A 143,664-nucleotide genomic window follows, 5' to 3' on the forward strand; every position below is an offset into this window, starting at 1 on the left:
TGGGAAAGGTTCAGAGCGATATGGGCCAAACACGGGCAATGGGACTAACTCCAATAGGTATCTTGGTCAGCAGGGACCAGTGGGCTGAAGGGCCTGTTTGTGTCCCGTGTGCATCAGCACTGAGTGGGGGAGGGTGAGGGTGGTGGTGGGGGATGGTGGTTGTGGTGGGGGGTAGTGGGGGTGGGGGTGGTAGTGTGGGGTGGGGGTGGGTGGTAGTGGGGGTTGGGGATAGTGGTGGGGGGTGGGGGGTAGTGGGGGGTGGGTGTGGTGATGGGGGTTGGGGGATGGAGGTGGCTGGGTGGACGATGGTGGTGATGGGTGGGGGGTAGTGGGGGGGTGGGTGTGGTGATGGGGGTGGGTGGGTGGGGGAGGGGGGTGATGGGTGGGGGGTAGTGGGGGGGTGGGTGTGGTGATGGGGGTGGGTGGATGGGGGTTGGGGGATGGGGTGGGTGTGGTGATGGGGGTTGGGGGATGGGGGTGGGTGGCTGGGTGGGGGATGGGGGTGGGTGGGTGGGGGATGGGGGTGATGGGTGGTGGATGGGGGTGATGGGTGGGGGATGGGGGTGGGTGGGTGGGGGATGGGGGTGGGTAGGTGGGTGGGGGATGGGGGTGATGGGTGGGGGGTAGTGGGGGGTGGGTGTGGTGATGGGGGTTGGGGATGGTGGTGGGGGATGGGGTGGGTGGGGGTGATGGGTGGGGGATGGGGGTGGGGGATGGGGGTGATGGGTGGGGGATGGGGGGGTGGGGGATGGGGGTGGGGGGGGTGGGGGATGGGGGTGGGTGGGTGGGTGGGGGTGGGGGTGATGGGTGGGGGATGGGGGTGGGTGGGTGGGGGTGGGTGGGGGTGATGGGTGGGGGGGGGTGGGGGATGGGGGTGGGGGAGTGGGGGTGGTGGGTGGGTGGTGGGTGGGTGAGGGATGGGGGTTGGGGGGTGGGGGGTAGTGGGGGGGTGGGGGTGATGGGTGGGGGTGGGGGTGGGGGGTAGTGGGGGGGTGGGTGGGGGTGATGGGTGGGGGCAGCGAGAAAGGATTCCGGGAGAATTGGTGGATTGAGCCATGGAGTCACAGAGCAACACTGCACGGACACAGGCCCTTCGGCCCAACCAGTCCATGCCGACCACGGTGCCCACCCAGCTAGTCCCAATTTCCTGTGTTCGGCCCATAGCTCTCCAAGCCCCGCCCCTCTGCCTATCCAAGCACTTGTCCAGGACTGAGGAGGGGTGTGAGAGGGGCAGGTAGTGCCAGATCGGGGAGGGGAGCGGGAGTGGAGATGGGAGACAGTGGCAGGTGAATGAGAGATGGAGGGAGGGAGGGAAAGAGAGAGAACACAACAGATGGACTGAGGTGGGGACAGGGGAGGGTGGTGGGGACTGATGAGGGTGAAGGTGGGGACAGATGGGGACAGACAACTTCGACCCATTACAATTCACTTACCGCTGAAACAGGTCTACAGCAGATGCCATCTCCCTGGCCCTACACTCAGCTCTGGAGCATCTGGACGGTAAAGACACCTACGTTAGACAATTGTTTGTTGACTACAGCTCTACCTTCAATACTATAATTCCAAGCAAACTCGTCACCAAACTCCAAGACCTGGGACTCAACACCTCCCTCTACAACAGGATCCTTGACTTTCTGACCAACAGACCGCAATCAGTGAGGACAGGCAGCAACACCTCTGCCACAATTATTCTCAACACTGGTGCCCCACAAGGCTGCGTCCTCAGCCCTCCATTCTACTCCCTAATCACTTATGTCTGCATGGCCAGATTCTGCTCTAACTCCATCTACAAGTTTGTAGTTGATACCACCGTAGTGGGCCGTATCTCAAATAATAATGAGTCGTCCCTCAATATCAACAAAAGAGCTGGTCATTGACTTCAGGAAAGGGGGTGGTGTACATGCACCTGTCTACATCAATGGTGCTGAGGTTGAGAGGTTTGAGAGCTTCAACTTCCCAGGAGTGAACATCACCAATAGCCTGTCCTGGTCAAATCATGTAGATGTCACTGCGAAGAAAGCTCACCAGCTTGTCTATTTCTTCAGGAGGCTAATGAAATTTGGCATGTCTCCTTTAACACTCACCAACTTTTACTGATGCACCATAGAACGCATCCTATCTGGATGCATCACTGTTTGGTATGGCAACTGCTCTGCCCAGGACCTGAGGAAACTGAAGAGAGTTGTGGACACAGCCCAGCGCATCACGGACACCAGCCTCCCCTCCTTGGACTCTGTCTTTACCTCTCGTTGTCTTGGTGAAGCAGCCAGCATAATCAAAGACCCCATCCACCCAGGTCATTCTCTCTTCTCTCCTCTCCCATCAGGCAGAAGATACAGGAGCCTGAGGGCACATACGACCAGGCTCAAGGACAAGGTCTACCCGATTATTGGTATTGGTGTTGGTTTATTATTGTTACTTGTACCGGGGTACAGTGAAAAATTTCTCTTGCACACCAATCGTACAGGTCAATTTATTACACAGTGCAGTTACATTGAGTTAGTACAGAGTGCATTGATGTAGTACAGGTAAAAACAATAACAGTACAGAGTAAAGTGTCACAGCTACAGAGAAAGTGCAGTGCAATAAGGTGCAAGGTCACAACAAGGTAGATCGTGAGGTCATAGTCCATCTCATTGTATAAGGGAACCATTCAGTAGTCTTATCACAGTGGGGTAGAAGCTGTCCTTGAGCCTGGTGGTACGTGCCCTCAGGCTCCTGTATCTTCTACCTGATGACCTGGGTGGGTGGGGTCTTTGATTATGCTAGCTGCTTCACCAAGACAGCAGGTAAAGACAGAGTTCAAGGAGGGGAGGCTGGTTTCTGTGACGCGCTGGGCTGTGTCCACAACTCTCTGCAGCTTCTTGCGGTCCTGGGCAGAGCAGATGCCGTACCAAGCCGTGATACATCCAGATAGGATGCGTTCTATGGTGCATCGGTAAAGGTTGGTGAGAGTCAAAGGGGACATACTGAATCTCATTAGCTTCCTGAGGAAGTAGAGGTGCTGGTGAGCTTTCTTGGCCGTGGCATCTGCATGATTTGACCAGGACAGGCTATTGGTGATGTTTACGCCCAGGAACCTGAAGATCTCAACCCTGTCGACCTCAGCACCATTGATGTAGATAGGTGCACGCACACCGCCCCCTTTTCTGAAGTCAATGACCAGCTCTTTTGTTGACATTGAGGGAAAGGTTGTTGTCATGACACCATTCCACTAAGCTCTCTATCTCCTTCCTGTACCCCGACTCATTGCTGTTTGAGATACGGCCTACAACGGTGGTATCATCTGCAAACTTGTAGATGGAGTTAGAGCAGAATCTGGCCACACAGTCGTGAGTGTATCGGGAGTAGAGGGCTGAGGACGCAGCCTTGTGGGGCAACAGTGTTGAGAATAATCGTGCCGGAGATATTGCTGCCTATCCTCACTGATTGCGGTCTGTTTGTTAGAAAGTCAAGTATCCTGTTACAGAGGGAGGTGTTGAGTCCCAGGTCTCGGAGTTTGGTGACAAGTTTGCTTGGGATTATTGTATTGAAGGCAGAGCTGTAGTCAGTAAACAATAGTCTAATGTAGGTGTCTTTACTGTCCAGGTGCTCCAGAGCTGAGCGTAGGGCCAGGGAGATGGCATCCGCTGTAGACCTGTTTCGGCTATAGGCGAGTTGCCATAAAATGGACTCTGACCTCACGATCTACCTTGTTGTGACCTCACACCTTATTGCACTGCACTTTCTCTGTAGCTGTGACACTTTACTCTGTACTGTTAGTGTTTTTACCTGTACTACATCAATGCACTCTGTACTAACCCAATGTAACTGCACTGTGTAATGAATTGACCTGTACGATCGGTTTGCAAGACAAGTGACAATTATAAACCAATATCAATACCAAGATGTTGGAGGGAGATGAGCAGGAACACAAAGCACTCCCAGTGCTGGACTCTGACAAGTAAAGGAGGTGCGAATGGGAACCATTCGGGGACAGGTGTAGGGCAGATGAAACTAGATTGGGGGGGGGTGTGAGGTGGGGGGAGGCTGGGGACATGTGTCCGAACTGGGTGGATGGAACCAGGAGGGAAGGGGGGATGAAGATGGGTGAAGGAGGTTCTGGGGAGGTGTAGGGAAGGGGACAAACATTTGAGAACAGGAGAGTCGGGGGAGGGGCGAAGGGGAAAAAAGGAAACATTGGAAAGCTCAGTATTCATGCCATTGGGTTGTAGACTGCCCCAAGGCTGGAATACTCCAGAGGCTGGGAAGCTGAGAGTAACGTGATCCTCACCTTGGTGGGAATGGCAGTCACGGACACGGTCGGGTTACATTTGTGGTCAGGGATCACGGGAAGGTGGCTCTTTAAATGGCAATGGTTTCAAGAGAGATGCTGGTTCTTCTCGGAGTAAACACACACTGTAGTTTTTGGATCAACAGGTTGCACAATTGTTGACATAATTTGGTGGAGTTTTATGTAAAAAAAAACTGGGAGAACAAAATCCTGCGGAAACACGAGGCTTCCCGATTGCTCCCAAATCATCCTGTACCGTGCACAAAACCGCTCTACCCCGGAATAAGCCGAAGGTCGAATCAAAAGTAATAGTTCCCAAAGTTGACCAAAAGTTTGGGTAACGCGGGAGTGAAGCTCCGCCCCGTCCCTCGGCAGCGCTCGGGTCGGCGGGAGGACTCGGCAGCGCTCGGGCCCGCGGGAGGACTCGGCAGCGCTCGGGCCCGCGGGAGGACTCGGCAGCGCTCGGGTCGGCGGGAGGACTCGGCAGCGCTCGGGTCGGCGGGAGGACTCGGCAGCGCTCGGGCCCGCGGGAGGACTCGGCGGCGCTCGGGCCCGCGGGAGGACTCGGCAGCGCTCGGGCCCGCGGGAGGACTCGGCGGCGCTCGGGTCGGCGGGAGGACTCGGCAGCGCTCGGGCCCGCGGGAGGACTCGGCAGCGCTCGGGTCGGCGGGAGGACTCGGCAGCGCTCGGGTCGGCGGGAGGACTCGGCAGCGCTCGGGTCGGCGGGAGGACTCGGCAGCGCTCGGGCCCGCGGGAGGACTCGGCAGCGCTCGGGTCGGCGGGAGGACTCGGCAGCGCTCGGGTCGGCGGGAGGACTCGGCAGCGCTCGGGTCGGCGGGAGGACTCGGCAGCGCTCGGGTCGGCGGGAGGACTCGGCAGCGCTCGGGTCGGCGGGAGGACTCGGCAGCGCTCGGGTCGGCGGGAGGACTCGGCAGCGCTCGGGTCGGCGGGAGGACTCGGCAGCGCTCGGGCCCGCGGGAGGACTCGGCAGCGCTCGGGTCGGCGGGAGGACTCGGCAGCGCTCGGGTCGGCGGGAGGACTCGGCAGCGCTCGGGTCGGCGGGAGGACTCGGCAGCGCTCGGGTCGGCGGGAGGACTCGGCAGCGCTCGGGTCGGCGGGAGGACTCGGCAGCGCTCGGGTCGGCGGGAGGACTCGGCAGCGCTCGGGTGATTTCGGCGGCATTCGCCGAAGGGACGATGGAGGCGAAGGGGCTCGGCATGGAGTCGCCTGAAGTGACAGCGGTTTCGGTGATGGGGGAAGAGCAGATCGACATGGCCGAGCAGCTGCCGAGTGCCGACGAGGGCGGCTTCGCAGGCGAGTGTGTCCGGGAGGTGTTGGGAGCAGTGCCAGAGGCGGATTAAAATCAGGAAGCGGCCGGGATGGCGGGCCCGCGCCTCACAAAACAATAAATAAAAATATCTTGAGGTTGGTCGGCGCCGCCAGCGGGAGCCGAGCCGAGCCGAGCCGAGCCGGCCCGAAGCGCTTCGGCCGCTGCTCCCGGCGCTCGGCCCGCCTCGGCCCTCCACCTGCCGACCGATTAGAGGCGGTGGCGGCGTGGGGGCGGATGGCTGGCGGGCGGGTCGCTGGGGGCGAGGGTGTCAGTGGGCGGGTGGGGGTTTGCGGGGCTGGTGGGAGGGGTAACTGGGGTGAAGGGACCATGAATGGGGAGGAGAAGGGTTCGGGGCAGGTGAGGGTCACCCGAGGCAGGAGGGGTGGTGGAGGGAGGGTCACATGAGGCAGGGGCCGGAGGAGGGGCAGGTGAGGGTCACCCGAGGCAGGAGGGGTGGGTGAGGGTTACCTGAGGAGGGAGGGTTACGAGGGAGGGGGAGGGTGAGATGGTGGGGGAGAGGGGTTCTGGGTGGGCGAGGTGGGTCAGGGGGTGGGTGAAATAGTTGGGGGGAGGGCATGTGGGTGGGTGAGGGGGTTGGAGTGGGCGAGGAGGTGATGGGAGGCTGGTAAGCATATGTGGTTGCCCAGTGAGCAGGTCATGTGTAAAGGGGCCATGAATGGGGTGATCCATGCAGCAGTGAAGGGCTCACACGGGTACCCAAGTGAGGGGTTCATGGGGTGTCCCAGGTGAATGGATGTGTGAGGGTGAGGGCCAGAACCAGGACTCATGAGCTGGAGATCAAGGAGTTTGAAAGTGCACAAGATGACAGAGCAACAAACAATCTGCTGGAGGAACTCAGCGGGTCGAGTAGCGTTTGTGGGGGGGAAAGGAATTGTGTCTACATCAGATGATAGGATTGGTAACTTGGAATGTGGGTGGATATGGTGTGGGATGTACATAAGGGAAATTGACTTGGGTCCGTGCTCTCAGCCTGGATTGGGTTCAGGTCCACAAGGTGGGGTTGGTATCAAAGTATTCTGATGTGAGGTGGGGGCTCTGCCACCGAATATGATATTAACATAGCATTCTGCAAAGCAGAATAATTCCTGTAATTTTATGGTGTGCTGGGAATGTGGTGGTGGAATGGATGATATGCATGGAAATAGTTTGAAACACCAGGTTTTGCCATGGTTTATGTACTGGCAGATTACTATCAGAGGAAGCTGTAGAGGCAGGTACAATTACATTGTTTAAAATACATTTGGATAGGCATATGGGCCAAATGTAGGCAAATGGGACTAGCTGGGATAGATATCTTGGTTGGCATGGACGAGTTGGGCTGAAGGGCCAGTTACAGTGCTGTAGGACTATGACTCTGTCACAAAGCACTAATGATCCCAGGCAATTCCCACCCTCAGCTAAAGATGGGTCATTTGGGCATTTGATCCAAAAACCAGGTGACTTGAGGATGGCACTATTGAGATGTCCTCTTGTGCACCCCTTTCTTTCATCTGCTTATCACCCACACATTCAACCCACTTGGTCACCCATCTTCACTCTCCTCTCCCACACCTCTCCATTTTGGTTCCACTCCTTCCTTCCTTATCATGGTCATAGAGCTGTACGGCATGGAAACAGGCCCTCCTGCCCAGCTTGTCAAGTTGTCTATTTGAGCGAATCCCATTTCCCCATGCTTGGCCAATATCCCTCTAAACCTTTCCTATCCACGTGCCTTTGTAGATGTAATTGTACTACCTCTACCACTTTCTCTGGCAGTTTGTTCCATACACCCACCTCCCTCTGTGTGAAAAAGTTGCCCCTCAGGTCCCATTTAAATCTTTCCCGTCACCTTAAACCTGTGCCCTCTAATTTTTGACTCCCCTTCCCTGTGACCATTCATCTTACCTGTGCCCCTCATGATTTTATAAACCTCTGCAACAATCACCTTTCAGCCTCTTTCACTCCAGCGGAAACAGTCCCAGCCTATACAGCCTCTCCTTATAACTCAACCTCTCCAATCCCGGTAACATCCTTGTGAATATTTTCTGCACCCTTTCCAGTTCAATGACATCCTTCCCATAGCTGGGTGACCAGAACTGCACACAGTACTCCCAGGTGTGGTCTCACCAATGTCTTGTACAGCTGTAACATGACATCCCAACTCTTGTACTCATTGCCCTGATTGATGAAGGCAAGTATGCCAAAAGCTGCCTTCACCATCCTGTCTGGCTGTATCTGCACTTTCAGGGAACCATGTACCTGTACCCCTAGGTCTCTCTGTTCTACAACACTTCCTAGGGGCCTACCATTTACTGTGTACATCCTGCCCTGGTTTAACTTAACAAATTGCAACACTTCACACTAGTCCAAGTTAAATTCAATTCACCATTCTCTGGCCCTCTTTCCAAGTTGATCTAGATCCCCTTGTAAACTTAGATAACCCTCTTCATAATCTGCAGCTTTTGTTGTCTGCACTGATCACCTCCCAACCTCTGTCGCTATCTTCATGCCAAATTTCTTTAGCCTCCTGAGGAAGTAGAGGCGCTGGTGAGCTTTCTTGGCCATGGCGTCTACGTGGTTGGACCAGGACAGGCTATTGGTGATGTACACTCCCAGGAACTTGAAGCTGTCAACTCTCTCGACCTCAGCACCATTGATGTAGACAGGTGCATGTGCATCACCCCTTTTCCTGAAGTCGAAGATGAGCTATTTTGTTTTGCTGACATTGAGGGAAAGGTTGTTGTCATGACACCATGTCACTAAGCTCTCTATCTCCTTCCTGTACTCCGACATCGTTATTTGAGATACAGCCCACTACAGTGGTATCATCTGCAAACTTGTAGATGGAGTTAGAGCAGAATCTGGCCACACAGTCGTGAGTGTATAGGGAGTAGAGTAGAGGGCTGAGGACGCAGCCTTGTGGGGCACCAGTGTTGAGAATAATCGTGCCAGAGGTGTTGCTGCCTATCCTTACTGATTGGTCTGTTGGTCAGAAAGTCAAGGATCCCATTGCAGAGGGAGGTTTTGAGTCCCAGGTCTCGGAGTTTGGCGATGAGTTTGCTTGGAATTATTGTATTGAAAGCAGAGCTGTAGTCAAACAATAGTCTAATGTAGGTGTCTTTACTGTCCAGATACCCCAGAGCTGTGTAGGGCCAGGGAGATGGCGTCCACTGTAGACTTGTTTCAGTGATAGGCGAATTGCAGTGGGTCAAGATTGTCTGGGAGGCTGGAGTTGATGTGTGCCATGACCAACCTCTCAAAGCACTTCATGATGGTGGATGTCAGAGCCACTGGTTGGTAGTCATTGAGGCATGTTACCTTGGTTTTTTTTAGGTACCGGGATGATAGTGGTCTTCTTAAAACAGGTGGGAACCTCAGATTGAAGCAGGGAGAGGTTAAATATGTCTGCAAATACCCCTGCCAGCTGATCAGCACAGGGTCTCAACCCAAAACATTGGCTATTCCTTTGCCTCCACAGATGTTGCTCGACCCACTGAGTTCCTCCAGCAGTTTGTTTTTTGTTGTGTGCTGTCATTAGGTTGTTAGATTATGTCATCGCTCAGGCTGAATATGTGTAAACTTGTTCTCCTTTTCTGCAGTTCAGTAGAGTTGTGGAGCTGTGAAGGGACAGGAGGTCATTTGGCCCATTAACCATGTTGGCTCCAAGTAGAGCAATTTTATCCATCCCATTTCCTGCCTTTTCCCTATAGTTCTGTACATTAGTCCCTCTCAGGGTCCCATCAAGTTCCCTTTATTCTCTTGATCCCATCACTTTACAGAACCCTTGCACTGAGTCCTAGAATATAATTCTCTGAGTAAAGAAACAATTTCCTCACATCCCCCTTGTACCTTCGCCCAGAATTGATACACTCAGGTGCTTCAAAGGCTTCTGTCTATTTAATCTCATAACAGAGTTCAACAGAAGAATCATTTTTGGAGTAAGTTCTGTCCCCATCAACAAGTTATTGGAGTGTGTAAGCATACACACAGGAACATGAGGCAGGAGCCGGCCATTCAGCTCCATGCTCTGCCACTCAGTAAGATCATGGCTGATCTTATAACAATGCCACTTTCCTGCACTATCCCCATATCCCTTGATTTCCTTAATATTTAAAAACCTATTGATTTCTGTCTTGAATGTGTTCATCGACTGAACTCCTACAGTTATCTTGGGTAACAAATCAAAAGATTCACCACCATCTTGTTGAAGACATTTCTTCCTATCTCTGCCCAGAATGGCTGAGCCCCTTATTTTGAGAGTGTGACTCCTAGTTCCAAGTACGCCAGCTCAGGGAAACAGCAACTCCCCATTCCTCTCAAGCCGCACAAGAATTTTGTATTTTTCTTTGAGGTCACATTTCACCCCATTGTTGAAAGCCTGCTTCATTTAGCACCTGATTGGATATGAAATGGATTACTGACGTGTGTCAGTGAAGTTGCCCTGTCACCGTAACATGTTTTTCAGATGAAGTTTATCACTAGCCCACAAACACTGAAGAAGTCAATAAGATCCTTCGGCCCAACCACGGTGCCCACCCAGCTAGTCCCAATTTCCTGCGTTCGGCCCATATCCCTCTAAGCCCCACCCCTCCATGTACCTATCCAAGTGATTCTTAAATGATCCTGTTGTACCTGCCTCACCCACTTCCTCTGGCAGCTCGTTCCACACACTCCCTGTGAGAAAAGATGCTCCTTGAGTCTCTTTTAAATCCTTCCCCTCTGTAATGAAAATATTTTAAGATTCTTGCCTTGTTCTTTTAATTCAGTGGTAAGAGGTATTCCCAAGCAAAGGAGGCACTGTACACGTGTTAAAGGTTACAAAAACTACTTTATAGAATTATGTAAAAACTACTTATTAACCACTTCAAAAGAAACTACAGTAGGACATATCAACCACTCAGTGAACAGCTCTACACATTGTTGGAAGGGACCCCAGGTGTCCGGCAGCTGCTTCCACCGTTCTCTCTCCTTCTCTCTCGTCAGTCTGCTCCTTAGGTCTGGTGGTGACTCCAGCCTAAAGCGACAGTACCTCTGCCCCTTTTCTACCCTTAAAGCCCCTTATCCTAGTACATTTCCTAGATCTAGTACATTTCCTAGATCTAGTACATTTCCTAGATCTAGTACTTTTCCTAGATCTAGTACTTTTCCTAGATCTAGTACTTTTCCTAGATCTAGTACTTATCCTAGACCTTTCAGCCTAGACACAAGTTAATAACAGAGGCAGTGTGTTTTTCAGTGATACAAGTTTTCCACTGTTACCAGGCAGCCAATTTGTAAATTTCTGCAGCAAGCACATAGCAGGGTGGGGTAGGGAGAGGGAAGGAAAGTGCCACAATGCATACTGCACAGTACAAGACTGACCAATTATTTAACATCCAGCCAGGACAAACAGATACAACAATCCATTTCAGGAGCTACTTTTCTGTCCACACTTTTGCACATACTGAGGAGGAATCAAATATCACTTCTGGAAAATGTAATTCTCTCCTTATACTCTCTCACCCTAAGTCTGTGCCCCCTAGTTTAGGACTCCTACCCTGGGAAAAGACTGCTACCATCCACCTTATTTATGCCCCTCATGATTTTATAAACCTCTATAAGATCACCACTCATGCTACTATACTCCAAGGAATAAAGACCCAGCCTGCCCAACCTCTCCCTGTAACTCAGGCCTTCTAGTCCTGGCAACATCCTTGTAAATCTTCTCTGCATTCTTTCCAGTTTTACCATGTCCTTTCTATAACAGGGTGACCAAAACTGTACACAGTGCTCCGTGCAGCCTCTTTCACCACTCTGTCTACCTGTGACGCCACTTTCAATGCACTTGTACTGTTAGGTCCCTCTGTTCTATTATTCCTGAGTGCCTTACCATTCATAGTATAAGTCCTAAGCTGATCTGACTTTCAAAAATGCATCACCTCACACTTAGCTGTATTGAAATCCATTTGCCACTCCTCGGCCCACTTCCTTGTCTGATCAATGATTCCCTGTAATCTACGATAACCTTCACTATCAACACGTCCTAATTTCATGTCATCTGCATACTTACAGATCAAGCCTTGGGCATTCGCATCCAAATCATTTATATAAATAGTGAATAACAAGGGTCCCAACACCGACTCCTGCGGCACACCACTAGTCACCGGCCTCCATTCCGAGAAACAACCTTCAACCACCACCCTCTGCTTCCAACCTCTGACCCAATTTTGAATCCACCTAACTAGCTCTCCCTGGATTCCATGGGACCTAACCTTCCAGACTAGCCAGCCATGTAGGACCTTGTCAAAGGCCTTTCTGAAGTCCAAATGGACATCCACTGCCCTACCCTTATCTACTTCTTTGGTTACCTCTTCAAAAAAATTCTAAGAGGTTCGTCAAGCATGACTTACCTCGCACAAAGCCATGCTGACTCCTCCTATCAGACTCTGTCGATCCAAATGCTGGTAGATCCTGTCCCTGTAACTTTCCCACTACTGACGTCCAGCTGACCGGACTGTAGTTCCCTGGCTTGTCCTTGCCACCCTTCTTAAACAATGGAACTATATAAGCCACCTTCCAGTCTTCAGGAACTTCACCAGTGGCTAACGATGAAGCAAAAATTTCTGCAGGGGCCTCCGGAATTTCTCCTCTAGCCTCCCACAAAGTCCGAGGATGCACTCGGTCAGGCCCTGTAGATTTATCCACCTTAATGCACTGTAATGCTGCAAATACCTCCTCCCTGATGATATGAATTTCCTCCAAAACATCTCCACTACTTTCCCTTATCTTGTGAGTAACTGTGATTTTCTCCTCGGTAAACACCAAGGAGAAATATTTGTTAAAATTACCACCCATCTCCTGCAGTTCAAGACATAGGCAGCGCTGCTGATCTCTAAGGGGACCTACTCCCTCCATAGCCACCCCTTTACTTTTAATATAGCTATAGAACCTCTTGGGATTTTCCTTAACCATCTTCCTTGACCATTTCCTACCAGACCCATCTCATATCCTCTCTTTGTCCTCCTGATTTCCCTCTTAAGAGTATTCTTAATCTTTTTATAGTCATCAAGGGTTTACTCTTCCCAGACCTTCTACACAATGTGTGCTTCCTTCTTTATCTTGACCAATGCCCCAATATCTCTCGTCAGCCAAGGTTCCCATAACTTGACAGGTTTACCCTTCACCCTAACGGGAACATGCTGCTCCTGAACCCTTAATGTCACATTCTTAAAAGCCTCCCACTTGCCATTCATTCCTTTCCCTTCAGACAGGCTCACCCAATCGACCTCTGTCAGATCCTGCCTAATTCCCCCAAAATTAGCCCTGCTCCAGTTTAGGACCCTAACCTGTGGACCTGTCCTATCCTTTTCCATCACTACCTTAAAACTAACAGAATTATGGTCACTAGAGCCAAGGTGCTACCTGACTGCCACTTCCGTTACTTGACCTGCACTGTTCCCTAAGAGAAGGTCCAGTGTTGCACCCTCCCGAGTAGGGCCCTCTATATGTTACCTCAGGAAACTTTCCTGGACACATTTCACAAATTCCACCCCGTCTAGGCCCTAACACTCTGGGTAGTCCAGTCAATACCGGGGAAATTAATATCTCCCACTAATACAACTCAAGTACTAAGGGAATGTTTGCATTCATCCAGTGTTTTATGTTGTATGTCACCATTCTACTTAATTGGAAAGAATTTCTATAAATTTTACAACCAGAATGCTTCTAAAATTCAAAGGATAAAAATTCATTGATTTGCAATTTGGGGGTATTTTGGCTTGTTGGTTCCTTTTGTCAGAAAGGAGTACTCCATGCCCCAGCCAATGTTCTGTTCCTTGGATCATTTAAGAAGTATCGAGATGAACACTTGAATTGTCAAGGCCTAGAAGGCTATGGACCAAGTGCTGGTCAATGGAGTTAGTATAGATGCGTACTTGATTGTTGGCATGGAGGTGTTGGGCTGAAGGGCCTGTTTCTGAGCTCTATGACTTGGTCATCATTTGTTCACTAACATCATTCAGGAGAAGAAATAGAGTGCTTGATTCTTGACACAAATGGCTGCACAAACCACTCAGTTATATCAACAATGCAGCCATTTGCATCACTCAGCTGTGACCCAGACGTTGGATATTAACATTACAAAGCTGTACCCATCTCAATTGACATTGGTGCTAAAAGTGAGGGGAATGTTCTGCAATTTGTTTCAGAATCATCACACGGAGTTTATCACAGTCCTGCGGTTATTGGCTCTAGGTTTTTATACCAGTGATGCAGCAGGAAGTGCCATTGTCTCACTCCTCCGGTGACCCTGGTTCAGTTATGATTTCCGGCGCTGTCTGTGTGGAGTTTGCACATTCTTCCTGTGACTGTCTGGGTTTCTCCTTGGATTTCCTCCCACATCCCACAGGTGTGCTGTTAGGTTGATCGGCTAATGTAAATGGCTCCTAGTGTAAGTAGGAGGGCCAGAGAGACGGGTGGGGGATTGATGGGCATGCAAGAGAGAATAGATTACAGGGAAGTAAATGGTGTCACAGGACTGATGGGAATACTGAGAGCTGGCACATGTTCGATAGGCTGAATGTCCTCCTTCACTGTCACAAGGAAATCATGAGCAATAACAATGTGCTGGGATTTGAACATGTCTCCAGGTTAATAGTCTGGCTTTTTGAGTGATTAGTCCAGTAATTGCAATGTGATTATACGTCAACGGTGCCAGTTGTATCACAGTTACTTGTCTTGGCAACTCTGACACCTCCTGAAGTACCACCCAAACCCACATCCTTCACTAAGAAGGACAGGACCATCAGGTGTCTGGAAACACCAAACCCGCAGATTCCTCACGTCCCACATTATCCTCACTGAGAAATGTATGCTAATCCTTTGTTGGTGCTGGGATTCTGGAACTGCCTCCCCAACACACTGGGTGGAATCCTTCCAGTCCTAAGTCAATGAACTATTGGATGGAGGTGTTTATGATAGGATATGCTTCAAGAAGGTACTTCCATCGGTGGTGGTGAGGGCTGATGGGAGAGATTCCATAACCAGAGGCAACATTAAAATATAGCATTGATACATCTAGTGGTGAATTCAGGAGAAACTTCTCAACCCAGGCAGTAGTGAGAACTTGGGGCTTGTTTCAACAGGGAAGAGTTGATGCAAGTTCCACAGATCTATTCCAGGGAAAACTGCCTAAGGCATAAGGGAGAAAGAAGTTGGATGTGGTAAAGGGCGGGAAATGGTAGAAGCAGATACAATAGCAGTGCTTAAGAGGGAATTAGACAGACACATGAACGGGCAGGGAATGGAAGGATATAGACAATGTACAGACAGATAGGATTAGATTGGATTGAAATTGGTTTATTATTGTCACTTGTACCGAAGTACAGTGAAAAACCTCTTGCATGCTGTTCATATAAATAAATTCATTACACGATGCATTGAAGTAGTACAAGGTAAAACGATAACAGAATGAAGAGTAAACTGTCACAGTTACAGAGAAAGTGTACTGCAGGTAGATAGTATGGTGCAAGGTCATAACAAGGTAGATTGTGAGGTCAACAGTCCATCTTATTGTACTAGGGAGCCATTCAATAGTCTTATAACAGTGGGATAGAAGCTGTCCTTGAGCCTGGTGGTATGTGCTTTAAGGCTTTTGTATCTTCTGCCCAATGGGAGAGGGGAGAAGAGAGAATGTCCTGGGTGGGTGGGATGTTTGATTACACTGGCTGCTTTATTGAGGCAGCGAGAAGTATAGACAGAATCCATGGAGGGGAGGCTGGTTTCCTTGATGTGCTGAGCCCTTGATGACTCTCTGCAGTTTCTTGTGGTCCTGGGCTGAACAGTTGCCATACCAAGCTGTGATGCATCCAGATAGGATGTTTTCTAAAAGTTGGTGAGTGTCAAGGGGGACATGCCAAATTTCTTTAGCCTCCTGAGGAAGTAGAGGCACTGGCGAGCTTTCTTGGCTGTGGCATCTACATGATTTGACCAGGACAGGCTATTGGTGATGTTCACTCCCAGAAACTTGAAGCCTCAACCCTCTTGACAGTTGACGTAGACAAGAGCATTTGCACCATTCCCCTTCTTGAAGTCAATGACCAGCTCTTTTGCTGACATTGAGGGAAAGGTCATTGTCATGACATCATGTTACTAAGCTCTCTATCTCCTTCTTGTACTCCAACTCATCGTTATTTGAGATATGGCCCACTACAGTAGTATCATCTGCAGACTTGTAGATGGTGTGAGAGCAGAATCTGCCACGCAGTCATGAGTGTATAGCGAGTAGAGTAGGTGGCTGAGGATGCAGCCTTTTGGGCACCAGTGTTGAGAACAATCGCGCTGGAGGTATTGCTGCCTATCCTCACTGATTGCGGTCTGTTGGTCAGAAAGTCAAGGATCTAGTTGCAGAGGGAGGTGTTGAGTCCCAGGTCTCGGAGTTTCGTGATAAGTTTGCTTGGAATTATAGTATTGAAGGCGGAGCTCTAGTCAATAAACAATAGTCTAATGTTGGTGTCTTTACTGTCTAGATGCTCCAGAGATGAGTGTAGGGCCAAGGAGATGGTGTCCACTGTAGACATTACAGCGATAGGTGAATTGCAGTGGGTTGAGGTTTTCCGGGAGGCTGGAGTTAATGTATGCCATGAGCAGCCTCTCGAAGCACTTCATTCTGCTGGATGTCAGAGCCACCGGGCAGTGGTCATTGAGGCATGTTACCTTGTTTTATTTTCGTAACGGGATGATAATGGTCTTCTTAAAGCAGGTGGGAACTTCAGATTGAAGCAGGGAGAGGTTAAATATGTCTGCAAATACCCCCGCCAGCTGATAAGCACAATAGCTGAGCACACAGCCAGAGGCACTATCCGGGCCAGCTGTTTTCCTCAAGTTCATTCTCCGGAAGACTGATCTTACGACCTCAAGTGACCATGGGTTCAGGTTCATTGGAGGCTGTTGGGGTGGGTGGTGACGTACCATTCCCCTTCTATTCAAAACGTGCATAGAATGCGTTCAGCTCATCGGGAAGGGATGCGCTGTTGTCAACGATGCTGCTCGACTTTGCTTTGTAGCCTGTTATAGCATGTAAACCCTGCTACAACTGACGGCTGGTCTGGGACTCTATTTTGGACATATTGTCTCTTGGGATCTCTGATAGCTTTATGGAGGTTGTATCTGGATTTCTTGTAAGGGATTGGCATCATGGTCGGCACAGACACTGTGGGCTAAAGGGAGCTCTGCTGTCCGGTGTTCTATGTGTTAAGGTTAAAGTTTAGGAGGAGACGTGAAGCGTCAGTGTTTTTTTCTACTGAAACTCAGGTTAAAGCAGGAAAGTGCAGTTCAAGCAGAAGGTCAGCCATGGTAGAGCAGGCTTCAAGGGCCACGTGACTCCTCCTGCTCCTCCCGCTAATGCTGTTAAACAAAGAGGTAAAGTAATACCTTTATCACATGTACCTTTCATATGTTGCTAGTTCTGCCTATGGACTTCAACAGAAAAATTAGGCCATGGTAGGATTATTGCCACATAAGGTTGTGACATGGCAATGTTGATAACTTCACTTGGGTGTCATCCCTTATTCATTACACTCCAAATGCAGTTGTATAAGACACTGGTGAGGCTGTATTGTGTTCAGTTTGATCACCCTGCTATAGGAAAGATGTTATTAAACTGGAAAGAGTGTAGAAAAGAGTATGAGGATGTTGCCAAAAGTTGTTGCCAAAAGTTGTTGAGGGACTGAGTTATAGGGAGAAGTTGGACAGGTTAGGACTTGGAGCATAGGAGACTGAGAGATGATCTTATAGGGGTGTATAAAATCATATGAGGGGCATAGAAAGGGTGAATGCTCTTTCTTTTTCCCAGGGTTGGGGAATCAAGAACTAGAGGGCACAGATTTAAGGTGAGAGGGGAAAGATTTAATAGGAACTTGAGGGACATTTTTATACAAAGTGTGGTATCCATGTGGAATGAGCTACCAGGGGAAGTGGTTGAGGCAGGTACAACAACAACTTTTAAAAGACAGTTGGACAGGTACATAGATGGGAAAGGTTTAGAAGGTTATGGGCCAAATGCTGGCAAATGGGACCTTCTTAGGTGGGCATCTTGGTTGGCATGGACCAGTTGGACTGAAGGGCCTGTTTCTGTGCTGTATAACTCTACGAAATGAGAGGAAATGTCCAGCCCAGTCCATGAATTGGAGAGAGCAACAATGGCCGCAGACTCCAGTCTACCTCTATCTCCGGTTTCCCTTTAGCATCAACAACTCACATTTCTAAAGCATCTTTAACATACTAACACCAGGACACCTGGTGGGATTAGAACTCGCCTCTCTGGATTTCTCACTCACCAATTTAACTCTCACACCATCACTTGTTTAGCTCAACTGCCTTTGTTGGAGTGAAGGAAGTTGGAGAATGCACAAAGAGCCCGGCTTGTAGGAGTGCAGTTCCCAACATCGTGTGGCTTCGGGGGATTCAATGGCAGAGAGGATGGTACCATGAAGGGACACAGAAACAGGGCAGGGACACCTGTGATCCCTCTGACATTGGCAATTGGATGATTTCAAATTTCCTTATGACAGAGGCCATTCAGCCCATCGAGAGTGTGCCACTTTTCAGAGCAGTCCCATCAACCCCCATCCCTCTACTCTCCATTACATTCCCATTAACTGCCCCTCCCCACCCTACCCCCATGGTTCTCCCACCATCCACCTACCGGGGGTACTTAAGCCTCCCAACCAGCATGTCCTTGGGATGTGGGGCAAAGCAGAAACCAGGATCAAACCTGGGTCACTGGAGCTTTACCTGCTGTGCCACCCTTCCCCAATACTTAAATCATCCTATTATCTGAGTTATTCCAGCATCACTCTCAAACACACTACCACCAAAGGACACTTTGTGCGTGGTAGATCATGTATAACAAATCTTGTGGAGTTTTTTTGAGGAGGTCGCTAAGAAAGTAGATGAAGGTAAGGCTGTGGATGTTGTCTACATGGACTTTAGTAAGGCCTTTGACAAGGTCCCACATGGGAGGTTAGTTCAGAAGGTTCAGTCAATGGGTATCCATGGAAAGGTTGTAAACTGGATTCGAAATTGGCTGAGTGGGAGAAGACAGAGTGGTTGTTTCTCAGATTGGAGGCCTGTGACTAGTGGTGTGCGTCAGGGATCTGTGTTGGGGCCATTGTTGTTTGTTGTATATATCAATGATCTAGACGATAATGTGATAAATTGGATTAGTAAGTTTGCGGCTGACACTAAGATTGGAGGTGTAGTGGACAGTGAGGAAGGCTTTCAAAACTTGCAGAGGGATCTGGACCAAATGGAAAACTGGTCCACAAAATGGCAGATGGAATTTAATGCAGACAAGTGTGAGGTGTTGCATTTTGGAAGGACAAATCAAGGTAGGACATACACAGTAAATGGTAGGGCACTGAGGAGTGCAGAGGAACAAAGGGATCTGGGAGTTCAGATACATAATTCCCTGAGAGTCACAGGTAGACAGGGTTGTAAAAAAGGCTTTTGGCATCCTGGCATTCATAAATCAAAGTATTGAGTATAGGAGTTGGAATGTTTCGGTGAGGTTGTATAAGTCATTGGTGAGACCAAATTTGGAATATTGTGCGCAGTTCTGGTCGCCGAACTACAGGAAGGATGTCAGTAAGATTGCAAGAGTGCAGAGGAGATTTACTAGAATGTTGCCGGGTCTTCAGGAGTTGAGTTACAGGGAAAGATTGAGCATGTTAGGACTTTATTCCTTGGAGCGGAGAAGAATGAGGGGAGATATGATAGAGGTTTACAAAATGATGAGGGGCATAGACAGAGTTAATGCAAGTAGGCTCTTTCCACCTAGATTAGCAGAGAAAAGTATGAGAGGACATGGCTTTAGGGTGAAAGGGGAAAGGTTTGGGGGAACAGAGGGAACTTCTTCACTCAAAGAGTGGTGGGAATGTGGAATGGACTGTCATCTGATGTGGTAAATGTGGGCTCGCTCTTAACTTTTAAGAGTAAATTGGATAGATACATGGACCAGAGAGGTCTGGAGGGGTATGGGCTGGGTGCAGGTAAATGGGACTAACAGAATAATGTTTTGGCACAGACCAGAAGGGCCGAAGGGCCTGTTTTCTGTGCTGTAGTTTTCTATGGTTCTATGGGAAGTAAGTGCACAGAACGCCACTCCTAACTCCACACCATTCTGACTTGGAAATATACCACTAGTTCTTCATCTTGCTGGGTCTAAATCCTGGAATTCCCATGGTCTAATGGGAGGTACTGCAATAGTTCAAGCAAATGGCTCATCATCACCTTCTCAAGGGCATTTAGGGATGGGCAGGAAATGTTGTCTTTGCTGGTGATGCCTGCAAGACAAGAACTGAATACTTTTTGAAAACAATATTCCAGACTCTGTGTATAACATAGGAGGCTGACTATTTGATAATTACCCAGCTACTCCAGTGATTTTGTTTTAATGACCTTTCTACCTGCACTATTATTTTTGAAGATTAATATACCTGGGCCTTTGGATCTCCATTTTTAGTCTCACCAGTTAGGTTACATTTCCTTTGGTCTTTCTCTAAACATACTGTACATTTGTCAGCATTGAGCTGTTTTGCAGGCTGGGTGAGTGCTCTGCTAATCTGCCCTGGCCTCCAATCTCCTAAACCCTCCCTAGTAGCACTAGCAAATCTGCCCGCCAGGATGCTGGTCCCTCTCCAGTTCAGGTGCAACCTGTCCCAGAAGAGATCCTAATGGTCCAAAAACCTGAAACCCTGCCCCCGCACCAACTCTTCAGCCACAGGCAAGTATTGCATCTCCTGCTGTTGCAGGGGAAAGTGCCATAGGTAGGTGGGGATGTTCTGGAGCTGGGAAGGGAGTGTGTTTATGGGTAGAAATTTTCAAGTATAATTAGTAAATTGGTTTATTATTGTCACCTGTACTGAGGTACAGTGAAAAATTAGTCTTGCATACTGTTCATACAGATCAATTCATTACAAGTGCATTGAGGTAGTACAAGGTAAAACAGGATAAAGTGTTACAGTTACAGAGAAAGTGCAGTGCAGGTAGATAGTATGGTGCAAGGTCATAACAAGGTAGATTGTGAGGTCAAGAGTCCATCTTATTGTACTAGGGAACCGTTCAATAGTCTTATAACAGTGGGATAGAAGCTGTCCTTGAGCCTGGTGGTACATGCTTTCAGGCTTCTGTATCTTCTGCCCAATGGGAGAGGGGAGAAGAAAGAATGTCCTGGGTGGGTGGGATCTTTGATTATGCTGGCTGCTTTACTGAGGCAGCAAGAAGTGTAGACAGAGTCCATGGAGGGGAGGCTGGTTTCCATGATGTGCTGAGCTATGTCCACAACTCTCTGCAGTTTCTTGTGGTCCTGGGCAGAGCAGTTGCCATACCAAGCCATGATGTGTCTAGATAGGATGCTTTCTAAGATAAGATAAGATAAGATCTTTATTAGTCACATGTACATCGAAACACACAGTGAAATGCATCTTTTGCATAGAGTGTTCTGGGGGCAGCCCGCAAGTGTCACCACGCTTCCGGCGCCAACATAGCATGCCCACAACTTCCTAACCCGTATCTCTCTGGAATGTGGGAGGAAACCAGAGCACCTGGAGGAAACCCACGCAGTTGCGGGGCGAAGGTACAAACTCCTTACAGACAGTGGCCGAATTGAACCCGGGTCACTGGTACTGTAATAGTGATGCATTAACTGCTACATTACCATGCTATGGTGCATTGATTAAAATTGGTGAGGGTCAAAGGGGACATTCCAAATTTCATTGTACAGACACAATAAGATTGTGTCTCTAATTATATATTTCTTAGTGGAGATTATACGAGTTCCCACCAAATCCACCATTCTTAAAAAATGAAAAAAAAATCAAAAAAACTACAGTTGCTGGAAATCTGAAGTGACAACAGAATGTTGGAAACACCCAACCACAGATGGTATTTGTGGAATGGGAACCAGAGTTAACGTTTCAGGTCAAAGACCCTGATGAAGGATCCCGGCTCTGTTTTTCTTTCCACAGATGCTGCCTGACTTGTGGAACGTTTCCAGCAATTTTTGTTTTTTTATGAAAAATATTATGCTGAGTGTAATTGTGTAAAGGTTATTTCCAAAGAAGCAAAATGATGCTTCAAGATTTTGAATCAGCACAATGAATTTGAAATAGTCCACAGAGTTCGAGTCATCTTTCTCAGGTGTGTCTGTCACAGCGTCGGGACACTGCAGCCAGAGGTGAAATATGTGGACATTTGAAACGTTCCTCTCTCAATCTCAGGTCTCCTGAGTCAGAGCTGCCCGTCAGCTGTGAACAAAGATAGGACCACATGTAAGGTTGTCATTCTTTTGGGGTGTGTTAGTCTTCCTAGAGGTTCCATGGGCAATATTTGGTATAGAGATGAGTCAGTAATCCTGGCTGTGACAGGAATGTGTCACAATCCCAAGTCTTCCCTGGTATCAACATTCATATGATGATTTTCCTGGGGGGAAAGTGGTTGATTCCTTGAAATACTTCAGTACTTGTTTTGGCTGCTGGGAAGGTTTAAGTATTCAGGTTCACGGGGAGGTGGGAGAGTGGTCCTTGAGGGTGTCAGTATTTCTGTTCTCAGGGGATACCAGGGGTGTGCAAGTATTCTGATCAGGGAAAGGGGTAAATCGCTGGGGTTGGGTACACCTGGAAAGACCTATTCCAGTTTAATCTGATCCAGCAAAAGATAGCAGCAAAACCAATGGGAACCTTTAAAATCAGAAGTCTGGGCTGCTTGGGCACCAGCAGAACATGCAGCAGGGCATCTAGACACAAGAAATAAAACCATTCTTTTTTCATAATCAAACACATTAATAGTTTTTTATCCTCTTGGTTTCTGTGTGGCAGAAGTGACCACGGTGACTGTGGGGAGTATGACTGGAGCTGCTGATAATGTTTTTACAACGTCTGTTGCAAATGCTTCCATATCAGAGCATGTACTGGTAAGTGGGTTCATTGTGCACTCCATGTTCTTTGTCAGTTTTTGTTCCAGGCTGTCCTTGGTGGTGTTTAATGTGTTTAGTGCTGGGCACAAGTGTTTTACTTGTTATACTGTCAGCCTCGTTCTGTCAGGTATTTCAGGAGGCAACATTCTCTAGTTAGAGTGTAGGTTTAAGTCCAACTCTAGAGACTTCATACTCTAGACTTGCCCTCCTAATGTACAGGGAGTACTGTGCTGGTGGGAGAGATGTGTTCCTGTCTGCTTGGTCAGGCGGTGTGAAACATTGCATAGGACATCTTCACAAAGAGATGGGAGCTCCTCTGGTTTCCTAGCTAACACTTATCCCAGTGGAGTTACTTTATCTGGATTTTCAAAAGACATTTGATAGATTGGAAAAGAATTTATAGGATCATGGGAACAATTAACATGGACATAGGATTAGTTAAAGGGTAGAGAACAAGTGAAGGGATAAGCAAGTCATTTTCACATTGTCAAGCTGTGACAGACGGGTGCCACGAGCACCAGTACTGGCCTGCAGCTATTCAAACTTAAACTTAAAAAACAAGGTGAGAAAGTGACCCATGTCTTGGAGGGGTGGTGGTAAGGAGGCTAAGTGAATAATCAAGAAGGTGAGAGTTAGAGTGGAGTATAATGTGGGAAAATGTTGAGGAAAATCACTTTGGTAGCAAAAAGTCAAATGTAAATGTTGAGGAACTGGTAATGTGGACGTGCAGAGGTATTTTGATGTTATGTACCTGCACATGATTAGGAAATAATTAGGAAGGAATGTGACATGCTGGCCTTCATTGCAGGGGGGTTTGGAGCACTAGTAGTTATACAAGGTTGTGGCAAGACCACACCTGGAGTACCATGTACATGTTTGTTCTCTGCACCTAAGGAAGGATTTATTGCCTGGGAGACAGTGGAGCATAGTTACAGGATTGATTGCTGGGGTAAGGCATGACTGAAGTGAGAATGAGTAGGATTAGCCTATACTTAATGGAGTTTAGAAGAAGTGATCCTATTGAGACATACAAGATTCCATGAAGGATTTTCCAAGAAGATATCAAGAGGGTCTTTCCTGTACCTGTTGAATTTAAAATCAGGGCCACAGTCTCCAGATGAGTTTGACCAAGTTAGAAACAGAAATATCTCTGTACTCTCTCAAGCTATTGATATTTTTCCTGTAGGTAGGTGACCAGAACTGCACACAATACTTTAAGTTTGGCTTCACCAATGTCATACAACAACATAAAATCCCAACTCCTGTACCCAATGCCCTGATTTAAGACTAAAGTGCCAAAAGCTCTCTTTACAACCCTATCTACCTGTGACACCACTTTCAAGGAACCATGGACCTGTATTCCCAGGTCCCTTTGTTCTATCACACACCTCAAGAGTCCTACTATTCTCTGTGTAAGTCCTGCCCTGGTTTGTCCTCCCAAAGTGCATCACCTCACACGTGTCTGCATTAAATTCCATCTGCCATTTTTCAGCCCATTTTCCCAGCTAGTCCAGATCACACTGCAAGCTTTGACAGCCTTCCTCGCTGTCCACTACACCCTAATCTTGCCGTCATCAGCAAATTTGCTAATCCATTTTATCACATCATCTAAATAATTACATAGAACATTACAGCACAGCAGAGGCCCTTCAGCCCACAATATTGTGCTGACATTTTATCCTGCTCTAAGATCTATCTAACCCTTCCCTCCCACACAGCCCCCTATTTTTCTATCATTCATGTGTCTATCTAAGAGTCTCTTAAATGTCCCTAGTGTATCTGCCCCCACAACCTCTGCAGGCAGTGCATTCCACACACCCACCACCCTGTGTGAAAAACTTACCACTGACATCCCCCTTATACCTTCCTCCAGTCACCTTAAAATTATGTCCCTCGTGTTAGCCATTGTCACACTGGGAAAGTCTCTGACTGTCCACTCGACCTATGCCTCTTATCTTGTACACCACTATCAGGTCACCTCTCATCCTCCTTCGCTCCAAAGAGAAAAGCCCTAGCTTGCTTAACCTATCCTCATAAGACATGCTCTCCAATCCAGGCAGCATCCTGGTAAATCTCCTCTGCACCCTCTCTAAAGCTTTGACATCCTTTCTATAATAAGGCAACCAGAAATGAACAATACTCCAAGTGTGCTCTGACCAGAGTTCTATAGAGCTGCAACATCACCTCATGGCTCTTGAACTCAATACCCCGACTAATGAAGGCCAACACTCCATACACCTTCTTAACAACCCTATTGACCTGCATCAATCTTGAGGGATCTATGGACATGGACCCCAAGATCCCTCTGTTCCTCTGCACTGCTGAGAGTCCTGCCACTAACCTTATATTCTGCCTTCAAATTCAATCTCCCGAAGTGCATCACTTCACAATTATCTGGGTTGAACTCCATCTGCCACTTCTCAGCCCACGACTGCATTCTATCACTATCCTGTTGTAATCTACAGCAACCTTCTACACTATCTACAACACCACCAACCTTTGATCATCAGCAAACTTTCTAACCCACCCTTCCACATACTCATCCAAGTCATTTATATATTAAAAAAAAAATCACAAAAAACAGGGGTCCCAGAACATCAGGTCCCAGGATCCCTGATGAACACCACTGGTCACCGACCTCCAGGCAGAATACGCTCCATCTACCACCATCCTGTCTTCTATGGGCAAGCCAATTCTGAATCCACACAACCAAGTTTCCCTGGATCCCATGCCTCCTGATTTTCTGAATAAGCCTTCCATGAGGAACCTTATCAAATGCCTTACTAAAATCCATGTACACCACACCCACTGCTCTACCTTCAATGTGCTCAGTCACATCCTCAAAGAATTCAATCAGGCTTGAGAGGCACGACCGGCCCCTCAAAGCTATGCTGACTGTCCCTAATCAGCCTATGCTTCTCTAAATGCCCATAAATCCTGTCTCTAAGAATCTTCTCCAGTAATTTGCCCACCACTGAAGTAAGACTCACTGGTCTGTAATTCCCAGGGTTATCCTTACTTCCTTTCTTAAGGAACAACATTTGCCACCTTCCAATCATCTGGCACTACTCCTGTGGCCAGTGAGGACACAAAAATCGTCACCAAAGGCACAGTAATCTCTTCCCTAGCTTCCCATAATAACCTTGGGTATATCCCATCCGGCCCTGGTGACTTATCTATCCCAACGTTTCTCAATAGTTCCAGCACATCCTCTTTCCTCACATTAACATGCCCCAGCGTATCAGTCTGTTGTACGCCATCCTCACAAACATCAAGGTCTCTCTCTCGTGAATACCAAAGCAAAGTGTTCATTAAGGACCTCCCCTACCTCTTCTGACTCCTGGCACGTTTCCTCTTTTATCCCTGATTGGTCCTGATACTTCTTGCATTAAAATAGACACTTCAGCCCATCCAACTGACTGCAATTTTGCCCTTTCAACTGCCTATCCTTCCTCACAGGCTTTCTACACTCTGCATCTACTTGTACACTAAATTAACCAAGCTCTGACCCGTCACTCTGGTTCCCATCCTGCTGCCAAACTAGTTTAAACCCTCCGCAACAGTTCTAGCAAACCTGCCCGCAAGAATATTGGACCCCCTCCAGTTCCGGTGTAACCCGTCCCTTTTGTACACATCGTACCTTCCCAGAAGAGATCCCAATGATCAACGTCTGAAACCCTGCCCCCTGCACCAACTCCTCAGCCACGCATTCATCTGCCAAATCATCCTATTCTTACCCTCACTGGCGTGTAGCACAGGCAGCAATCCAGAGATTACTGCCCTTGAGGTTCTGCTTGAGTTTCCTACCTATCTCCCTACATTCCCTCTTCAGGACCTCATCTCTTTTCCTACCTATGTCATTGGTACCAATATGTACCATGACCTCTGGCTGTTCACCCTCCCCTTTCAGCATGCCATGGACCCAATCTGAGACGTCCCTGACCCTGGCACCTAGGAGGCAATATACCATCCGGGAGTCTCTTTCACATCCACAGAATCTCCTGTCTGCCCCTGTTACTATCAAATCCCACCCTCCTCTCCTCCCCCTTTCCCTTCTGCACCACACAACCAGGCTCAGTGCCTGAGACCTGGTCACTGCAGCTTTCCCCGGTAGGCTCCCCCCACAAACAGTATCCAAAGTGGTATACCTGTTATTGAGGGGAACAGCCACAGGGGTACTCTGCACTCTCTGCCTGTTCTCCATCCTTCTCCTGACAGTCACCCAGCTGCCTGCCTCCTGTAGCTCCTGTCTATGTACTCTTCAGTATCCCGTAGGAGCCAAAGGTCATTCAGCTGCAGCTTCAGTTCCCTAACGCGGTCTGTAAGGAGCTGCAGCTGGATGCACCTCATGCAAATGTAGTTATCAGGGAGACTGGAGGTCTCCCAGAACTCCCATATCTCACAAGCTGAACACACCACTGACCCTGGAGCCATTCTCACTACTCTGCACTACAGGGAACACCAAATCAAAGAAAGAAACTTACCAGAGACTTACCTTCACCTCTTCTCACAGAAGCCTCTTGACTCTTGAGCCAGAGCTCCCCACTCCCAACATTGGCTCACTCCCAAAATGGCTGCTTCACTTATACTTGCTTTACCTTTATTTGCTGCTGTTGATAAGCCAATAAACAGGTAACAATTTGCAAATGTGCCTCGTTTAGACTCTTGCAAGGTGAAACTCACCAGCTCAGGCATAGAGACTCACCTCTTTTCAAATGTCCTGCTGCAAATCTCGCTCCAACTCCCAACTCTGCAATTAATATAAGATATTTAAAAGAAGATATTTATTTATTAGTCTCATGTACATTGAAACACACAGTGAAATGTGTCACAAACACGGATCCAGTACTGGTCCCTGCGGCACACCACTAGTCACAGGCCTTCAGTCAGAGAGACAACCATCTACTACCACTCTCTTTTCCCGCTAAGCCAACGTTGAATCCAATAGACTACTTCATCCTGAATGCCAAGTGACTTAATCTTCTGGAGCAGCCCCCCCATGCGGGACTTTGTCAGCCTTGCTAAAGTCCATGTAGGGAACATCCACTACCTTTCCCTCATCAACCTTCCTGGTAACCTCCTCGAAGAACTCTATAAGATTGGTTAGACATGACCTGCCACGCACAAAGCCATGTTGACTATCCCTAATCAGGCCCTGTTTATCCAAATATATCCTATCCCTTAGAATACCTTCCAATAATTTACCTGATGTCAGGCTCACTGGCCTATAACTTCCCGGCTTATTCTTAGAGCCTTTCTTGAACAATGGAACAACATTAACTATCCTCCAGTCCTCTGACAGCTCACCCGTGGCAACATACCTGCGAGATATATTTTATGTGATACCGTAAACAACAAAGGTCCCAGCTCCGATCCCTGTGGTACACCACTGGTCACAAACCTCCAGTCAGGAAAGCATCCTTCCACCACTACCCTCTGCCTCCGATCACCAAGCCAGTTTTGGATCCAATTAGCCAGTTCACCTTTGATCCCATGTGCCTTAACCTTCTGGACCAGCCTACCATACAGGACCTTGTCAAATGCCTGATGGAGTCTACTGCCCTGCCTTCATCGATCTTCTTAGTTACCTCCTCAAAAAACTCAATCAACTTAGGCAGGATTTCCCCTGGATAAAGCCATGCTGACTATCCTTAATCAGTCCCTGCCTTTCCAAATGTACATAAATCCCATCCCTTAGAAGTTTTCCATTAATTTCCCGATCACTGGTTTATGGCTCGCAAGTCTGAAATTACCTGGCTTATTCCTGCTGCCCTGCTTAAATAAATAAATAACATTAGTTACCCTCCAGTCTTCTGGTACCTCACCTGTGGCCAACAATGATGCAAAAAATCTCCGTCAGGGCCCCAGCTGTCTCCTCCATTGCTTTCCATAGCAACTTGACATAGATGACTTGGACGAGCAAGTGGCAGGGTGGGTTAGTAAGTTTGCAACTGACACGAAGGTTGGTGGTGTTGTGGATAGTGTAGAAGGTTGTCGAGGGTTACAGCGGGATGCAAAGCTGAGCTGAGAAGTGTCAGATGGAGTTCAACCTGGAAAAATGTGAAGTGAAAGGCAGAATACAGGGTTAATGGCAGGACTCTTAGCAGTGTGGAGGAACAGAGGGATCTTGGGGTCCACGTCCATAGATCCCTCAAAGTTGATAGGGTTGTTAAGAAGGTGTATGGCGTGTTGGCCTTCATTAGTCAGGGGATTGAGTTCAAGAGCCGCGAAGTAATGTTGCAGCTCTATAAAACCCTGGTTCGACTACACTTCGAACATTGTCTTTGGTTCTGGTCGCCTCACTATAGGACAGTTGTGGATTTTGATGCTATCTGGATTGGAGAGCCTGTCTTATGAGGATAGGCTGAGTGAGCTAGGGCTATTCTCTTTGGAGCGAGGGAGGATGAGGGGTGACCTGATGGAGGTATACAGGATGATTAGAAGCATAGATCGAGTGGACAGCCAGAGAGCTTTTCCCAGGGCGGAAATGGCTAACATGAGGACATGAAGGGGCATTGTTTTAAGGGGATTGGAGGAAAGTACAGGGGGAATAGCAGAGGTACGCTTTTTTTAAACAGAGTGGTGGGTGTGTGGAACCCGCTGCCAGGGTGCTCGTAGAGGCAGATACATTAGGGACATCTAAGAGATCCTTAGATAGGCACATGGATGATAGGAAAATGGAGGGCTATGTGGGAGTGAATGGTTAGATTAGAGTAGGTTAAAACGTCGGCACAACATTGTGGGCCGAAGGGCCTGTACTGTGCTGTAATGTTTAATGTTCTATGTAGTTGTCATCTGACCCTGGGAACAAGCAGATTCAATAAGGAGAGTCAGTGGACATTATTTACGTGGATTTTCAGAAGGTCTTTGACAAGGTACCACTCATGAGGCTGTTAAAGAAGATGAGAGCCCATGGTGTTAGAAGTAAGGTACTAGCATGGATAGAAGATTGGCTGACTGGCAGAAGGTGGAGAGTGGGTATAAAGGGGTCTTTTTCAGGTTGGCTGCCCGTGACTAGTGGAGCAACACACACCTGAAACATTGACTGTCCATTTCCCTCCATAGCTGCTGCCTGACCCACTGAGTTCCTTCAGCACTTTGTGTGTTGCTCCAGATTTCCAGCATGTGCAGCCTCTCGTGTCTCTGTGACTAGTGGAGTTCCTCAGGGGTCAGTGTTGGGACCACAGTTTTTCACTTTATATGTTAATGATCTGGATGAAGGAACTGATAACATTGATGGAGGGACAGGCTGTGTAGTGGAGAAACGGAGGGTGCAGAAGGACTTGGAAAGGTTAGGAGTGTGGGCAAAGAAGTGGCAGATTGACTACAGCATAGGGAAATGTAAGTTTTGCACTTTGGTAGGTAGAATAAAGGTGTAGATTGTTTTCTAAATGGGGAGAGAATTCAGAAATCAGAGGTGTAAAGGGACTTGGGAGTCCTAGTTGAGGATTCCCTTAAGGTTAACTTGCAGGTTGAGTTGGTAGTAAGGAAGACAAATACAATGTTAGCATTAATTTCGAGGGGATTAGAATATAAAAGCAAGGATGTAATGCTGAGGCTTTATAAGGCGTTGGTCAGATTGCATTTGGAGTACAGTGAGCAACTTTGGCCCTGTATTGAGGGAAGGATGTGCTGGTATTGGCGAGGGTCCAGAGGAAATTCACAAGAATGATTCCAGAAATGAAAGGCTTAACATATGAAGAGCATTTGCTGCCTCTGGCCTGTACTCGATGGAGTTCAGATGGATGAAGGGGAGATCTGATTGAAACCTAGCAGATACTGAAAGGCCAGGATAGAGTGGACGTGGAGAGGATGTTTCCATCAGTAGGAGAGCCTAGGATCTGAGGGCACAGCCTCAGAATAAAGAGATGTCCTCTTAGAACTGAGATGAAGAGGAATTTCCTCAGCCAAAGGGTGGTGAATCTGTGGAATTCGTTGCCACTAGGGGCTGTGGAGGCAGAGATTGATAGATTTTTGATTGGTAAGGGGGTTAAGGGTTATGGGGAGAAGACGGGAGAATGGAGTTGAGAAAAAAACAGCCAGGATTGAATGGTGGAGCAGACTCGATGGGCTGAATGGCCTAATTCTGCTCCTCTATCTTATGGTCTTATCAATCCTCGTGCATTGTAAGACACGAACACCTTTTTAATACTGACCTGCTGCTGATTATCCACGTACTCCTTCCTTGACTTCACCATCTTCCAAGTCCATCTTCTCTGTGAATACAGATGAGAAGTATTCATTCAGGACTTCACCCACATTGCCTGGCTCCACACATACATAGATTAACCTTTGATCCTTAAGGGGACCCACTCTTTTCCTGACTACCTTCTTCCAGTCATAGAGTCACACAGCACAGAAACAGGCACTTCAGCCTAACTTGTCCATGCTGACTGTGTTGTCCAGAGAACTAGTCCCATCTGTCCATAGCCCTCTAAACCTCTCCTATTCATAAACTTATCTAGATGGCTTTTAAATGTTGCTAATGTGCCCGCCTCAACCACTATTTCTGGCAGCTCATTCCAAATACGCACCACCCTTTGCGTGAAGAAGCTGCTCCTGTTGTCCCTTTTAAATCTCTCACCTCTGACCTTAAACCTATGCCCTCCTGTTTCTAGCACCCACTCCCTGGAAAAAAGATGGTGTACTTTCATCTATGCCCCTTATGATGTTATATACCTTTATCAGGTCCCTCCTCAATCTCCTACATTCCAGGAAATGAAGTCCAGCCTGAGTTACCTCTCCTCGTAACTCAGGCCCCCCAAGTCCAAGCAACATCCTGGTAAATCTTTTCTGCACTCTTTCTAGTTTAATTGCATTTTCCCTATAACAGGGTGACCATAAAAGTACACAATATTTCACGTGCAGCCTCACCAACGTCTTATATAACTGCAGCTCCTGTACTCAATGCCCTGAACTGATGAAGACCAGTGTGCCAAACACCTTCTTCACCACCCTGTCTACCTGTGACGCCACTTTCAGTGAACTATGCACTTGTACTCCTAGGTCCCTCTGTTCCATAACACTCCCCAGGGCCCTACCATTCACTGTATAGGTCTTACCCTGGTTTGATCTCCCAAAATGCAATACCTCATATTTATCTGGATTGAAAGCCATTTGCCAATCCTCAGCTCACATACCCAGCTGATCAAGATCCCCCTGTAATTTTTCATAACCTTCTTACACTGTCTACAGCACCTATTTTAGTATCACCCGCAAACTTACTAACTGTGCCTCGTACATTCACATTCAAATCATTTATATAAATTACAAACATCAAAGGTCCCAGCACCAACCCCTGTGTCACACCACTAGACACAGGCCTCCTGTCTGAGGAACAATCCTTGACCATCATCCTCTGCTTCCTACCGCTGAGCTAATTATGAATCCAATCTGCTATCTCTCCCAGATCCCATGCATTCCAGACTTGTCTGCCATGAGATACTTGTCAAAGGCCTTGCTAAAGTCCACGTAGACAACATCCACTGTCCTACCCTCATCTACCCTCTTGATTACCTCCTCGGAGGACTCCAAGAGATTTGTCAGACATGACTTCCCACTCAAAGCCGCGCTGACTGTCCCGAATCAGACCCTGTCTCTCCAGATGTTGGTAGATCCTTTCCCTCAGAATCCCCTCCAACAATTTACCCACCACCGATGTCAGACGCAATGGCCTGTAGTTTCCTGGCTTGTTTTTGCTCCCCTTTTTAAACAATGGTACCACATTAGCCACGCTCCTGTCCTCTGGAACCTCACCTGTGGCCAGAGGCGAAGCAAAAATCTTTATAAGGGCCTCCGCAATTTCTTCTCTAGCTTCCCACAAAATCCGAGAATGCACCAGGTCAGCCCTGGGGATTTAGCCATCTTAATGCACTTTCCAATACTTCTTCCCTGCTAATTCATATGTGGATACCAACTCCCTGCTAATTAGTATGTGGTTCCTTGCTCCTGATATACTCATAGAATGTTTTGGGATTTTGCTTATTCCTACTTGCCAAGGACACTTCATGGCCCCCTTTTGCCCTCCTACTTTCTTTCTTAAGTTCTCTCGTAATCTCACCACCTTTGTCTTTCACCCTACCAGAAGATGGTCTCCCTGAACTCTTACTAACTCTCTTATAAAAGACTCCCACTTATTAGCTGTCATTTTACCTGCAAGCATCTGCTCCCGGTCGGCATTGGCCAGGTCCTCTCTTATGCTATTGAAATCAGCCTTCCCCCATTTTGTCTTTAACTTGAGGACAATCCTGAACCCTTTCCATAACCATCATGAAACTTACAGAATTATGGTCACTGTTCGCAAAGTGTTCTCCCACCAACACTTCCACCTTCTGCAACAACAAACAACCTGCTGGACAAACTCAGCAGGTCGAGCAGCATCTGTAGGGGGAGAAGGAATTGGTGATACTTTGGGTTGAGACTGAGAGTGGAGAGGGAAGATGGCAACCAAGTGCTTCCCACTGTGCAATGTTTGGTGATTTCCTACCTGGAGCTTTGCAGGTTTCATTTTATCCCATGTTTCTGGGTGTTGATGACTGTACCCCATTTGTAATATATTTTTCGGCTTGTTTCAGTTTTTGTGGATCCAATTGGTCATTAGAACTTGTGCGGCATAAAGTTAGCACACTGAAAGTGGGTAAAATTCAGTTTTGAGGGACGTTCCAATGTCTTTCAGTACATTGCCATTAGAGGGCATCAGTGTCCACATTAAAACCTGACTGCCTTTGGTACAGAAAACTTTTAAGATTTAAGATTTCTTTATCAGTCACATGTACATCGAAACACATAGTGAAATGCATCTTTCGCCTAGAGTGTTCTGGGGGCAGCCCGCAAGTGTCGCCACACTTCCGGCACCAACATAGCATGCCCACAACTTCCTAACCAGTACATCTTTGGAATGTGGGAGGAAACCGGAGCACCCGGAGGAAACCTACACAGACACGGGGAGAACGTACAAACTCCTTACAGTCAGCGGTGGGAATTGAACCCGGGTCGCTGGCGCTGTAATAGCGTCACGCTGACCGCTATATTACCGTGCCTATATACCTATGGCCTCTTGTTATTAGCACCTCTACTACGGGAAACGATTCTGGACTGTCTAGCCTATCTATGCCTCTTATAGTTATATATACCCTCAGTCCTCTTTGGTCCAGAGAAAAAAGCCCAGCCTATCCAATCCTTCCCTTTATCTGAAGTCCCTCAATCGGACGGTTGTCAGATAAACCGCAATTACACTTCTTGTGTAGTCTCATTTAATGAACTGCATTATGGTTTAAAGTGTTGAAATTACATGGAGGAAAGAGCCTAGAATTACAAAAAGGTTATATTTAGAATATTAGAAATATTTTAGAGCCAAGAAACAAGATATGATTACAACCTGAAGATGATACGGATTATACTCCGTAAACCAGGTAACTGGGTGGGATTTCATAACTGTATGAGTATTGGAAAGGTGGGTAAAGAATTTTTAACATCTTCCTAAGGCTTCCTTCTGTTAGTTCTGGGTACAGGATAACCCATGTAAAGAAAGTGATCCACATGTTAAAATGGTTAAGAGGAACAATCCACAAATGCTAATTATGCACTGTATTTTCAGGTAGTACTCTCTTGTAGTTCTGGTCAGTATGAACTAAGCCTTGTATGTTTTCCTTTGGTTGCTCTGTCTTGGTCACGAAGGTATATAAACTTATATCAATTAACTTTTTCAGTTTCCCAGTGTTCAAACTGTTCCTCGACTTTTCTCTGCTTATTTCTTGCGCTCGCTGTATTTCTTCATAGTCTACCGATTAATCTTCTCCCTTTCACATCTTCTGCCTCACACCAGGGACTGGGAACACTAGAAGGATGCAATAAGCAGGAGAATGGATACCCTGGTGATAGTAGTGAAAATATTAGCTTGGTCTTTAGGAGCAGGAACAGAGTACCCGTGAGTTTCATCGATTCATCGATGCATCGATCAAGCCACATTTAAAATATTCGAGTTGCCATTGTCAGTGTGCAGTACTGAAGGCGATAGGTCTAGGTTGAGTGACTATGGATTGCAGATGATTAAAGGTGGACAGTATATTCTCAAACAGCAGGACGAAAGACGAGAGTTGAGATAACATTCTCCTGAGTACACTTGTAATGCAAGTCACTTTCTAGATGCTGATGGGTCTGCTACATATCCCAGCATTTTAATTCCCAGCTTTCATTATTTGAAGGTGAACTGTGTATAATCCAGTTATTTCTGCAGCTGACCGTTGGATACAGGCAATATTGAGGGTCTCATCTTTTGATCTTTCCTAGTCAGGAAGAACCACACTACAGATTGGAGAAGGACTCCCCACAGACAAAGCCACACTGATAGTGGTTCACACCGATGGCAGTATTGTCGAAACAACAGGACTGAAAACACCAGTGCACCTATACTCAAGGTACTGACCTGTACTAAACCTGTGTTGCAGGCACCTCATGGGAGCCAGTGGAAAGTGGGCTTGGGGGGAGTTGGGTTTGTGTCATCTCTGGGGGGACTGTGAGGTCAGTGGGCGACAGTGAGATCTGGGGGAGAGACAGAGAGGTCGGGGGGACAATGAAGTCACGGGGAACTGAGTGAGGTTGGGGGGAGTGTCAGTGAGATCTGGGGGCAGACTGTGAGGTTGGTGGGGGGAGTTGAGTGGGGGGAGTTGAGTGAAGTAACCACCCTCTCTCTGTGCTGCGGAGCTGGGGGGGGGGAACAGGGAGGGAACTCTGGGGAGCTGGTTGAGTGAAGCACCCTCTCTCTGTGCTGTGGGGCTGGAGGGGGGGACAGGGAAGGAACTGGGGGAGCTGGTTGAGTGAAGCACTCTCTCTCTGTGCTGTGGAGCTGGGTGAAAGTGCTCTTCTAGTTCTGCTTTTGCATAAAGGTTCAAACTCAAATCTGAGTTCAGGAAACGGGCTTAGAAAGTGGACATTGAAGGAGAAATTGTTGCTCATGAGATAAATAGAACACAAGTAAGGACAGGTTATTTCTCATAGTTGCCCTTTAGTGCTCAGAGCATAAAGATATGGCAAAATAAATTATGTAACAGAGTACATTCCAGCAAGGTCAGAGTTCCTTAATTGCTTTATTATACAGGGGGGCATGTTTACCAATTTACTTTCCCTTTAATGTTTATAGAGTCATAGAGTTACACAGCACGGACACAGGCCCTTTGGCTCAACTATTCCATGCCAACCAAGTTGTCTATCTGAGTGAGTGGTACTTGCCTGTGTTTGGCCCATGTCCATCTAAACCCTTCCTATCCATGTACCTGTCTATGTGCCTTTTAAATGTTGTACTTACACTCACCTTTACCACTTCCTCTGGCAGTTCATTTCACACACTCACCACCCTCTTTGTGAAAAACTTGCCTGGATTAGTACATGTAACTATGATGTAGCCTAATAGCCATTTCAGAAAGTTGGTTGAGAGAAGGGCAGGACTGGCAGCTCAATGTTGCAGGATTCAGATATTTCAGACACAATGGAGAGGAATGCGCTATTGATAAGGGAGAATGTCACAGTGGATGTTGGATATGTACATTTTAGTGAAGCATTTGACAGGGTGCCTCATGGTAGGCTGATCAAAGATTAAGGCACATGGGATCCACAGTGACTTGGTAGATTGGATTCAAAATTCAAATTCGGCTTGGTACGGCAACTGCTCTGCCCGTGACTGCAAGAAACTGCAGAGATTTGTGGACACAATTAAGCACATCACGGAAACCAGCCTCCCCTCCATGGACTCTGTCTACACTTCTTGCTGCCTCGGTAAAGCAGCCGACACAATCACCCACCCACCCCGGACATTCTCTCTTCTCCTCTCTCCCATCGGGCAGAAGATACAAAAGCCTGAAAGCACGGACCACCAGGCTCAAGAACAGCTTCTATCCCGCTGTTATGACTTTTGAATGGTTCCCTAGTCCGATAAAATGGACTCTTAACCTCACAATCTACCTCGTTATGACCTTGCACCTTATTGTCTCCCTGCACTGCACTTTCTCTGTAACTGTAACACTTTATTTCTGCATTCTGTTACTGTTTCCCTTGTACTGCCTCGATGCACTGATGTGATGAAATGATCCGTGTGGATGTTATGCAAAACACAGTTTTTCACTGTGACAATAATAAACCAATTTACCAATGATAGAAGACAGAGAGTAGTGGTGACTGAAGGTCTGTGACCAGTGGTGTTCTGCAGCGATCAGTGCTGGGACCTCATTATTCATATATATATCATTTGGGTGAAGATGTAGGTGATGACATGGAATTGGCAAAGGACACAGCAGGATATAGACCAGTTGGAAATGTGGGCAGAGAAATGGCTGATCATGTTTAATCTGGTCAAATGTGAGGCGTTGCACTTTAGCAGGTCAAATGTAAGAGAAAAGTACACAGTAAGTGGCAGGATCCTAAGGAGCAATGACGTACAGAGGGATCTTGGGGTGCGTCCATAGCTCCCTGAAAGTAGCGACACAGGTAGATAGGGTGGTAAGGAAGGCATTTGGTCATTGGTCAGGACATTGAATATAAAAGTCAAGAAGTTATGTTGCAGCTGTGTAAAACTTTGGCTAGGCTGTATTGTGTGCAGTTTTGGTCACTGCATTACAGGAATAATGTGGAGGCTTTGGAGAGGGTGCAGAAGAGATTCACCAGGATGTTGCTAGATTAGAGAGTATTAGCTATAAGGAGTGGACAAACTTATACGATAGATCTCTCAATCTATGTAGTCATGCACTTTATTTGTCTACCTGCACTGCACTTTCTCTGTAAATGTAATACTATATTCTACATTCTGTTTTTTCCCTTTAGTACTACCTCAATACTTATGTATGGAATGATCTGCCTGAATGGCATGCAAACAGAAGCTCTTCATTGTATCTCGGTACATGTGACAATAATAAACCAATTACCAATTATCAAAGTTGGGTTGTTTTCTCTGGAGCGGTGGAGGCTGAGGGGAGACCTGATAGGAGTTTATAAAATATGAGAGGTATAGATAGGGTAGACAGTTGGAGTCTTTTACCAGGGTCAAATACTAGAGGGCAGGGGTTTAAAGTGAGAGGGAGCAAATTCTTAGCACAGAGAGTGGTGGGTGCCTGGAATGGGCTGCCAGGGGAGGTGGTGGAGGCTGATATGATAATGGTGTTTAAGAGGCATTTAGACAGACACATGAACAGGCAGGGAATGGAGGGATATGGACCCTGTGCAGATGGGACTAGTTTAAATTGGCATCTTGGTTGGCACAGACATGGTGGGCCGAAGGGCCTGTTCCTTGTGCTGTACTGTTCTATGTTCTATAATAGCTGACCTGCCTATTCCTACAAAGTTGTACCTTGTGAAAAATTGAGAAGAGAGTATATTTTGACTTTAACATTCCTTCTCTTGGTTTGACATTAGGTCCACAGACACCATCCACTCCTCTGACACCAGGCCCTGACAAAGATGGAACAAAATACAACTGGGATCCTTCTGTGTATGAGAATGAGCTACCAGTCAGATGCCGAAATACAAGTGGAATTTTGTTCAAAAACAAGTTGGGTTCTGGTGAGAAAAACCTGGTCTTCCTTGGGTTTTCCTGTTTCATATGCAAAGCTTTTGCAGATTCATTGAGATTGCTTGCTGTGATTAATAAATAATAACATATGCCTTTTTCCTGACCAGAGCCTCAATATCTTTTGTCAGCCAGGGTTCCATAATCCTGCCAGCTCTGCCCTTAACTCCAACAGGACCATGCTGGTGCTAAACTCTTCCCATCTCACATCTCACATGCCAGAAATTCAAGAACGTCAGGGGGCAGAAGTGAGTGTAGTTGCTATCACTAAGGAGAAGGTGCTTGGGATACTGAAAGATCTGAAAGCAGATAAGTCACCTGGACCAGATGGACTACAACCCAGGGTTCTGAGGTAGCTGAAGAGATTGTGGAGGCATGGTCACTAGAGTCAGGAATGGTTCCACAGGACTAGAAAATCGCAAATGTCACTCCACTCTTTAAGAAGGGAGGGAGGCAAAAGACAGGAAATTATAGGCCGGTTAACCTGACTTCAGTGGTTGGTAAGATGTCAGAGTCTATTATTAACGATGAGGATTCAGGGTACTTGGAAGCACATGATAAAATAGGCCAAAGTCAGCAATGGTTTCCTTAAGGGGAAATCTTGCCTGACAAATCTGTTGGAATTCTTTGAGGAAGTAACAGGCAGGATAGACAAAGGAGAGTCAGTGGATGTTGTTTACTTGGATTTTCAGAAGGCCTTTGACAAGGTGCCGCACATGTGGCTCTAAACAAGCTAGGAGCCCGTGGTATTACAGGAGGGGTACCAGCATGGATAGAAGATTGGCTGACTGGAAGAAGGCAAAGAGTGGAATAAAGGGGGCCTTTTCTGGTTGGCTGCCGGTGAGTAGTGGTGTTCCGCAGGGGTCGGTGTTGGGTCCGCTACTTTTCATGTTATATGTTAATAATCTGGATGACGGAATTGAGGGCTTCACGTACAAAGATAGGTGGAGGGGCAGGTAGTGTTGAGAAAGCAGGGAGTCTGCAGAAGGACTTGGACAGGTTGGGAGAATGGGCAACGAAGTGGCAGATGGAATACAGCGTAGGGAAGTGTACGGTCATGCACTTTGGTAGAAGGAATAAAGGCGTGGACTATTTTCTAAATGGGGAAAGAATTCAGAAATCGGAGGTACAAAGGGACTTGGGAGTCCCAGTGCAGGATTCCCTAAAGGTTAACTTGCAGGTTGAGTTGGTAGTAAGGAAGGCAAATGTAATGTTAGCATTCATTTCAAGAGAACTCAAATATAAAAGCAAGGATGTAATGCTGACCCTTTATAAGGTGTTGGTCAGACCACATTTGAAGTATTGTGAGCAGTTTTGGGCCTCATATCTAAGGAAGGATGTGCTGGTGTTGGAGAGGGTCCAGAGGAGGTTTGCAAGAATGATCCCGGGAACGAAAGGGTTAACCTGTTAAGGGTTAACAGGGTCTGGGCCTGTATTCCCCGGAATTTAGAAGGATAAGGGGGATCTCATTGAAGCCTCCCAGTAGTGGGAGAGTCTAGGATCAGAGGGCACCGCCTCAGAACAAAAGGACGTCTGTTTAGAACAGAGATGAGAAGGAATTTCCTTAGCCAGAGGGTGGTGAATCTCTGGAATTCATCGCCACAGATGGCTGTGGAGGCCAAGTCACTGGATATATTTAAAGCAGAGGTTGATAAGTCCTTGATTAGTAAGGGCGTCAAAGGTTACGGGGAGAAGGCAGGAGAATGGGGTTGAGAGGGAAAAGTAGATCAGCCATGATCGAATGGCGGAGCAGACTCGATGGGCCAAATGGCCTAATTCTGCTTCTATGTCTTATGGCCTAATGGTCTTAAAAGCCTCCCAATTGCCAGACATCCCTTTAGCAGCTAACAGCCACTCTTAATCAACCTGTCCAAGTTCCTGTCTTAACACTATCAAAATTAGCCTTGCCCCAATTCAGGACTCTAATTTGTGGACAAGTCCCACCTTTTTCCATGACTATTTTGAAACCAATAGAATTATGGTCACTGCTCCCAAAGTGCTCCCTCACTGACATTTCAGTCACTTGCCCAGCCTCATTTCTAAAGAGGAGATTGATTGTAGTCCCCTCTCTTGTAGGGCCATTTACATATTGCTTGTGAAAAATTTCCTGGACATGCTTAACAAACTCTGCCCATCTAGTCCCTTAGCACTATGGCAGGCCCAGTCAATATTAGGGAAGTTAAAATCACCGTCTATTACAACTGTATTTTCTGTACACCTATTGTACAGCCTTTTATTGTGTTAAAGGCAGATGGCTGTACAAATGTGTCATCCTTTGAGGTCAGGGATCGTTAATCAGTTTGGTTCAATGGAAAGGAGTTTTGCTGCTAAATAAGTGTATGGTTTGCATGTGATTTTCGTGTGACAAGTGCATAGAGTTAGAAGGAAGTGTGAGTGACCTGCAGTCTTGTTTCTAGGAGGCCGAGGGCGTTGCATTAAGCACGGAGAGAACTGGTTCACTCCCACTGAATTTGAAGGGATGGCAGGTCGCGCTAGTAGCAAAGACTGGAAAAGGAGCATCCGTTACGCTGGCCGCCCCCTGCAGTGTCTGATACAAGTAAGAGTGTGCTGCAGTGCAAGTCACCACCTAATCATCATTGGCAGCTTAACAATCACGTACATTTTGCTTCTGTGTGAATAAACGACTCGGGGAGATAATAGTATTTCAATTTATTCTCACTACAATCTGTTACTAACTGTTCAAAAGCAAGGGAAAAACATACAAAGAAAATGCAAGAGCTGGGAGATAAAACACGCAGCTTCTGAATGCCGTCAGCTTATGACATGCATCCTGAAGTTTAGAAAGCTTTAACAGTCTGCTTTTTCATGGAAACACAGCATCTTGCAGCACGGATTGAGGCTGTCTGGCCTGTCATGCCTGTGCTAGCCCTTTATTGGAGCAGTCAGGTCTTCTGCCGCACATCTACTCCTTGTCTGTAACTATGTGAGTTGCTCATCCTCTAACTTTTGTCCAATTCCCTTTTAAAGTTATTGTGGGACTACTTGCTGTATCTCTTCAGGTAGAACACTTCATGTCCCAAAAATTCTGTGAGTGCCAAAGTTACTTGTCCTTCCCTCTCCAAATATTTTGGAAAAGATTCTGAATCCACAACATTAGAGAGACTGGAAAGTTTGGGAAGGTGAAAATAGTTGAAGTTCATGGTGACTCCAAGAGCTGCAATCTGCCAAGACAAGATGAGATCCTGGTCCTCGAGTTGATGTTGGGATTTATTGGAACAAGGAGACCAAAGTCAGATAGAACCATAGAACCATAGAACACTACAGCACAGAAAAACAGGCCATTCGGTCCTTCTAGTCTGTGCTGAAACTTTATTCCGCTAGTCCCATTGACCTGCACCCAGTCCATAACCCTCCAGACCTCTCCCATCCATGTATCTTTTAAACTTAAGAGTGAGCCCACAGATAGCTCTGTGGAAGTGGATGGAGAATTAAAATGGCAGGCAGCTGGAAACCCATGATCACCCCTGTAACAGCACTCACCTGCTCTGTGTGTGGTTTCCCACTGCAGAGGAGCACTGAATGTAATCCACTAGATCGGAAGAAGTGTAGACGAATTGGTGCTTCATCCATCAGGAACGCTTGGTTCCTTGGACGGTGGGAAGGAAAGAGGTGAAAAGACAAGTTTTGCATCTTTTGGGGTTACATGGGAAATGTGAGGGAGGGAGTGGCTGGTGGAAGAGGGAAAAGTGAACGAGGGACGTGGAGGGAACGTTCCATTTGGATTGCTGAAAGGTGGGAAGGAGCATCTGATAATGGCATCTCATGGTAAGGTGTTGGAAATTACAGAGGGTAATCCATCAACTGTGGCTGGCAGTGATGCAGATGAAGTTATGGAGAACCCCATCCTTGCTCTGGGTAGGAGGAGACGGGATGAAAGCTCTGCAGCTCTGGTGGGGGGGACCATGGTTAAGGGAAATAGGAAAACATCTCAAGCACTGGTGTGGAATGTGTCATCTTTGGAAACAGATACTTTGGAGCCTGAGAAACCGAGGGAATGGAATGGAGTGACTTACAGTTATTGGCTCGGCTTCCTTCAGCAGCCCCTGCTGCTGATTCGAAGCCAGATCCCATGATATTTTGCTGTAAGGAGAGGTTGGACAAACTTGGGTTGTTTTCTCTGGAGTGTTGGAGGCTGAAGGGAGGCCTGATAGAAGTTTATAAAATTATGAGAGGCACAGATAGGGTAGATAGTCAAGAGTCTTTTTCCCAGGATGAAAATGTTAAATGCTAGACGGCATAGCTTTAAGGTGAGAGGGGGAAAGTTTAAAGGAGACTTACAAGGCAAGTTTTTTTACATAGAGTGGTGGGTGCCTGGAACGTGCTGCCAGGGGAGATGGTGGAAGCAGTAATGATACTAATGTTTAAGAGGCACTTAGTCAGACCCATGAACAGGCAGGGGATGGAGGGATATAGATCATGTGCAGGCAGATGGGATTAGTTTTGATTGGCATAGACAAGGTGGGCTGAAGAACCTGTTCCTGTGCTGTACTGTTCTATGTTCCTTGATATTGAACTACCTCTTCTCTCCCAGGTATGTCTGATGGCCTGAGTCTTATTCTCAGTGCCAATACTTTGACAAGAACCACCACTTTTAGCTGTTCCCCCCTCCATTATATATTCTGACCTGGGGGAGGCTGATAACCGATCAGAGTTCATGTTCACATTTGGAGTTGAGTGTCTGCTCCTCCTGCCCTGCATCGTTCCTCTCAGATAACTGTGCTGCTGAACCTGCTCATCCTTCCTTGTCAGCTTGATCAAGCCCCACCCTGACACCTTCTCTTTCTGCTTCAGTGGCAACAGTCCCCGTTATTGCTTCCCATCATGATCCCAGCTCCCACATTTGACATCAGCTGGAGAGTTACCACAGCATCACATTGCCCACACTCTGTGGTTTCAATGCCTGCTAGGATCTGCTCTGTGCCTCTAACCATGACCGACCCAGAGTTCTGCACCAATGTGCCTGGAGTTGGTACATCAACATTGTGCATTTATTTGCCATATTGAGCATCATAGAACACCTGAGGATGCTTCACAGGAGTCTTAACAAAATGCAACACCGAGCCAGAACAGGAAGAGTTATATAAAGTTTGGTCAAAGTGAGGTTTAGGGAAAGAGTTCAGGTGAATGGACCATGGACCTGCTGTGAACAAGATCTCTTTGTAAATGGTCTAGTCTTGAAATACCGCAGGTGCTGGGTGAAAGCTCATTGACCTGAAGCTTTAACTCTCTCCACAGCTGTTCCCTGACCTGCTGAGGATACCCAGCATGATTTGTAGAATGGGTTAGAGATTCCATTCAATGTTGTGGTTTTTCACGTCAATGGGTACAGGTGCTGATTCTGCTTTGCTCAGAACCAACCCGTAACCCTGCTTGATTATTTCTCTGCTTCTGTCTTCCAGGATGGCATCCTAAATCCCCACGCAGCGTCCTGCACCTGTGCTGCCTGCTGTGATGACATGTCTCTGGTAAGGTGTTGGTTGGGAATTGGTGTTATAATGGCAGCATCCTCTTGCTGGACATCACTCTGGTATTTCAGTGAGTGGCACTGAGTGAACTGTTTCAGTTCATGCTGGAACTGAGCAGATGCCCTGTGAGAATTGCTTCCCAGTGAGACTCACGTTAATGTTCCTTGGAATACGGTTGCCGTAGTCTGTATTGGGAGCTTTTAACGGCAAGTATGCTTGGACATTAGTTTCTGTAGGTTTCAGCCCCAAGAAATGTGGGCTTGCATTTCTCCAGCGCCTTCACGCTGTCTGAATGCCTGAAGCCCTTTAATGCTGGTTAAGCACTTTGACAGTCTCCCCTCTGTCTCTCAGACACAGTATAAATTGTGAGGTATATAAAATGATGAGAGGCATAGATAGGGTAGGGAGTCAGTCTGTTTCCCATTGGTAGGTGTGTCTAAAACTAGGGCAAAGGTTTAAGGTGAGAGGGAGGAGGTTCAAAGGGGATCCGAGGGCTTGGTGGAAGGAATCAGAGGGTGGTAGTGAAGGGTTGTTTTACAGACTGGAGGCCTGTGACCAGTGGTGTGCCGCAGGGATTGGTGCTGGGTCCTTTATTGTTTGTTATATAAATGACTTGAATGAGAATATAGGTGGCATGATTAGTAAGTTTGCAGATGACATCAAAGTTGGTGGTGTGGTGGACCGTGAAGAAGGTTGTTTAAGATCAACTAGGAGAGTGGGCCAAGGAATGGCAGATGGAATTTAACTCAGACAAGTGCAAAGTGATGCATTTTAGGAAGTTAAACCGGGGCAGGACATAAACAGCCCTGGGGAGTGTTGTTGAACAGAGTGACTTTGGGGTACAACTACATAGTTCTGCAAAAGTGGCAACATAGCTGGATGGGGTGGTGAGGAAGGTACAGTATATGGTGTGCTTGCCTTTATCAGCCGAGGCATTGAGTATAAGAGTTGGGTCGTCTCAGTACAATTGTACAAAACATTTGTTGGGCTGCCCTTGGAGTATTGTGTGCAGTTCTGGTTGCCACACTACAGGGAAGATTTACAATTCACAGGCATACACCTTCCTTACCACCATGTCTACCTGTGTTGGCTGGATTGGAGAGTTTGAGCTATAGGAGGAGATTGGATAGGCTGGGACTGTTATCGCTGGAATAAAGGAGGCTGAGAGGCGACATGAGAGAGGTATATAAAATGATGAGAGGCATAGATAGGGTAGGGAGTCAGTCTGTTTCCCATTGGTAGGTGGGTCTAAAACTAGAGGGCAAAGGTTTAAGGTGAGAGGGAGGAGGTTCAAAGGGGTAGTTGGTATCTGGAATGAGCTGCCAGAGGAGGTGGTGGAGACAGGAACAGGAAGAACATTTAAGACGCATCTGGACAGGTACTTGAATGAGCGGGGCACAGAACTGTATGGAATTAATGCAGGTGTAGGATGAGTATAGATCGGCTTGATGGTATAGACATGCTGGGCTGAAGGGTCTGTTCCTGTGCTGTACAACTCTAGGCCTCCATCCATGGATTGTGAGACCCTCAAACCTGGAAAGTTCTTGCCTACTCATCTAGTTTTAGAGGGTATTCACAGTTGCTGCTTTAAATGCGCTGTGTACTGTGTGATCCCATAACTAGGTGAGAGTTCCTTGGATTGGATGAACCAACAGTCCTATGGTGAGCCAGTGTTTTCTTACAGTAGTTCTGAAGTAGTTTCCAGGTGGGAAAGGGAATCAATTCATGGGGCGGTGACATCACCTCGGGGTGGGGCGGGGAAGGGGAAGAGATATCACCATCCCTCCTGATCCTGTTCCTTCCCAGACAGACAGGTCAGGCTGTTGTACCTCGGCATTGCTGTTAGACAAAGCAAATGGTGTTGGTACAATGGCATGGAGATGGGAGGGGGAAGCGAGAGTGTCCTCCCTGGCACAGCGCACGTCCCATCAGTGGTGGTGTTGTTGTTGGAATCCTGGACCTGGGCGGGGGGAACAAGTTTCGTGTCATTGGGCTGCAGAATGCCAAATTGATGCAGGTGGAAGGGGGGTAGCATGCTGTGCAAGGAAGGGCTTGTGTGGGTTAGGACAGAGAGCGATTGGTGGATGTAATTTTTGTTCCTTGGTCACAGACCGGTCCAGTCAGGCTCTTCGTTCCCTACAAAAGACGCAAAAAAGAAAACGAACAAAGTACTGCTCCGGTTAAGAAAGAATCTCCCAAGAACATCACTTTACTGCCTGCGGCGACTGGAACAGCCTGTACGTCACAACACTGAGAGTGTCTTCGTGTCACTCGGTTGGTGAGGTGGTAAATGTGGGGTGGGACTGACCAACCCTCGAAGGGGAATCAGTTCAGCTGTCAGCTAGTCATTGACTATGGTCCAGTAAGGGTAAAGTGCCTTCACTGAGAAGTGCCAGTATCTATAGGATACCCTACAGTAGCTACCCTTGGTGATCTGGAGGTTCTGATTTTGGATTGAGCTCAAGTTACAGACAATTGTGATGTGAGATATTCTCTATAGATAGTAAAACTGTGTTTCTCTGAATACATCAAAAAGTGTTTTACTGTTCATGCATCTCCTCTGCCTCCCCTACACTCTGCACTGTTCTCCAGTGGTGGGGCATATGATGTGAAGATGATACCAGTGACAGTAACTATACCTCCCCTCACCCTGCCTCCCTTGAGGACACCACTCCTTTTTCCCAGTTTCTTCATCTCTGGTGCATTTGTTCCCATGATGAGGCTTTCCACCCTGGTGCCTCTGACATGGCCTCCTCCTTCCCCTCTGCCATTGTGGATGGAACACTCAGCCACATTTCATCTTTTTCTCTGCTCTCACCTCCTTTCCCCAGGACAGAACGAAGACAGAGCTATCCCAGCACTCGCCTTCCATCCCCACCCACACTCCCTGTCCCACGTACCTTCCCATGCAAACAGAAGAGCTGCAACCCCTGTCCACTTACCTCTACCCGTCCCACCACCCTGGGACCCCGTCAGTTCTTCCAGGTGGAGCAGCGATTCACTTGCTGGGTGTTCACAATGTGGAGAAACAAATGCAGTTTGGGTGATCACTCTGTGGAACTCCTGCACTTGGTCTGCAAGGGTGATCCTGACCTTCCTGTTGTGGGTCACTTTAATTCCCAATCCCAGTCACAATCCGACCAGTCTGTGATCTCCTGCACAGCTATGGTGAGGCCCAACATAAACTAGAGGGACAATTTATCTTCCGTCTGGGCACTTTCCAACAACTCTCTCACCATTTCCTGTTACCATGGTTACGTCACCACCCCCAGTTCTTTAAACAGCCTTGCTGACGGTCAGTGCTCATGCCCCTTATCACCTGACCTATCTCAATCTATCTACCCCGCCTCCCCTCTTTTGTCCCCTATTACTGCTCTGCTTCTCCCTCCTATATATTGGGCTTCCCCTTTCCCTATCTTCAGTCCTGAAGAAGGGTCCTGACCCAAAACGTTGACCACCTGCTTTTCTCCATGGATGCTGCCTGGCCTGCTGAGTTCCTCCAGCATCATCGTGCTTTACATCTAGATTCCAGCATCTGCAGTCCTTTGTTCCTCTCTTAACCTAGCTCTGTTAAGGCTTTTGTCCTACACCTCACTGCTCCCCCAAGTTCAGCTTTGAACTGACTGGCTGACTTCTTCCAGTATTACTGTTTTTGTTTCAGATTCTAGCATCTGCAGTTTTATTTGCTTTCCACTGTTCCACCATTGGGGGCTGTGTCTTCAACTGCTGAGATACTGAGGTCTGGAAATCCCCCATCAAACCTCTCCCTTTCTGAGCTTTTGCTCATCCACCCTAAAATCCCCTTATGGAACAACGAAGTGTACAGCTCAGGAACAGGCCCTTCGTCCCACCATACCTGTGCTGACCATGGTGCCAATCTAACTAATCCCATCTGCCTACACGTGGTCTATATCCCTCCTTTCCCTGCCTGTTCATGTGTCTGTCTAAATACCTCTTGTTCTTGTATCTGCTTCCACCACCTCCCCTGGCAGCACGTTCCAGGAACCTACCACTCTCTGTGCAAAAAAAATCTGCCTCACACATCTCCTTTAAACTTTTCCCCCCTCACTTTAAACCTATGCCCTCTAGTATTTTACATTTCTACCTTGGGAAAAAGACTCTATCTGCTTATTATTTTATAAACCTCTATCAGGTCTCCCCTCAGCCTCCACCGCTCCAGAGAAAACAACTCAAGTTTGTCCAACTTCTCCATATAGCTACTACTCTCTAATCCAGGCAGCATCCCAGTGAACCTCTTCTGCACCCTCTCCAAAGCCTCCACATCCTTCCTGTAGTGGGGGGACCAGAACTACACACAATGGTCCAAATGTGCCCTGACTGAAGTTTTATACAGCTGCAACATGCCTACTCAATTTTTATGCTCAGTGCCCCGACTGATGTAGGTAAGCATGCCGTATACCTTCTTCACCACCCTATCTACTTGTGTTGCCACTTTCAAGGAGCTATAGATTTGCACCCCAGGATCCCTTTCCTCTTGTATTTGACCTCCCAAATGCATCACCTCACACTTGTTTGGACTAAACTCCATCAACTATTTTCTCTGCCCATCTGCATCCTACTGTATTCTTTGACAATCTTCTTCACTATCTATAATTCCACCAATTTTTGTGTCATCTGCAAACATGAATCAAATTTACTGATCACCTTATGCAGCATCTCGTGATGCCTTTTATGATAAAAGCACTACTTGGATCCAAGCTAAGGATGTCCCTCTGTTCCTTACAGTTCCCTTTTGTACGCCAGCTGAGAATGACCACGTCAACAGAGGCCAAACTGCTCCGGTCCAGGTGCACCTCTAGCCTGTGCAAGCTTTAGGTACTGCCTGTGCTGAGATCTTGCATCAATTAGGATAGACATATGGGAGGTAGAGGGGGAAACATGCCTCTGCCAGGAAGACGCAGAGGAGAGAGGAGGAAGTTTTGGACAAATTTTATACCAGCCTTTGAATTGATAAGCCTTGCAAGAAACGGAATCACCTTAGAAACTGGACATGAAAGTATTGAATCCTGGTGGTCTACAGTGAAAGTTCTGTGCTTTAAACTATTCAACTGATTTATTTCCAGTTACAATGACCCCAGCTGGTCAGATCACTCCCTCCGGGACACTGGCCTTCGAGCGAACATCTACAGCAGATGCCACAGCCATTATTTCAGATGGTACAACACAGGGAGACGTCTTCACCAGTACCACAGGTAAATCACACTGCTTGTTTCACACAAGCTTCGTAGTCCACCTTCCTCATCCCAGCAGCCAGGCCTCCATCCCAGCACTCAGCTGTTCAAGGTGCAGCTATAGCCTGAACCTTTTCATGTGTTCTGTAGGGTGCAAGTTACATTAGCAATGCTAAAGTGCTGCTTACTGAACCAGGGGAAAGCCCAAACTTCAGTCTGCAGTTTTTGTCAGTATCACGAGATTATTCACCACCTTTTGCATGATGTACGTATGCCTATTTACTCTTTACTTCCCTTCCTCTCTAACATGTTCTTCTTGATGGTCTCAATCACTAACTTGGGTAGTGAGTCCACAGCCTTGTATGTAGTGATCTGCTCCAATGACTAACTGCTTCACAGCGATTGTCATTCTCAATGTCATTTCCAGTAGACTGGATCAGCCAATGCCACCCCAGCCAAGGTGGGAACTGTGTGACCCTGAGCAGTGAGCACACTGACTCAGGCTGGAATGCAGGCCAAAGATTGTCCAGAGAGAAGCAAGAGCTGCTGGGCTGGAACTGGTGGTTAATCACAAACCATCCATGGTCTGAACTCAGCCAATCTTCACGGGAGAGCTGCATGAGCCCTCCTGAAACAGCCTTTTATACCATGATGGAATTGTGTAGGCTCAGAGTAAGCCCACTGCCAGAAAAAGGTGAAGCTTTGACAGCCAGCAGGTCATGTCCCCAGTGTGGCTGGGAGTACGAAAGACCAAAAACAAATAGACCCCGAAACATTCTAAACACATTTAAATATGCTCAGAACAATAAGCAAGATGAAATTATACCTCCTTCACCTCCATTCCTCCCCACTGAAATGAATAGGATGTGCTTCCTGGACCCAGGAAGCAGCTGCTTTACAGTTGCTGGTTACATGGAGAAGTTTCAGCTAATGTTTCCTTGCAAACCTTGATCTTTGACGTTGACTATCCTTGCTGGTGAGAATTGAAGTGAGATAATGTCAGCAGTTATACAGAGTCATAATAATTCTGCAGAATCTGTCCCCAGAGGAAAGGACTGAAGTTACCTAAGTGCTAATTGCTCTTATCATTGCTAATGTTCTTTCTAAAGTTAGCAATTGTGATGATCACAAGGGAGAGCTGCTGCATGCACGTCTGGTTTTAGAAAGCAAATCACAATCTGTGAGCAGATAAAAGGCAGGTTCCCCTAACTTCCCTCTGGTTGTCTTTGTTCTTCTCTGGAGCACGTGGGCAGATGCCTGTTGTGGGGTAGAGATCCACACACGTGATTCTGGATAGAGTTAATTAATCGTCTTGTAAAGGGAACTTGAGGGAACAATGACCAATATAATTGACAAAATTTTACATTCAGTTTCAAAACGGTGCAGTTCCCAATGTCTAGAACAGTGGGAATGGCAATCAGGGCAGGAGTCTGCTCCTCCTGTAGGATGTGGGAAGTCAGGGAAACCTCCAGTGTCCCTGAGGACTACACCTGCAGAAAGTGCCTCCAGCTGCAGCTCCTTACAGAGCGTGTTAGGGAGCTGGATCTGGAGACGGATGAACTCTGGATCGTTCGGGAAGCTGAGGAGATGATAGACAGGAGTTACCAGGAGGCAGTTACATCAAGAGTGCAGGATGCAGGTGGTTGTGTGACTGTGAGGAGAAGGAAAAGGAACAGGCAGTTGGTACAGGTTACCCCAGTGACCATTTCCCTCGATAACTACTATATCAGTTTGGATGCTCGGGGGGATGAGTCACCGGTGGAAAGGCACAGTAGCTGGGTCTCTGGCGCGGAATGTGGCTCTGTGGCTCAGAAAGGAAGGACGGGGGGGGGGGGGGGTGGGAGAGAAGTGCGATAGTGTTGGGGGATTCGTTGGTTAGGGGGACAGACAGGAGATTCTGTGGACAAGATCAAGACTCCCAGGTACCAGGGTCGGGGACATCTCAGATCTAGTGCACAGCATTCTTAAGGGGGAGGGGAGCCAGAAGTCGTGGTGCACATTGGCACCAACGACATGGGTAAGATAAGGGATGAGGTCCTGAAGAGCGAGTATTGGGAGTTAGGAAGGAAGCTATAAAGCAGGACCTCAAGGGCAGTAATCTCTGGATTGCTGCCTATGCCACATGCCAGGGAAGGAAAGAATAAGAAGATACAGCAGACTATTGAGTGGTTGAAGAATTGGTGCAGGGAGCAAGGGTTCAGATTTGTGGATCATTGGGATCTCTTCTGGGGAAGGTATGACTTGTACAAAAAGGGAAGGGTTACACCTGAACTTGAGAGGAACCAGTGTCTTTGTGGGCAGGTTTGCTAGAGCTTTTGGGGAGGGTTTAAACTAGGTTGGCAGAGGGATGGGAACCAGAGTGTTAGTTTAGAAGATGGATCAGTGGCGTAGAAGTAGATGCGATGTGTACAGAGACTGTGAGGAAGGTAGGCAGGGCAGGGATGGGGCATAAATGCAGTCAGTTGGATGGGTTGAAATGTGTTTACTTTAATGTGAGAAGTGTTAAGAATAAGGCTGATGAACTCAGAGCACAGATCAGTATGTGGAATTATGATGTTTTGGCCATTACAGAGACTAGGGCAGGGAGTGGCTGCTTGAGGTTTGGGGTTTAGATGTTTCAAAAGGGATAGGGAGGGAGGTAGTAGGGATGGGGGAGTGGCAGTGCTAATCAGGGATAATATCACAACTGTAGTAAGCGAGGACATCAAAGAGAGATCCTCTGTTGAGTCAGTGTGGGTGGAAGTCAGAAACAGGAAGGGAGCAATCACTCTATTGGGAGTATTTTATAGGCCCCCAAATAGCCACCGGCACACCAAGGAGCAGATAAGTAGGCAGATTTTGGAAAGGTGCAAAAATAACAGGGTTGTTGTCATGGGAGACTTCAACTTCCCTAATATTGATTGGCACCTCCTTAGTGGGGCAGAATTTGTTAGGTGTGTCCAGGAAGGATTCCTGACACAGTATGTGGACAGGCCTTCTCTGTAGATTGTCACCTTGTCGTGGTGGAGAAGCTTGTGTGGTCCTGAGATCCCGAGAGCGATGCCGTGTGGAGCTGTGCTCCTGGTAGGGTCACCCATGGCGGTAAGGTTGATGGTGAGGTCCCTGACAAAGAACGATCCAACCAAGTCCTCAACGGTGGAACAGGTGGACGAAGTTATTTCGAACTCAACAGCTGTGAAGGCGGATGAAGGCTGCAACAAATCCATCAGCTCCAATCGTCGTGGTTTCCATGCCATTGGAATCAGTTGGTTGATTTGTGAAGTATCGTGTGCTTTTTGTAGTGCGACATCAAGTACACTTTGAACAAATACACACACAGGCGTCTTCGCTCTGTGGGCTTGAGAGCCCATAAATAGATCAACAGAACGAAGACCATCATCCTCGACCTCAAGGGATAGCCATGACGATGTGGACAGGCCGACTAGAGGAGAGGCCATTCTGGATCTAGTACTAGGCAATGAACCTGGTCAGGTAACAGACTTCTTAGTGGGCGAGCATTTCGAGGATAGTGAACACAACTCTCTGACCTTTAGCACAGCCATGGACAAGGATAGGAGCAGATGATATAGGAAAGTATTTAATTGGGGGAGAACTTGGGAGCTTAAATTGGGAAAAGATGTTCTCTGGTAAATGCACTGCAGAAATGTGGAGGTTGTTTAGAGACCACTTACATGGGATTCTAGATAGGTTTGTCCCACTGAGACAAGGAAAGGATGGTAGGGTGAAGGAACCATACTTAACAAGAAAGGTAGAAGGTTTAGTCAAGAGGAAGCTTATTTAAGGTTTAGGAAGGAAAAATCAGACAGGGCTCTTGAGAGTTACAAGGTAGCCAGGAAGGAGCTTAAGAAGGGACTTAGGAGAGGTAGAGGGGGACATGAGAAGGCCTTGGCAAGTAGGGTTAAGGAAAACCCTAAGGCGTTCTACACATAAATAAGGAACAAGAGGATGACTTGGGTGAGGGTAGGACCATTCAGGGATAAGGGGGGAAAATGTGTTTGGAGGTGAAGGAGGAAGGGGAGGTCCTGAATGAATACTTTGCTTCAGTGTTCACCAGGGAGAAGGACTTAGACGAACGTGAGGTTAGCATAGAACAGGCAAATGTGTTGGAGCATGTCGAGGTTGAGAAAGAAGCAGTGTTGGAGCTACTAAAAAGCATTAGGATAGATAAATCCTCAGGGTTGGATAGGATATACCCTAGGTTACTATGGGAAGAGAAGGAAGAATTGCTGGAGTGTTAACAATGATCTTTGAGTCCTCCATGGCCACAGGAGTGGTACTGGAGGATTGGAGTATGGCAAACATTGTTCCATTGTTCAAGAAACTTAATAGGGATAATCCCTGGAATTACAGACCAGTGATTCTTACTTCAGTTGTAGGCAAACTATTGGAGAGGATTCTTTGGGACAGGATTTATGAGCATTTGGAGAAGCATAGTCTTATTGGGATAGTCAGCATGGCTTTATGAAGGGCAGGTTGTGCCTCATGAGCTTAATAGTGTTTTCTGAGGAAGTGACAAGACAAATTGATGAAGGTAGTGTGGTGGATGTGGTATATATGGATTTTGGCAAGATGTTTTGACAAGGTTCCCCATGGTAGGCTTATCCAGAAAGTTATGTGGTATGGGATCCATGGAGAATTGGCTCTGTGGATTCAGAATTTGCTTGCCCACAAAAGGCAGAGGGCGGTTGTAGAAGGGGATTGGTGACCAGTGGTGCTCCGCAGGGATCTGTTCTGGCACCCCTGCTCTTTGTGATTTTTATAAATGACTTGAATGAAGAAATGGAAGGGTGGGTTGGTAAGTTTGCAGATGACATGAAGGTTGGTGGTGTAGTGGATCGTGCAGAAGGTTGTTGTAGGTTGCAATGGGATTTAGACAGGATACAGAGCTGGGCAGAGAAGTGGCAGATGGAGTTCAATCCAGACAAGTGGGAAGTGATACACTTTGGAAGAACGAATTTGAAGGCGGAGTACAAGGTTAATGGGAGGATTCTTAGCAGTGTGGAAGAACAGAGAGGTCTTGGGGTCCAGGTCCATAGAACCCTCAAATTTGCCATGCAGGTTGATAGGGCAGTAAAGAAGGTGTATGGTGTGCTGGCCTTCATTAGCCAGGGGATTGAGTTCAAGAGCCGCGAGGTAATGTTGCAGTTCTATAAGACCGTTTGGACCACACTTGGAATATTGTGTTCAGTTCTGGTTGCCACATTACAGGAAGGATTTAGAGAGGGTGCGGAGGAGATTTACAAGGATGCTACCTGGGTTGGAGAGTATGCCTTATGAGGAAAGGTTGAGCGAGCTAGGGCTTTTCTCTTTGGAGCGACGGAGGATGACAGGTGACTGGATAGAGGTGTATAACATTATGAGAGGCATAGACAGAGTGGACAGCCAGCACCTTTTCCCCAGGGCAGTAATGGCCAATACTAGAGGTCATCCATTTAAGGTGCATGAAGGAAAGTTCAGGGGAGATGTTTTTGGAGGTAGGTTTTGTACACAGAGAGTGGTGGGTGCCTGGAATGCACTGCTGGGGGGTGGGGGGTAGTAGGGGCCGATACGATAGGGTCATTTAAGAGATAATTAGACAGGCACATGGATGTAAGAAAAATAGAGAGTTATGGGAGGTGAAGCAGAGAGGGGGGATAGATTCAATGTGGATAAGGTTGATATCGGTGAGCACAACATTGTGGGCCGAAGGGCCTATACTGTGCTGTACTGTTCTATGTTCTATGTATGTTAAACTCTCATCTTTAATTTGAACAAAGGAATTACAGAGATATGAGGGGTGATTTGGCTGATTGGGAAAATACTCTGCAGTTATAGAGTCATTGAGTTATACAGCACAGAAACAGGCCCTTCAGCCCATCTGGTCCATGCCGACTGAAGTGCCTACCTAGTTAGTCCCATGTGCCTGTGTTTGGCCCATTTCCCTCTAAACCTTTCCTATCCATGTCCCTGTCCAAATGTTTTTAAGTGTTGAGTTGTACCCACCTCTACCACTTCCTCTGGCAGCTTGTTCCATATACCCACCACCCTCTGTGTGAAAATCTTGCCCCGCAGGTCCCTTTAAATCTTTCCCCTGTCACCTTAAACCTATGCCTCTAGTTTTAGACTCCCGTACCATAGGGAAAAGACTGTGGTCATCCCACTCATGATTTCACAAACCTCCATAAGGTCACCACCTCAGTTTCCTTCACTCTAGGGAAAACGGGCCCAAGCCTATCCAGCCTGACAACATCCTTGTGAATCTTTCCAGCCCCCTCTGTAGCCTCATCACGTCCTTCCTGTAGTGTGATGTGGGACCACTCAGTCTGGCCTGGAGCCAATGCATTACAACAAAAGCGAAACAGTGCAGCTGTTGAAACCACTGGAAATGTTCGCAGTGTCTGATGGGAGAGGGTGTAGATTTAAGCTTGATAATTTTTAAATCAGGAAATAGCAGGTAAAAGAGGTTTTACCAGAGGACACAGTTAGAGACAATGAGGGCATAAACCAAGGCAGCAACGTCTGTGATAGTGCGGAAGACCAGAGGGATGGCAGAGTCAGGCAAAGCGTGCTTCCTATCATTGGTCCACGCTGTACTGCTGTCCGCGGGCAGGTCTGTGAGAACTGCTGGCTGGCTGCGCTGACCATATCAGTCCATTCCAGACCACACCCATGCCCTGGGAATGTGGAGGTGCCTTCGGTATCGTGCTCTGTCTCTGGACTGAATCCACTGGTGTTCAATAATGACCTGAACTGAGGGTCTGCATTCACACGTACTCTCTCAGCTTTACACTGTCCACTGCCAGCACATCTAGTGGGGCCCTCATTAAAAAGCTTAGTGGTTGATTTTTATTTATTATTAATGTTAATTAATATGGAGAGCACTGTGGGGCAGCTGGTAGAGCTACAGCCTCACAGTGCCAGAGACCCAGGTTCAATCCTCACCTCCAGCACTGTGTGGAGTTTGCACGTTCTCCCCGTGACCGTGTGAGTTTCCCCTGGGTGCTCCAGTTTCCTCCCACATCCCAAAGACATGCGGGTCGGTGGGTTAATTGGCAGTGATAAAGTGCCCCCAGTGTGTGGGTAAAATCTGGGAGCGATTGAAGAGAATTGTGGGGGGGAATACAAAATGGGAGTGTTGTAGGATTGGTGTGAATGGGTAGTGGCTGGTTGGTGCAGATCCAGTGGGCCGAAGGGCCTGTTTCCATGCTGCATCCATCTGGGAGTAATGTGAGAATTTTTGTCAGTTGATTGTACATGAGGATTTATAATTTTTTGTTAATTTAGTTTTTTTGTTGTGCTTTATTCAATGTTTCTAAATGGAGAAAAGGCCCTGGGCAGTTGGAGCTGTGGGAGGTTGTGGTGACAGTCACTGGACCGAGCCTTGGCACTGCCTGCACCATGGTTGGTGCTGGACCTACCCCACCTTACGGAACGGTCACAGCGGGGCAGGTCTCAGAGCTGTCGGCAGCTATCCGTGAGGTTCACGTACAGGAGAGTTGATGGGGATGACTGGGTCCAGCGCGATGCAGGCCATTATAACGCATCGATTAGTTTTCTTACTAAAGGCCGCATTACACCCGAGGTATTTGTGTAGAATCTCATGGGCTCCAGAACACATCACCACTGAAAGCCTCACCACTGGTGTGAGAACAAACTGCTTCTTACACTCTTCCAACAACTTTTTCAAAGATAGCAACAAAACTCAATGTGATTCTGGATAGAGTTCGGCTATAATTAAAACAGTGTAATGTTTGATGATAAAGGCATTCTGGCACCTTTAGTGTTGCTTGTGTCGTCTGTCAGGCTGCGCTGTCCATGGGAGCTGAAATGCTGAAGCATCCTGTACTTTGCCAGTTCTGCTCCAGATTTATTCATTGCCAGTTTATCAAGATCACTTGGCTTTAAGCCCCATTTAGTTCTTTTCAACTGGTGCACTTTATGCCTGAAGTGACACAGGTTCGCTCTGAGGTTCCTGGATGACAAGAACAGCTGCAGGAACCACAGCCTCACTGCTGTCTTCAGAGACAATCAAGCAACAAACCTGTGTCAGCACAGTTTTGTGCTAGTGGTACTCTCTGATTAACAAGCAGTTCCTAGTCAGGGCACAGACCTGCCTCAATATCAGCATCAGTAAATCTCTCCAGCACCAACCATGGTGCAGGCAGTATGTAGACAGGTCAAGGAGAGGCCAAACTGGATCTCGAACTAGGCAATGAACCTGGTCAGGTGACAGACCTCTCGGTGGGCGAGCATTTTGGAGATAGTGACCACTACTCCCTGACCTTTCGCATAGCCATGGACAGGGATAGGAGCAGATGATATGGGAGAGTTTTTAATTGGGGGAAGGGCTAATTATGCTGGTATTAGGTAGGAACTTGGGGCCGTAAATTGGGAACAAATGTTCTTAGGGAAATGCTCAGAAGAAATATGGAGGTTGTTCAGGGACCACTTGCATGGGGTTCTGGATAGGTTTGTCCCACTGAGACAGGGAAAGGATGGTACGGTAAAGGAACCATGGTTGACAAGAGAGGTGAAATATTTAGTCAAGAGGAAGAAAGAAGCATACAAGGTTTAGGAAGCAAATATCAGACAGGGCACTTGAGAATTATAAGGTAGCCAGAAAGGAGTTTAAGAAGGGACTCAGGAGAGCTAGAAGGGGGCATGAGAAGTCCTTGGCCAGTAGGATTAAGGAAAACCCCAAGGCGTTCTACATGTATGTGAAGAATAGGAGGATGACTAGAGTGAGGGTAGGACCGATCAGGGATAAAAGAGGAGGTGGAGGAGGTAGGGGAGGTCCTTAATGAATACTTTGCTTCAGTGCTCACTAGGGAGAGAGACTTTGACAAATATGAGGTCAGCGTAGAACAGGCTAATGTGCTGGAGCATGTTGAGGTTAAGAAAAAGGTAGTGTCAGAGTTTCTGAAAAACATTCGCATAGACAAGTCTCCAGAGCCGGATGGATGAACTGCAAGTTACTATGGGAAGAGAGGGAAGAGATTGCTGGGGTGTTGACGATGATACTTGCATCCTCCCTGGCCACGGGAGTAGTGCTGGAGGGCCGGAGGATGGCAAATGTTGTTCCCTTCTTCGAGAAAGGTAATAGGGATAATCCTGGGGATTATAGAGCAGTGAGTCTTACGTCAGTGCTAGGCAAATTATTGGAGAGGATTCTTAGGGACAGGATTTATGAGCATTTGGAGAAGCATAGGCTATAAGGCTAGAATTTGCGAGTGTAAATTGGGATGACATTTTTGAAGGGAAGTGTACAATGGAGATGTTGTCGTTGTTCAGGGATCTCTTGCAGGATGTTAAGGATAAATTTGTCCTGGTGAGACAGAGAAGGAATGGCAGGGTGCAGGAACCATGGGTGACAAGAGAGGTGGAACAAGTAGTTAGGAAGAAGAAGGCAGCATACATAAGGTGTAGGCAGCAAGGATCAGATATGGCTCATGAGGAATATAGGGTAGCAAGGAAGGAACTTAAGAAGGGGCTGAGGAGAGCAAGAAGGGGACATGAAAAGGACTTGGCGAGTAGGGTTAAGGAAAATCCCAAGGTTTTTTTTCACTTATATGAAGAGCAGAAGGATGACGAGAGTAAAGGAAAGACCAATTAAACACAAAGGTGGGAAGATGTGCCTGGAAGCTGTGGAGGTGGGTGAGGTTCTCAATGAATACTTCTTTTCAGTATTCACCAAGGAGAGGGGCCTCGATGACGCTGAGGACAGTGTTGGTAAGGGTAATGTTCTGGAGCACATAGATATCAAGAGGGAGGATGTGTTGGAGCTGTTAGAAAATATTGGGACAGATAAGTCCCCGGGGCCTGACGGAATATTCCCTAGCATGCTCTGCGAGGCGAGGGAGGAGACTGCCGAACCATTGGCTAGGATCTTTGAGTCCTCGTTGTCCATGGGAATGGTACCGGAGGATTGGAGGGCGGCAAACATTGTCCCCTTATTCAAAAAAGGTAGTAGGGATAGTCCAGGGAATTATAGACCAGTGAGCCTTACGTCTGTGGTGGGCAAGCTGTGGGAAAGGATCCTTAGAGGTAGGATCTATGAGCATTTAGAGAATCATGGTCTGATCAGGGACATCCAGCATGGCTTTGTGAAGGGAAGATCTTGCCTCACAAGCCTGATAGGGTTCTTTGAGGAGGTGACCAGGCAGATTGATGAGGATAGTGCAGTAGATGTGGTCTACATGGATTTTAGTAAGGCATTTGACATGTTCCACATGGTAGGCTTCTTCAGAGGGCATAGGATCCAGGGAGGCTTGGCCGTGTGGATTCAGAATTGGCTTGCCTGTAGAAAGCAGAGGGTTGTGGTGGAGGGAGTGCATTCGGATTGGAGGGCTATGACTAGTGGTGTCCCACAAGGATCGGTTCTGGGACTTCTGCTTTTCGTGATATTTATTAATGACTTGAATGAGGGGGTAGAAGGGTGGGTTGTCAAGTTTGCAGACGACACAAAGGTTGGTGGTGTTGTGAATAGTGTGGAGATTGTCGAAGATTGCAGAGGGACATTGATAGGATGCAGAGCTGGGCTGAGACGTGGCAGATGGAGTTCAATCCAGAGAAGTGTAAGGTGGTACACTTTGGAAGGACAAACTCCAAGGCAGAGTACAAAGTTAATGGCAGGATTCTGGGTAGTGTGGAGGAGCAGAGGGATCTGGGGGTTCATATCCACAGATCACTGAAAGTTGCCTCACAGGTGGATAGGGTAGTTAAGAAAGCTTATGGGATGTTAGCTTTCATGTCGTGGGATCGAGTTTAAGAGCTGTGAGGTAATGATTCAGCTCTACAAAACTCTGGTTAGACCACACTTGGAGTATTGTGTTCAGTTCTGGCCACCTCATTATAGGAAGGATGTGGAAGCTTTAGAGAGGGTGCAGAGGAGACTTACCAGGATGCTGCCTAGATTGGAGAACATGTCTTATGAGGAAAGGTTGAGCGAGCTCGGGCTTTTCTCTTTCTTGCGACACAGGATGAGAGGCAACTTGATAGGGATGTACAAGATTATGAGGGGCATAGATAGAGTGGATAGCCAGCACTTTTTTCCTGGGGTGGCAGTGGCCAATACCAGAGGACATCAGTTTAAAGTCAGAGGATGAAAGTTTAGGGGAGATGTCAGAGGTAGGTTCTTTTTGTTTTACACACAGAGAGTGGTGCGTGCCTGGAACACATTGCTGGAGGTGGTGGTAGAGGCTGATATAATAGGGACATTTAAAATACTCTTAGATAGGATCATGGATGTAAGAAAAATGGAGGGTTATGGGCTGTGCAGGAGGGAAGGGTTAGATTGATCATAGAACATAGAAACATAGAACATAGAAAACCTACAGCACAATTCAGGCCCTTCATCCCACAAAGCTGTGCTGAACATGTCCCTACCTAGGCTTACCCATAGCCCTCTATTTTTCTCAGCTCCATGTACCTATCCAAAAGTCTCTTAAAAGACCCTATCGTATCCGCCTCCACCACCGTTGCCGGCAACCCGTTCCACACACTCACTACTCTCTGAGTAAAAAACTTACCCCTGACATCTCCTCTATACCTACTCCCCAGCACCTTAAACCTGTGTCATCTTGTAGCAACCATTTCAGCCCTGGGGAAAAGCATCTGACTATCTACCAGGTCATGGAGTAGGTTTATATAGGTCGGCACAACACCATGGGCTGAAGGGCCTGTTCTGCGCTGTGCTGTTCTATATTCTCTCCTTTGTTCTTTCCCTCCACTTTTCTGGGTTCTGAATTTGCTCGAACTTGTTACATCTCAACTATTTCCAGTTAGAGTCACAGAGTCATCCAGTATGGAAACAGACCCTCTGGCCCAACTGGTCCATGCTGACCAAGATTCCCATCTAAGCTGGTCTCATTTGCCTGCGTTTGGCCCATATCCCTCTGAACCTTTCCTACCCATGTATCTGTCCAAGTACCTTTTAAATGTTGTTAATGCCTGCCTCAACTACTTCCATATACTCACCACCCTCTGCGTGAAAAAACTGCCCCTCAGGTGCCGGTTAAATCTTTTGCCTCTCACCTTATGCCCTCTAGTTCTTGATTTCCCAACCCTGGGAGAAAGACTGAGTGCATTCACCCTGTCTATGTCTCTCATAACTTTATATACCTCTGTAAGATCACCCCTTATCCTCCTATATTCCAATGAAAAATGTCCCAACCTGCTCAACCTCTCTCCATAACTCAGACCCTTGAGTCCCGACAAAATCCTCATAAATCTCCTCTGCACTCTTTCCAGCTTAATGGCATCTTTTCTATAGCAGGGCAACTGAAACTGAACACAATATTCCAAATGTGGCCTCACCAATGTCTTGTACAAATGCAACATAACCTTCCAACCTCTATGCTCAGTGCCCTGACTGATGAAGGCCAGTTTTCCAAAAGCCACCTTCGCCACCCTGTCTACCTGTGATGCCACTTTCAAGGAACCATGTACCTGTACTAGGTCCCTCTGTTCTACAACACTGCCCTAACTAATTTCACCCCATCTAAGCCCTCAGCACTCTGGCAGTCTCAGTCTATGTTAGGAAAGTTAAAATCCGCTACTATGACGACCCTATTATTCCTGCAACTTTCCTCAATCTCCCTGAATGTTTGTTCCTCTAATTCCTGTTGACTATTTCGGGGCCAGTTGTACGATCCCAACAAAGTGACCATCCCTTCCTTATTTTTCAGATCCACCCATAAAGCCTCACTGGACAATCCCTCAGTAATTTCATCTTGGACTACTGCCGTGACATTCTCCTTCATTATAATTTCAACTCCCCCTCCTTTCTTTCCTCCACTTGTATCCCACGTATGGTACCGTGGAACATTTAGCTGCCAGTCCTGTCCCTCCCTCAGCCATGTTTCCATAGTGACTATAATATCCCAGTCCATTGTAGCTGTCCACGCCCTGAGTTCATCCGCCTCACGTCAGGCCTCTTGCATTGAAATAAATGCCATTTAATCCAGCAGTTTTTCCTCACTCCCTGCCATGCTGCTGCCTGTCTTGTCTGCTGACCTTACTGTCATTGAATTCTGTCTCAGCTTCCAGCCTTCCATCCGCCTCACTTCTGCTTTGGATCCCTCCCCCTGCCAAATCCGTTTAAACCCTTCCTAGAAGTACTTGCAAACCTGCCTGCCAGGATATTGGTCCCCTCCAGTTCAGGTGCAACCTGTCCCCCGTACAGGTCTCCCCTGCCCAGAAAACATCCCAATGGGCCAAAAATCTGACTCCCTGCCCTCTGCACTAATTCTTCAGCCACACGTTCATCTGCCATATCCTCCTTACCCTTATTGGCACGTAGCACAAAGATCACTACCCTCGAGGTCCTGCTTTTTAACCTTGTTTCTAACTCCCTGTATTCACTCCGCAGGACCTCATCCCTTTCTCTACCTATGTCATTTGTGCCAACGTGCACAATGACTTCTGGCTGCTCACCCTCACCCTTGAGAATGTTCTGCAACCACTGATATGATGAAAGGTCATTATTCTGAGCCATTAACTCTTTCACTGTCCATTGATGCTGACCAACTTGCTGCTATTGCTGGCAACCTCTAGTGTTAGATTTCTAGCCTCTGTAGAACTTTGCATTCTCAGGAACAGCAAACCTTTTGACCATCAGCTAAGGGCGAGCACAAGTCTGGATACAGGAGAAGGTCCTCGCCCTGTTAGCAGTGGGGGGTGGCCCTGCGTTCACTCTTCCAGTCTCAGAGGTTACACAGAGAACTCACCTTTCTCATGCGTTGAACACTTTTTTTTACCTGCAGAAGATGGCATTCACCAAGCACAGCCCTGTCGTGACTGGTGGTGGGACACAGCAAATAAAACCCCTTACCCCCTACAAGGTCATGAGGGTCACAGACAGGGCAGTCGTGCAGGTCTCGGGGTCCCTGATGTCTGTGGAGATGATGGCACTCAGGGTAAGTACAGTGATTAATGGTGCATTTATGGTGATACTGAATTATTGTTGGGTTTGGATCAAAGCACAGCATGTAGTGTTATATGCACGTCCCTACCTGTGTTCACATGGCGTGTCTCAATGTCTGTATTGTTGATAGGTTCATAGTTTACATCAGCCTGTGTGTGCTGCTGTTGTACAGACACATTTATACACTTCTGTTGTAAGGATAATGTAAGGAACATGCTCACAATGTGCCTTCTGTTTACAGGACGGCCTCAGGGCCAAGTGGAAGGTGGTACACCAGGCCCCTCGCGATCACCTCCACACTCCGCTTCACCGACATCACTGGGAGCTGGTGCCAGTCCTGACACACACACATCGAAGAGTATCAGTGAGTTTGAGGAGGGAACACAGGGTGAGTCAGATTGAGGGAGGGGCAGAGGCGATGGGTGAAGGAGTCAGCCTCTCCAAGTGGTATAGTGTGGGCACAGGCCTGGTGAATGGGCTTTGCATGTCCACCACTCTGACCAATTGGACCATGTAGCCTCGCGGGCTGTAGCTCCAGTTAGACCGTGTCTTGTCCACAGGGGAAAGCACACAGATCAGGGCACTTAGCTCGGACATGCAGACAGTGACCAGGGCAGTGGTTTATGTCCACACAGCTGGGTGCTCCTGGAGTGCAGCACAGGTCGGTAGTTGTCTCTTCCTTGACATCTCTTGCCTGCAGCTGCTTCCAGCCAAGTGACAGGAAAAGGCAGTGAAATCACAAAGACCTCCAAAACTGAAATAGAACTGGCAGACTGAGAGTGGGAGGGGAGGCTGCAGGGCTGAGGGACGGGTGTTGTGGAGTGATCGCTGAACAGAGACTCCACACAATCCTACATCCTCTGTTTCAAATATTCATCAGACCTTCCCTTTAACCTTATCAGTGAGGAAATTAGATATTTTCACTTTCTGAAAATGTTTAAATTGCACAGTCTTTTCCTGCTCCACTGGGAGAAGTCCCAGTGTTGTTGCCCATTATTCAGGTTTACAACCTTGGCGTCAGTTTCGGTGCCTGCTCCTTGTACTTCAGTGAGGTGAAGAAATGGTACAAATCCGAGGTGTGAGGATTGATCCCTGGGCTGTACATTGGCCTCAGCTGGACAGGTCAGTGGTCATGTTGCAGCAGATCAGTCCAGCAAGGCTCCATCTTCGGATGGCTTTCAGTGGTTCCGGGAGAATGTAGTGTGATCACGGTCAGCAGCAGTCCCAGGCAAAGGCTTAGGCTTTGGATCAGGAACAAGCTAAGGTGTGAAGATCTCTGCAGTCTGACACCTTTTGGCATGAGGACTGGCTGTTTGGGACTTGCCTTAAGGGGTAGTCTCCATGGATGTACCCAGTACTGATTGTACTCCAACACTGATCAAGTCCCAATACCAGTCACTCCCAGGGATGTGTCTCATCATCGTTTGTACACTGGGTGCAGCACATTGACTTTTCCCTTTGGGTGTGCCTAACATTGATTTCATCAATAGGGTGTAATGAGTATTGACTGTATCAGTGGGATGTGCCCTGGTACCAGCTGCACTTCTGGGGCAAGTGAGTAAGGAATCGAGGTAACACAATCTAGATCTATCTTTAAATGTGGTGAATTTTGGTGATTGCCAACTTGAAGCTACAATGTGGCATTCACAACTAATGTGTAACGCTCTTTGAGAGAATATGATGCTTCACATTCCTGGATAACGATGTCTCTCAGAGGATTGCTCTAGCTACTACCTTCTTTCCATAGTATTGGCCTCGCTTCCTGCCCTCGCAGTGCCGACTCCTCCCACTCCGACCAAGGTCATCTCGCCTACTGCCTTGAATGGGTTGGAGGTTGCTGAGCAACGTAGCTGGCTCTACCTGGAAGAAATGGTCAATTCATTGCTGGCCACAGCTCAGCAGCTGAAGACTCTGATCGAGCAGGCAAAACAAGCTAGCATCGCCTCGAAGGATGGAGCTATCGCTCAGGCCAAGCTGCAGGCAGACACCGAGAGAAAAGGGGTGAGTGGACCTCATACCGAGTGCACTACCGGACCTGGGTTAATCTCAGTGAATGCTGAGCCTAGTGTTAGTAGGAGTGGTTTGTGTGAATGGCGAACCAAGGGAAAAGGAGGCCTGGACCTGAATCTCAGCTTGATCCAACAAATCCCAAACTGGCTCCCAGTCCCAGGCTCCAACCCCAGCCAAACCACTGATCCTAGGTCCAGCTCTGCCTGGCCCCCGCCTGTGCTGTAACCCAAGCTGAGGTAAAACCTTCTGCAGGCATACATCTGACCAGCCTTTCTCCCTGGCTGGCTGACTGTAAGCGGTAAGGTTGTGTAGTGGGTTAATTAGCAATGGAAGAAAGGTGATGAGGCTTGTGAGTGCAATGAGGGGTGTACATGTCACATGATCATCAAGACCATGTATAGACAATGAGGTAAAAGTTGTGTTCAAGTTTTTGTGCACAAGAATGGAATAAGAATGTTGCTGACCACTTCCTTGACACAGTTTGTTTCTTGTGTAATGTAGACCCTGACCCAGTACCAGAACCAGATACCATTTCACTCAGCTGATGATGTGGATGGAAAAACTGAGATCATCATCAAGGTGAGTGAGAGGGAGGTAATTTATGTCAGGCACAACTCCAAGCAGAACAAGTCTAAGGCTGCAGACCAGTATCCCTTGAGAAGGTGGGGTGAGCAGATGCTAGAACAGTGTGGTCTGCCTGGTGAAGGTGCTCCCACAGTGCTGTTGAAGAGGGAGGTCCAGGATTTAGACCTGACAACAGTGACAGACCAGAAATACATTTCCAGGTCAGATGTGGTGTGACTTGGAGGAGAACCTGCAGGTGGTGGTGTCCCCCTGTGCCTGATATCCACGACCTTCCTGGCTGCAGAGGCCGTGGCTTCGGAAGCTGCAGGCTGATGTGCTGCAGTGAATTGGGCCTCAGCCACTGAGCTGGTGCTGAGATCGCATTATGTATTACAACAAGTACATCCCAAAAACACTGAAATGTGAAAAGCACTATATAAATGCAAGCCTTTCTTTGTACCCCATTTCAAGATATTTGAGTCATTGAGCACTACAGCACAGAAACAGGCCCTTCGGCCCGACTAGTCCATACCGACCTGATCTTCTGCCTAGTCCCATCTACCTGCACCCGGACCATATCCCTCCAAGTCCATCCATGTACCTAGCCAAACCTCCCTTAAATATTACAGTTGAACCCACATCCACCACTTCCACTGGCAGCTCGTTCCACACTCGCACCACCCTCTGAGTGAAGAAGCTCCCCCTTAGATTCCCCTTAAATATTTCACCTTTCACCCTCAACCTATGACCTCTAGTTCTAGTCTCACCCAACCTGAGGGGAAAAAGCCTGCATGCATTCACCCTATCTATACCCCTCATAATTTTGTATACAAGATCTTCCCTCATTCTCATACACTTAGGGGTATAAAGTCCTAATCTATTCAACCTTTCCCTGTAACTCAGGTCCTCAAGTCCCAGCAACATCCGTGCAAATTTTCTCTGCACTCTTTCAAGCTTATTGATATCTTTCCTGCAGGTAGGTGACCAGCACTGCACACAATACTCTAAATTCGGCCTCACCAATGTCTTGTACAACTTCAACATAAAATCCCAACTCTTGTACTCAATGCCCTGATTTATGAAGGCCAATGTGCCAAAAGCTCTCTTTACGACCCTATCTACCTGTGATGCCACTTTCAAGGAACTATGGATCTGTATTCCCAGGTCCCTTTGTTCTACCACACACCTCAGAGCCCTACCATTCACTGTGTAAGTCTTACCCTAGTTTATCCTCCCAAAGTGCAGCACCTCACACTTGTCTGCATTAAATTCCATCTGCCATTTTCCCAGCTAGTCAAGATCACGCTGCAAGCTTTGATAGCCTCCTCGCTGTCCACTACGCCCCCAACCTTGGTGTCATCTGCAAATTTGCTGATCCAGTTTACCGTATTATCATCTAAATCATTAATATAGATGATAAACAACAATGGACCCAGCACCGATCCCTGCGGCACACCACTAGTCACAGGCCTCCAATCAGAGAGACAACCATCTACTACCACTCTCTGGCTCTTCCCACTAAACCAATGTTGAATCCAATTGGCTACTTCATCCTGAATGCCAAGTGACTTAACCTTCTGGACCAGCCTCCCATGCGGGACTTTGTCAAAGCCCTTGCTAAAGTCCATGTAGACAACATCCACTGCCTTCCCTAGATCAACCTTCCTGGTAACCATCTTGAAGAACTCTGTAAGATTGGTTAGACATAACCTACCACACACAAAGGCATGTTGACTATCCCTAACCAGGTATCCTATTCCTCAGAATACCTTCCAATAATTTACCCACGGCTGACATCAGGCTCACCAGCCTATAATTTCCCAGCTTATTCTTAGAGCCTTTCTTGAACAGTGGAACAACATCAGCTATCCTCCAGTCCTCTGGCCCTTCACCCGTGGCTGAGGACATTTTAAATATCTCTGCCAGGGCCCCTGCAATTTCTGCACTAGCCTCCCACAAGGTCTGTGAGGACACCTTGTCAGAACCTGGGGATTTGTCCACCTTCATTTGCCTCAAGACAGCCAGCACCTTCTCTTCCATAATCTGGATACAGTCCATGACCTCACTACTCTTTTGCCTCAGTTCTATAATCTCTGTGTCTATCTCCAGAGTAAATATGGATGCAAAAAATTCATTTAAAATCTCCCCCACCTTTTTCGGTTCCAAGGATAGATGTCCATGCTGATCTTCAAGAGGACCAACTTTGTCCCCTGCTACCCTTTTGCTCTTAACATAGCTATAGAAACCCTTGGGATTCTCTTTCACCCTGCCTGCCAGAGTAACCTCATGTCCTCTTTTTGCCTTCCTGATTTCTCTCTTAAGTGTTTTGCATTTCTCATACTCCTCAAGCACCTCATTTGATCCTAATTGCCTATACCTGAAATATACCTCCTTTTTCTTTACCAGATCCTCGATATCCCTTGATAACCAAGGTTCCCTAAACCTCTTAGCCTTGCCTTTTATTCTGACAGGAACATACAGGTTCTGTACTCTCAGTATTTCTCTTCTGAAAGCCTCCCACTCACCAAGCATCTTTTTGCCAGAAAACAGCCTATCCCAATCCACGCCTTCCAGATCCTTTCCGATGCCATCAAAATTGGCCTTACCTCAATCTAGAATCTCAACCCGAGGACCAGTCCTATCCTTCTCCATAATTATCTTCAAACTAATGGAATTATGATCACTGGATCCAAAGTGTTTCCCTACATACACTTTTGTCACCTGCCCTGTCTCGTTCCCTGAGCGGAGATCCAGTATCACACTCTCCCTAGTTGGGACGTCTACATATTGAATAAGGAAACTTTCCTGAACACTTTTGATAAATTCTATCTCATCCAATCCCTTTACAGTATGGGAATCCCTTTACAGTCAATATGTGAAAAGTTAAAAATCACCTAATATCACAACTTTATATTTCCTGCAACTGACTGCTAAGTCTCTACAGGTTTGTTCCTCTGAATCCCAGTGACTATTGGGAGGTCTATAATATAGTCCCATTAATATGGTCAATGTATTTGGGACTGTTAATGTATATTGCCAGTAACATTTTCCTCCGTTCAGTCTGGGCAGCTACCCGTAACCAAATATCCCTAACGTTTTAAACCATCCTTAAAATTGTGGCTTACACTATATAAACCAAGTTCGCCCAACCTGTCCTCATAGCACATACCCTCTAATCCAGGCAGCATCCTGGCGAACCTCTTCTGCACCCTCTCCAAAGCCTCCACATCCTTCCTGTAATGTGGCGACCAGAATTGAATGCAATACTCCAGATGCAGCCTAACTAAAGTCTTATAAAGCTGCAGCATAACTTCCTGACTCTTGAACTCACTGCCTCAATTAATGAAGGCAAGCATGCCATATGCCTTCTTTACCACCCTCAACCTGTGTAGACACTTTCAGGGAGCTATGGACCTGGACCCCAAGATCCCTCTGCTCATTAACACTGTTAAGGGTCCTGCCATTAACAGTGCACTGTCTCTTTATATTGGCTGGGATGAACTCCATCTGCCATTTTTCTGCCCATATCTGCAACTGATCTATATCCCGCTGTATCCTTTGCCAGTCTTCCGGTGTATAGTTACCAGGATTATCCCTGTTCTCCTTCTTGAATAATGGAACAATGTTAGCTACTCGCCAGTCCTCCAGGACCTCGCCTGTGGCTAGAGAGGACACAAGGATATTGGTCAAGGCCCCCAGCAATCTCACCTCTTGCCTCTCTCAATAACCTGGGGTATATCCCATCAGGCCCTGGGGACTTATCCACCTTAATGCTCTTTAAGAGACCTGACACTACCTCCTCATTTATCTCGAAATGCCCCAGCATATTAGCACGCTCCACACTGATCTCCCGATCCTCCACATCCTTCTCCTTGGTAAATACTGATGCAAAGTACTCATTAAGGACCTCACCCACATCCTCCACTTCCAAGCACATGTTCCCTCCTTTATCCTTGAGTGGTCCTACCCTCTCCCTAGTTATCCTCCTGACATATGTATGAAATGTCTTGGGATTCTCTTTACCTACTTGCCAAGGACTTTTCATGGCCGCTCCTGGATTTCCTAATTCCCTTGTTTGAGTTCTTTTCTTGCTTCTTTATAATCCTGAAGTGCTCTGTTTGATCCCAGCTTCCTAAGTTTTACATACTTTTACTTTATCTGCTTGACTAGATTCACCGCCTCTCTCGACATCCAAGGTTCCCTTCCCCTGCCATCCTTGTCCTTCCTTCTTACTGGAACATCCCTGTCCTGTCCTGTACTCTGTGCAGTTGATCTTTAAGTACCCTCCACATGTCAGATGTGGACGCCCAAAAACAGCTGTTCTCAATTAATTCTCCCTAGTTCCTGCCTAATGCTCCCGTAATTTTTCCTGTTCCAGTTTAATACTCTCCCACAAGGTCCATACTTATCCTTACCTATAGCTATCTTAACTTAAGGAGTTGTGGTCACTGTTCACTAACTGTTCTCCCACCGTAAGATCGGTCACCTGGCCAGGCTCGTTACCCAACACCAGGTTCAGTACGGCCCCTCCTCTCGTTGGACTATCGATATATTGATTAATTGATTCATTATCTGGATGCACCTAACAAATTCTGCCCTGTCTAAATCTCTTGCACTAAGGAGGTCCCAGTTTATATTGGGGAAGTTGAAATACCCCATGACAACAACCCTATTAGTTTTACACCTTTCCCTAATCTGCCTGCATATCTGTTCCTCAATGTCCCGGTGGCTGTCGGTGAGTCTGTAGTATAATCCCATCAGAGTGATTGCACCTTTCTTATTTTTGAGTTCTACCCATATAGACTCTGTGGACGAGCCCACTATGTCCCCTCTGAGTGCAGCTGTGATATTGTCCCTGATTAGTAGTAAAACACGTGATCCACTGACAACAAATGATCCATTGACAACACCTGACCCAGTAACAACACCTGACCCAGTAACACCCAATCCATCAACAACATCGGACCCATCAACAACACCCGGTCCATCAACAATACCTGATCCAGTAACAACAATTGATCCAGTAACAACACCTGATCCATGCACGTCATATGAAATGTGAATCAGGGGCAGGTGCAGGCTACTTTGCCCTTGTTCCTGCTCTATCCTTGAATGATTTTTAAACAGTGACCCTGTTCTCTACATTCTCCCACAAGGGCAGACACGTCCTCCACATCTGCCCTGTCAGAACTTACGATCAACAAATTTAGCAATACTTGATCTCCTATTAGGGAGCCAGACAGGTCAGGTGACAGAAGTATGTGTAGGTGAACATTTTGGATCCAGTGACCATAATGTCATTAGTTTCAAGTTAATTATGGATAAGGACAGGTCTGGTCCTTGAGTTGAGGTTCTAAATTGGAGAAAGGCCAATTTTGTGGAAATGAGAAAGGATCTAGGAAGAGTGGATTGGGATGAGTTGTTTTCTGGCAAGGATGTGCTCAGTAAGTGGAAGGCCTTCAAAGGTGAAATTTTGAGAGTGCAGAGTTTGCATGTTCCTGCCAGGATTAAAGGCAAAATTAACAAGCATAGGGAACCTTGGTTTTCAAGGGATATTGGTGATCTGGTTAAGAAAGAGAGAGAGGTGTATAGCAGGTGTAGGCAACTAGGAACAAATGAGGTACTTGAAGAGTATAGAAAAAGTAAGAAAATACAAAAAAAGGAAATCAGGAAGGCAAAAAGAAGACATGAGGTTGCTTTGACAGATAATGTGAAGGTAAACCCGAAGGGTTTCTACAAGTATATTAAGAGTAAAAGGATAGTAAAGGACACAATTGGTCCCCTAGAAGATCAGAGTGCTCATCTATGCGTGGAGCCTCAGGAGATGGGGGAGATCTTAAACAGTTTTTTTGCATCAGTATTTACTCAGGAAACTGGCATAGTGGATATGGAAGGAAGGAAAACAAGCAGTAGTGTCATGGAACTTATAGAGATTAAAGAGGAGGAGGTGCTTGCTGCCTTACAGCGAATAAAGGTAGATAAATCCCCCGGGCCTGACAAGATATTTCCTCGGACCTTGAGAGAGACTAGTGTAGAAATTGCAGGGGCCCTGGCAGATATATTTAAAATGTCCTTAGCCACGGGTGCGGTGCCGGAGGACTGGAGGGTAGCTCATGTTGTTCCGTTGTTTAAAAAGGGATTTAAAAGTAAACCAGGTAATTACAGGCCGGTGAGACTGACATCAGTAGTAGGTAAATTATTGGAAGCTGTTCTGAGAGATTAGATATACAAGTATTTGGACAGCCAAGGGCTGATTGAGGATAGTCAGCAATGCTTTGTGTGTGGTAGATCATGTTTAATGAATCTTGTAGAGTTTTTCGAGGAGGTTACCAAGAAAGTAGGTGAAGGAAAGGCTGTGGATGTTGTCTAAATGGACTTTAGTAAGGCCTTTGACAAGATCCCACATGGGAGGTTAGTTCAGAAGGTTCAGACACTAGGTATCCATGGAAAGGTTGTAAACTGGATTCAAAATTGGCTGTATGGGGGAAGACAGAGAGTGGTAGTGGATGATTGTTTCTCAGACTGGAGGTCTGTGACTAGTGGTGTGCCTCAGGGATCTGTGCTGGGACCATTGTTGTTTGTTGTCTATATCAATGATCTAGATGATAATGTGGTAAATTGGATCAGCAAGTTTGCTGATGACACTAAGATTGGAGGTGTAGTGGACAGCGAGGAAGGCTTTCAAAGCTTGCAGAGGGATCTGAACCAACTGGAAGAATGGGCCAGAAAATGGCAGATGGGATTTAATGCAGACAAGTGTGAGGTGTTGCATTTTGGTAGGACAAGTCAAGGTAGGACATACACAGTAAATGGTAGGGCACTGAGGAGTGCGGAGGAACAAAGGGATCTGGGCATTCAGATACATAATTCTCTGAAAGTGGCGTCACAGGTAGACAGGGTTGTAAAAAAGGCTTTTGGCATCCTGGCATTCATAAATCAAAGTATTGAGTATAGGAGTTGGGATGTTATGGTGGGGTTGTATAAGACATTGGTGAGGCCAAATTTGGAGTATTGTGTGCAGTTCTGGTCACCTAACTATAGGAAGGATGTCAGTAAGATTGAAAGAGTGCAGAGGAGATTTACTAGAATATTGTCGGGTCTTCAGGAGTCGAGTTACAGGGAAAGATTGAACAGGTTAGGGCTTTATTCCTTGGAGTGTAGAAGAATGAGGGGAGATCTGATAGAGGTTTACAAAATTATGAGGGGTATAGACAGAGTAAATGCGAGTAGGCTCTTTCCACCTAGATTAGGAGAGATAAGTACGAGAGGACATGGCTTTAGGGTGAAAGGGGAAAGGTTTAGGGGATCATTAGGGAGAACTTCTTCACAGACAGTGGTGGGAGTGTGGAACGGGCTGCCATCTGATGTGGTAAATGTGGTCTCACTCTTGTTTTAAGAATAAATTGGATAGATACATGGACGGGAGAGGTCTGGAGGGTTATGGACTGGGTGCAGGTAAATGGGACTATTGGAATAAAGTTTTGGCACAGACTAGAAGGGCCAAATGGCCTGTTTTCTGTGCTGTAGTGTTCTATGGTTGTAAACACGCTTCAATGCCTTAATTACAAGTCATTTGTGTGTTGGCAAAAGTTGATGCCCCACTCATACCTTGCCAACCAGGAACAGGTGATGCTTCCTCCCTGTTTCCTATTGGTCATCTAATCTATCCACGCCAATGTGTTACCACCTACACTGTGAACTTTTATCTGCCACAATAATCTGTGAAGCAATCTTATCAAATACCTTCTGGAAATCTGAGTACATCCGCCAGATCCTCTGTGTCTGTAGCACATTACCTTTCCAGAGAATTCTGATATACTGGTCAAACATTATTTCCCTTTCATAAACTCATGTTTACTTTGCCTGATTACCCTCAGATTTTGTAAACGCCCAGCTCTTACATCTTTCATAAAAGCATTGAGCGTTTTCTCTGAGACAGATGTCAAGCTAACTGGCCTATACTTTCCCTTCCTTCAGTCTCCCCTTTGTTGAACATCACAAAGTCTGTTCCAACCTTATGCTTGTGCCAGCTGGTCCTGCCCTCACCGTGTCTCGTGTCAATTGGTGCCAGCATCACTGTGTCTCGTTCCAAGCTTGCATGAATATCATTGTGCTGAGGTGTCTGGCACCAAGCTTCCAGACAAATGTGAGGCGGTGCATTTTGGGAGCACTTCAAGGTCTCTCTGGTGAATACTGAAGCAAAGTATTCATTGAGGACCTCCCCTACCTCTTCCGACTCCAGGCACATGTTTCCTCTTTTATCCATGATCGATCCTACCCTCACTCTAGTCATCCTCTTATTCTTCACATACGTGTAGAAAGCCTTGGGGTTTTCCTTGATCCTACTCGCCAAGAACTTCTCATGCCCCGTTCTAGCTCTCCTAAGTCCATCCTTAAGCTCCCTCCTGGCTACCTTGTAACTCTCCAGAGGCCTGTCTGATCCATGCTTTCTAAACCTTAGGTAAGCTTCTTTCTTCCTTTTGACAAGATCATCTACTTCTCTTGTAAACCATACTTCCTTCACTCTACCATCTTTACCCTGCCTCAGTGGGACAAACCTATCCATAACCCCATGCAAGTACTCCCTAAACAACCTCCACATTTCCGGTGTGCACTTCCTCCTGTTCCTAATTTATGCTCCCAAGTTCCAGCCTAATAGCATCATAATTCCCCCTCCCCCAATTAAATACTTTCCCATATCGTCTGCTCCTATCCCTCTCCAAGGCTATGGTAAAGGTCAACGAGTTATAGTCATTATCTCCCAAAATGCTCTCCCACCGAGAGATCCGAAACCTGATCAGGCTCATTGCCCAGTACCAAGTCCAGTATGGCCTCTCTTCTAGTCAGCCTGTCCACCTACTGTGTCAGGAATCCTTCCTGGACACACGTAACAAACTCTTCCCCATCTATATCCCTTACAGTAAGGAGGTGCCAATCAATATCAAGGAAGTTGAAATCACCCATGACAACAACCCTGTTATTTTTGCACCTCTGTCTCCTGATCTGCTCCTCAGCGTCTCTGCTGCTATTGGGGCAGGGGGTGGTCTGTAGAATGCTTCCAATAAGGTGATCGCACCCTTCCTGTTTCTGACTTCCACCCACACTGACTCAGTGGACGATCCCTCCAGGACATCCTCCCTTTCTACAGCTGTGACACTGTAGCTGATCAGCAAAGCCACTCCCCCACCTCTATTACCTCCACCCCTGTCCCTTTTGAAACATCTAAACCCCGGAATATCCAGCAGCCATTCCTGCCCTAGTGACAGCCAAGTCTCTGTAATGGCCACCACGTCGTAGTTCCATGTACTGATCCATGCTCTAAGTTCATCAGCCTTGTTCCTGATATTTCTCGCATTAAAAAAGACACTTCAGCCCATCCAACTGACTGTAATTTTGCCCTTTCAACTGACTATCCTTCCTTAGTCTTTCTACACGCTGCATCTATTTGTACACTAAATGCACCAACCTCTGACCTATCTCTTGGGTTCCCATTCCCCTGCCGAACTAGTTTAAACCGTCCCCAAAAGCTCTAGCAAACCTGCACGCAAGAATATTGGTCCCCCTCCAGTTCGGGTGTAACCCGTCCCTTTTGTACTAGTCGTACCTTCCCCAGAAGAGATCCCAATGATCCACAAATCTGAAACCCTGCCCCCTGCACCCTGCACCAACTCCTCTGCCACGCATTCATCTGCCAAATCATCCTATTCTTACCCTCACTGGCATGCGGCTCAGGCAGCAATCTAGAGGTTACTACCCTTGAGGTCCTGCTTTTCAGCTTCCTACCAAGTTGCTGTAAGTGCCTGGAAGAGCAGTTTGGTCAAAGTGTTGACCCTTCATCTGTTGTTTCTCACCGGAACCTTCTAGCAACCTGTCCTCCCCAGTTAGCTTTCCACCTTCAATGAAGTATTTTAAAATCTGAATTAAATTAATCACAAGAAATAATCTGACACACGACTACTGCTAACTCCCAAGGTCTGGCATTTATTTCAGAGCTTGTCCGTTAGGAAGAAAGCAAAGATGTGTTTTTACAGAGTCTCACCTACCCCAGCTGTTCCCAAAATGATTCACAACTAATCTCTGTTGAAGTATGCGAGATACAGTTGCGGTGAGATAAATGATAAAATAATCTCTGCTAATGTTCGTGTGGTTGGATAATACCGGGAGAAATGCACGTTCTTCTGCAAGTGACTAATGCAGAGCTTGAGCTGTGGCCATCTCTGAGTCCAATGACTAACATGGGTTGGTACCTTGACCTGTGTGAGCCCCTAAAAGCACCCAATGTGTAAACATCTTGAACCGACTGGTTGGCCATCCTGTGGATGCTGTATTGTTTTTCAAGTTTTCCGTCTTACTCTCTGTCCATTCATATCCTTGTTAACAAAAATAGTTTTGAAATTCAGCGATTTGTACCAAATATTGAAAGCAAAAACTTCCCAGAAGTATCTGTAACTTGTCTTTTTCCCTCTGGGTTACTCGTAGCAAACGTGTGTGAACTGTGGCCGTGAAGCGATGAATGAATGCACTGGATGTCACAAGGTTCATTACTGTTCAACGTTCTGCCAGCGAAAGGTGAGCTTTCTCCAGAGCCTTTCACTGCCTTGGGCTTTCAAAGAGGGAACACTTTGCAGGGTTCTGGGGAAAGAGCAGGGGGATGGGGATGACAGGAACAGACGTAGACTTGATGAGCTGAATGACTCCTGTTCTGATCTTGTGACAGTTATGTTATATGTAAGTTTAGCCACTCTTGTACTGCACATGGCAGGTCTCCATGATCACCAGCCGGACAAGAATCAGATGATCAGTTTTTGTGCAACAAAAGCATTGGTGTTTCGGTAAACCACTGCCCTCCCTCCTCCCCCACTGAAGGTGCAGCACACCGCCCTTTGAGGACCAACCCCAGCACTGGTCAAGGTGGTGCCATTGTGGTTTGACAAGGTTCACCTCTACCTCTCAGACGTCCTCATACCTCCCTCTGGACCATGAACACCAGGCTGTAATCTCTTGACTTTATTTCCTTGGAAAAGCTTGCCTCCACAGCCCCACCCTCATGGGTTGCCAACCCTACACAGACCACTTCTATCTCCTTCCCAAGACCCACAAGCAGGCGGAGCCACCTCTCACCCTGTCCTTGACATTCTTGGTCCCTCTGTCGCTCTCCATTAATTTGACAGTTTCCTGGTCCCAATCTTTACTCTGGATGCCCAGTTGCTGTTACCTCCATCCCACACTAATGATCTCGGAGCCCTACATCTCTGCCTTGAACAGAACCAGTCAGTCTCCCTCTACCAACACTTCCCTTGTTCTTGCATTGAATAACCTGTCCTTCAACCACACTCACTTCATGTCAGAGGGATGGCTGCAGCAACACACATGGGCCCAAGCTATGCCTGCCTCTTCAGGGGATATGTGGAACTTCACTCCTATTCATGCCCTTCCTTTCCTCTTTCTCCTTTACCTTTAAGGCAATATTGGTGCTGCTTCCTGCACTTGCCCAGAACTCTTTCCCTTTGCTGCCAACTTTCACCCTGATCTCACTTTCACATGGTTCCTATCTGACTCTTACCTTTCCTGACATCTCTGTCTCCATCTCGGGAGATGTCAGCAACCAAAATCCATTATAAGATCATTGATTCCCCTCCCATAGTTACCTCAACCACACCTCCTCTTATGCTGCTTCCATTGTCCTTGTATCTGTCTCCACAGTATCTGCTCTAATGAAGAGATTTTCCACAACAGTGCCTTTAAGTATCTTTTCTTCTTAAGCGTGGCTTCCCCTCCACCATGGTTGACAGACTCTCAACTGCATCTCTTCTCTTTGCCACACTTCTGCTTTCAATCCACTCATCACAACTGGAATAAGAGTAGGTTCTCCCCTTGACCTCCCCCTTTACTTCAGCAGATCATCCTCCATAATTTCCACCTCCTCTGATGGGACTACCCTCCCTTTCAGCATTTCGGAGAGACCGTTCACTCTTCGACTCCCTGGTCCATTCTTCCATCTCCACTAACATCCAGTCCCCTACTCATGGCAGCTTCCCTTGTAGTGTGGGAGATGCAACGCTTCTCCTTCTACCTCTTCCCTTCCCAGGGACCCAAACGGTCCTTCCTGAAGGAGCAGCGATTCACTTGTCTTGCCTCCTGTCTCATGTGCTGCATTCAGTGGTCATGATCTGATCTCTACATTGCAGAAACCAAATGCAGATGATAACTGCTTTTCACAGCACCTGAAATGTCCAATGATGGCCAACTTAATTTTAAGGTACAGCACCTCGTCTTCCTTCTGGGACAGTGCAGCCCTCAGGACTGGCTATTTAATTCAAGAATTGTGGGTGACCCACCACCCTAAGTTGGCCTGTCTCCCCTTTGTTATTCTCTTGTTCTTTCTGTACTTAGAAATATCTTTGGGTTCTCTTTAAATTTACTTGCTACCCTCCTATGCTCTATATTCTTCTCGGCTTTCTGTTGTATTCTCTCTGACGAGGTCTCCAAAGTGAGTTCAAGGAGTTAAAAGACAGGACCTCCAGGGTGGTGATCTCAGGATTGCTACCCATGCCACTTGCTAGTGAGGCAAGAAATAGGAAGATAGTGCAGTTTAACACGTGGTAAGGAGATGGTGCAGGAGGGAGGGCTTCAGATTTTGTGATCATTGATCTCTCTTCCAGGGTAGGTGGGATCTGTACAAATGGGACGGTTTGCACCTGAACTAGAGGGGGACCAATATCCTTGTGGGAAGGTTTACTGGTGCTGCTTGGGTAGGGGAGGGGGGGTTTGAACTGGAGTTGCAGGGGAGTGGGAACCATGGGAACCAGAGTGGCAGGGCAGCAAGTGGAGGGGCTGTGGGGAAAGTAGATGTTGAGATACAGGCAAAGATGGAAACTGAAAGGTTGAGCGTGGTGGGACTAATGTTCTGAGTTGTGTCTATTTCAATGCAAGGAATATTGCAGGTAAAGCAGATGAACTTAGAGCGTGGATCCGTACGTGGAATTATGATGTTGTCACCATTAGTGAGAATTGGTTGCAGGAGGGGCAGGGCTGGCAGCTCAATATTCTGGGGTTCTGATGTTTTAGACATGATAGAGGGGGAGGTATTAAAGGGGGAGGGATGGCATTACTCATCAGGGAAAATGTCACGGCAGTGCTCAGAGAGGACATACTGGAGGCCTCAACTACCGTGGCAATTTGGGTGGAACTGAGGAATAAAAAAGGGACAAACACGGTAATAGGACTATATTGTAGACCTTACAATAGTCAGCAGGATTTAGAGGAGCACATTTGTAGAGACTTAGCAGACAGTTGCAAGAAATATAAAGCTGTGATAGTGGGTGATTTTAACTTTCCACATATTGACTGGGACTCCAGTACTGTAAAAGGAGTTTGTCAAATGTGTTCAGGAAAGTTTCCTTAATCAATATGTAGAGGTCCCAACTAGAGAGAGCGTGATACTGGATCTCCTCTTAGGGAACGAGACAGGGCAAGTGACAGAAGTGTGTGTAGGGGAACACTTGGATCTAGTGATCATAATTCCATTAGTTTCAAGAAAATTATGGAAAAAGGTAGGACTGGTCCCAGGGTTAAGATTCTCAACTGAAGTCAGGCCAATTTTGATGGCATCACAAAGAATCTGGCAGGCATAGATTGGGATAGGTTGTTTTCTGGCAAAGGGATGCTTGGTAAGTGGGAGGCTTCCAAGAGTGAAATATTGAGAGTACAGAATCTGTATGTTCCTGTTAGGATAAAAGGCAAGGCTGACAGGTTTAAGGAGCCTTGGTTATCGAGGGATATTGAGACCCTGGTAAAGAAAATGGAGGTGCACATCAGGTACAGGCAGTTAGGATCAAATGAGGTGCTTGAGGAATATAAGAAATATACAAAATATAAGAGTATAAGAGAGCAGTAGATGTAGTGTATATGGATTTCAGCAAGGCGTTTGATAAGGTACCCCATGCAAAGCTGATTGAGGAAGTAAGGCATGTGATCCAAGGGGGCATTGCAGTGTGGATCCAGAACTGGCTGGACCGCAGAAGGCAAAGAGTGGTTGTTGAAGGGTCGTATTCTGTGTAGAGGTCAGTGACCAGTGGTGTACCTCAGGGATCTGTACTGGGACCCTTACTATTTGTGATTTTTATAAATGACCTGGATGAGGAAGTGGAGGGGTGGGTTAGTAAGTTTGCGGATGACACGAAGGTTGGGGGTGTTGTGGATAGTTTGGAGGGCTGTCAGAGGTTACAGCGGGACATAGATAGGATGCAAAGTTGGGCTGAGAAGTGGCAGATGCAGTTCAACCCAGATAAGTGTGAAGTGGTTCATTTTGGTAGGTCAAATATGTTGGCAGAATATAGTATTAATGGTAGGACTCTTGGCAGTGTGGAGGATCAGAGGGATCTTGGGGTCCGAGTCCATAGGACGCTCAAAGCGGCTACGCAGTTTGACTCTGTGGCTAAGAAGGCATATGGTGTATTGTCCTTCATCAATCGGGGAATTGAATTTAGGAGTCAAGAGGTATTGTTGCAGCTGGTCAGACCCCACTTGGAGTACTGTGCTCAGTTCTGGTCACCTCACTACAGGAAGGATGTGGAAGCCATAGAAAGGGTGCAGAGGAGATTTACAAGGATGCTGCCTGGAATGCGGAGCATGCCTTATGAAAACAGGTTGAGGGAACTCGGCCTTTTCTCCTTGGAGCGACAGAGGATGGGGGGGACCTGATAGAGGTATATAAGATGATGGGAGGTATTGATCGGGTAGATAGTCAGAGGCTTTTCCCCAGGGCTGAAATGGTGGCCACAAGAGGAATAGGTTTAAGGTGCTGGGGAGTAGGTATGGAGGAGATGTCAGGGGTGCGTTTTTTACTCAGGGAGTGGTGAGTGCACGGAATGGGCTGCTGGCAACGGTGGTGGAGGCGGATACGATAGGGCCTTTTAAGAGACTGTTGGATAGGTACATGGAGCTGGGAAAAATAGAGGGCTATGGGTAAGCCTAGTAATTTCTAGGGTAGGGACATGTTTGGCACAGCTTTGTGGGCTGAAGGGCCTGAATTGTGCTGTAGTGTTTCTATGTTTCTAAATGCAAGAGAACACTTGAGAGAAATCAGGAGGGCTAAAAGAGGACATGAGGTTGCTTTGGCAGGCAGGGTGAGAGAGAATCCCAAGGGTTTCTACAGCTATATTAAGAGCAAAAGGATAGCAAAGGACAAAATTGGTCCTCTTAAAGATCAGCGTGGTCATCTAGGTGTGGAGATGAAAGAGAAAGGGGAGATTTTAAATGGATTTTTTGCATTTGTATTTACTCTGGAGACACACACAGAGACTATAGAACTGAGGAAAAAGAGTAGTGAGGTCATGGACCATATCCGGATTACAAAACAGGACATGCTTGCTGCCTTGAGGCGAATGAAGGTGGATAAATCCCCAGGGCCTGACGAGGTGTCCCCTCAGAACTTGTGGGAGGCGAGTGCAGAAATTGCAGGGGTCCTGGCAGAGATATTTAAAACGTCCTTAGCCACGGGTGAGACGCTGGAGGACTGGAGGATAGCTTATGTTGTTCTGTTGTTTAAGAAAGACTAAGAATAAGCTGGGAAATTATAGGCTGGTGAGCCTGACGTCAGTAGATAAGCTCGTAAAGAGAAGTTATTGGAAGGTATTCTGAGGGACAGGATATACAAATATTTGGATGGTCAGGGCCTGGTTAGGGATAGTCAACATGACTTTGCACGTGGCAGGTCATGTCTAACCAATCTAATGAAGTTTTTGGAGGTGGTTACCAGGAAGGTTGATCAAGGGAAGGCGGTGGACGTTGTCTACATGGACTTTAGCAAGGCCTTTGACAAGGTCCCACATCAGAGACTGGTCCAGAAGGTTAATTCACTTGGCATTCAGGATGAAGTTGGCTTAGCAGGAGAAGCCAGAGAGTGGTAGTAGATGGTTGTCTCTCTGACTGGAGGCCTGTGACTAGTGGTGTGCTGTAGGGATCAGTGCTGGATCCATTGTTGTTTATCATCTATATTAATGATTTAGATGATAATGTATAAACTGGATCAGCAAATTTGCAGATGACACCAAGATTGGGGTTAGTGGACAGCGAGGAAGGCTATCAAAGCTTGCAGTTTGATCTTGACCAGCTAGGAAAATGGGCTGAAAAATGGCAGATGGAATTTAATGCAGACACGTGTGAGGTGATGCACTTTGGGAGGACAAACCAGGGCAGGACTTACACCGTGAATGGCAGGGCTCTGAGGTGTGCGGTAGATCAAAAGGACCTAGGAATACAGATCCATAATTCCTTGAAACTGGCGTCACAGGTAGGTAGAGTCATAAAGAGAGCTTTTGGCACGTTGGCCTTCATAAATCAAGGCACTGAGTACAGGAGATGGGATGTTATGTTGAAGGTGTACAAGATGTTAGTGAGGCCAAATTTAGAGTATTGTGTGCAGTTCTGCTCACCTACCTACAGGAAAGAGATCAATAGCTTGAAAGAGTGCAGAGAAAATTTACAAGAATGTTGCTGGGACTTGAGGACTTGAGTTACAGGGAAAGGTTGAATAGGTTAGGAATTTATTCCGTGGAGTGCAGGAAAATGAGGGGAGATGTTGTAGAAGTATACAAAATTATGAGGGGTATAGATAGGGTGAATGCATGCAGGCTTTTTCGCCTCAGTTTGGGTGAGACTAGAACTAGAGGTCATAGGTTTAGGGTGAAAGGCGAAATATTTAAGGGAAATCTGAGGGGGAACTTCTTCACTCAGAGGGAGGTGTGATCGAGCTCCAGCAGAAATGGTGGATGCGGGTTCAGTTGTAACATTTCAGGGGAGTTTGGATAGGTACATGGATAAGAGGGGTTTGGAGGGCTATGGTCTGGGTGCAGGTAGATGAGACTAGGCAGAAAGCCAGTCTGGTATGGACTAGATGGGCTGAAGGGCCTGTTTCTGTGCTGTAGTGCTCTATGCCTCTGTCAGCTTCTCTTGTGTGCCTTATCCACCCTGTCTGCATTTGGAAACATAGAATAGAACCATAGAACACTACAGCACAGAAAACAGGCCATTTGGCCCTTCTAGTCTGTGCCGAAACATTATTCCACGTCCCATTTGCCTTCACCCAGTCCATAACCCTCCAGACCTCTCCCGTCCATGTATCTATCCAACTTATTCTTAAAACTTAAGAGTGAGCCCGCATTTACTACATCAGATGGCAGCCCGTTCCATACTCCCACCACTCTTTGAGTGAAGAAGTTCCCCCTAATGTTCCCCCTAAACCTTTCCCCTTTCACCCTAAAGCCATGTCCTCTCATACTTATCTCTCCTAATCTAGGTGGAAAGAGCCTACTCGCATTAACTCTGTCTATACCCCTCATAATTTTGTAAACCTCTGTTAGATCTCCCCTCATTCTTCTACGCTCCAAGGAATAAAGTCCTAACCTGTTCAATCTTTCCCTGTAACTCAACTCCTGAAGACCTAGCAACATTCTAGTAAATCTCCTCTGCACTCTTTCAATCTTACTGATATCCTTCCTATAGTTAAGTGATCAGAACTCCAAATTTGGCCTCACCAATATCTTATACAACCTCCCAACTCCTGTACTCAATACTTTGACCTATGAATGCCAGGATGCCAAAAGCCTTCTCTACAACCCTGTCTACCTGCGACGCCACTTTCAGGGAATTATGTATCTGAACTCCCAGATCCCTTTGTTTCTCTGCACTCATCAGTGCCCTACCATTTACTGTGTATGTCCTACCTTGATTTGTCCTTCCAAAATTGAACACCTCACACTCGTCTGCATTAAATCCCATCTGCCATTTTCTGGCCCATTTTTCCAGTTGGTTCAGATCCCTCTGCAAGCTTTGAAAACCTTCCTCGCTGCCCACGACGCCTCCAATCTTAGTGTCATCAGCAAACTTGCTGATCCAATTTACCACATTATCATCTAGATCATTGATATAGACAACAAACAACAATGGCCCCAACACAGATCCCTGAGGCACACCACTAGTCATAGGCCTCCAGTCTGAGAAACAATCATCCACTACCGCACTGTCTTCTCCCACACAGCCAATTTCCAATCCAGTTTACAATCTCTCCATGGATACCTAGTGTCTGAACCTTCTGAACTAACCTCCCATGTGGGATCTTGTCAAAGGCCTTACTGAAGTCCATGTAGACAACATCCACAGCCCTTCCTTCGTCTACTTTCTCGGTAACCTCCTCAAAATGCTACAAGATTCGTTAAACACGATCTGCCACGCACAAAGCCATCCTGACTATCCTTAATCAACCCTTGGTTGTCCAAATACTTGTATATCCACTCTCTCAGAACACCTTCCAATAATTTACCTACTACTGATGTCAGGCTCACTGGCCTGTAATTACCTGGTTTACCTTTAGATCCTTTCTTAAACAACGGAACAACATGAGCGACCCTCCAGTCCTCCAGCACTGCACCCGTGGCTAAGGACATTTTAAATATATCTGCCAGGACCCCTGCAATTTCTACACTAGTCTCTCTCAATGTCCCAAGGAAATATTTTATCAGGGCCGGGGGATTTATCTACCTTTATTCGCTGTAAGGCAGCAAGCACCTCCTCCTCTTTAATCCCTATATGTTCCATGACACTACTGCTCGTTTCCCTTCCTTCCATATCCACTATGCCAGTTTCCTGAGTAAATACTGATGCAAAAAAACTGTTTTAAGATCTCCCCCATCTCCTGAGGCTCCACACATAGACGACCACTCTGATCTTCTAGGGGACCAATTTTGTCCCTTACTATCCTTTTACTCTTAATATACTTGTAGAAACCCTTCGGGTTTACCTTCACATTATCTGCCAAAGCAACCTCATGTCTTCTTTTTGCCTTCCTGATTTCCTTTTTTAGTATTTTCTTACTTTTTCTATACTCTTCAAGTACCTCATTTGTTCCTAGTTGCCTACACTTGCTATACGCCTCTCTCTCTTTCTTAACCAGATCACCAATATCCCTTGAAAACAAGGTTCCCTATGCTTGTTAACTTTGCCTTTAATCCTGGCAGGAACATGCAAACTCTGCCCTCTCAAAATTTCACCTTTGAAGGCTTTCCACTCACTGAACACATCCTCGCCAGAAAACAACATCCCAATCCACTCTTCCTAGATCCTTTCTCATTTCCACAAAATTGGCCTTTCTCCAATTTAGAACCTCAACTCGAGGACCAGACCTGTTCTTATCCATAACTAACTTGAAACTAAATGACATTATGGTCACTGGACCCAAAATGCTCACCTACACATACTTCTGTCACCCGACCTGTCTGGCTCCCTAATAGGAGATCGAATATTGCATTCTCTCTCGTTGATACCTCTATATATTGATTTAGAAAACTTTCCTGAACATATTTGACAAATTCCAAGCCATCCAGCCCTTTCACCGTGTGGGAGTCCCAGTCAATATATGGAAAGTTAAAATCCCCAACTATTACAACTTCCTGTTTCTTACATCGGTCTGCTATCTCACTACACATTTGTTCCTCCAATTCTCTCTGACTATTGGGCGGTCTATAATACAACCCTATTAGTGTGGCCACACCTTTCTTGTTCCTCAGCTCCACACAAATGGCCTCTGTAGACGAGCCCTCCAGGGTGTCCTGTCTACGCAGAGCTGTGATATTTTCCCTGACTAGTAATGCCACTCCTCCCCCTTTCATCCCTCTCCCTCTATCACGTCTGAAACAACGGAAGCCCGGAACATTAAGCTGCCAGTCCTGCCCCTCCTGCAACCAAGTCTCACTAGTAGCAATAATGTCGTAATCTCACGTGCCAATCCACGCCCTAAGCTCATCTACCTTACCTACAATACTCCTTGCATTGAAATAGATACACCTGAGAACATTTCTATCACGTACAAACCTTTGATTTCCGTCTATACCTGCAGTCCTCGCATGACATTTTTCCTCCTCCACCTCACTATCTGCTCTAACACTCTGGTTCCCCTCCCCCTGCAATTCTAGTTTAAACCCCCCAGAGCAGCACTAGCAAACCTACCCACAAGTATGTTAGTCCCCCTCCAGTTCAGGTGCAAACCGTCCCGTCGGAACAGGTCCCACCTTTTCTGGAACAAAGCCCAATTATCCAGAAACCTGAAGCCCTCCCTCCTGCACCAACTCCTTAGCCACGTATTTAGCTGCATGATCCTCCTATTTCTGGCCTCACTAGCTTGTGGCATGGGTAGCAATCCTGAGATTGCAACCTTGGAGGTCCTGTCCTTCAACTTTGCACCTAATTCTCTGAACTCTCTTTGCAGGACCTCCTTCTCCTTCCTATCCACGTCATTGGTCCCTACATGGACCACAGCATCTGGCTGCTCACTCTCCCTCCTGAGAATTTTTCAGCCAAGGGGCTGTACATTGGGCAATCCCATCCCTTCTCTTTTACCCTGAACCCCTGGAATCTCTTGAATGCTTCTCACAGCTCTGAGACTGATCCACCTTCAGTTCTGAGTTCATATTTACCAAATCACTTTGCAGACTTGTGAAATTGGCCTTATCCCCAATTGAGAACTGATTGTCCTATTTTATCACTGTCCTTCCCATGATTATGCTGAATCTAACCGAAGTACGATTACTGCCACAACTGTGGTCTCCCAATGATACTCCTTCCGCCTTACCTCAAACTAACTCATCTCTTATTAAACTTACTACATACTGACAAAAGGATTACCTGAGAAACAGTTCAGGAATTCTGTGCTCTCTATACCTTCTACACTGATTGTACCTCAGTCAGTATTAGAGTAATTGAAGTCCACCACTGTTACTCATATTGTTGGAAGTTTGCCTACACACCTGTTCTTCTACCTCCCTCACACAGTTTGTCCCGGCTACACTCACAATTGTATGATAGCCCCTTGTTTGTTCTTTCATTCAATCCATATAGCCTCAGTTGATGACCCCACGTACATAGAGTCTTCTTTTGGGTTGGTTTTTATTGTTGCAAGGACCCAGCACCAGAAAATTACCCTGTTTCAGTTTTTGACTTGTTTTGGTAGTTCTGACAGTGACTTTGTGCGACTTGTAGTAAGTTCTGAGCTAGAGGAGAGAGCTTTAGTGGGAATCATGGTGAAATTGCCTGCTCTTTTATGGAGGCACTGCAGGTAGCAGGGGAGGTGAGGGGCATTATCCGACCTCTCATTCTGGCAACTGCATGGCATTGATTAAATTAGTGGCATCACTCTTTTCTATTTGCACATCGCTGAGATATGTGATCCTCAAGCTTCTGTTGATTGTGAAGATTGGTTTGTGTTTGATTGAGTGCTCCTTGTTTTAGGACTGGAAGGACCACCAGCACGTGTGTGGGCAGCCAACAACTCTCACTGTGCAGGCAGAGGATGTGCAGGTGACAGAAGTGGATGTGGAGAAAGTCAAAGTCTGAGACTGTGGTTGCTGAAGTTGATCCAGGGTGCTTGAACCAAGTTCCATCGGAGTCTGCAGGCTGGGGGAATGTCAATGTCTGATTGTCAGAAAGGGCTGTGTCCATGGAGCGGGCTGAATCTCATGGTGCAGAGTGGCTCCGAGATCAGAAAAGCCACTTAAAAGGCAGAAAACGCCCTTGGAGAGATGTGAGCCCACAGCCGCATATCCTCCATCTTAGTCCTGGCCCTTGGCCTTATAAAGAACGTGTTACTGCTCACTAACATGCACCAGCTTACGTGCATGCTCCACGTGGAACACGTACTGAGTAACTGCTGCCCACGGGGGTGCCACTCACCTTTACATTGGAGGGAGGGTGAGGGGGTGATTGTGCATGGGGTAGGGTCTGCTCTGAGCAATGGTATTGGGGTGGGGGGTGTGAGTAGGGGCTGTGGAGAGCATCAGTGGAGGAGAGGTACAGTTTGGGCATGCCTTTATGTGGAGTGACGTGGTTCTGTCCCCAGTACGGTAAGCAGCACTTGTACCTGCCCATACAGGTGGAAGCACATGCTCCTGTCACCAGGTACAGGGCAATGCAGACTGACCACCTGGTCCAAGCCCTCAGAGTGACTATGGTCCTCAGCCAAGGTGGAGAAAGGTGATTTTCAAATGCAATATTACCGACTTTCTTCATATCACTTTGTTTTTATTGGAAGGATTTGAATTCTATAGCAATTTACATTTTTAATTCAAAAGCTGTTTGTGGCGAGACATCAAGTAGTGTATGTGGATGGGCTTGGGCCTGAGGGGGTTAAACAAAATCAGGAGTAGATTTTGGGGAATTAATCACTACCGATTAAACACATGCTGCAAATCTTCACACTTGGAGCATTACAGAGGATTGGTTCGGATTACCTTTGGTTGTTCAACCATTAATTGGATGATTTTTTTTGAATCAGGGAGACTGTTTACCAATGCTTCCCATGAGGAGCTGTGAAGTTCACCGTGAATAGCACATCTCTGGGAGATTAAAGTTCCTCCTTCTGGGAGACCGGACCTATTGTCCAGTGTGACTGTAAATAAGGGGCTGTGTGGGAGGGTGGGGCTGAATTCTGAACTAAACACGGGCTGTGGTACTGCCCCTCCCATCAGTGTTACTTTTGATAAGAATGACAGTATTGATGAACTTTGTACAATCCCTGCAGCGCTGTTATCAAAATATTCTTGTACTTAAGTTTCTGTGTGGTGTCTTCTTGCAAAGCTTGTAGCTGATCAGTCAGTTATGTTGTTACCACTGTAATGGGACTGGCATTGCCATTCGTACAGGGGGAGTCTCATTGGGGTGTTTAACATGATTTAAGGTGGGGGGGGGAAAGAATCTGGTTCCTCTGATTGGAGAGGGTTAAGAACAAGAGGGGGCATCAGTTTAAAATTGGACCTGCTGCATGTCCCCACACACAGCAGTGAGAACCTGGGTCAACAAACAACCTGCTGGAGGAACTCAACTGGTCGAGCAGCATCTATGGGGGGAAAGAAATCGCCGAGGTTTCGGGTTGATACCCTGCAGCAGGTCTGCCTCCAGACGGTTGTTCCAGCTGAGGTCAGTTAGAAATTTAAGACTGATGGATTTTAACATTACAGAGGCAAGGCTGAGGAGGGAGGTGGAGGTCAGATCAGCCATGGCGTAACGGACTGAAGTACCAAACGACCTTTGCTTGTCCCAAGTGTGAATCTTTCACAGGAGTATTCAATATTTTGGAAAGGCAGCTGCAGAGAGAGGCCATGTGTTCAACCAGCTGGAGATTGTCAAAGCATGGTAGTCACACCGGGAGAGTGGTGGGAACGTGGAGCTTGCTCCACAGGGAGTGGTTGAGTGATCGAAGGTGTTCATTGTGTGAGGACATGAGCATGGAAGGCATAGAACAAGCTGCTGCCGGGCGATACAGAGAGAATCTGCGATGGAGCATGACCACTAGCATGTTTCTGCCCTGACACCGTGCCCTTCCCCTTCTCTACCCTGCACAGGGCTTCACTTCCCATTGATGTAAGACTGGTGCAGGTGTCTGGACAGATGTGGAGGGAAAGTGGGGACTGCACACAGTGCTCACCACTTCAATAAACCAGGAGAAGTTTGCACCAAACTATTGTCCAGGTGAGTGGCCACAGCGAGCTGGCTCCCCACAAAGCAGAACCTTGTGCGTGGATCAGGAAGGCTGTAGGAACTGGCCCCCGGCAATGCAAAACCTCATCATTTAGTCCCACAAAGCTCTTCTGCAGATTGGCCAGCTGTGGATGACATGAAACTCCTCAAACGTTTAACACCTGGAAGGAGGTAAGAAGATGGAGGAAAATGGCTCATCCTCAGTATTCCAGAAAGAGTTTAACAACCTTGCTGTGCCTGGCACAGTAGGACAATGGGCTTTTGTCCTTCCACACACCGTGAGCAGCTGCAGCCAATGCCCTGCACACATCTGGATAGATCTGGGCATGGCACTTGAGAGGTCAAAGTTGTGAGAGACCAAACTCCCAATGGTGGGCAAGGATTGCAGGATCAAACCATCAGCATTAGCACAGAAGGATACTGGCCTTCACACCTTCTCCACTATTCAATAAGATCACGGCCGCTCTTTATCTCAGCTGCACTTTCTTGCACTGACCCCCCTATCCGTTATTTCACTTAAAAGCAAAAAGTCTATCAATCACTGTCTTGAATAGGACTTCGGAGCAGATAAGTTTTTCTTTTTTTATTAGGGTTTTAAGTATAAGGCTTAGTTTTTAATAGAGTTGTAATTTATTAGGGTTAGTCTTTTTATAAGGTGCTTTTATAAGGGTTGTAAAAGTTTTAAGTGGTAGAGTGGGGGCTGGACTGCGCAGGCGCGGCGCCGGCAGCTTAAAAAGCCAACTGCCATATCCAGTGGGCAGCGTCGGAGTGGGCAGCGGAGTGAGAGGGAGCAGAGTGTTCTGGGCTTTGGCTCAAGGGGCTTCGGCGTAAAGGGGCGAGGAAAGGGAGGTGACGAGTTAGGGAAGGAGTACGAGTGCGGTTTCCTGTACTCAGTGTCAGATGTGGGAGTTCCTGGAGTCTCCCTGCCTCCAGGAAGGCTACATCTGCACCCGGTGTGTCGAGCTGCAGCTCCTGAGGGACTGTGTTAGAGAACTGGAGATGCAGCTCGATGAATCTTCGTCTGGTCAGGGAGAGTGAGGAGGTGATAGAGAAGAGTTATAGACAGGTGGTCACACCGGGACCATCGGAATCAGGCAATTGGGTCACAGTCAGGAGGGGGAAGGGGAAGGGGAAGAGTCAGGTACTAGAGACTACCCCTGTGGCTGTACCCCTTGACAATAAGAACTCCTGTTTGAGTGCTGTTGGGGGAGACAGCCTACCTGGGGGAAGCAACAGTGGCAGTGTCTCTGGCACAAAGAGTCCAGCCCTATGGCTCAGATGGGTAGGGAAGGAGTGAGGAGGGCACTAGTGATAGGGGACTCTATAGTTAGGTGGGCAGACAAGCGATTCAGTGGATGCAGGAAAGAAACTCGGAAGGTAGTTTGCCTTCCAGGTGCCAGGGTCCGGGATGTTTCAGATCACGTCCAAGATATCCTGAAGGGGGAGGGAGAACAGCCAGAGGTCGTGGCACATATTGGTACCAACGACATAGGTAGGGAAAGGAATGAGGTCCTGAAAAGAGACTATAGAGAATTAAGAAGGAAGTTGAGAAGCAGGACCTCAAAGGTAGTAATTTCCGGATTACTGCCTGTGCTAAGTGACAGTGGGGATAGGAACAGAATGAGGAGGAGGTTAAATGTGTGGTTGAGGGATTGGAGTAAGGAGCAGGGATTCAGTTTTCTGGATCATTGGGGCCTCTTTTGGGGCAGGTATGACCTGTTCAAAGAGGACGAGTTGCACTTGAATCCCAGGGGGACCAACATACTGGCGGGGAGGTTTGCTAAGGCTACTGTGGAGAGTTTAAACTAGAATTGTTGGGGGGTGGGATCTGTACTGGAGAGACTGGGGAAGAGGTGTTTGGCTCTCAAATAGAGGAGGCTAGGAATAAGTACCATAGGCAGGTGATAGAGGAGAGACGTGTTCAGACAGGCTTGAGATGTGTCTATTTTAACGCAAGGAGTGCTGTGAACAAGGCGGATGAGCTTAGAGCTTGGATCAATACTTGGAGCTATGATGTGGTGGCCATTACGGAGACTTGGATGGCTCCGGGGCTGGAATGGTTGATTCAAGTGCCGGGTTTTAGATGTTTCGAGAAGGACAGGGAGGGAGGCAAGAGAGGTGGGGGAGTGGCACTGTTGATCAGAGACAGTGTCACGGCTGTGGAAAAGGTGGACGTTGTGGAGGGATTGTCTCCAGAGTCTCTGTGGGTGGAGGTTAGGAACAGGAAGGGGTCGATAACGGTGCTGGGTGTTTTTTATAGGCCGCCCAATAGTGACAGGGTTATTGAGGAGCAGATAGGGAAGCAGATCCTAGAAAGGTGTGAGAATAACAGAGTTGTTGTGATGGGGGATTTTAAAGTCCCAAACATCGACTGGCATCTCCAGACAGTGAGGGGTTTAGATGGGGTGGAGTTTGTTAGGTGTGTTCAGGAAGGGTTCTTGACACAGTATGTAGACAGACCTACAAGAGGAGAGGCTGTACTTGATTTGGTATTGGGAAATGAACCTGGTCAGGTGTCAGATCTCTCAGTGGGTGAAATTTTGGTGATAGTGATCATAATTCTATCTCCTTTATGTTAGCACTGGAGAGGGATAAGAACAGACAGACTAGAAAGGTGTTTACTTGGAGTAAAGGGAATTGTGAGGCTCTCAGGCAGGAAATTGGAAGATTAAATTGGGAACAGATGTTCTCTGGAAAAAGTACAGAAAATATGTGGCAAATATTCAGGGGGTATTTGTGTGGAGCTCTGCATAGACATGTTCCAATGAGACAGGGGAGTCATGATAGGATACAGGAACCGTGGTGTACAAAGGCTATAATAAATCTAGTCCAAAGGAAAAGAAAAGCATACAAAAGGTACAGAGAGCTAGGTAATGTTAGAGATCTGGAGGAGTACAAGGCTAAAAGTAAGGAACTTAAGAAAGAGATTAGGAGAGCCAGAAGGGGACATGAGAAGGCCTTGGCGGGCAGGATTAAGGAAAACCCCAAGGCGTCCTACAGGTATGTGAAGAGTAAGAGGATGCGATGCGAAAGGATAGGGCCTATCAAGTGCAGCAGTAGGAAAGTGTGTATTTCCGCTATTTCCGGAAGAAATAGCGGAGGTACTTAATGAATACCTTACGTCAGTATTCACTACGGAAAAAGATCTGGGGGATTGTAGTGGGGACTTGCAGCAGCCTGAAAAGCTTAAGCATGTAGATATTAGAAAAGAGGTGGTGCTGAAACCTTTGGAAAGCATCAAGTTAGATGAGTCACCGGCACCGGATGAGATGTACCCCAGGCTGCTGTGGGAGGTGAGGGAGGAGATTGTGGAGCCTCTGACAATGATCTTTGCATTGTCGATGGAGACAGGAGAGGTTCCAGAAGATTGGAGGGTTGCGGATGTTGTTCCCTTATTCAAGAAGGGGAGTAGGGATAGCCCAGGAAATTATAGACCGGTGAGTCTTACCTCAGTGGTTGGTAAGCTGATAGAGAAGATCCTGAGAGGCAGGATTTATGAACATTTGGAGAGATATAATATGATTAGGAATAGTCAGCATGGCTTTGTCAAGGGCAGGTCCTAGCTTACAAGCCTGATTGAATTTTTTGAGGATGTGACTAAGCACATTGATGAAGGGAGAGCAGTAGATGTAGTGTATATGGATTTCAGCAAGGCGTTTGATAAGGTACCCCATGCGAGGCTTATGGAGGTGGTGAGGAGCCATGGGATCCAAGGGGACATTGCAGTGTGGATCCAGAACTGGCTGGCCCACAGAAGGCAAAGAGTGGTTGTTGAAGGGTCGTATTCTGAGTGGAGGTCGGTGACCAGTGGTATACCTCAGGGATCTGTACTGGGACCCTTACTCTTCGTGATTTTTTTCAATGACCTGTTTGAGGGACTGGAGGGGTGGGTAAGTTTGCAGATGACACAAAGTTTGGGGGTGTTGTGGATAGTTTGGAGGGCTGTCAGAGGTTACAGAGGGACATAGATAGGATGCAGTTGGGCTGAGAAGTGGCAGATGCAGTTCAACCCAGATAAGTGTGAAGTGGTTCATTTTGGTAGGTCAAGTATGTTGGCGGAATATAGCCTTAATGGTAAGACTCTTGGCAGTGTGGAGGATCAGAGGGATCTTGGAGTCCAAGTCCATTGGATGCTCAAAGCGGCTGCGCAGGTTGACTCTGTGGTTAAGAAGGCATATGGTGTATTGTCCTTCATCAATCGGGGAATTGAATTTAGGAGCCGAGAGGTATTGTTGCAGCGATATAGGTCCCTGGTCAGACCCCACTTGGAGTATTGTGCTCAGTTCTGGTCGCCTCACTGCAGGAAGGATGTGGAAGCTGTAGAGAGGGTGCAGAGGAGATTTACCCGGATGCTGCCTGGAATGCGGAGCATGCCTTATGAAAGTAGGTTGAAGGAACTCGGCCTTTTGTCCTTGGAGAGACGGAGGATGAGGGGGGACCTGATAGAGGTGTATAAGATGATGAGAGGTATTGCTAGGGTAGATAGTCAGAGGCTTTTCTCCAGGGCTGAATTGGTGGCCACAAGAGGACATAGGTTTAAAGTGCTGGGGAGTAGATATAGAGGCGATGCCAGGGGTAAGTTTTTTACTCAGAGAGTGGTGAGTGCGTGGAATGGGCTGCCAGAAACGGTGGTGGAGGCGGATATGATACAGTCTTTCAAGAGACTGTTAGATAGGTACATGGAGCTGAGTAAAATGGGTATGGGTAAGCCTAGTAATTTCTAGGGTAGGGACATGTTTGGCACAGCTTTGTGGGCCGAAGGGCCTGAATTGTGCTGTAGTTTTTCTATGTTCTATCTTCTAATATACGTTGCGACTGAGCCTCCATTCCCCTCTTCATTAGTGAATTCCATAGATCATTATCCACTGACTGAAGTTTCATAGTTTTCACCATTTTACCTTTGAATGTCAAATGGATATGGTCATTAAATGTGTGAGTTTTATTCAAGATTCAAGTCTAATGGAACGTCCCATAACTAACCGGGAAGGTCGGTTATATTGGCCTGTTGGGTTTGACTGACCTGTGGATGGGGTGGTCTGGTAGACATCCTATAGGGTACATCCTCCTCCAGGAAAATCAATGCTGAACATCTCAAGGATCTTGTAAAGATTATTTCTTCTAAAGTCAGTGACTAATAGACAACATGACAACCCCTTATCCAGAGTAGCTGCAGAGTGCCCTCATTATAGACTCTCCTGAAAGTCTACCATAGTCATCACCTACGATGAGACATAAGTACATAAGAAATAGGAGCAGGAGGCAATCTGGCCCGTTGAGCCTGCTCCGCCATTTAATAAGATCACAGCTGATCTGGCTGTGGACTTAGCTCCACCTATCTGCCTTTTCCACATAACCCTTAATTCCCCTACTACGCAAAAATCTATCTAATTGTGTCTCAAATGTATTTAATGAGGTAGCCTCTACTATTTCCTTGAGAAGAGAATTCCACAGATTCACTACTCTCTGGGGAAAAAAAGTTTCTCCTCAACTCTGTCCTAAATCTATTCCCCCAAATCTTGAGGCTATGTCCCCTAGTTCTAGTCTCATCTACCAGTGGAAACAAGCTTCCTGCCTCTGTCTTATCTATCCCTTTCATAATTTTATATGTTTCTATAAGATCCCCTCTCATTCTTCTGAATTCCAGCGAGTATGAACTGTGTTCAGTTTTGGTCGCCACATTATAGGAAGGATGTGGAGGCGTTGGAAATGCTGCCTGGATTAGAGAGTATGGAATATGAGCAAAGGCTTAAGGTGCTAGGGCTTTATTCACTGGAAAGGAGGAGGATGAGAGGAGACATGATAGAGGTGTATAAAATATTGAGAGGAATAGATAGACAGCCAGTGCCTCCTTCCCAGGGCACCAATGCTCAAGACGAGAGGGCATGACTTTAAGGTTATGGGTGGGAGGCTCAGGGGAGATGTCAGGGGGAGGTTTTTCACCCAGAGACTGGAATGCACTGCCTGGGGTGGTGGTGGAGGCAGATACATTGGACAGGTTCAAGAGTTTGTTGGATAGGCATATGGAGGAGTGTGAGATAGAGGGATATGCGGGAGGAAAGGTTTAGATAGTGTGAGGGTGGTTTGATGGACGGCACAACATCATGGGCCGAAGGGCCTGTTTTGTGCTGTATGTTTCTATGGTTCTATGGTTTATAGTCCCAGGCGACTCAATCTTTCCTCATAGGGTAACCCCTTCATCTCTGGAATCAACCTGGTGAACCTCCTCTGCACTGCCTCCAAAGCCAGTATATCTTTCCTCAAGTAAGGAGACCAGAACTGCACACAGTACTCCAGGTGCAGCCTCACCAGTACCCTGTACAGTTGCAGCATAACCTCCCTGCTCTTAAATTCAAACCCTCCAGCAATGAAGGCCAACATTCTATTTGCCTTCTTGATAACCTGTTGCACCTGCAAACCAGCCTTCTGTGATTCATGCACAAGCTCTCCCAAGTCCCTCTGCACAACAGCATGCTGCAATCTTTCACCATTTAAATAATAATCTGATCTTCTATTTTTCCTTCCAAAGTGGATGACCTCGCATTTACCAGCATTGTACTCCATCTGCCAGACCCTTGCCCACTCACTTAATCTATCAATATCTCCCTGCAGACTCTCTGCATCCTCTGCACAATTTGCTTTTCCACTCAATTTAGTGTCATCAGCAAACTTAGATACGCTGCACTCGGTCCCCTCTTCCAAATCGTTAATGTATATTGTGAACAGTTGTGGGCCCAGCACCGAGTCCTGCGACACCCCACTCACCACTGATTGCCAAGAGAAACACCCATTTATCCCAACTCTTCCTTCTATTGGTTAACCAATCCTCTATCCATGCTAATACCTTACCCCAACTCCATGCATCCTTATGGATAAGTTTTTTTTGAGCGAGACTTGGCCTCTTTATCCATGAGCACGAGGACCGGTGCGATGAGCAGGAGATCCAGCAGCTAATCAACCACAAATGCACAGATTGAAACTCCATAATGCCTGAGAGAGGGAACAAATCTGTAGGTACCTGAAGCTGAGATCCAATAGGAAACCTCTCACCTAAAGAGCACTTGGTGGGAGGAAAGAGCAGAGGAGGACCAGCAATTCAATGATAAATGAAGTGTGCAGGTTCTTCAATGCTGCCGAGGTTATCCACGGCCTGAACACCCAGAGTCCCACTCCACTGAGGGTCAACAGTGAAGGAGAGCTTAAAAAGAGTCAAGTGGTGGCCACTGGAAGGAACACTCCTCAACCATGACGTAAGTCCCTGGCTCCAGTCCACAGCGAATGTTTGGCCCAACCTCCTGATTAAGGAAAAGTTAGAAGGCAACGTCTTTTTCCCAGGGTAGAATTGTCAAATACTAGAGTGGATAGCTTTAAGGTGATAGGGAGAAAGTTCAAAGGGGATGAGAGGAGCAAGTTTTTTTACACAGAGAGTGGTGGGTGCCTGGAATGTGCTGCCAGGGGTGGTGGTGGAGGCAGATACAATAGTGGTGTTCTCGAGGCTTTTAGACAGGTACATAATTGTGCAGGTAATAGAGGGATATGGATCAGTTTAATTTAGCATCATGGTCAACACAGACATTGTGGGCCGAAGGGCCTATTCCTGTGCTCTACTGTTTTGTGTTTATGTAACATTCCAACTGAGAAACATCCCAATATCCTTGGGAGTAAAAGGTTTCCCAAGTGAAGTTCTAAAAGTTGATGGAAAGGAACATCAGTCAAAAGTTAACGAGCTCACCTCCAAAGTGTGGGAGGGGGAGGATAGGCCAGGGGATCTCAGGGACATTGTAATCATAATCAAGCAAGGAGACAAATTGAGCTGAGGTAACCACAAAGAGTTCCTGCAAAGTGCCAGGGTCCTCCTGTCTCCTAATAGAGCAATACAGCACGGATACAGGCCCTTCGACCCAACCACAATGTCCACCAAGCTAGTCCCAATTTCCTGCATTTGGCCCATATCCTTCTAAGACCTACCCCTCCATGTACCTACCTAAGTGCTTCTAAAATGATAATATTGGACCTGCCTCAACCACTTCCTCTGGCAGCTTTTTCTAGATACTTATCACCCTCTGCGTGAAAAAGTTGTCCCTCAGTTCCCTTTTAAATCTTTCCCTTCCTACCCTAAATCTATGCCCTAGTTTTAGACTCCCCTATCTCCTACATTCAAAGGAAATAAAGTCCCAGCCTGGCCAACCTCACCCTATAACTCAGGCCCTTGAGTCCTGGCAACATCCTTGTAAATCTTTTCTGTGCTCTTTCCAGCTATCCTCCTGGCAGTGACTGCAGATCTGCTCTGTTGGGCAGCCACATTGTTAAAAAATCTGACCCAAGGCCCCTGAAGACACTCTGTTCACAGAGTCAGAGAGAGGGACAGCACGGAAGCAGGCCCTTCGGCCCACCACGTCCATGCTGACCTTTTTGCCCATTAACACCAATCCCATTTTCCTGCTTTAGGCCAGTATCCCTCTAGGCCTCAGCTATTCAAGTGTCTGTCCAAACATCTCGCAAATATTACTGATTGTATCTGGCTCCACCACCTCCCCTGGCAGCGAGTTCCAGATATCACCCGCTCTCTGCGTAAAAAAACTTCCCCCTCAGATCCATTTGAGGTCTCCTTCCTCTCACCTGAAACCTACACCCTCCCACCCCTCCCACTGACACCCCGCCATTGATGCTGTCATTGATACCCCTCCCATTGACACCCCGCCATCAACACCCCTGTCACTGACACCCTTCCCATCGACACCCCCACCATAAAAGACTGACTATCTACCCAACTTCTCAATCATAGAACCATAGAACAGTACAGCACAATACAGGCCCTTCGGCCCACAAAGATTTAAAAGGGAACTGAGGGACAACTTGTTCACGCGGAGGGTGCCGACCTTTAAACCTCACCTAAGACTATCTAACCCCTTCCTCCCACATATCCCGCTATTTTAAATTCCTCCATATGCTTATCAAGCAATCTCTTGAATTTGACCAATGTACCTGCCTCCACCACCGCCCCAGGCAGCGCATTCCATGCCCCAACCACACTCTGGGTAAAAAACCTTCCTTTGATATCTCCCTTGAACTTCCCACCCATTACTTTAAAGCCATGCCCTCTTGTATTGAGCGTTGGTGCCCTGGGAAAGAGGCGCTGGCTGTCCATTCTATCTATTCCTCTTAATATTTTGTATACCTCTATCATGTCTCCCCTCATCCTCCTTCTCTCCAATGAGTAAAGCCCTAGCTCCCTTAGTCTCTCCTCATAATCCATACTCTCTAATCCAGGCAGCATCTTGGTAAATCTCCTCTGCACCCTTTCCAACGTCTCCACATCCTTCCTATAATGAGGCGACCAGAACTGGACACAGTACTCTAAGTGTAGCCTAACCAGAGTTTTGTAAAGCTGCATCATTACCTTGCAGCTCTTAAACTCGATCCCACGACTTATGAAAGCTAAAATCCCGTAAGCTTTCTTAACTACCCTATCCACCTGTGAAGCAACTTTCAGTGATCTGTGGATATGAATCCCCCAGATCCCTCTGCTCCTCTACACTGCCCAGAATCCTGCCATTAACACTGTACTCTGCCTTGGAGTTTGTCCTTCCAAAGTGTACCACCTCACACTTCTCCGGATTGAACTCCATCTGCCACTTCTCAGCCCAGCTCTGTATCCTATCAATGTCCCTCTGCAATCTTCGACAATCCTCCACATTATCCACAACACCACCAACCTTTGTGTCGTCTGCAAACTTGCCAACCCACCCTTCTACCCCCTCATCCGTCATTAATAAATATCACGAAAAGCAGAAGTCCCAGAACCGATCCTTGTGGGACACCACTAGTCACAGCCCTCCAATCTGAATGCACTCCCTCCACCACAACCCTCTGTTTTCTACAGGCAAGACAATTCTGAATCCACACAGCCAAGCTTCCCTGGATCCCATGCCCTGTGACCTTCTGAAGAAGCCTACTATGTGGAACCTTGTCAAATGCCTTACTAAAATCCATGTAGACCACATCTACTGCACTACCCTCATCAATCTGCCTGGTCACCTCCTCAAAGAACACTATCAGGCTTGTGAGACATGATCTGCCCTTCACAGAGCCCTGATCAGTCCATGATTCTCCAAACGCTCATAGATCCTATCTCTTAGAATCCTATCCAACAGCTTGCCCACCACAGATGTAAGGCTCACTGGTCTATAATTTCCTGGACTATCCCTACTACCTTTTTTGAATAAGGAGACAACATTTGCCACCTTCCAATCCTCCGGTACCATTCCCGTGGACATTGAAGACTCAAAGATCCTAGCCAATGGTTCAGTAATCTCCTCCCTCGCCTTATGGAGCATCCTGGGGAATATTCCAGGGACTTATCTGTCCTAATATTTTCTAACAGCTCCAACACATGTCCTCTCTTGATATCAACATGCTCTAGAACATTAACCTTACCAACACTGTCCTCAGCGTCATCAAGGCCCCTCTCCTTGGTGAATACTGAAGAGAAGTATTCATTGTGGACCTCACCCACTTCGTTTCCAGGCACATCTAATCGGACCTACCTTTACTCTAGCCATCCTTCTGTTCTTCACGTACAAGAAAAAAGCCTTGGGATTTTCCTCAACCTACTCGCCAAAGCCTTTTCATGTCCCCTTCTTGCTCTCCTCAGCCCCTTCTTAAGTTCCTTCCTTGCTACTCTATATTCCTCACGAGCCCTATCTGATCCTTGCTGCCTACACCTTATGTATGCTGCCTCTTCCTCCTAACTAGTTGTTCCACCTCTCGTCACCCACGGTTCCTTCACCCTGCCACTCCTTCTCTGCCTACCAGGACAAATTTATCCCTAACATCCTGCAGGAGATCCATGAACAATGACCACATCCCCATAGTACATTTCCCTTCAAAAATATCATCCCAATTTATACTCGCAAGTTCTAGCCTTATAACCTCAGAATTTGCCCTTCCCCAATTAAATATCTTCCTGTCCTCTTTGCTCCTTTCCCTGTCCATGACAAGGCTAAAGATTATGAAGCGGTGGTCACTGTTCCCCAAATGCTCACCCACTGAGAGATCTGTCACCTGACCCAGTTCATTACCTAATACTAGATCTAATATGGCATTCCCTCTAGTCAGCCTGTCAACATACTGTGACAGGAATCTGTCCTGGACACACTTCACAAACTCTGCCCCGTCTAAACCCTTGGTACTAAGCAGGTGCCAATCAATATTTGGGAAGTTGAAGTCTCCCATGATAACAACCCTGTTATTTTTGCATCTTTTAAAATCTGCCTCCCGATCTGCTTCTCAGTATCCTTGCTGCTACCAGGGGGCCTATAGAATACTCCCAGTAGAGTAACTGCCCCTTTCTTGTTCCTAACTTCCACACATACTGACTCTAGAGAGGATCCTTCTACATTATCCATCATATCTGCAGCTGTAATAGTGTCCCTGACCAGTATCGCCACCCCTCCTCCTCTTCTCCCCCCCTCCCTATCCCTTTTAAAACACTGAAAACCAGGAACATACAATATCCGTTCCTGCCCTGGTGACAGCCAAGTCTCTGCCTCTAATAATCTTATATAAGATTATAAACTTCTACCAAGTCATCCCTCAGTCTCTTTCCAGGGAGAGTCCAGCCCAGCCTCTCCAATCTCTCCCCATAACTACAATCCAGGCAGCATCCTGGGGAATCTCCTCTGCACCACCTCCAGCACAACCACATCCTCCCTGTAGTGTGGTGACCAGAAGTGCACACACTGCTTCCTGTGGTCCACCCAGTGTTTGGTAAAGCTGTCCCACAAAGTCCCAGCTTCTATATTCCATGCTCTGACCTATGAAGGCAGGGAGGGTGTTGCACTTGTTTCAAGGAGGCTTTAAGTATATCCTTAAATCTCCTCTGTCCCTCTGCTCATGTCTTGCTGTGACAACGGTCAGTATAATTAGTAGGTTTGCGAGTGACATGAAATCTGTTGGGTTGTGGACAGCGAGGAAGGTTGAGGCTGCAGACGATGCAACACTGTGCCAGGTGATGCACTTTGGGAAGGACATACACTGTAAAAGGTGCGACACGAAGGAATGTTGATGCACAAAGGGACTTTGGGGTCCAAAGTGGCAACACAGTGTGTGAAGAAGGCATACAGTATGTTTCCCTTCCTGGGACAGAACATAGAATATAAAAGTTGGGACGTAATGATGGAACTTTGGGTGGCAGCTATGTGGAACAAAAGGGCACAGAACAGTACCTCACAGACCCTTCGGCCCACCATGTGCTGAACTAATTAACTAATGAACACCTAGCTAAACTAATCCTTTCTGCCTACACAACGTCCATCTCCCTCCATTCTCAGCACATCTACATGCCCATCTCAGAGCCTCTTAAACCCCTCTATCATATCTGTCTCCACCCCCACCCCTGGCAGCCTGTTCCAGGCACCCACAGCTCTGTGCAAAAAAAACTTGCCCCACACACCTCCTTTGAACTTTCCCCCTCTCACCTCAAATGCATGCCCTCTGGTATTATATGTTTTGGTACTGAGAAAAAGATAGCTGTATCTATACCTCTCATAATCTTATAAACGTCTACAATCAGGTCTCACCTGTCTCCCCCTGAAAGTGTCAGAGGAAGTGGTAGCGGCAGGTACAGTTACAACACAAGAGACATTTAGACAGGTTCATGGATAGGAAGGGTTTAGAGGGATATGGGCCAAACACAGGCAAATGGGACGAACTCAGGAAGTCCCCTTGGTTGGCATAGACGAGTTGAGCCAAAGGACCTGTTCCTTTGCTATATAAATGTGGCTCTGTGGTCATATTGAATGGTGGAGCAGGCTCGAAGGGCTGAATGGCCTGTTCCTGTTTCCATGTTTCAGTAGATGGCCCGCTGCTCTGAAATACCAATTCTTGTAAAGCAGCAAATTCCTGGAATCTGCTGCAGGTTGTGATGGCTCATTGACCTGTTCGGGCTGATTCATTGTCTCCATTAGTCCCCAAGTGGGACAAATTCCTGCCCTTCACCACTTGGAGTCACAGAAACAGGCCACCACATCCATGCCGACTGATGCCGATCTATGCCAGTCCTGTTCATCTGCATTGGAACTGTGACCTTCTCTGCCTCACCTATTCAAGTGTCTATCTAAATGACTCAAATGTAGTGATTGTATCTGATTCCCTTCCCAACATTTCAGGAGCGTTACAGAGTCACACAAGAAACAACTTCAGTCATCTGTACAAAATGAACTCCGATTTATTGCTTCAGTTCTGGCCGGTTTCTGGTCAGCAGCAGGGGTACAAAATCTTTCGAAAGAAGTTCCTGAATTCCTCATTGAAGATGGTGTAGATGATGGGATTGAGTGCACTGTTCACGTACCCGAGCCACGTCACCGTGCTGATCAGTTGCGGTGGGATGTTGCAGGTCTCACAGCTCGCTCTCGTTATGTGAACCACAAAAAATGGAGTCCAACAAAAGAGAAAAGCCCCTGAAATGAAAAGGACAGTGATCATAGGGAGCCGCTGCCAATGTGCCCTTTCTCGCGCGTTGCACACACAGGATGTGGCTTCATCAGCACAAAGGTTTGCTGGGTGCAGATGTCAGGACTGTCCACGGGTCTGAGGAAGCCTCTCACTGTCCCCCCATTTCTGCATCAAGGACCCTGTTCCCACTGATGACCCCAGCAGCCACCAGGTTGGTTCTGTACACAGACCGATCCTACTGAGCCCAGTGCTTGGTGGGTCCCCTCCCCCCCACCCCGTGATCTGTAATCCCAAACTCTCAGGGCAGGGAGAAGTTCAGGGGGAACACAAACTTCAGCCATTTAGACAAAAACAAAATGTCAAAGATTTTCGTATTTAACCAATTAACCACCAAGAACAGAAAAAACCCAGAAAGCTGGAAGAGCTCAGCTTGACTGGTTCGGACGTGGTATTTTGTTCCAGATTGCAGCATCTGCAGTTCTCTTTATCTTCAGTTAGTACCAGCATCTGGATGTGACCACATGGGGAATGAGTCCGGCTGAGACTTAGCTGACAGAGTCATAGAACGCTACAGCACAGCACAGGCCCTTCGGCCCATGATGTTGTGCCGACATTTTATCCTGCTCTAAGGTCTATCTAACCCTTCCCTCCCACACAGCCTCCATTTCTCTATCATTCATGTGTCTATCTAAGTCTCTTAAATGCCCCTAATGTATCTGCCCCCGCAACCCCGTTCCATGCACCCACCACTCTCTGTGTAAAATACTTAACCCCTGACATCTCCCTTATACCTTCCTCCAGTCACCTTAAAATTATGTCCCCTCTTGTTAGCCATTGTCGCCCTGGGAAAAAGTCTCTGACTATCCACTCGATCTATGCCTCTTATCATCTTGTACACCTCTATCAAGTCCCTGCTCATCTTCCTTTGCTCCAAAGAGAAAAGCCCTCACTCACTCGACCTATCCTCATAAGACATGCTCTCCAATCCAGGCAGCATCCTGGTAAATCTCCTCTGCACCCTCTCCAAAGCTTCAGCCCATCTAGTCCATGCCGACCTGATCTTCTGCCCAGTCCCACCTAACTGCACCTGGACCATATCCCCTCAAACCCCTCCCATCCATGCGCCTATCCAAACCTCTCTTAAATGTTACAACTGAACCCACATCCACCACTTCCGCTGGCAGCTCGTTCCACACTCGCACCTCCCTCTGAGTGAAGAAGTTCCCCCTCAGATTCCCCTTAAATATTTCACCTTTCACCCTAAACCTATGACCTCTAGTTCTAGTCTCACCCAACCGGAGGGGAAAAAGCCTGCATGCATTCACCCTATCTCTACACCTCATAATTTTGTATACTTCTCCTGCACTCCAGGGAATAAAGTCCGAACCTGTTCAAACTACCCCTGTAAACTCAGGTCCTCAAGTCCCGGCAACATCCCTTAAAACTTTATTTATACAGCAAAGTAACAGGCCCTTCCAGCCCAACAAGCCTGCGCTGCCCAGTTACGCCCATTTTAAACTACTAACCTGTACATCTTTGGAACGTGGGAGGAAACCGGAGCACCCGAAGGAAACCCATGCAGACACGGGGAGAACGTACATACTCTTTGCAGACAGCTGGCGCTGTAATAGTGTTGCGCTAACCCCTACACCACGTGCCTCCTTAAATTTTCCCTGCACTCTTTCAAGCTTATTGATATCTTTCCTGTAGGTAGGTGACCAGAACTGCACACAATGCTCCAAATTTGGCCTCACCAATGTCTTGTCCAACTTCAACATAACATCCCAACTCCTGTACTCAATGCCCTGATTTGTGAAGGCTAGTGTGCCAAAAGCTCTCTTTACAACCCTATCTACGCCATTTTCAAGGAACTATGGATCTGTATTCCCAGGTCGCTCTGTTCTACCGCACACCTCAGAGCCCTGCCATTCACTGTGTAAGTCTTACCCTGGTTTGTTCTCCCAAAGTGCATCACCTCACACTTGTCTGCATTAAATTCCACCTGCTATTTTCAGCCCCTTTCCCAGCTGGTCCAGATCACGCTGCAAGCTTTGATAGCCTTCCTCGCTGTCCACTACACCCCCAATCTTGGTGTCATCTGCAAATTTGCTGATCCAGTTTACCACATTATCATCTAAATCATTAATATAGATGCTAAGCAACAACGGACCCAGCACCGATCCCTGCGGCACACCACTAGTCACAGGCCTCCAGTCAGAGAGACAACCATTTGGTATTGGTTTATTATTGTCACTTGTACCGAGGTACAGGGAAAAACTTGTCTTGCATACCGATCGTACAGGTCAATTCATTACACAGTGCAGTTACATTGAGTTAGTACAGAGTGCATTGATGTAGTACAGGTAAAAACAATAACAGTACAGAGTAAAGTGCAGTGCAATAAGGTGCAAGGTCACAACAAGGTAGATCGTGAGGTCATAGTCCATCCATTGACTACTTCATCCTGAATGCCAAGCAACTTAACCTTCTGGAGCAACCTCCCATGTGGGACTTTGTCAAAGGCCTGGCTAAAGTCCACGTAGACAACGTCCACCACCTTTCCCTCATCAACCTTCTTGGTAACCTCCTCGAAAACTCTATAAGATTGATTAGACGTGACCTACCATGCACAAAGCCATGTTGACTATCCCTAATAAGCCCTGTCTATCCAAATACTTATCTATCCTGTCCCTTAGAATTCCTTTGGGATTCTCTTTCAACTTGTCTGCCAGAGCAACCTCATGTCCTCTTTTAGCCCTCCTTACTTCTCTCTTAAGTGTCCTCTTGCATTTCTTATACTCCTCAAGCACCTCATTTGATCCTAACTGCCTATACCTGATATGCACCTTTTTCTTTACCAGGGCCTCAATATCTCTTGATAATCAAAGTTCTCTAAACATGTTAGCCTTGCCTTTTATCCTGACAGGAACATACAGATTCTGTACTCTCAATATTTCACTTTTGAAATCCTCCCACTTACCAAGCATGTCTTTGCCAGAAAACAATCTGTCCCAATCCATGCCTGCCAGATCCCTTCTGATGCCATAACAATTGGCTTTCCTCCAGTTTAGAATCTCAACCTGAGGACCAGACCTATCCTTCTCCATGATTATCTTGAAACTAATGGAATTATGATCACTAGATCCAAAGTGTTCCCCTACACTCACTTCTGTCACTTGCCCTGTCTCGTTCCCTAAGAGCAGATCCAGTATCACGCTCTCTCTAGTTGGGACCTCTATATATTGATTAAGGAAACTTTCCTGAACACATTTGACAAACTCCTTTTACAGTACTGGAGTCCCAGTCAATATGTGGAAAGTTAAAATCACCCACTATCACAGCTTTATATTTCTTGCAACTGTCTGCTAAGTCTCTACAAATGTGCTCCTCTAAATCCTGCTGACTATTGGAAGGTCTATAATATAATCCCATTAATGTGGTTGTCCCTTTCTTATTCCTCAGTTCCACCAATATTGCCTCAGTGGACGAGTCCTCTGGGATGTCCTCTCTGAGCACCCGTGAAGGTAGGTTGATCTTGGGCAATTAAGGATTGTCGGGATCAGGCAGGAAAGTAGAATTAAAGTCAAAGTATGAGATCAGCTCTGATCCCATTGCAGGGTGGAGCAGGCTTGAGGAACACTGTGGCCACCTTCTTTCTCTAAAAACCTTTCCCCCAACCTGACAGGCATCTCTTTCCCAACAAACGTCCAATCAAGAATGAGTCTCAATATTCCCCTATCCCACCAGTCTGTGTCTGGTTCCCATTGACCTTGGCCACACACTCAGGCCCTCTCACTCCACCAGAGATGTCTCAACAGCTCCCTCCCATCTTTTCCAAAGTGCCCAGTTTCCTCTTCCTGCCTCCACCCTCACTGTACAGAGGTGAGGGGCATAGGAGGGGTGTCAGGAGGGGCATAGACAGGTGAATGCACATTTTCCCAGGGTTGGGGAATCAAGAACTAGGGGGCATGGGTTTAAGGTGAGAGGGGAAAGATTTAAAGGGGTCCTGAGGGGCAACTTCTTCACTGAGAGGGTGGTGGGGATGTGGAACGAGCTGCCAGAGGAAGTGGGTGAGGCAGGTACATTAACAGCATTTAAAAGGTACTGGGACAGGTCCATGGATGGGAAAGGTTTAGAGGGATATGGGCCCAACGCTGGCACATGGGACTGGCTCAGGTGGGTATCAGTCAGTATGGACCAGTTGGGCCGAAGGGCCTGTTTCCGTGCTGTCTGACTCTGTAACTCATGCCTGCCTTGTGTCCCTTCACATCACATCTTCAGCATTTGGTTCACACTCCACACGCAGCCTTAAAGCAGAACATAAGTTGTCCTCTGACAAACTCCCTCACCCTCCCCCCTCTCCACAGTAACAGCTCCCCAGATCCACCATCTTCACACCCCTCCATTGCACTGCTCCCTTTTCCCAGTAACCTGCGCCTCCCAACACCTTTCCCGGGTCCCTCTGTTGCTTCACCCTTGGCTTCAGCCATCGTTGCCGACCTTGGCTTGACCCTGCCTAACCTCTCGGCTCCCAGCTCCCCCTCTGCTCTGTGCCCCACTACCTGCTCAGGTGGCTTGCTCTCAAATCTGTCCCGGAGTTTGGCCCTTTTGGCAAATTTGGCAAATCTCACCTCAGTACAGAGCTGTGGAAATGCAAGTGATTGTTCAGACTCATCCCCTTACTCATTTCTGAGTGCCTTCCTGTGTCAAATGTTCAGGCGCTCTGCAAATGCCGCCTCGTTCGCACTGAAATGTTTTAATGTCAACCCAAGAGGAACAGGTAGACTCACGGGAACATTCGCGCATCGGGCCCACCCATTGCCTCTTGCCCCTCAGCCCTGGTAGGCACCACATCTCAGACCACAACTGCATCTGCTGGGGAAAATAATTCTCCTCCTCTCAGCCGGGTTACTAATCTTTGGGGAATGTCAGATTCATGCTCAGGCTGTGATTTGTATTCCCCACCATCCTGGTGCAGGTCCACAGCTGTAAGCCCAGCTCTCCAGCTGTGCTCCTTCTGTATGTTTGTCCTTACACCATCAGATCGGCCTCACTCAGGAAGGTAAATGGCCAAGTGCCTGTGTCCGGGCTGCCCCCTCTGGCCATTCATTCCTCACTGGTGAAACAGAATAGGGTGACCACCACCCCAGTCAAACAGAAAAAGTCCAGTGTGGGTCACACACAACAGCTCAGTGCGGGTCACACAGTCCAGCGCGGGTCACGCACGACGGCCCAGCGTGGGTCACGCACAACGGCCCAGCGCGGGTCACACAGTCCAGTGCGGGTCACGCACGACGGCCCAGCGCGGGTCACACAGCCCAGTGTGGGTCACGTATGACAGCTCAGTGTGGGTCACGACAACTCAGCGCGGGTCACATGGTCCGGTGTGGGTCACGCACGACGACCCAGCACGAGTCACACACGACGGCTCAGTGTGGGTCACACAGCCCAGTGTGGGTCACGCATGACAGCTCAGTGTGAGTCACACACGACAGCTCAGCGCGGGTCACACAGTCCAGTACGGGTCACGCACGACGGCCCAGCGCGGGTCACACAGCCCAGTGTGGGTCACACACGACGGCACAGTGTGGGTCACACAGCCCAGTGTGGGTCACACATGACAGCCCAGCATGGGTCACACATGACAGCCCAGCACGAGTCACACAGCCCAGTGCGGGTCACACACAACGGCCAGAAGACATAAGGGGCCATTGAATAATGTTACACTAACCCTTGACCATAACTCCAGTGTTCCTCCCAGATCCCAGATCCTTCTGTGCCCAAAAGACCAATGGTCTCAGTCCCAAACGTCCTCAGTGACTGAGTACACACAATCCTCTCGCCATTCCCTCTCGTTAACCCATTTCCCCTTCCCCACCCACCTCCATTACTTCTCTCTGACTGTGTTCCCTATGTCCATCACTGTCCCTCCCGCCCCCATACAGAGGCTTCCCTCAGATCACAATTCTCAGACACTGCCAGTGTGACACATCAGCCCTCTACCAAGATGGTGCAGGAATCTGGTGACTCATTGCGAGCTGCTCTCTGCAATCCACTCATTACTTCTATTATGATCATTCTACTCTTTTAAACCTAAATTCTCTGTCTACACTTTATTCTGAATTCTGTACTGTTTTACCCTGTAATACTCACTGCACTGTGTAATGAATTGACCTGTACGATCGGTGTGCAAGACAAGTTTTTCACTGTACCTCGGTACAAGTGACAATAATAAACCAATACCAATTTGCCAACAAGCCGAGTGTGTACACACTGCCCCTTTAATCTGCCAACAAGCCGAGCGTGTACACACTGCCCCTTTAATCTGCCAACAAGCCGAGCGTGTACACACTGCCCCTTTAATCTGCCAACAAGCCGAGCGTGTACACACTGCCCCTTTAATCTGCCAACAAGCCGAGCGTGTACACACTGCCCCTTTAATCTGCCAACAAGCCGAGCGTGTACACACTGCCCCTTTAATCTGCCAACAAGCCGAGCGTGTACACACTGCCCCTTTAATCTGCCAACAAGCCGAGCGTGTACACACTGCCCCTTTAATCTGCCAACAAGCCGAGCGTGTACACACTGCCCCTTTAATCTGCCAACAAGCCGAGCGTGTACACACTGCCCCTTTAATCTGCCAACAAGCCGAGCGTGTACACACTGCCCCTTTAATCTGCCAACAAGCCGAGCGTGTACACACTGCCCCTTTAATCTGCCAACAAGCCGAGCGTGTACACACTGCCCCACACACTTTGCAAGGCCCACTTACAAGTGACTGCTGGGACCCGCCCCACCCCCAACCCCCCATTGGGTCCCTTCACCAAAACCCTCACCGTTTGTCGGACACGGTTTCACTTTTGACATGATGTGCTGCCTGTTGTTTATGGTCCTGTGGCCTTTGACCCTGAACCAGGACTGGAGGTGGTCAAGGACCCCGCGACCTTTACCCCCGAGGGATTGGACAGGCCAGGCGTGTTTTCCCTGGAGCGGTGGAGGTGAGGGGTGAGCTGGTATAACATTATGAGGCACAGAGGGGGAGGGGCAGCAAGGTGTGAGGAAGGAGATTTAAAGGGGATGGGAGGGCAGGTATTTTACATCTGGAACTCACTGCTGGGCGAGGGGGTGGAATCACACAGTCACTACATTTCAGAGACATCCAGACACTTAAATGGCAAGGCACAGAAGGACTGGTGGAGGTGGACAACAAGGTCGGCATGGACATAGTGGGCCGAAGGGCCTGTGCTGTAAGATTCCACGACCCTCTGACCCACAGACTTGGGCAATTTACAGCAACCGATTAACCTCCAAATGCACATATCTCTGGGGTGCGGGAGGGAACTGGAGCACCCGGGGGAAACCCGCATGGCCACAGGGAGAACGTGCAAACTCCACACAGACAGTGGAACGGTGAGGCAGTGACACCAACTGTCACACGATTGTTACTCTGACAACTCCCCAGACCAGGACCTCGGCCACCAAGCCGGACGAGGGTAGCAGGAGCAGGGAACACTGCGCCGTCCCAAATCCATGGTTCCGACATTGTCTCTGGGTTCTACTGTGCATCACTGACCCCCTCTCTGCTCTGTTGTCAGGGCAGGCTTCACCCTTTCTCTTCCTGAGGAAGGTTGTTGGTCTCTGCAGACCGTTCTCAGTCTCAGAGACCAAGATGATTCATTGTGTGGCTCACAACTCCCCACCTTCACAGAGGACTCGGTATTTAAAGAAGGTTAGCTGGGATTTGATTTTAATTGTGTGTTACAGTATTACAGGATAAAGGTGGCTGTGTCCTCACAGAATAAATCCAGAATAATGTGGGCTATTCTCCAGCACCATGTTCATTAACTGCTCTATATTGTGGTTGCTAGTGTCACCACTGCTTTCCCTGAATGGTGGGTTTAAACATTCTGCAGAGTAACACAGGGACATGGACACACATTTAGTTTATCTGCCACATTCAATGACCAGCAGTTCAGGTGATAAAGCTGTTTAATAGCATTAGCCCAGCTTAGGCTAACACTGCCTGGTACCTTGAGAAGGATTGCCTCGTGTGACAGAGCACGATGTGGTCCACTCAACCCTCCTCCAGGAAATCACTGATCACCTCCCTCCGACATCTGAACCCGGCGGGGCGGGTGGGGGGGTGGGCTTCTCTCATTCTGCAGACCCGAACCTCAGCCCCTGACCTCAACTCACCCACCCCAGACATCCTGCTGCCTGTCCTGTCAGCCCCCAGCCCCGGCGAGACCAAGCCCAATATGTAGGACCAGGTCAGTGGGACCAATGTCTGGGAGAGATGACAGCACACAGGACTGAAGAGCAAAAGCAGTGTCCAGGTCAACTCTGAGCACAGACCTGTTGCAGTACAAAGAGCTCTGGAATCCACCCCGTCGGCCCAGACTGGACTTGCTCGGTTCCCCGCGTCCTGTATCGCAACATCCTGCCTGCCCCTGTCCCTGCCCTCCCTCTCCCTCTCCCTGGCTTGTACTGGCTCCCAGATCCAGGAGCACCTCACTCTCCCAACACTTATCCATGTTCAGGTCCCTGTAACCCAGCTGGATCATCAGCGTTCTAGGGTCTCCTCACATCTCCAGTCCCAGCTCAACATCACCCCCGACTCCTCACCTGCCATCTGTGGCCATGGATTCAGGTGATGAGACCATGTGCTCTCGAAGCACCTCCTCTGCACCTCTCCAGCTTTCTCTCTCTCATCCCCAGAACCTCAGTCATTGTCCAGTGTCCCGAGGTCCCGGACATGACACGGGATCTGCTCAGGATGCAGGCAATATCTTGGAATGACTGGCATGGAACAAATGTCAGGTGTGGCTGTCTGAAGCCGTGCAGCTTGGCACGGACATGGGAGCCACAGGGACACCCCACCCGGACACAGGATCGAGGCCCACTGGGACAGGAACGGACACTGGTGCCCAGGGTGCAGCAGCTGAAGGAGGTCACAGAGCAACACAGCACGGATACAGGCCCTTGGGCCCAACCAGTCCATGCCGACCACGGTGATCACCCAGCTAGTTCCAACTTCCTGGTTCGGCCCATATCCCTCCAAGCCCCACCCCTCCATGATCCTGTTGTACCTGCCTTAGCTCGTTCCACACACTCACCACCCTCTGCGTGAAAAAGTTGCCCCTCAGGTCCCTTTTAAATCTTTCCCCCCTCACCCTAAACCTGTGCCCCCTACCCTGGGGAAAAGGCTGTTACCGTCCACCTTATCCATGCCTCTCATAATTTTAAACACTTCTATAAGGTCACCCCTCATTCTCCTACGCTCCAAGGAATAAAGACCCAGCCTGTCCAACCTCTCCCTGTGACTCAGGCCCTCGAGTCCTGGCAACATCCTCGTAAATCTTCTCTGCACTCTTTCCAGTTTAACCACGTCTTTCCTATAACAGGGGGACCAAACCATACACAGTGCTCCAAGTGCGGCCTCACCAACGACTTGTACAATTGCAACATAATGTCCCAATTCGCTGACTGATGAAGGCCAGCGTGTTAAATGCCACCTTCACCACCCTGTCTACCTGTGACGCCGCTATCAACGAACTATGCACTTGTGCTCCTGGGTCCCTCTGTTCCATTACTGCCCAGTGCCCGACCGTTCACAGTACAAGTCCTGGGGGAGAATGTGGGGAGAACAGAGTGGGATTAGGTGGAGGGGTGTGAGTCAAACAGCCCAGAAACAGGCCTTTCAGCCCAGGGTTGTAGCTATCCACATTCATCCCATTTATTGATTGTCCACTGGTGTCCCTGTATTCAGGGACTTGTCTTGATGTTGTGAGAGTCTCTGCCTCCCCCACTTCCTCAGGCAGTGTGTTCCAGACTCCCGCCATCCTCTCCAGCACCATCTTGTAGTGTGGTGACCAGACCTGCACGCAGTGCTGCAGCTGTGGTCTGACCAGTGTTCTGTAACGTTGCAGCAGAACATCCAGCTGTTGGTTTCTGTGCCATGGCCAATGAAGGCAAGCGCCCTGTGTGGCCTCCGCACCGTCCCTTTCAGGGATCTGCAGACTTGTACCCTGAGGTCCCTCTGTTCAACACGCCCGGGAGCCTCGCCTTTTACTCTGTACGTCCCACCCTTCGCCTCAGCCGTCAGGATCAAATTCCATCAGCCATTGTTGCTCACAGCTTTCCAGCTGACGTACACCACACCATAGCTTGAGATCCCCCTCCTCGTTCTCCACACCACCAGTGTCTGTCACCTGTAAATGACTTGTACATTCACCTCCAAGTCGTTACCATAGACAGGCAGTCCCCGGGTTACGACGGGGTTCTGCTCCTGACAACAGTTTGTAAAAACATGGAGTGGGTGGCAGCCGTAACCTCGGTGGTCACCACTCAACAACAACAACTTGCATTTTCCCAGCCCCTTCAACATCCCTAGCAGCTTCTCTGGAGTGTGAAAGGGAACCTGTAGCAGGGCAGAGGACAAAAACCTGGATCGAAGAGGGAAGGGAGAGATGGAGGGGAGGGAAGGGTTGGGGAGGGAGTTCCAGACCTCAGCTCCCTGGCTCTGAAAACATGGCCGCAATGGGGCAGAGGTGATCACCGGTCCTGGGGGAGGTAGGCATCCCAGAGGGGGAGGTAGGCATCCCAGAGGAAGAAGGGGGCTCCTGGGGAAGGGCCTGGAAGTACATCAGCTGTGGGAAGCAAGTCTGGGAGCAGAGCGATGGGCTGGCAAAGGAGCGGGCATTGATGGGCAGTGGTGGTGGGTTTGCCTTCTGATTGGATAATTGAGTAGCTCTGTGCAACGTTTGACTCTGCTGGTCCTGGGCAGGGCCAAAGGACACCAGGACTGGGAGGGAACCAGGGAGTTGGCCGCTGGTCAGATCGGCCAGAGACTCACCCACAACAATCGGCAAGACTTTCATGGCTTTGTGCTCCCTGCCGTTGATCTTGGCCTGTTTCCTGCCACCGGGGCGTGTCTGGACGTACTTCAGCTGTGCTGAACTCAGGGTGTGCAGCGATCGCTCGGGATGTTCCGATAGATCACAGGCCGGGTCCGGGAAGGGCTGCAACTCCTCCCGTGGGCTCTGGGGCTCCGAGGGGCTCCCGTTAATCTTCCTGAAGCCGTGCATGTTCCGCCGGAGTCGGTGGCTTCGGGCTTGCTCCCAGCGCTTGAGGCCCCGCAACATTCCACAGTACAGGAGCAGCATCACGGGGCAGGGCAGGACAAAGGAGCACACCGACGACCAGATGATATATCTGCTGCCTTCCAGCCGGCACACACTCGCGTCTCGATCCGGGACGTGGTTCAGGCCAAAAGCGATCGGAGAGGCTACGGCAAAGGCCAGGATCCAGGTCATGGAGATCAGGGCCACCTGCCGCGTGTCGATGTGTTTCCTGCTGTAGTTCAAGGGGACCGACACAGCAATAAACCTGGGGGGACAAGAGCAGTGAGTCGTGAGTACCAACCAGTCCTGAGCACAGACTCAACCCCGACATCACTGCAACCTGTCGGCAGCTCCGGCCGCAGTGGCAATGAACATCTCCCTGGGGGGGACAGTCTGCTGTCATTGGGAGTGCCTGGCCACTCAGGGGAAGGTACTTCCCCAGGGTTGGGTCACCGACAGACACTCACAGGTGGAGGATCAGGGGCCACGGTGTGCTCACCATCACGGCCCCTCTCAGCCCACACTTGGCTTCCTCTGGCCTGGACATTCCAAAACCAACTCCCTGTATCCGGAGATTCCAGTTCACCTCACACTCCCAGCCGGAGTACCGGTTGGTGGTGGTGTGGTTAGTGTAGAAGGTTGCTTTAGGTTACAACAGGACATTGATAGGATGCAGAGTTGGGCTGAGAAGAGGCAGATGGAGTTCAACCCGGATGTGTGAAGTGATACACTTTGGAAGATCGAATCTGAAGGCAGAATACAAGGTTAATGGCAGGACTGTTAGAGTGTGGAGGAACAGAGGGATCTTGGGGTCTACGTCCATAGATCCCTCAAGGTTGCTGCGCAGGTCGATAGGGTTGTTAAGAAGGCGTATGGTGTGTTGGCCTTCATTAGTCGGGGTATTGAGTTCAAGAGCCGCGAGGTAATGTTGCAGCTCCATAAAACTCTGGTTAGACCACACTTGGAGAATTGTGTTCAGTTCTGGTCACCACATTATAGGAAGGATGTGGAAGCTTTAGAGAGGGTGCAGAGGAGCTTTACCAGAATGCTGCCTGGATTGGAGAGCATGTCTTATGAGGATAGGTTGAGTGAGCTGGGGCCTTTCTCTTTGGAGAGAAGGAGGATGAGAGATGACTTGATAGAGGTGTACAAGATGCTAAGAGGCATAGATCGAGTGGACAGTCAGAGACTTTTTCCCAGGGCGACAATGGCTAACACGAGGGGACATAATTTTAAGGTGATTGGAGGAAGGTATAAGGGGGATGTCAGGGGTAAGTTTTTTACACAGAGAGTGGTGGGTGTGTGAAACGCACTGCCGGCAGAGGTTGTGGGGGCAGATACATCAGGGACATTTAAGAGACTCTTAGATAGACACATGAATGATAGAAAAATGGGGGCTATGTGGGAGGGAAGGGTTAGATAGATCTTAGAGCAGGATAAAATGTCAGCACAACATTGTGGCTGCACGGCCTGTATTGTGCTGTAATTATCTATGTCCATAACCGTGACCTGCATCTCCCTGTTGCTAGTCACTTCAACTCCCCCTCCCACACTATCACTGATACGTCAGTCCTCGGCCTCCTCCACTGCCAGGGAGAAGTCGAAATGCAAACCGGAGGAACATCATTTTCCATCTTGGGACCTTGCAGCCTGATGGCATGAACATTGAATTCTCCCACTTTAAGGAAACCAAACCCCTACCCAGCCACTCCCCCCCACCCACCTTGCCTCTTTTCCTTTCTTCCCTTTCCTAGCCTCTCTCATTTTTCTCCTCACCTATTTCTTCCTTTTTACCTCCCCTCCCCCCATGGGGCACCTGCCTCCTTACCTGTGACCCATCCCCTGGTGGATCTGCTCTCCCCTCCTCCCCCGCACCTGCCCATCACTGTCTCTCACCTGCATCTACCTATCCCCACCCTGTGCCCACCCCACCTCCCCTCTTTTGTCCACCTATCACTGCTCTGTTTCTCCCCCCTATATATTGGGCTTCCCCTTTTCCTGTATATGGGCCAAATGCAGGCAAATGGGACAGGCTTAGATGGGAATCTTGGTCGGCATGGAGCATGATAGAACAGTACAGCACAGGAACAGGCCCTTCGGCCCACAATGTTGTACCAAACTAATTAAATTAGCAACTAAATTCCTAACTCAGCTCATCCCTTCTGCCTACATGTGGCCCACATCCCTCCATTCTCCGCACATCCATGTGCCTGTCTAAGAGAAACGCCCCTATCGTACCTGCCTCCACCACCACCCCTGGCAGCACATTCCAGGCACCCACCACTCTCTGTGTAAAAACCTGCCCCGCACCTCCTTTGAACTGTCCCCCTCTCACCTTAAATGCATGTCACTGGTAACAGATATTTCAACTCTGGGAAAAAATTACCGACTGTCCACTCTATCTGTGCCTCTCATGGTCTTATAAACCTCTATCGGGTCTCCCCTCAGCCTCTGCCGCTCCAGAGAAAACAACCCAAGTTTGTCCAACCTCTCCTCATAGCACATGCCCTCTAATCCAGGCAGCATCCTGGTGAACCTCTTCTGCACCCTCTCCAAACCCTCCACATCCTTCCTATAATGGGGCAACCAGAACTGAATGCAATACTTCAGATGTGGCCTAACCAGAGTTTTATAAAGCTGCAGCATAACTTCCTGACTCTTGAACTCAGTGCCTCGACTAATGAAGGCAAGCCTGCCACATGCCTTCTTTACCGCCCTATCATGATGCATTCATTTTCAGGGAGCTATGAACTTGGACCAAGATCCCTCTGCTCATCAACACTGTTAAGGGTCCTGCCATTAACAGTGTACTGTCTCTTTACATTTGATCTCCCAAGGTGCAACACCACATTTGGCCAGGTTAAACTCCATCTGCCATTTCTCTGCCCATATCTACAACTGATCTGCATCCCACTGTCTTCTACACTATCCACAGCACCACCAATCTTCGTATCATCTGCAAACTTACTAACCCACCCATGTACATTTTCATCCAGGTCATTTATATACATCACAAACAGTAGAGGTCCCAGTACGGATCCATGAGGAACACCACTAGTCACAGACCCCCAGCCAGAATAAGTCCCATTGACCACTACCCTCTGTCTTCTACAGACAAGCCAGTTCTGAATCCAAACGGCCAATTCACCGTGGATCCCATGCATCTTAATCTTCTAGATGAGCCTCCCATGAGGGACCTTGTCAAAAGCCTTACTAAAATCCATGTAGACAACATCCACAGCTCTACCTTCATCAATCACCCTTGTCACCTCATCAAAAAACTCAATCAAGTTGGTAAGATACAACTTGCCTGCACAAAGCCATGTTAACTGTCCCTAATTAGGCCATGGTTTTCCAAATGCTCATAAATCCTTTCCCTAAGAATCCTCTCCAGTAACTTCCCCACCACTGACGTGAGACTCACCGGTCTATAGTTTCCAGGATTATCCCTGTTTCCCTTCTTGAATAATGGAACAACATTAGCTACTCGCCACTTCTCCGGGATCTCACCTGTGGCGAGAGAGGACATGGAGATATTCGTCAAGACTGCTGTTGGGCCAAAGAGCCTGTTTCCGTGCTGCACGACTCCATGACTGTGATACCTCACTCCCCTGATGCCTCACTCCCCTGGCGCCTCACTCCCCTGGCGCCTCACTCCCCTGATGCCAACACTCCCCCGATGCCAACACTCACCTGTCCACACTGATGGCACACAGGTTGAAAATGGAGGCTGTGCACAGCATGACATCCATGGTCATGAGGTAGTCACAGAGACCAGGCCCCAGGGTCCAAACTCCACCCTGGAACTGAAAACAAATCCTCGCTCAGTGCATCTCACGGACACAACCAGCCGTCCCTCTCTTCCGACTCCAAGGATAGGGACTGTTGGCCGGCACCGCAAACCTCATTTCAGACGTAGTCGTGACTTCCCATCTCTGCACAGCATGGGCCATGGGAACAGGTCGGGAGCTTAACCCGGGCAGTGTGCCGACGGCTGCCCATTGGATCAACAGTGTGGTCAGTCACCGGTAACTCCAGCTGTTCCAACATACAGTCCGAGACTATCACTGGTTCAGATCACCCACCAGGGCCCTGTTCTAGATCATCCACCAGAGCCTTGTTCTAGATCACCCACCAGGCCCCTGTTCTAGATCACCAACATTGGCACCTGGTCCAGTTCAGCACCAGTGCCCTGTTCTAGATCACACGTGTCCCCTGCTCTAGATCACCCACATCGACCCTTGTTCTGGATCCCCACCAGTGGTTGAGGTGGGAGGGGTGGTGAGGTGGGGATGGGGGTGAGGGGGGTGGTGGAGGTGGGAGGGGTGAGGGTGGTGAGGTAGAGGTGGGGGGAGGGTGGGGGTGGAGGAGATGGGGGTGGTGGAGGTGGGGGTGAGGGTGAGGGGTGGGGTTGGTGAGGGTGAGGGGGTGGTGGAGGTGATGGGGCAGGGGTGATGTGGAGGTGGGGGTAAGGGGGTTGGAGGTGAGGGTGAGGGGGGTGTGAGGAGGTGGGGGTGAGGGTTGGGGTGGTGGTAGGGGTAAGGGGTGGTGGAGGTGGGAGGGGTGTGAGGAGGTGAGGGTGAGGGTGGGGGTGAGGGTGGGGGTGAGGGTGAGGCTGGGAGGGGTGGGGGTGAGGGTGGTGGTGGGAAGGGTGAGGGTGATGGGGGTGAGGGTGAGGCTGGAGGTGGGAGGGGTGGGGGTGAGGGTGGTGGGGGTGAGGGTGGGGGTGGAGGACATGGGGGGGGTGGGGTGAGGGTGGTGGGGGTGAGGGTGGGGGTGGGAGGGGAGGGGTGGGGGTGAGGGTGGTGGGGGTGAGGGTGGGGATGGTGAGGGTGAGGCTGGAGGTGAGGGTGGTGGGGGTGAGGGTGGGGTTGAGGGTGGGGATGGACGTGGGGGGGGGTGGGGGTGAGGGTGGTGGGGGTGAGGGTGGGGGTGGGAGGGGAGGGGTGGGGGTGAGGGTGGTGGGGGTGAGGGTGGGGGTGGGAGGGGAGGGGTGGGGGTGAGGGTGGTGGGGTTGAGGGTGGGGATGGAGGACGTGGGGGGGGTGAGGGTGAGGGTGGTGGGGGGTGGGGGGGGGGGGTGCGTTGAGGCACCGACTCACCTCCTGGAAGACGTAGAGCGGGAGGACGAGGAGGGCGAGCAGCAGGTCGGACACCGCCAGGCTGGCGATGAACACGTTGGTGGCGGTTCGGAGCGGCCGCTCGGTGCAGACGCTCAGACAGACCAGCAGGTTCCCGGCGATGATCAGCAGGATGAGGAGCGTCCCGAGAACCAGCGCCGGGACGTGGTGTCCCGGGAGCGGCGGCTCCAGCACCGCCCCGCCGCTCACGTTGTTCATGGTCCCAAACCCCGGGAACAACTCCGGGATCCCGGGAACACGCCCAGAGTCCCGGGGATCAACCTCCAGATCCCGGATCACTCCCAGATTCCCAGGATCGCTCCGGGACACAAGGATCACTCCCAGATTCCCAGGATCGCTCCGGGGCGCCGGGATCACTCCCAGGTTCTTGGAAACGGTTCCGGGAGACCAGAAATTCTCTCGGATGCACGGGGAATAACTGCGGAAAGTTTGGGAACGGCGCCGGGATTGCAGGATCCCTCCTTGTCGCCCGGGATCAACCCCTCGGGGCTTCGCCGCCTCTTGCGCCGGTCGGCACCCCGCGGCCCGACTCCGTCCGCTCTCCGCCGCCGCCGGACGGCTCTGAGCTGCCGGGCGCCGCGCCGGCGGATCCGTTCACCCTCACTGTGGGATCTTGCTGTGCCTCGCTCCCGTGCGGTCACTGTCCCGGCTCCGTCATTGGTCAGGAGGTCCCGACGGCCGGCGTCCGCCCACCTATCCCGGGCGGGACCGGTGACTCCCTCAGGGAAAGGGCTGGGACTGCGGCAGCCCGGACACTGACCGGACTCCGGACACTTTGACCAGCAGGCCGGTGGGGATGTTGCGACCTCCGTTTGCGGGCTCCGAGGGGTGGTAAAAGTCCCGCAGAATCAGGAGGGTAAAAATCTCGTACCCCGGGGGTAAATTCCCAAAATGTGAGGTCAATTCCTAGTGGGGGTAAAATCCCACAACATGGCTCTACAAAACTCTTGTTAGACCACACTTGGAGTACTGTGTCCAGTTCTGGTCGCCTCATCATAGGAAGGATGTGGAGGCGTTGGAAAGGGTGCAGAGGAGATTTACCAGGATGCTGCCTGGTTTGGAGAGTATGGATTATGAGGAGAGACTAAGGGAGCTAGGGCTTTTCTCTTTAGAGAGAAGGAGGATGAGAGGAGACATGATAGAGGTGTACTTAAAGGCTTTGGCGAGTAGGGTTAAGGAGAATCCCAAGGCTTTTTTCTCGTACATGAAGAGCAGAAGGATGACAAGAGTAAAGGTGGGACCGATTAGAGACAAGGATGGGAAGATGTGCCTGGAAGCTGTGGAAGTGGGTGAGGTTCTCAATGGATACTTCTCTTCAGTATTCACCAAGGAGAGGAGTCTTGATGACGCTGAGGACAGTGTTGATGAGGGTAATGTTCTAGAGCATGTAGATATCAAGAGGAATGTGTTGGAGCTGTTAGAAAATATTAGGACAGATAAGTCCCCGGAGCCTGACGGAATATTCCCCAGGCTGCTTCGCAAGGTGAGGGAGGAGATTGCTGAACTGTCGGCTAGGATCTTTGAGTCCTCGTTGTCCACAGGAATGGTACCGGAGGATTGGAAGGTGGCAAATATTGTCCCCTTATTCAAAAAAGGTAGTAGGGATAGTCCAGGGAATTACAGACCAGTGAGCCTTACATCTGCGGTGGGTAAGCTGTTGGAAAGGATTCTAAGAGATAGGATCTATGAACATTTAGAGAATCATGGTCTGATCAGGGACAGCCAGCATGGCTTTATGAAGGGAAGATCATGCCTCACAAGCCTGATAGGGTTCTTTGAGGAGGTGACCAGGAAGATTGATGAGGGTAGTGCAGTAGATATGGTCTACATGGATTTTAGTAAGGCATTTGACAAGGTTCCGTATGGTAGGCTTCTTCAGAAGGTCACAGAGGCCAAGGGATCCAGGGAAGCTTGGCCACATGGATTCAGAATTGGCTTGCCTGTAGAAAGCAGAGGGTTGTGGTGGAGGGAGTGCATTCGGATTGGAGGGCTGTGACTAGTAGTGTCCCACAGGGATTAGTTCTGGGACCTCTACTTTTTGTGATATTTATTAATGACTTGGATGAGGGGTTGGAAGGGTGGGTTAGCAAGTTTGTAGATGACACAAAGATTGGTGGTGTTTTGGACAGTGTGGAGGGCTGTTGAAGCTTGCAGAGGGATATTGATAGGATGCAGAGCTGGGCTGAGAATTGGCAGATGGAGTTCAAAGAAGTGTGAGGTAGTACACTTTGGAAGGACAAACTTCAAGGCAGAGTACAAGGTTAGTGGCAGGATTCTGGGCAGTGTGGAGGAGCAGAGGGATCTGGGGGTTCATATCCACAGATCCCTGAAAGTTGTCTCACAGGTGGATAGGGTAGTTAAGAAAGCTTATGGGGTGTTAGCTTTCATAAGTCGTGGGATCGAGTTTAAGAGTCGTGAGGTAATGATGCGGCTTTACAAAACTCTGGTTAGACCACACTTGGAGTACTGTGTCCAGTTCTGGTCGCCTCATTATAGGAAGGATGTGGAAGCATTGGAGAGGGTGCAGAGGAGATTTACCAGGATGCTGCCTGGATTAGAGAGTATGGATTATGAGGAGAGACTAAAGGAGCTTGGGCTTTACTCGTTGGAGGATGAGGGGAGACATGATAGAGGTGTACAATGAGGAATAGATAGAGTGGACAGCCAGCACCTCTTTCCCAGGGCACCAATGCTCAATACAAGAGGACATGGCTTTAAGGTAATGGGTGGGAAGTTCAAAAGAGATATCAGAGGGAGGTTTTTCACCCAGAGAGTGGTTGGTGCATGGAATGCGCTGCCTGGGGTGGTGGTGGAGGCTGGTACATTGGTCAGGAGATTGTTAGATAAGCCAATGGAGGAATTTAAAATAGGGGGATATGTGGGAGGAAGGGGTTAGATAGTCTTAGGCGAGGTTTAAAGGTCAGCACAACATGGTGGGCCGAAGGGCCTGTATTATGCTGTATTGTTCTATGGTTCTATGAATGGGATTGGCTGCAGGTTGTGTGGTGGGGAAGTCAAGTGTGGTGATGGGTTCAGGGGAGACCAGTCTCTTACACTCTCTGTCCTCGCCATCTTACCCATGGCCGACTTATGTACATGCCGTATGTATGTCTGAGCGTTTGGGAGACCGGGGGGAGGGATTTGTCAGCTGCTGTGGCTGCAGCATCTTCTACTGTGTGGGGACTCAGTTCGTGACAATATCTGAAGGGTGGAGGTAAACGCCCCAGTTTAACTATACGTTGCCCTTGGCTGGGTCATGGTTTTATTTAGATAAGATCTCTTTATTAGCCACGCGTACGTCGAAACACACAGTGAAATGCATCTTTTGCGTAGAGTGTTCTGGAGGCAGCCCGCAAGTGTCGCCACGCTTCAGTGCCAACATAGCATGCCCACAACTTCCTAAACCGTATATGTTTGGAATGTGGGAGGAAACCGGAGTACCCGGAGGAAACCCACGCAGACACGGGGAGAACGTACAAACTCCTTACAGACAGTGGCTGGAATTGAACCCGGGTCACTGGCACTGTAATAGCGTTACGCTAACCACTACACTACCGTCCGTAAGTATATTTATTTAAATATGTCTGACTTGTGAACACTTCAGGTTACGGCCAGTTCTCAGGAAGGGAACCCTGACACAACCTGGGGAGGACCCGTGTGACCCAATGATGCTCCAAGTGTTGGGCTTGGCAGTGACACAGTGTGTGGGGTCAGGCTGACATCAAGCATTCTGTGATACTTGGCACTGAGCCCCAGACTGTGACTGTCACTTTAAACTCTCCGTCTGTTTGTTACTGAAACTTCAGTTGAGTCCCCACGAGGCGCCAATCAAACACTGGAGTGAATGAGAACAGAGAACAGTGAACGTAGGACAGAGCCGCACTGTTCTATGTTCTAACACACAAAGTGCTGGAGGAACTCAGCAGGTCAGGCAGCATCTGTGGAGGGAAATAAACAGTCACCAGGACCCTGACACACACTTTTTGTGTGTGTTGCTCCAGATTCCAGCATCTGCAAAATCTCTTGTGTTTCTGTTCCATCAGTTGTGGAGAGATAATTGGTTTCAAGGACAGAGCCTGAGATATAGTGAGGGAGAACCAATCATCCTCTGCTGCCTCAGCACACACAGCTGAAGGTTGTTGATCACAGGGTGTGGTGTTAATTACTTCGTGCAGCAACATGTACAGTTTGCTGACACCCTTTATATTGACGTCAAACCTCCCCACTTCCTGCCTGCTGACTAGAAGCTGCAATGGAGTCCAAAATGACTGAGCCATTGCTGGAGAATGAACTGGCTTCATTGCCCAAATCCCAGCATCGCCCTGAGGTGCCGTCAACAACAATCACTCTCGGGACAGCTGCTCTACCCGTCAGGGACCACTTTCTCTGGTCACTTTTTAACTTTGCTTACTGCAATTTCTGTTGCCTTGGTTTCCTGGCTTTGGTCTTCTCTGTTAAGGTGAGTTTGTAACTTTAAACATTAACCTGTGACCTCTGTTTCCAGTGGTTGTTCAGTGACCTGAGTTCATTAGTGTCTGTTGGAGGTGTGACTTTCTCTGCTCATGTACTGAGGTGTCATGGGCTGGGACGTGGCCCTGTAGGGGAGGTGTAGGTAGGACAATTGTTTGAGTTTGGCTCCTTTTCCCTGTTGGGAGTTGCAATGTTACAGCGGCTGCTTCCACTCGCAGAAAGTCAATCCTTGTCCTGCTCTGGCATGAAATCTTACCCTGAGCCACTTAGCTGGTTGGGTGGGTCTTGGGTCTCAGTGACAATTAATGTGTGACAATGAGTTACAGGAGAAGGAACAGGTTCTGTATTGACCCACATCTGTAGTCTGATTTCCAGAAGAGATCTGATAAGGTAGTGGATCAGATTTTGTGGGAAATAACTGCTTGTGTACAGCAGGAAACATTTGTGTTTCGAAGACTGACTTTCCTGTTCTCCAGCCAGAATCACGGAGCAACACAGCACGAATATAGGCCTTCGGCCCAACCAGTTCATGCTGACCATGGTGCCCACCAGCCAGCTCCAATTTCTTGTGTTTGGCCCAGAGGAAGCATAATTCAGTCTTCTGACTGACCCAATGTAACCAGGGGTGTGCTGCTGAGACCAGTGCTGGGGCCTCAACTTCTCCAAATTGTAGAAATGAGAGTACTGCAGCTAAATTTGCTGACAAAGGTCAGTGGGGAAGTGGGTGAGGTCCTTAATGAGTGTTTGGCATCGGTATTCACCAAGGAGAAGGACATGGCTGATGGTGAGATCAGGGAGAGGTGTTGATATTGAGGAGGATGTGTTGGGTGTCTTGAAAAACATTAAGGTGGATAGTTCCCAAGGACCTGATGGGATCTATCCCAGGATCCTGAAGGAGGCAAGGGAGGAGGTTGCTGTGGCCTTCACAGGGATCTTTGTGTCCTCTTCACTCTCAGGTGAGTTGCCAGAAGACTGGAGAACAACTCTTCAGCTTCAGAAGGGCAGTTGTGACAAACTAGAAATGGTAGGCTGGTGAGCCTTGCATCAGTGGCAGGGGAATTATTGAAGATTCTTGGCCAGGATTTGTTTGCATTTGGAGGAATGTGGACTTGTTGGGGGTAATCAGCATAGCTCTGTTAGGGGAGCTTCTGTCTCTAATTTAAAATTTTTGAGGAAATGAGGTAATGGCAGGTGGGACAGTGGTTGTTGTCTACATGGACTTTAGTGAAGGTCCCTCCTGGTCGGCTCTTCCAGAAGATGAGGTCACATGGATCCACAGTGAGTTGGTAAATTGGTTTGGTCGGATGGAGGGGTTTATTCTGACATGAGGTCTGTGACCAGTGGTGGTCTGCAATGATCAGTGGTGGGACCTCTACATTAATGATTTGGATGTAAATGTAGGTGATCTGATTAAGTTTTCAGATGAGGCAATTTTGGAGTTTTGGAAAATGAGGAAGGTTGTTAAGGATATCAGGAAAGAACAATGAATTTCAAAATATTTCACTGCAGTTGGAGAAATGGCAGATGGGCAAGTGAGATGATGCATTTTGGGAGGTCAAATGCAAGAGGAAAATGTATTTTAAATGTGGGACCCTTGGGAGCAGTGAAGTACAGGGATTGGAGTGAAAGTCCATAGCTCTGAGTGGATAGGGTGGTAAAGGTGGCTTACGGCACACTTGTCTCTATTGGTCAGGGCTTTGATTATAAGAAGTCATGTTGCAGCTGTATAAAACAGGCCACATCTGGAGTATTGCATGTAGTTTTGGCTGCCCCATTACAAGACAGATGTGGAGGCTTTGGAGAGGCTGCAGAAGAGGTTCAGCAGGATGTCGCCTGGACTATAGACCGTTATAAGGAGAGGTTGGACAAACTTGGATTGTTTTTCTTTGGAGTGTTGGAGGCTGAGGGGAGACCTGATAGAGGTTTATAAAGTTGAGGCATGGACTGAGTAGACAGCTGGTGCAGATATGGTGGGTTGCAGGATCTGTTCCAATGTTGCACTGTTCAATATTCCATAATGTGATTGCTACAACAGACACATCTGCCAATGATGTGGGTGGGAATGACTTTAGTCAGTTTGCTGGAGGCTGTTGGGTTTTCCATGATTTCCAGCTGCAGTGAGTGCTGCTGAGTTCTGGAGCCTCGTGTACTGACATTCTTTCTGTTCTATCTGCAGGCCAGAGACCAGAAAGCCTTGGGAGATATTTACAGCGCAAACCATTATGGTTCCACATCCAAAGCACTGAATCTGGCAGCCACAATTCTGTCTGTCCTCATGTTTGTGATTGTTTTTGGGCTGCTGGTTGCTGGGGTGATCAACATCCACCCTAAATGAGGACTGGGATTGTCAGTCAGTGATGACCCACCAAGCGGGTCAATGAGAAGTAGTTCTGGGCTTCCCTTCTGCATGTGTTTGGATGGTGGAATTTCTGCTCAGCTACTGACTTCAGTTCCAAATGACTTATCTACACTGTCATCTGGAGATGCTGTATGAAATGCATTGTCCTTTTACAATAAAGTGTTCAAGTTGTGTTCTGGGGTTGTCTCCAGCTGTAGGAAGCTCTGCTACATCTGTCGTCTGTACATGTCATAATGTAAACACTGTTCTCTTTGGGAAGTTGGTTCCAGTGACTTCCACTGAATCTGTTTCACTAGCTGGAACCAGCACCAGTAACTTGACCTCAGTGAGGAAAGTTCTAGAATGAAATATGTATGATTGATTGGAGAAAAGCAGCATGCACTTGTGAAAAGCAAGTACCATGTAGGTTTTCAGTGATGTGAACCATGTCCTTGAGGGGTTCAAGGACCAAGTCATTGGCTTGGAGGGGGAGATGCATCTGCTTGTGGGGTGTGAACAGTGAGGTTATCACTGGGGTAGGGTGGTGTCACCTGGGGCTGGTGATGTATCATTGCTTTTCTCAATGATGAGTGGACAAGGCAGTTTCCAGGGATGTGGAGGGAGCAGCAACAGCCTGGGGAATCTGGCTAAGGAAGGAAGTGGGTAGAGGTGGGGAGTGGGGCATGTGGTTCAGACTGGGTTGAATGGGCTCTTGCTGTGCTGTAATTGGACATGAATTTCTCCCATGAGCACTCAGACCCATCCATCACTGGCAGGTCCCAGTTGACCATCACCCTGTAGACCTACTATCTAATCTGCATCTTAAATCAAATGTCATCTTGGTTCTGTAACCAAGCTCGCTCTGCTGTAAAACCTTTGTTCTTGGTGTTCTGCCCCAATAATTCATCTGGCAAAATGGGATAAAGCTGGGAATATTGTGGGTGGAGCAGCATTTGCTTTCTGGAGCCACTGCAGTCCATGTGGAGGATGTATTCCCATCAGACTGTTTGGGAGGGAGTTGAGATCTAGACCCAGTGTTCCTGAGTCAGGATAGTGTGCAGGTTGGGGGTGTAGCTGCAGGCAGTGTTCCCCTGCCTGTCACTGGCAGAGGTGGTGGGTTTGGGTGGAGCTGTTGGTAACCTGGGTAAGGACCTGCAGTGCATTTGGACAGTGCACACTGCAGCCACTAGGCAGTGTGAGTAGATCAGTGCAGGATACTTCCACAGCAGAAGGAAGTGCCATGGTGTTTCTCCATGGATGTCTCAGAGCCAGACCCTGTTCTCTCAGAGCAGGAAACAGCACCTGCTGCTTGGGGACTTGGTCCAGGTCTGGAGATGGCACGTGGCCAAGCTCAGCCACTGGGTGAGGTTTGGTAACCAAAGGACAGTGATTGATCCCAGTGGTGATCTGACAATGTGTGGTTGCACCAGTGGGGATTGGATGGTGTGGCTGTGATGGGCCACTCAACATAATGGCCCCAGCACCAATCCCTGTGGCACACCACTGGTTTCAGAATCACCTCTCCTCCATCCTCCTCCCCTTCCTATCGCCAGCCCACTTCAGGGCCAAATTGCTTTGGATCCAACGTACTCTAACCTTCCTAACCAGGCTCCCAAATCAGGTCTTGCTCAAGTCCATGAGGATGGCATCAACTAAACTACCCTCATTGAAGATTTCCATAGAACAGTACAGCACAATACAGGCCCTTCAGCCCACAATGTTGTGCTGACTTTTAAACCTCACCTAAGACTATCTAACCCCTTCCTCTCACATATCCCTCTATTTTAAATTCCTCCATATGCTTATCTAACAATCTCTTGAACTTGACCAATGTACCTGCCTCCACCACCACCCCAGAGAGTGCATTCCATGCCCCAGCCACTCTCTGGGTGAAAAACCTTCCTTTGATATCTCCCTTGAACTTCCCACCATTACTTTAAAGCCATGCCCTCTTGTATTGAGCATTGGTGCCCTGGGAAAGAGGTGCTAGCTGTCCACTCTATCTATTCCTCTTAATATTTTGTACACCTCTATCATGTCTTCTCTCATCTTCCTTTCCTCCAAAGAGTAAAACCCTAGCTCCCTTAGTCTCTCCTCATAGTCCATACTTTCCAAACCAGGCAGCATCCTGATAAATCTCCTCTGCACCCTTTCCAACGCTTCCACATCCTTCCAATAATGAGGCAACCAGAACTGGACACAGTACTCCAAGTGTGGTCTAACCAGAGTTTTGTAGAGCTGCATCATTACCTCGTGGCTCTTAAACTCGATCCCATGACTTATGCCAACATCCCATAAGCTTTCTTAACTACCCTATCCACCTGAGGCAACTTTCAGTGATCTGTGGATATGAATTCCCCAGATCCCTCTACTTCTCCACACTACCCAGAATCCTGCCATTAACTTTGCCTTGGAGTTTGTCCTTCCAAAGTGTACCATCTCACACTTCTGCTGATTGAACTCCATCTGCCACTTCTCAGCCCAGCTCTACATCCTAGCAATATCCTTCTGTAATCTTTGACAGTCTTCCACACTATCCACAACACCACTGACCTCTGTCATCTGCAAACTTGACAACCCACCCTTCTACCCCCTCATCCAAGTCATTAATAAAAATCAAAGTAGAGGTCCCAGAACTGATCCCTGTGGGACACCACTAGTCACAGCCCTCCAATCTGAATGCACTCCCTCCACCACAACCCTCTGCTTTCTACATGCAAGCCAATTCTGAATCCACATGGCCAAGCCTCCCTGTCAGACTATAACTAGTACATGTCAGTTTCCTGATTTAATGAAGTTTGCTGACTCTTGCTGATGCAATTTTGTGGTGAACTATTTTGAAAAGGGTGAGGTATCAAAGGGCAAAGTTCAGCTCTGGATTGATGTTCATGGATTCATGCAGCCTTGGCAAACAAAAGCAGCATCATAGGTAGACAAGGTGGTGATGGTGTTTGGCACACTGGCCTTCAGTCAGTACAGAAGTTGGGAAGTTATGTTGCAGTTGTACATGTTGGTGAGGCTGCATTTGGAGTACTGTGTACAGTTTTGGTGACCCTACTATAAGAAAGCTAGGTACACCTCGCACTGCCTTGGTGAAGCAGCCAGCATAATCAACTATCCCACCCACCCTGCATATTCTCTTCTCCCACCTCTTCCTCTTTTTTTCTCTCCCTCCCTTCCTCCCTCCACCACCCCCCAACCCCCCGCCCCCACCAAATTCAGGTAGAAGATACAAAAGCCTGAAAGCACATACCACCAGGCTCAAGGACAGCTCCTATCCTGCTGTTAGAAGACTATTGCACCCAGTACAATAAAATAGACTCTTGACCTCACAATCAACCTCATTATGACCTTGCACATTATTGTCTGCCTGCACTGCACTTTCTCTGTAACTGTGACACTTTATTCTGCATTCTGTTATTGCTTTTACCTCAATGTACTGATGTCTTGCATACCATTCACTTCACAAGTTTTTCACTGGACCTCAGTATATGTGACAATAATAAACCAATTTAGAAAGATGCCATTAAGCTGGAAAGAGTACAGAGGAGATGTGAGGATGTTGCCAGGACTTGAGGGACTAAGTTATGGAGAGATGTTGAGCAGGTTAGGACTTTGTTCATTGGAGAGTAGGAGGATGAGGCGTGATCTTATAGAGGTGTATCAAATAATGAGGGGCATAGATGGGGTAAATGTGCACAGTCTAGAAGGTATAGGTTTAGGGGAAGAGATTTAATAGGAACCTGAGGGGCAACTTTTCAATGTGGAGGGTGGTCAGTGTACGGAATGAGTTGCCAGAGGAAGTGAGTGAGGCAGCGCGCCCTGTGGTGGAGCCTGGTGATATAAAGTCTATTCTCCAGCAGTGCGTCACTGGATTAAACTAATCTGGAGTGAGTTCTGGTCAAGGATTCAGAGCTGGGTCAAGTGGGAGTGTCTGCAGCCCAATTAAATTGGGAAACCTGATGTGTGATAACTGTGGATGTGTTCCTCGTCAATAAACCTGCGAGAAGTGTTAATTTCTGATCAGTATCACAAGCAAGGTTCCCATCAGTTTCAATATCTTTGCAAAGTGTACTCTGATCCTTATTAACCCTCATTACAAGAGATTAAAGCAGTGTCAGGCAGAGTTTGAAATTAGCAGCTGATTCTGAGGGGTGGTAGGTATATAGAATGAGCAGCCAGTGGGGGTTGTAGAGGTGCTACAATTATGTTGAAAAGGTGTTTGGAAACAGAATGTAGAACAGTACAGCACAGGAACAGGCTCTTTGCATGATTTTTGTGCTGAACTGATTAACACCTAATTAAACCCTTCTGCCAACACAATATTCATATCCCTCATTCCCTGCACATTCACATGCCTGTCTAACATAGAACATTACAGCACAGTACAGGCCCTTCGGCCCACAATGTTGTGCTGACATTTTATCCTGCTCTAAGATCTAACCCTTCCCTCCCTCACAGCCCCCCATCTATCATTCATGTGTCTAAGAGTCTCTTAAATGTCCCTAATGTATCTGCCCCCACAACCTCTGCTGGCAGTACATTCCATGCACCCACCACTCTGTGTGTAAAAAGTGTGTATATTTTATTTATACACACAACGTAATATTATTGTGTGTATATTCACACTATACACATGACCCTTAACAGTGTTAGAGCAGAGAGACATAATCCCTCTATTTTCCTCTCATTCATGTGCCCATCCAAGCCCCTCTTAAAAGCCCCCAATGAATTTGCCTCCACCACCCTATCAGGCAACGTATTCCAGGCATCCATCACTCTCTCAGTGAAAAACATACCCCTCACGTCTGTTCTGAACCTACCCCCTCTCACCTTAAATGCATGCCCTCTGGTATTGGATCACTCAATAATGGCAAAAAGATATTGCTTGTCCACCCTATCTATGTCCCTCATAATTTTATACACTTCCAACAGATCACCCCTCAGCCTCCGCCGCTCCAGAGAAAAGAGCCCAAGTTTGTCCAGCCTCTCCTGATAGCACATGCCCTCTAATCCAGGCAGCATCCTGGTAAACCTCCTCTGCACCCTCTCTAAAGCCTCGACATCCTTCCTATAGTGAGGTGACCAGAAATGCATGCAATACTCTAAATGCGGCCTAACCAGAGTTCTATAGAGATGCATCATAACTTCTCAACTCAATACCCCGATTAATAAATTCAAGCATTCCATAAGCCGCCTTAACCACCCTGTCTACCCGTGTAGCCACTTTCAGTGAGTCATGGACTTGCATCCTAAGGTTTCTCTGCTCTTCAGCGCTTGCCCTTAACAAACAGCAGAGTTCCAAGCACAGATCCCCGCAGAACACCACTATTCACAGGCCTCCAGCCCAAATAAGTCCCTTCAACCATCTACAGGCAAGCCAGTCCTGGATCCACACAGCCAATTCTCCACGGACCCCATGCATCCGAACTTGCTTGATTAACTGATTATGTGGGACCTTGTCAAGTTCCTTGCTGGTGTCCAGATAGATGACATCCACAGCTCGACCTTCATCAATCTCTCTCATCACCCTGTCAAAAATTACAGCGCCAGTGATCGGGGTTGGATTCCCGTCGCTGTCTGTAAGGAGTTTGTACGTTCTCCTGTGTCTGCATGGATTTCCTCCCACATTGCAAAGATGTACGGGTAGGTTAATTTGGGTTTAAAATGGGCAGCACGGACTTGCTGGGCTGGAAGGGCCTGTTACCACGCTGTAAATTTAAAAAAAGCTCAACCAGGTTAGTGAGACACGACTTGCCCTGCACAAAGCCATGCTGGCTTTCCCTTAGGTAAGCTCCTTTATTCCTCTTGACAAGATATTCTACTCTACCATCCTTCCCCAGCCTCAATGGGAAAAACCTATCCAGAACTCCATGCAAGTATTCCTTAAACAACCTCCACATTTCCGCTGTGCACTTCCCCATGAACATCTGTTCCCAATTTATTCTCCCAATTTTGTCTGATAGCATCATAAATCCCCCTCCCCCCATTAAATACATTCCCATATCATCTGCTCCTATCCCTCTCCAAGGCTATGGTAAAGGTCAAGGAGTTATGGTCACTGTCTCCAAAATGCTCTCCCACTGAGAGATCTGAAACCTGACCAGGTTCATTGCCTAGTACCAGGTCCAGAATGGCCTGTCTACATACTGTGTCAGGAATCCTTCCTGGACACACCTAACAAACTCCACCCCATCTATCCCCTTTACACTAAGGTGGTGCCAATCAATATTAGGGAAGTTGAAATCACCCTTGACAACAACCGTGTTATTTTTGCACCTTTCCAAAATCTACCTTCTGATCTGCTCCTCAGTGTCTCTGCTGCTATTGGGGGGTCTGTAGAATACTCCCAATAGAGTGATCGCTCCCTTCCTGTTTCTGACTTCCACCCACACTGACTCAGTGGACTATCCAACCAGGATGTCCTCCCTTTCTACAGCTGTGATACTGTCCCTGATCAGCAAAGCCACTCCCCTACCTCTTACCTCCGTCCCTATCCCCTTTGAAACATCTAAACCCCAGAATATCCAGCAGCCATTCCTGCCCTTGTGACAGCCAAGTCTCTGTAATGGCCCCCACATCGTAGTTCCATGTACTTACCCACGCTCTAAGTTCATCAGCCTTGTTCCTGATACTTCTCGCATTAAAGTAGACACACTTCAGCCCATCCAACTGACTGCAATTTTGCCCTTTCAACTGCCTATCCTTCCTCACAGTCTTTCTGCACTCTGCATCTACTTGCACACTAAATGCACCAACCTCTGACCAATCATTCTGATTTCCATCCCCCTGCCAAACTAGTTTAAACCCTCCCCAACAGTTCTAGCAAACCTGCCTGCAAGAATATTGGTCCCCCTCCAGTTCCGGTGTAACCCGTCCCTTTTGTACAGGTCATACCTTCCCCAGAAGAGATCCCAATGATTCACAAATCTGAAACCCTGCCCCCTGCACCAACTCCTCAGCCACACATTCATCTGCCAAATCTACCTATTCTTACCCTCACTGGCGCGTGGCACAGGCAGCAATCCAGAGATTACTACCCTTGATGTCCTGATTTTCAGTTTCCTACCTATCTCCCTACATTGCCTCTTCAGGACCTCATCTCTTTTCCTACCTATGTCATTGGTACCAATATGGACCATGACTTCTGGCTGTTCACCCTCCCCCTTCAGAAAGAGCCTCTTAAATGCCTCTTTCATATCTGCCTCCACCACCACCCCTGGCAGCGATCTCCAGAGACCCACCACTCTGTGTGTATATTTTTTAAAAAACTTGCCCCACACATGACCTTTGAACTTTCCCCTGTCACCTTAAATGGATGCCCTCTGGTATTAGACATTTCAACCCTGGGGAAAAGATACTGGGTGTCTACTCTATCCATGTCTCTCCTAATCTTAAACTTCTACCAGGTCCCCCCTCAGCCTCCAGTGCTCCAGAGAAAACAACCCAAGTTTGTCCAACCTCTCCTTGTAGCTCATGCTCTCTAATCCAGGCAGCGTCCTGGTGAACCTCTGCTGCACCCTCTCCAAAGGGACTCACTTGGATGGGGCACCTTGGGTCGGCATGGCCCAGCTGGGCTGAAGGCCCTGTTTCCATGCTGGGTGACACAATGATGATTCAGACGGGGATCTCCATCTGACCCAGTGACATACTGACATTTGGTTGGTTTCCCAGATAATGCGGGAAGCTTCTCATCAAGGCTCAACCCGCAGAGTGACCTGTTCATCTATCTCTCTGCTGGGAAAATCCTCCATTGGGAAAACTCATCCGTAGCCTCTCCCTCCCTCCATGAACACCTCCAGTCCTCTGATCACTATGTTCCTCTGGTTCTAGCCTCTTGTCCACCTGCAGTGATCTCCCCACCACTGGCAATGCATGGTTCAGAAATCCCGTGTCTCTCCCCTTTGAACTAATCTCTGTAGCTAAACCTTTGCCATATGTCACATAGCACGTGGCTCAGTGTTTGGGAAACTTGCCTCTGTTTACTGTAAAAAAGCACCATTTATAGAGTCACATGCAGATCACTGAACTGAAGCAGGCCCTTCGGCCCACTGAATCCATGCTGACCGCTGACTGCCCGTTCATCCTGATCCTGCATCAATTCCAGTTTTATTTTCCCCACGTTCCCATCAGTTGCCCCAGATTCTACACACCAGGAGCAACTTACAGTGGCCAATTAATTGATCAACCACAGGTCTCCAGGATGTGGGAGGAAGCCAGAGCTTCCAGGAGAATTCCACGTGGTTACAGGGAGAACGTGCACACTCCAGACAGATAGCGGCAGAGGTCGGGATTGAACTTGGGTCGCTGGTGCTGTGAGGCAACGACTCCCATCGGTGCACCACCAGGTTATTGGACCCATGTCCAAGGCCTGGATTTGGAAATGAGTCATGCCCTGGTGGCTTCCCAATTGCCTGTTGAAATGGCCCAGAGAAGCACCAAGCTCAGGAGCAGTTGTATGAACAGTAATCATTGGCTTTGGTGATGCCCACACCATGGTAACAACCATGTCAGATCTGGGGTGAAGGAGCATGTTCACTGCAGCAAGGTCTTCGTTACAATAGGAGCTTTCCTTTCTGTGGATACTGTGCCTCAGTGTGATGATAAATGGGTGGGTGTCGTGGTATGGAGTGAGACAGGGAGCTTGGAGTGTCCATTGACAGATCCTTGCAGGCAGCAGGGCAGGTGAAGACGGATTAAAAATGCTGATAAAATGCTTTCCTTTATCTGAGGCACAGAATACAAGAGCAGAGAGTAAAGACAGAAACTATTGGAAACACAGGTCAGGCAGCGTCTGTGGAGAGAGAAGCGGTTAACGTTTCGGCTCTGGGACCCTTCAGTGACGATCATGAGAGCAGGAGATCATGCTGGAACTGTGTAGAACACTAGTTAGACCACAAACAGAGCAATGTGTACAGGGAACCAGCAGGGGACAGGAGGGTTGTGCTCCCACTCGAGAGGCTGCAGAGGTTTATGGGGATATTGTCTGGTCTGGAATATTGTAGCTGTGAGGAGGGATTGGAGAGGGTAGGGCTGTTCTCCCTGCAACAGAAGGCTGAGGACAGATGTAGGTGTGTGGAAGGAGTGAAGGGCCTGTCTCCCTCAACAGAGGGGTCAAACGGCAGGGACCTGCTTTCAAGCAATTGTAGAACGATAGAGATGAGGGAAGAGGCCCGTCCCCCAGAGGGTGGCAGTGGGGGGTCTGGACCTCACCACTGGGTGTGAGAGGAGCAGAGACCCTCTCCACCTTTGAGCGGTAGCTGGGTGTGGCCTTGTACCGTGGCTTGGAGGGAGGGGTTTGCCGGGACATAAAACCTACAGCACAATTCAGGCCCTTCAGCCCACAAAGCTGTGCCCAACATGTACCTTAGAAATTACTAGGCTTACCCATAGCCCTCTATTTTACCCAGCTCCATGTACCTATCCAAAAGTCTCTTAAAAGACCCTATCGTATCCGCCTCCACCACTGTTGCCGGCAGCCCATTCCATGCACTCACCACTCTCTGAGTAAAAAACTTACCCCTCACATCTCCTCTATACCTACTCCCCAGTACCTTAAACCTATGTCCTCTTGTGGCCACCATTTCAGCCCTGGGGAAAAGCCTCTGACTATCTACCTGATCAATATCTCTCATCATCTTATACACCCCATCAGGTCCCCCCTCATCCTCCGTCGCTCCAAGGAGAAAAGGCCGAGTTCCCTCAACCTGCTTTCATAAGGCATGCTCTGCATTCCAGGCAGCATCCTTGTAAATCTCCTCTGCACCCTCTCTATGGCTTCCACATCCTTCCTGTAGTGAGGTGACCAGAACTGAGCACAGTACTCCAAGTGGGGTCTGACCAGGGACCTATATCTCTGCAAAATACCTCTCGACTCCTAAATTCAATTCCCCGATTGATAAAGGACAATGCACCATATGCCTTCTTAACCACAGAGTCAACCTGTGCAGCCGGTTTGAGCGTCCTGTGGACTCGGACCCCAAGATCCCTCTGATCCTCCATACTGCCAAGTGTCCTACCATTAAGGTTATATTCTGCCATCATATTTGACCTACCAAAATGAACCACTTCACACTTATTTGGGTTGAACTGCATCTTCCACTTCTCAGCCCAGCTTTGCATCCTATCTATGTCCCTCTGTAACCTCTGACAGCCCTCCAAACTATCCACAACACCCCCAACCTTTGTGTCATCTGCAAACTTACTAACCCACCCCTCCACTTCCTCATCCAGGTCGTTTATAAAAATCACAAAGAGTAAGGGTCCCAGTACAGACCCCTGAGGTACACCACTGGTCACCGACCTCCACTCAGAATACGACCCTTCAACAACCACTTTTTGCCTTCTGTGGGGCCAGCCAGTTCTGGATCCACACTGCAATGTCCCCTTGGATCCTGTGCCTCCTTACTTTCTCAATAAGCCTTGCATGGGGTACCTTATCAAACGCCTTGCTGAAATCCATATACACTACATCTACTGCTCTCCCTTCATCGATGTGCTTAGTCACATCATCAAAAAATTCAATCAGGCTCGTAAGGCAGGACCTGCCCTTGACAAAGCCATGCTGACTTTTCCTAATCATATTATACCTCTCCAAATGTTCATAAATCCTGCCTCTCAGGATCTTCTCCATCAGCTTACCAACCACTGAGGTAAGACTCACTGGTCTATAATATCCAGGGCTATCTCTACTCCCTTTCTTGAATTAGGGAACAACATCCGCAACCCTCCAATCTTCTGGAACCTCTCCCATCTCCATCGATGATGCAAAGATCATTGTTAGAGGCTCCGCAATCTCCTCCCTCACCTCCCACAGCAGCCTGGGGTAAATCTCATCCGGTCCCGGCGACTTATCCAACTTGATGCTTTGCAAAAGTTTCAGCAGGTTCTCTTTCCTAATAACTACATGTTCAAGCTTTTCAGGCTGCTGCAAGTCCTCACTACAATCCCCCAGATCTTTTGCCATGGTGAATACTGATGTAAAGTATTCATTAAGTACCTCCGCCATTTCTTCCGGATCCATATACACTTTCCCACTGCTGCACCTGATAGGCCCTATCCTTTCGCATCTCATCCTCTTACTCTTCACATACTTGTAGAATGCCTTGGGGTTTTCCTTAATCCTGCCCGCCAAGGCCTTTTCATGTCCCCTTCTGGCTCTCCTAATCTCTTTCTTAAATTCCTTCCTTTTCGCCTTGTACTCCTCCAGATCTCTAACATTACCTAGCTCTCTGTACCTTTTGTATGCTTTTCTTTTCCTTTTGACTAGATTTATTATAGCCTTTGTACACCACGGTTCCTGTATCCTCTCGTGACTCCCGTCTCATTGGAACATGCCTATGCAGAACTCCACACAAATACCCCCTGAATATTTGCCACATTTCTTCCGTACTTTTCCCTGAGAACATCTGTTCCCAATTTAATCTTCCAATTTCCTACCTGAGAGCCTCATAATTCCCTTTACTCCAAGTAAACACCTTTCTAGTCTGTCTGTTCCTATCCCTCTCCAGTGCTATCGTAAAGGGGAGAGAATTATGATCACTATCACCAAAATTCTCACCCACTGAGAGATCTGACACCTGACCAGATTCATTTCCCAATACCAAATCAAGCACAGCCTCTCCTCTTGTAGGCCTATCTACATATTGTGTCAAGAATCCTTCCTGAACACACTCCACCCCATCTAAACTCCTCACTGTCTGGAGAAGCCAGTCGATGTTTGGGAGATTAAAATCCCCCATCACAACAACTCTGTTATTCTCACACCTTTCTAGGATCAGCATCCCTATCTGCTCTTCAATATCCATATTGGGCAGTCTATAATAAACACCCAGTAAACCTATTGACCCCTTCCTGTTCCTAACCTCCACCCACAGAGACTCCATAGACAGTTCCTCCATGACAACCACCTTTTCTGCAGCTGTGACACTATCTCTGATCAACAGTGCCACTCCCCCACCTCTTTTACCTCTCTCCCTGTCCTTTCTGAAACATCTAAAACCCAGCACTTGAACGAAGCATTCCAGTCCCTGAGCCATCCAAGTTTCTGTAATGGCCACCACATCGTAGCTCCAAGCATTTATCCAAGCTCAAAGCTCATCCACCTTGTTCACAAGGCTTGTCACCAAACTCTGAGACCTGGGACTCAACACCTCCCTCTGTAACTGGATCCTTGACTTTCTGACCAACAGACCGCAATCAGTGAGGATAGGCAGCAATATCTCCGGCACGATTATTCTCAAAACTGGTGCTCCACAAGGCTGCGTCCTCAGCCCTCTACTCTACTCCCTGTACACTCACGACTGTGTGGCCAGATTCTGCTCTAACTCCATCTACAAGTTTGCAGATGATACCACCGTTGTAGGCCGTATCTCAAACAGCAATGAGTCGGAGTACAGGAAAGAGATAGAGAGCTTAGTGGAATGGTGTCATGACAACAACCTTTCCCTCAATGTCAACAAAACAAAAGAGCTGGTCATTGACTTCAGGAAAGGGGGCAGTGTACATGCACCTGTCTACATCAATGGTGCTGAGGTCGAGAGGGTTGAGAGCTTCAAGTTCCAGGGAGTGAACATCACGAACAGCCTGTCCTGGTCAAATCACGTAGATGCCACAGCCAAGAAAGCTCACCAGCACCTGTACTTCTTCAGGAGGCTAAAGAAATTCGGTTTGTCCCCTTTGACTCTCACCAACTTTTACCGATGCACCATAGAAAGCATCCTATCTGGATGTATCACAGCTTGGTACAGCAACTGCTCTGCCCAGGACTGCAAGAGGCTGCAGAGAGTTGTGGACACAACCCAGCGCATTACTGAAACCAGCCTCCCCTCCTTGGACTCTGTCTTTACCTCTCATTGTCTTGGTGAGGCAGCCAGAATAATCAAAGACCCCACCCACCTGGGACATTCTCTCTTCTCTCCTCTTCCTTTGGGTAGAAGATACAGGGCACGTACCACCAGGCTTAAGGACAGCTTCTACCCCACTGTGTTAAGACTATTGAATGGTTCCCTTATACGATGAGATGGACTCTGACCTCACGATCTACCTTGTTGTGACCTTGCACCTTATTGCACTACACTTTCCCTGTAGCTGTGACACTTTACTCTGTACTGTTATTGTTTTTACCTGTACTACATCAATGCACTCTGTGCTAACCCAATGTAACTGCACTGTGTAATGAATTGACCTGTACAATTGGTTTGTAAGACAAGCTTTTCACTGTACCTCGGTACAAGTGACAATAATAAACCAATACCAATACTCCTTGCGTTAAAATAGACACATCTCAAACCGGTCTGAGCACGTCACCTGCCTATCATACCTACTACTAGCTTTCTCTATTTGAGAGCCAAACACCTCTTCCCCAGTCTCTCCAGTTCGGATCCCACCCCCCAAAAATTCTAGTTTAAACTCCCCCCAGCAGCCTTATCAAACCTCCCCGCCAGGATATTGGTTCCCCCTGGGATTCAAGTGCAAGGGACGACTCCTCCTCTGGCATGGACATGGATGCAGAGAAGCGAAATGCCGGAATCTATTAAGGAAATGCTAACAGGTGTTTGAATAGGGTTGTAGATTAGGAAAGGGAGATTACACTGACAAATCTGAGATTGTAGTGAGCAGGGTAGAGCAACGGAAACCATTGGATGTGACATACTTCACAAAACCTTCCGTAAGGTGCCACAAGAGGTCATTAAATGACAAAAAGAACAAGTGTGAGGTGTGCACTTTGGGACGTCAAATATAAGAATCAGGCTTATTATCACTGGTTTAGATGATGTGAAGTGTGCTGTTTTCCAGCAGCAGTACAGTGCAAGACATAAAATTACTATAAATTACAAAATAAAGTGCAAAAAGGAAGGAATTACAAGATTACCTGTGGCTATGTAGATGGTGTTCGAGCTGTGCTTGGCCACACAGTCATGAGTGTAGAGAGAGTAGAGCAGTGGGCTAAGCACGCATCCTTGAGATGCACACTGTTGGTTGTCAGTGAGGAGGAGACGGTATCACCGATCTGCACTGATTGTCGACAGTAAATGGCAGGACCCTAAGGAGCATTGATGTATAGAGGGATCTTGGGGTCCAAGTCCGTGGCTCCCTGAAAATGGCAACGTAAGTAGATAGGGTGGTGAAGATGGTGTACGGCAGGCTTCCCTTCATTGGTTGTGGCATTGAGTATAAAAGTCAGGAAGTCACGTTTCAGCTGTGTGAAGATTTGGTTAGGCCACATTTGGACTATTGTGTGCAGTTCTGGTCGCCCCATTACAGGAAGGATGTGGAGGCTTTGGAGAGGGTGCAGAAGAGGTTTACCAGGATGCTGCCTGGATTAGAGGGTATGAGATATAAGGAGAGGTTGGACAAACTTGGGTTGTTTCTCCTGGAGCGGAGGATGCTGAGGGGCGACCTGATGAACACACACTATGATGAGATGAATAGATAGGGCAGACAGAGGCTTTTTCCCAGGGTGGAGATGTCAAATATTAGAGTTCATAGGTTTAAGGTGAGAGGGGAAAAGTTTAAAGGAGATCTGAGACAAGTGTTTTATACAGAGTGTTGGGTGCCTGTAACACACTGCCAGGGGTGGGAGTGGAGGCAGATACGATAGTGGGGAATGGAGAGATATGGATCATGTGCAGGCGGAGGGGATTAGTTAGACTGGTGTCATGGTCAGCACAGATAGGGTGGGCTGAAGGGCCTGTTCCTGTGCTCTACTGTTCTTGAATCTGGAGTGGGTAATGTACTGGTGTGCACTGAGGATTAGTTAACAGAGGAAACGAGGAATAGGGGAAGATGTCTGGGTTGGATCTCTGTGACCAGTGGGTGTCACAGGGATTGGTGCTGGCTGCTACAACCTATCTTGATGAGGGGACCAAGAGTAACCTATCCAAGTCCGCTGATGAGACGATGATGCTGTGACGGGGGATTAATCAGGCCAGGCCTGTAGTCTTAAAGGAAAGGAGTGATCTCACTGAACCACACAACATTCCATGGGGTTAACAGGGTTGATGCAGAGTTTATACTTCCCCGCTGGCTGTCCAGAACCAGTGGTCACAGTCTCAAATTAAAGGGTCAGGCAGTGAGGCCAGAGATGGGAAAAAGTCCTCGCCCAGAGGGTGGTAAGTCTTTGGAATTGTCTGCCCAAGAGGGCTGTGGAGGCTCTGTCAGTGTGTCTGTTCATTGGTGGCGATGGATGCATCATTGGACACTGAGGGAATCAATGACATGGGGACAGTGTGGGGCAGTGACACTGGGGTGAAGATTAGCCGTCATCTTATGGAACGAGCAGCATATCTGATGGGCTGAGTGGCCTCCTCCTGCTCCCAGGTTCTGGCGAGCAGCCTCCTGCATTGTAATCTTCCTTTGATTCCACAGACAACGGTTCTGAGCATGCCTGGTATCCGGGTGTAGGTGCAGCAGTGGGGTTGTCCACGCGCCCCCCCACCCAGGACTGACGGACACAGTTCATGTTCTCGGCCCCTGCAGGAAGGCTGGACGGAGAACACAGGAAACTCTCAGAAGGTCAGGCAGCATCTGTGGAGAGAGCAGCTGTTCCCATTCCAGGTCCAGTGCCTTTCATCAGAACTGCAATGTAGTCCCATGTGCCAACGCGCTTCATGGGAGTGTCATCAAACAAACTTTGACACCAACAGAAAATCTTTGACCAAGGAACAGGTTTTAAAGTTTGTTCAAAGAGGCAGGTTTTCTGGAGCCCCTGAAATAGAAAGAGAAGTGGTTCAAGAAGGGAGCTCGGGGCCTGGGCAGCTAGAGGAGGAGGGGAGGGAGCTTGGGATCTGGGCAGCTGGAAGAGGGAGGGTCAGGGAGGGAGCTCAGAGCCTGGGCAGCTGGAGGAGGGAGGGGAGGAGGGGAGCTCGGGATATGGGCAGCTGGAGGAGGGAGGGGAGGGAGATCGGGATCTGGGCAGTTGGTGGAGGAGGAGGGAGGGGAGGGTCAGGGAGGGAGATCCAGAGCTCGGGATCCGGGCAGCTGAAGGCACGGCCAGCAGTGATGAGTGACGAGGGGATAATGTTGGAGGAGATTTGGGGGGTGGAGATGCCAATGAGGGTGGGAGAGAACCTGAATGGTGCTGAGCCCAGCAGTTAGCATGTGCTGGGCTACACAGTTCGGGCGCACAGGGTATAAGATCAGGGAAGTCTTGGTACAACCGTATAAAACATCGGTTAGCCACAGCTGGAGTAGTGTGCGCGGGGGAAGGAGGTGACTGCACTGGAGAGGGTGCAGAGGGGATTCACCAGGGCATTGGCTGGGATGGATTGTCTCATGTATGGGAAGAGTGCAGAGAGGCTGGGTCTGTCAAGGAAGGGTCTCAGGTGGTGCTTGCTGCAAGATGGGGCTAAGTGAATGCATCATTTTTTCTAGGATAGACTTGTCAAATACTACAGGACACAGCTTTAAGGTGGGAGGGGGAAAGTTTAAAGGAGATGTTGGGGGCAAGTATTTTACACAGAGTGGTGGGTGCCTGGGACGGGCTCCCGGGGAGGTGGTGGAGGCAGATACGACAGAGGTGTTCATGAGGCATTTAGACAGACACATGAACAATCAGGAATGGAGGGATGTGGACCCTATGCAGGCAGATGGGATCAGTTTAATCTGGCATTGTGGTTGGCACAGACATTGTGGGCCGAAGGGCCTGTTCCTCTGCTGTACTGATGTTCTCTGATCGATGTTTCACAACAATATTTTACGACAGTCCATGATTTTCTTTTGCAATTGATATTTCACTAAAGTTAAGTCCATGCCACACAGACCAGACCTTTGACTTTCAGACCAAATTCACAATGTCTGGTTCCCTGTTCCTCGATCCGGGGTTCCGTCCTTTGGTTGGACACTGTGCCCGAGTGCAGACTGGATTCGGGGTAGGCACGGTTACTGTGCAATTACACAGTGTTCATATCCTCACGGCTCAGCCTGTCGATAAACAACGAGCTGACTGTTTGCTATTGATATCAAAATCAAAAGTACCAGAGTGATCCCACACAGGCTAGAAGTTGAGTAATTACTTCCCAGTAAGGTGAGTGGGTACGGCTGTAAGATCCGGTGATTGTGTCAATCTACAGTAAAACAAAGACACAAGATAACAGAGCAGGAATCAGACACTCGGTCCCTCTAGGCCCCCCATTCCCCCCTCTGTCCCAGTCCCCATCGCCCTCAATCCCCTGGCCTTTCAAACGTTCTATACTTAAATCCCCCCAGTGATCTGGTCTCCACCTGAGAGGTTCACCAGCCCCCCACCACCCCACGAGAAGTAGTTCCTGGGCACCTCAGTGAGAGGACCACCCTCTGACCTTGTAGCTGTGTCTCCCACTGGTGGAGACATCTCAACATCTACCCGTTGGGTCCTTAGATTTGAATCTGATCACCCTTCATTCCACTGAACTCCAGAGAATACAGTTTCTGGTCACGATAGGACAACCCTGTGATCCCAGGAATTAGCCAAGGGAATATCCCCTGGACTGCTTCCACTGCCATTATATCCTTTCCCAAATGAGGACTGAAGCTCCCTCCGTCGCCGACACGCAGTTGCAGCAGTGGGTACCACCTACATGAGGCATGGCAGCAACTCACCAAGACCACTCAGACAGCACCTTCCAAACCCACCACCTCCACCAGCCAGAAGGACAAGGGAAGCGACAGCACAGGGAACACCACCCCCCACCCCCCCGGAAGTTCACCACCAAGCCACACCCCATCCTGACTCAGAATCAGAATCGGGATTAATATCACTGACATATGTTGTGAAAGGTGTTGTTTTGCAGCAGCCGTTCAGTGCAAGACATCAAAATTACTGTGAGTTACAAAAATAAATAAATAGTGAAGAGAGGAATAACGAGGTAGTGTTCATGGGTTCATGGACCGTTCAGAAATCTGATGGCGGAGGGTTATTATTGAGTGTGGGTCTTCAGGCTCCTGTAGCTCCTCCCCGGTGATAGCAACAAGAAGAGGGTATGTCCCGGGTGGTGAGGGTCCTTAGTGATGGATGCTGCCTCCTGAAGATGTCCTCGATGGTGGGGAGCGTTGTGCCCGTGATGGAGCTGGCTGAGTCTACAACCCTCTGCAGCCTTTTGCGATCCTGCACATTGGAGCCTCCGTACAGGCGGTGATGCAGCCAGTCAGGATGCTCTCCACCGTACATCTGTAGAAGTTTGTAAGAGGCTTTGGTGACGTACCAAATCTCCTAACGAAGTAGAGCCACTGTTGTGCTTTCTTCATGATTGCATCAACGTGTTGGGCCCAGGATAGATCCTCTGAGATGTTGATGCCCAGGAACTTGAAGCTGCTCACCCTTTCCACTGCTGACCCCTCAATGAGGACTGGTGTGTGTTCTCCCGACCTTCCCT

General features: G+C 48.1%; 4 protein-coding genes across 5 annotated transcripts; 3 read left to right on the forward strand and 1 right to left on the reverse strand.

Moving 5' to 3' along the window:
• Positions 1 to 5,469: 5,469 nt before the first annotated feature.
• On the forward strand, positions 5,470 to 37,993 carry LOC127577946 (deformed epidermal autoregulatory factor 1 homolog). The gene is made up of 4 exons (XM_052029653.1): positions 5,470 to 5,587; positions 22,457 to 22,551; positions 34,843 to 34,970; positions 37,954 to 37,993. The coding sequence occupies exons 1-4, from the start codon at positions 5,470 to 5,472 to the stop codon at positions 37,991 to 37,993; spliced, it is 381 nt and encodes a 126-aa protein (XP_051885613.1).
• LOC127577765 (deformed epidermal autoregulatory factor 1 homolog) lies at positions 37,936 to 87,678 on the forward strand. Of its 2 annotated transcripts, none has more exons than XM_052029309.1 (11): positions 37,936 to 38,100; positions 40,525 to 40,664; positions 43,528 to 43,593; positions 45,704 to 45,830; positions 48,678 to 48,806; positions 62,528 to 62,680; positions 62,930 to 63,076; positions 64,436 to 64,689; positions 65,200 to 65,277; positions 75,742 to 75,831; positions 86,545 to 87,678. In XM_052029309.1, exons 2-11 carry the CDS (start codon positions 40,587 to 40,589, stop codon positions 86,647 to 86,649), a joined length of 1,227 nt encoding a protein of 408 aa, XP_051885269.1. In that variant the 5' UTR covers positions 37,936 to 38,100; positions 40,525 to 40,586; the 3' UTR covers positions 86,650 to 87,678. The 2 variants fall into 2 exon arrangements, with proteins under 2 accessions (XP_051885269.1, XP_051885268.1); XM_052029308.1 differs by having other exon boundaries at positions 37,983 to 38,100; positions 62,930 to 63,052.
• Positions 87,679 to 102,012: 14,334 nt separating this feature from the next.
• Positions 102,013 to 119,090, reverse strand: LOC127577914 (D(4) dopamine receptor-like). The gene is made up of 4 exons (XM_052029579.1): positions 118,465 to 119,090; positions 117,057 to 117,169; positions 113,096 to 113,628; positions 102,013 to 102,245 (listed from the first exon to the last, which is right to left on the reverse strand). Exons 1-4 carry the CDS (start codon positions 118,699 to 118,701, stop codon positions 102,043 to 102,045), a joined length of 1,086 nt encoding a protein of 361 aa, XP_051885539.1. The 5' UTR covers positions 118,702 to 119,090; the 3' UTR covers positions 102,013 to 102,042.
• Positions 119,091 to 122,730: 3,640 nt separating this feature from the next.
• Positions 122,731 to 125,532, forward strand: LOC127577823 (dispanin subfamily A member 2b-like). Its single transcript, XM_052029407.1, has 2 exons — positions 122,731 to 122,962; positions 125,150 to 125,532. Exons 1-2 carry the CDS (start codon positions 122,756 to 122,758, stop codon positions 125,306 to 125,308), a joined length of 366 nt encoding a protein of 121 aa, XP_051885367.1. The 5' UTR covers positions 122,731 to 122,755; the 3' UTR covers positions 125,309 to 125,532.
• The last annotated feature ends 18,132 nt before the right edge of the window (positions 125,533 to 143,664 follow it).

Source organism: Pristis pectinata, chromosome 14 (assembly GCF_009764475.1).
Source record: "Pristis pectinata isolate sPriPec2 chromosome 14, sPriPec2.1.pri, whole genome shotgun sequence".
In the NCBI taxonomy this organism is placed as follows: Eukaryota; Metazoa; Chordata; class Chondrichthyes; order Rhinopristiformes; family Pristidae; genus Pristis; species Pristis pectinata.

Excerpts from the sequence above, each read along its gene's own strand:
- LOC127577946 (XM_052029653.1), top strand. The coding sequence starts at position 5,470 with ATGGAGGCGAAGGGGCTCGGCATGGAGTCGCCTGAAGTGACAGCGGTT. Across the intron at positions 5,588-22,456 it reads CGACGAGGGCGGCTTCGCAG|AAGTGACCACGGTGACTGTG; the intron begins GCGAGTGTGTCC and ends TCTGTGTGGCAG. Across the intron at positions 22,552-34,842 it reads CCATATCAGAGCATGTACTG|TCAGGAAGAACCACACTACA; the intron begins GTAAGTGGGTTC and ends GATCTTTCCTAG.
- LOC127577765 (XM_052029309.1), top strand. The coding sequence starts at position 40,587 with ATGGCAGGTCGCGCTAGTAGCAAAGACTGGAAAAGGAGCATCCGTTAC. Across the intron at positions 62,681-62,929 it reads TGGAGATGATGGCACTCAGG|GACGGCCTCAGGGCCAAGTG; the intron begins GTAAGTACAGTG and ends TTCTGTTTACAG. Across the intron at positions 63,077-64,435 it reads GTTTGAGGAGGGAACACAGG|TATTGGCCTCGCTTCCTGCC; the intron begins GTGAGTCAGATT and ends TTCTTTCCATAG.
- LOC127577914 (XM_052029579.1), bottom strand. The coding sequence starts at position 118,701 with ATGAACAACGTGAGCGGCGGGGCGGTGCTGGAGCCGCCGCTCCCGGGA. Across the intron at positions 117,170-118,464 it reads CGCTCTACGTCTTCCAGGAG|TTCCAGGGTGGAGTTTGGAC; the intron begins GTGAGTCGGTGC and ends ATTTGTTTTCAG. Across the intron at positions 113,629-117,056 it reads TGTGCCATCAGTGTGGACAG|GTTTATTGCTGTGTCGGTCC; the intron begins GTGAGTGTTGGC and ends TTGTCCCCCCAG.
- LOC127577823 (XM_052029407.1), top strand. The coding sequence starts at position 122,756 with ATGGAGTCCAAAATGACTGAGCCATTGCTGGAGAATGAACTGGCTTCA. Across the intron at positions 122,963-125,149 it reads CTTTGGTCTTCTCTGTTAAG|GCCAGAGACCAGAAAGCCTT; the intron begins GTGAGTTTGTAA and ends TTCTATCTGCAG.